The 144,179-nt window shown below is 44.7% G+C and overlaps 2 protein-coding genes, 1 non-coding gene and 1 pseudogene across 4 annotated transcripts in view; 3 read left to right on the forward strand and 1 right to left on the reverse strand.

Annotated features, from left to right (window-relative positions):
* Positions 1–10,163: 10,163 nt before the first annotated feature.
* On the reverse strand, positions 10,164–10,282 carry LOC137653856 (5S ribosomal RNA). Its single transcript, XR_011046551.1, has one exon. It is a non-coding gene; the product is annotated as a 5S ribosomal RNA (ribosomal RNA).
* A 14,879-nt stretch (positions 10,283–25,161) lies between these two features.
* On the forward strand, positions 25,162–68,878 carry LOC137653160 (mitochondrial transcription rescue factor 1). Of its 2 annotated transcripts, none has more exons than XM_068386536.1 (4): positions 25,162–25,542; positions 39,016–39,152; positions 54,953–55,025; positions 68,155–68,878. In XM_068386536.1, the coding sequence occupies exons 1-4, from the start codon at positions 25,264–25,266 to the stop codon at positions 68,218–68,220; spliced, it is 555 nt and encodes a 184-aa protein (XP_068242637.1). In that variant the 5' UTR covers positions 25,162–25,263; the 3' UTR covers positions 68,221–68,878. The 2 variants fall into 2 exon arrangements, with proteins under 2 accessions (XP_068242637.1, XP_068242636.1); XM_068386535.1 differs by lacking the exon at positions 68,155–68,878 and adding an exon at positions 67,395–67,945 and having other exon boundaries at positions 25,165–25,542.
* Positions 68,879–81,994: 13,116 nt separating this feature from the next.
* Positions 81,995–144,179, forward strand: part of LOC137653510 (centrosomal protein of 85 kDa-like) — a 133,815-nt gene continuing 71,630 nt past the window's right edge. The window contains exons 1-6 of the mRNA XM_068386959.1: positions 81,995–82,141; positions 97,982–98,108; positions 113,430–113,523; positions 126,276–126,431; positions 130,018–130,115; positions 142,278–142,368. Of these exons, the coding sequence (XP_068243060.1) occupies positions 82,120–82,141; positions 97,982–98,108; positions 113,430–113,523; positions 126,276–126,431; positions 130,018–130,115; positions 142,278–142,368 (588 nt within the window). The 5' untranslated portion in view covers positions 81,995–82,119. The remainder of the gene's footprint in view (positions 82,142–97,981; positions 98,109–113,429; positions 113,524–126,275; positions 126,432–130,017; positions 130,116–142,277; positions 142,369–144,179) is intronic.
* Positions 118,497–118,615, forward strand: LOC137653863 (5S ribosomal RNA; annotated as a pseudogene).

The raw sequence follows: 144,179 nt of genomic DNA on the forward strand, positions 1-144,179 counted from the left end.
CTTCCAATAAATTTGAATATCAAAACTGTTTGAAGTACATACAGCTCAGAAAAAATTATACTCAGGAGTATGAAATAAAGGCCGGGTTATTTCTGAAATTTACATTTTTGTTTATATGTTAGGCTAAACCCAACCAAAACCAGTTGGAAGAATAAATATATTGTGTGTGTTTCACGAGAAACCACAGGGATTTTCCAATGAGAAAACATGGAATGAGGTAAAAACTGGGATGTCTCTTAACCTAATCATAATCAACATTTTGACCTAAGGAGCTGAGCCCTCTGCCTTACTTACTAAGAGAGGCTTCCTTTCTTGTAACTCCTTCCCCCTTCCCCATGACAGGCGAAACAGCACTTGGTAAACCTTAAATAAAGCGTTATAATTCTCACCAAAATGATATTTTAATTATAAAATAAATTTTTGAATATACTTACCCGGTGAATATATATAGCTGCAACTCTGTTGCTCGACAGACAAAAAACAGTAAAAACTCGCCAGCGATCGCTATACAGGTTGCGGGTGTGCCCACCAGCGCCAACTGTCGGCCAGATACCATACTCGATGTAAACAAAGACTCAATTTCTTCTCATCCCACTGCGTCTCTATTGGGGAGGAAGGGAGGGTCGTTTAATTTATATATTCACCGGGTAAGTATATTCAAAAATTTATTTTATAATTAAAATATCATTTTTAAATATTTAACTTAGCCGGTGAATATATATAGCTGATTCACACCCAGGGTGGTGGGTAGAGACCAGTTAAATATGTTTACATCGTATAAGCTAAGAGTTTTTATTTCATTTTGGAAGTTATCAATATAACAAAAACAAAATAAATAGGTACCTGGTAAGGAAGTCGACTTAGACGATTACTCTGCCTTGTAAGTACGTCTTCCTTACGGAGCCTCGCGATCCTCTTAGGATGCTGACAGACCCCTAGGAGCTGAAGTATCAAGGGCTGCAACCCATACAACAGGACCTCATCAAACCCCTAATCTGGGCGCTCTCAAGAAATGACTTTGACCACCCGCCAAATCAACCAGGATGCGAAAGGCTTCTTAGCCTTCCGGACAACCCATAAAAAACAACATTAAAAACATTTCAAGAGACAGATTAAAAGGATATGGAATTAGGGAATTGTAGTGGTTGAGCCCTCACCCACTACTGCACTCGCTGCTACGAATGGTCCCAGTGTGTAGCAGTTCTCGTAAAGAGACTGGACATTTTTCAAGTAGAATGACGCGAACACTGACTTGCTTCTCCAATAGGTTGCGTCCATTATACTTTGCAGAGATCTATTTTGCTTAAAGGCCACGGGAGTTGCTACAGCTCTAACTTCGTGCGTCTTAACCTTAAGCAAAGCTCGGTCTTCCTCACTCAGATGTGAATGAGCTTCTCGTATTAACAATCTGATAAAGTATGACAAAGCATTCTTTGACATAGGCAAGGATGGTTTCTTAACTGAACACCATAAAGCTTCAGATTGGCCTCGTAAAGGTTTAGTACGATCTAAATAGAACTTAAGAGCTCTAACAGGGCATAAGACTCTTTCTAGTTCATTGCCTACGATCTCCGAAAAGCTGGGAATATCGAAAGATTTAGGCCAAGGCCGAGAAGGTAGCTCATTTTTGGCTAGAAAACCAAGTTGCAGCGAACAAGTAGCTTTATCCGACGAAAATCCGATGTTCTTGCTGAAGGCATGAATCTCACTGACTCTTTTAGCCAAGGCTAAGCATACCAGGAAAAGAGTCTTAAGAGTGAGATCTTTCAGGGAGGCTGAATATAAAGGCTCAAACCTGTCTGACATGAGGAATCTTAGTACCACGTCTAAATTCCACCCAGGAGTAGCCAAACGACGCTCCTTAGTGGTCTCAAAAGACTTAAGGAGGTCTTGCAGATCTTTATTGTTGGAAAGATCTAAGCCTCTATGCCGGAAGACCGATGCCAACATGCTTCTGTAGCCCTTGATAGTGGGAGCTGAAAGGGATTGTCCTTTTCTCAGGTATAAGAGAAAATCAGCTATTTGAGCTACAGAGGTACTGGTCGAGGATACAGAAACTGACTTGCACCAGTCTCGGAAGACTTCCCACTTCGATTGGTAGACTCTAATGGTAGACGCTCTCCTTGCTCTAGCAATCGCACTGGCTGCCTCCTTCGAAAAGCCTCTAGCTCTCGAGAGTCTTTCGATAGTCTGAAGGCAGTCAGACGAAGAGCGTGGAGGCTTTGGTGTACCTTCTTTACGTGTGGCTGACGTAGAAGGTCTACTCTTAGAGGAAGACTTCTGGGAACGTCTACTAACCATCGAAGTACCTCGGTGAACCATTCTCTCGCGGGCCAGAGGGGAGCAACTAACGTCAACCTTGTCCCTTCGTGAGAGGCGAACTTCTGCAGTACCTTGTTGACAATCTTGAACGGTGGGAATTCGTAGAGATCCAGATGTGACCAATCTAGGAGGAAGGCATCTATATGTATTGCTGCTGGGTCCGGGACTGGGGAGCAATAGATTGGAAGCCTCTTGGTCAGCGAGGTTGCAAAGAGATCTATGGTTGGTTGACCCCAAGTGGCCCAAAGTCTCTTGCACACATCCTTGTGGAGGGTCCATTCGGTTGGAATTACTTGCCCTTTCCGACTGAGACAATCTGCTATGACGTTCAAGTCGCCCTGGATGAACCTCGTTACTAGGGAGATGTCTCGACCTTTTGACCAGATGAGCAGGTCCCTTGCGATCTCGTACAACGTCAGTGAGTGGGTACCTCCTTGTTTGGAGATGTACGCCAAGGCCGTGGTGTTGTCCGAGTTTACTTCCACCACTCTGCCTCGAAGGAGATACTCGAAGCTTTTCAAGGCCAGATGAACTGCCAACAGCTCCTTGCAGTTGATATGCATGCTCCTCTGACTCGAGTTCCACAGACCTGAGCATTCCCGACCGTCCAGCGTCGCGCCCCAGCCCAAGTCCGATGCGTCCGAGAAGAGAACGTGGTTGGGTATCTGAACAGCCAGGGGAAGACCCTCTCTTAGGTTGATATTGTCTTTCCACCAAGTCAGACAAGACTTTATCTTTCCGGAAATCGGGATCGAGACCGCCTCTAGCGTCTTGTCCTTTTTCCAGTGAAAAGCCAGATGGAATTGAAGAGGACGGAGGTGTAGTCTTCCTAGTGATACAATTTGCTCCAGGGATGACAGCGTCCCTACCAGACTCATCCACAGCCTGACTGAGCAGCGTTCTTTCTTCAGCATCTTCTGGATGGTCTGGGGGCCGACGGAAAAGCCCGAAAAGCTTGACTGTGAATCTCCATCCCTAAATACAGAATAGTTTGGGATGGGACCAGCTGCGACTTTTCCAAATTGACTAGGAGTCCCAATTCCTTGGTCAGATACGAGAGGAGCTGTGCTTAGGCCAAAGCACAGGGCCCGAAACTGGTAAACCACATCTTCGAAGACGAATCTCAGAAAAGGTTGGGAGTCTGAGTGAATGGGGATGTGGAAGTAGGCGTCCCTTAGGTCTAGCGAGACCATCCAGTCTTCCTTTCTGACTGCTGCTAAGACTGACTTTGTGGTCTCCATGGAGAACTTCGTCTTTGTGACAAAGACATTCAGAGCACTGACGTCTAGCACCGGTCTCCAACCTCCTGTCTTCTTTGATACTAGGAAGAGACGGTTGTAAAACCCCGGTGATCGAAGGTCCGAGACTTTGACCACCGCTCCCTTCTCTAGCAAAAGAGACACTTCCAGTTTCAGGGCTTGTCTCTTTTCTTCCTCTCTGTACCTGGGAGAGAGATCGATGGGGGACGTCGCTAGAGGGGGTTTGCGTACAAAAGGGATTTTGTACCCCTCTCTGAGTAACTTCACAGATTGTTGATCTGCGCCTCTCTTCTCCCAGGCTTGCCAGAAGTTCTTGAGTCTGGCTCCTACTGCTGTCTGAAGTTGCGGGCAGTCAGACTCTGCCCTTAGAGGACTTGGATCCTTTCCTCTTCCCTCGCTTCCCTTCGGCACGAGCACCTCCTCTGCTAGAGGCTCTGCCACGAAAGGGCGGAATAAAGCGAGACGCTGGAGCGTCTATCCTCGGTCTAGCAGACAATGTAGGCAAAGGGGGAGCTTTGCGAGCCGAGGACGCAACTAGATCGTGGGTGTCCTTCTGAACTAAAGATAAGGCAATTTCCTTTACCAAGACTTCAGGAAACAGGCACTTGGAAAGGGGAGCAAAGAGTAGCTCAGATCTTTGGCATGGCGTCACTCCAGCAGACAGGAAAGAACAGAGAGACTCTCGCTTCTTCAGGACTCCGGACGTGAATGAGGCGGCTAGCTCGTTGGACCCATCACGGACGGCCTTGTCCATGCAGGACATAATGAGCAAGGAAACATCCTTATCTGCAGAAGAGATTTTCCTGCTCAGGGCTCCTAAGCACCAGTCTAGGAAGTTAAAGACTTCGAAAGCCCTAAAAATCCCTTTAAGAAGGTGGTCCAGGTCCGATGGTGACCAACAAATCTTCGAGCGTCTCATGGCAAGGCGGCGGGGAGAGTCTACAAGACTTGAGAAGTCGCCCTGGGCAGAGGCAGGAACTCCCAAGCCGAGAACTTCTCCCGTGGCATACCAGACGCTCGATCTAGACGAGAGTTTAGATGGGGGAAAGGCAAATGCTGTCTTTCCTAAACTCTTCTTAGTCTCTAACCAATCTCCCAACAGCCGCAAAGCTCTCTTGGATGAGCGAGAGAGAACGAGTTTAGTAAAGGCAGGTGCGGTAGCAGGCACGCCTAATACAAACTCTGACGGCGGCGAACGAGGAGCCACAGAAACAAAGTGGTCAGGGAACAACTCCTTAAATACAGCCATGACTTTTCTAAAGTCCAATGATGGTTGAGTTGCCTTAGGCTCGTCAAGTTCTGAAGGTTGATCCTCTTGTGGTTCAGCAACGTCCTCATCTGATAGTTCCTCATCCGAAAACTGATGAGGAAACGGCAAAGGAGTGGGCAACGTTTGGCTCGCTGAGTCCGGTCGCACTGGTGCATGCGTGACGGAGCCGGACGCAGCGTCATGGAACTGCTGCACAGTCTGTGAACTGTCAACAACCATGGGTGCGCGAGGACGCACAGCGTCCACCCGAGACTGTTTAGACCGTCTGGGTTGTGCAGTCAACACCATACCGGGTTGCGGAGGTTGACGCACCGCGTCATAACAAGTCACCTCTGATGGTTGCTGACCGTCCTGAACGTCAACAACCACCTCCGTGCGTCGCCTAACGTCAACGTGCGGCTGGCCACCCACACTGGGTCGCATCGGTGGAGGTACAACCCCAACTGGTAGACGCGAGAAAATTACCTCAGCGTCAACAGGACGCACAACAGATCGCTTGGATGGTTGTTGGCCAGAAGGTTCAGCAGCAACCTTCTCTGCATTGAAGTCCTCCATCAAGGACGCAAGCTTGGACTGCATGTCCTGCAGCAACACCCATTTAGCGTCTACGGCGGCAGGTGCGGCAACAGACGGGGTGAGCGACTGAGGCGGCACCGCTTTGCCTCTCTTAGGCGGCGAGCAGTCATCAGATGACGGCAACGAGTCCGAACTGACCCAGTGGCTACAACCGGGACGTTGGACTTGTCCTGAAGGGACCGACTTACGCTTCAAAGGTCGTGAGACCTTGGTCCAAGGTTTCTTACGAGAAACACCTTCGGACGACGAGGTAAAAACGGGCTCTCTCGTCTTACGATGGTAGGGGCGATCTTGGGGAGATACGCCTGATACCATAGAGGGAACGTCTGTTCGCTGATCAAGGCCTCTCGAACCCATGAGTCGTACGACATTGCTTCTCCCCTGGGCTTGGGAGCTTGCAAGAGGTCCCGGACTAGGAGGACGACAGGCACGAACAGACGAACCCTCAAGCGCAACACTGTTCACAACACTTTGAGAAACACTAGGCACTTTATCACTTCCCGCGGCACTTTGGCACTTTAGTTCCTTAACATCTGCCATGAGTTGATTGCGGTCACTTGCAAGGGACTCAACTCTCTCCCCCAAGGCATGGATAGCACGCATCATGTCAGCCATCGATGGTTCCTGAGTGCTAGGAGGGGGGTTAGGAACAACCACTACAGGGGAAGGATTAGGTTGAGGGGCATGAGGAGAGGAAAAATCTACCGACCTAGAAGAACTTCTCCTTACCCTATCTCTCTCTAGTCTGCGTGTATACTTCTCAAATTCGATAAAATCGAATTCCGAAAGGCCCATGCATTCCTCACACCGATCTTCCAATTGACAGGTTTTACCCCGACAATTGGAACAAACAGTGTGAGGGTCGAGAGAAGCCTTTGGAAGACGCCTATGACAGTCCCTAGCATTGCATTTTCTGAACTTGGGAACTTGTGAAAGGTCAGCCATTTTGAATTGGTCAAGGGAAAATTCCAAAAAACGATCTAAGTCATCAACAATGAATCCGATACAAAAAAGAGTTCAAGGATTTATTTGAAGAAAAACCCTGTACTGCGAAAGCTCAAAACCAAATTAAAGTACTTCACCAAATATGATGGGAAAAACTCCAGGTTTCAACAGCGAGTAAAGTACGTCTTGTCGACACGTCGACAGAGAAGAAATTGAGTCTTTGTTTACATCGAGTATGGTATCTGGCCGACAGTTGGCGCTGGTGGGCACACCCGCAACCTGTATAGCGATCGCTGGCGAGTTTTTACTGTTTTTTGTCTGTCGAGCAACAGAGTTGCCGCTATATATATTCACCGGCTAAGTTAAATATTTAAAAATAACTTTATAAACGATTGCATCCTGATAAGATATGATCATACACAAAACATTCATCAACTTAATGAAGAAAATCATAAATTACCCTAAGAGATTAAATTCACTAAAAATACGTCCAGATGCCACTTCCTTCAAACACGGCATCCACTGAGTATGTGAAAAGCACTTCATAAAAAAAAGGCTGTAGTATGAAAACATCCAGGAATGTTAGCACAAATGCTTGGATAGTTTTAAAATGTACAAAACATTAAGTAATGATTACATGAGAGAAAAAACAGCAACATCCCACAAGCGATAGCAAATAACGCATGTTAAATAACCTACCATTACCTTCCCAAAAGTCCACAATGGGCATGGAGATGGAAAATGCTGTATAACAATTTCTATTTGGCAGGAAGTTAAACAATGATATATCTACCCTTATTCTTTTAATAACCTATGGTATTGTGTTGATTAGCTAAGAAATAAGTGTAAAGAACATTGGGTATTATTACAGTTTCAGCCAAATATGACAAATTCGGAGATAATTTGTATTTTTCCTAACCATACAAACCTTAGCTATTTACATTGGGTTTATCTTTCGGCGTAGCTGAAATGGCGAGCCATTAGAATTTAACGAGGGTGTATTACCCCCGTGCTAGTTAGCAGGAGGTAGGGGAGTGGTAGCTAGCTACCCCTCCCCCCCTCACACACCGGTGAAATGACTCACTTCACTTAGAGGTAGGACTTGACTTGGGGGACAGGGCTGGCGGGCAAATATGTGTAAATATTTGTATGGTTAGGAAAAATACAAATTATCTCCGAATTTGTCATTGTTCCGTAACCGAAATACAAACCACGCTATTTACATTGGGTGACTTACCCCTTAGGAAGGGTGGAAAGTCCCCAGCCATACTGGCTTTGGCTTTACCCGGGGACTCGGAATCCAAGTGAGTCGCACTCGAGAAAAGGAGGCCCTGCCCCTCACAAGTTCCTTGCTCCGCAAGGAAACGTGTGGCCTACATAAGCTTGTGTGTGAAGGAAGAAAGTGTGACCCGTCCTAGGCAGTTGACCTGGAGTTCCAGAAGGAACTCTGGGTTAGGATGTTCCCAATACCACCTCGTCAGGGTATGGGGGACGCGACAGTATTGACTCAATACTCGGAACACAAGGAAGCATGGTTTACCTGCAGAGGTTTGAGGTCAGCTATGCAGAGACCAGGATGCTGCTTCCCCAGTAGAGGGGACGATGAAGAAAGAAGTAAGGGCCAGACATACTTCTTTCGTTCATGCAGACTAAAACCTGATAACAATGCCCTCAACCTTCTGCTACCTGTCCAAAAAGGAGCCTGAGGTTAGACCAGCTGTTGTGTAGCCACCACAGAGCGATAGAAACGTATCGATACTCCTGTGGGTCACGTCCTGCAGGAAGCAGGCTGCAAAGGTCATTAGACGCTTCCAGACTCCAGCTTGCAGCACCTGCGTCACAGAGTAGTTCTACTCAAAGGCGAGGGACGTTGCGATGTACCCGACAGCGTGCTGTAGGGCGACGTGACGGGGGAGGGTCTAGATTCAGGTCGAGATGAATGTCCTTGAGTCCGAGCTGAAGAGGTATCCTGGAGACTCTCCCCTGTGTCCTTCCTATGCTCCCAACACGGCTGCACGTGAGGAAAAACTGCAGCTGTTCTCAAAGATAACCCCTCGATTCCTTTACTGGCAAGAAGGAGAAGGTTTGGGTCATCTGATACAGAATGGAGACTCGAAATCTTGAAGGAGTTGGACCGAAGGCCCGGGACCCCAAGATTCTGAGTCTAGCAAACAACTCAGGAGTGAACCTGAACGTTGCCTTCCCCTATTCTCTTGAAAGGGTGGAGTCGGACGAGACCAAAATGATTGCTTACACACTGGCCGAGGCCAGATTGAGCAGGAGCACCGTCCCCCAAGACGGAATACGATCAGAGGCCTGACGTAATGGTTCTTGAGAAGATCTCTTAAGGGACTAAAGAGTCCGACCCATGCTCCATGAAGGAGGTCTCACTCCGACAGGGGGCAGGGACGTTCGCAGCTTCGCATGAGCGAGGAAAGGTCCAGCGGGAAGGAAAAAGTCTATTCCTTTCAGCCTGAAGGCCAGGGAAAGGCTGAGCGAAAGGCTTCGCTGCCGAGAGCGGAAAAGAGTTTCCTCCCGCCGAAAAGCAATAACTCTGTAACTGCTGGAGAAGAGGCCTCGAGGGAAGAGGTATCTCTCCCACGACACCAACCACAGAAGACTCTCCACTTCGCCTGGTAGACCCCTGCGGATGACTATCGCAGGTGACGCGACCTCCACTCCGCGACTGTAGCGGGTTGTCTCTTCTTGAGGAGGCGGCGTAGTGTCTCCAGGCGTGAAGCCGAAGCGAAGCCCCGACTCGTGAAAGATGTTGTAGTGTGGTTGTTTGAGTAGCCTGTGCCGTGGAAGAAGCTCTCCCGGGAGCTCCGTCAGGGGAAGCAGAGGGTCCGGAAACCGTTCTGCGTATAGTCACAGTGAAGCTCTCAGTCCTATCGAAAGATTGACAGACAACCTGGTCGTGTTGAGACCCATTCTCAACAGACAACAATGGTGGGAAGACGCAAGCGTCGATGTTGTCCCACCATCACCGGAAAGCATCTTGCCAAAGAGTCTTGGGGTCTGAGACCGAGGGGAAGAACAGCGGAAGCTTGAAGATCCAGGCTGTCGCGATCAGGTCCCCCAGGCCAGGACTTGCTGGTTACTACAGGCCAAAGACCCCCAGGTACTCTCCATCTGCGAGGATCTGCTCAGGTAGTCAGAGAGAACATTCCTCTGCCCGGAATGAGCGAGCCGACAGTGGTATTGAGAGGACCTCGGATCATCTCAGTATCTCTACTGCAAGATGCGAAGGTATGAAAATGCGTCCCTTGCTGGTTGGAATACGCCAGTACCATGAAGTCGTTGCGCACGGAGCGACTCGGCAGGAACTGTAGGATCTGTAGAGGGGCCAGACTACGGCCCCTAAGCCTGCCTGAATGATGGGGAGGTATCCTTCAGGTCCTGACCATAGGCTTGAACCGGAACATGCCCCCCCCCCCCCCCCTTTTCTTTGACGAGTCCAAGAACAGCATCAAAATGTGGGGAAAGGACGAGAATATCCACTCCCATGCAAGAGGTTCCATAGGTCAATACCCATTGCAGGTCTAAACGTTCCGCTGGTCCCATAGGGGCCAGAAAGTCCGGTTAATCGTTGCTTTGATACCACCGGAACTTGGGCCGCCTCACAGGGAACTTATCCTGAGGCGACCGTTCGGGACTTTAGACGGGACAATAAGGAAAAGAGACCCAGGAAACGTTCCAAGGTAGGGCTGAAAGCTCTGCTTGACTGAGAACAGGAACTGCGACTCTCCTCAGCCTTGCCACAGTCAACTGAAGGGAAGGCTCGGAGAAGGAGGCAACAGCATCTGGTGTTCCCAGGCGGTCACCCATCCAAGTACTGACCAGACCCAACGTTGCTTAACTTCGCTGATCGGACGAGAAGCGGTGTTTTCAACGTGGAATGGCCGTTGACTCAATATCATGGCTAGATACTCCAGGTGTTGAGGCAGAAGTAGAGAAGGCTCCTAGCAAATTACCATGATCCCTCACTCTTGGTAAAGACCCGGAAGCTTGTCCCGGTGTTGAAGAAGGTCGAACCCGAGCCTACCGAGGTTGACCAGACCTCCAAAAAGCGAAGGGGGCGGAAGCCTGCTCCTGAGCGGCCATGAGGAAAGCAGGGAGAGTTCTCTGGGGAAAAACCTGCGATGCCGCGGCGGGATCGCCACACCGCATCTTGAGCAGGAACACCTGTAGTCTAGGCTGAATTCCAAGAGCCTCGTTACCAGTCTGATCGACTCTGCTGTTCCACGCTGGACGAAGTTTGTTCGACAAACTTGACCAGATCTGAGAGGTTGATGACGGAACTCCCGTCACGGATGCTTTCCTACGAGAAAGGATCGACTGAAGAAGCCAGGGGGTGAAGCCGTCGCCGACCCTATGGAGGACCCTCTCCTAAGGCATGGATCCTTCTGCCCAAACGGGCAAAACTCTTGCCGCCCCATGGCATAGAGGTTCAGTGACACTGGATTCGCTGACAGAGACAGAGAGATGGTAAGAGCGAGGCGCGATATCCTTGGCTGATCACGGAGATCGTGCAGGAATCGGCATCGGGAAGCTGTTATTCGGATGAGTAACGTTAGGCATCCTCCTAGCGTGAGACCTGCCAATCCTAGAGTTTGTGAACTCTGCCGCTCCCTCTAGGATTATGCCTCCCCGGGAGAGCCTCCCGTGCTACCTGTCCCTGACAGGAGGGAACTGCTATTGTACACCTTGTCTTAGCTGCTGTAGCCGGTCCGATAACTTAGGCTGACGAGGCTGAAAGAAGAGGCGTTGGAGGCCTGCAGGGTCTGGAAGAAAGCGCCTTGGAAGAGTGAAAACGGAAGTCGACTTCCTCCGCACAACAGCTGTCCATGTCTCTGTCCTTGGCCTCAAACAAGCTCTTCCCAAGGATGGAAGAGTGTCTGAGCTTGTCGACATCCACGGATGAGACACCCAAGGGGAAGCCCTCGGTCACTGCGTCTAGATGCTCCAACATCGAGTTTGCCCGCAAGATCGAAACTTGGCGACGGAACGCAAAGGTGCTTGAGCATGAGAGGAGGAAAGTACCTATGAGCTTCCTGGAGCTTCCTTGTACAAAACCTCGGGTCGCAACCGAGAAGGGAAAGGACCTGGTAAGCCCCTTCCACGGGACGAAGAAGAGGAAGGGCTAAACCAGTCACCCCTTGCCCGACGGAGAAATCTCGAAAGGAAAAAATTCCCTGGCACGACCCTTCCAGGTAATGACGAGGAGGGAGGGCTAACCCAGATTCTGGGAAGAATGTTGCCCAGACCTCTCTGAAGATTCTTCCTGCTCTTGCACGTGCCATGCTCTGCGTTTACAGGGTGAAGACAGTGTTCTGGAAATACGCGTTCCAGAAGACTCGCCAGGCTGGCCGTGTTGCGAAACCCAGATGGGAATCGAGGTCGCAATCGCCCTGGTGCTCGCGTGAAGGTAAATTAATGGTTCGCGTGTGGCCGAACGTGGACACGCCAGTGCGCGGGCACGCAGGAGCGCGGACGAAAGTGAGCGAGGAGGGCGAGCGTGGTTGGAAGGGCAAGAGCTGGCGGTCGGAATCCGATAGTTCACAGGCGAGTGGTCACCCGTAGGCAAGCAATGGCTACTGCAGGAATCAAGCCGGCGCTCGCGATGGAACACCGTTGGTTCGCGCGAAGGAACCCCGCCGGTTCGTGCGATGAAATACCGTCGGTTCGCGCGATAGAACATCGTCGGTTCGCGCGATGGAACACCGTCGGTTCGCGCGATGGAACACCGCAGGTTCGCGCGATGGAACACCGTCGGTTCGTGCGATGGAACACCGTTGATTCGCGCGATGGAAACATCGTTGGTTCGCGCGAGGGCGAAGGTTGGAGCGCATGTGCGCGGGCGCGCGGGCACGTGGGCGTGCGGTCGCGCGGGAACGTGGGCGTGTGGTCGCGCAGGCACGTGGGAGCGCGGGCGAGCACAGGCGGTCGGGAGACCGATGGCGCGTAGGCGGGCGATGGCGCGTTGACGGGCGATGGCACGTTGACGAGCGATGGCGCGTCTCGGCGAGCGACGACCCATAGGCGAGTGAAGGCGCGTTGGCAAGCGATGGCGCGTCGGCAGGCGACAGCGCGTTGGCAAGCGACGGCGTGTTGGCGAGCGGTGGTGCGTTAACAAATGCTAGCGCGCAGGCAAAGAATCGTGCGGGCGCGTAGGAGATCGCTGACGCGTAAGAAACTAGGGATGATTAGCGCGCATCGCACTAATCAGAAGGCGCGCAGGTGCATCAGGAAGGTGAGTGTCAATGCGAGCTGTCAATCAGGCGATCCTGGACGGTCAGGAAAACTGTTGGCGCCCATTGGTGTGTGGCAGAACAGGGCGCGCAGATGTGCGCTGGCGAATGAAGGAAGCTGGCGCACAGAAGGACAGAAGTAAAGGTGAGCGCTGGCGAGCAAGAGGAAGATCTACGGCAAGACTCAGCTACCGGAGATCGTGGTCTACAGTAGGCAAGCGCTAGATCGCTACTGATGGTGTCCAGGGGACCTGACACGCGTGGCAGATCGATGGCGATCGTTGACGCGCAGGAGATCGCTGACGAGCAGGCGAACGTTGACGCGTCTGTGGTCGCTGGCGAGCAGAAGGCGACGCGTGGAATCCTGTGCGTAGAAGAAGAGTCCTTGTCCAAGACCTGAACCGAAGTTCTAGATTGCGCGGGCTAACGTGGGCGCACAGGGCGCGTATCAGGAACGCAGGGCGCACAACAGGAACAGCAGCGACGATCATCAGGAGAGCGCTGACGAACAAGAGAGCGCTGGCGAACAGGAGAGCGCTGGCGAACAGAAGAGCGCTAGCGATCAGGAAAACGCTGATGAGCAGGAGAGCGCCTGTGCGCTAACACTGAGCAGGAGAGAACACTGCAGAAGGGCGCGCAGGGGAACCCTGACACGCAAGGGAAGCACCCCCGTGGGAGGCAACCCTTTGCCCCGAAGGGACCGTTGTCCGTCGGAAGACGAGGTCAGACTGCTGTCCATCTGCACCAGGGGTGGAAGGTCAAGAAGGCGTTGTAGATCGATCCCCCGGAGAGATCTAAAGAGGAAGGAGCTGCAGGCTGCATACGGAGATTCAAAAAGGCGCCTCTTAGCACCCTTATAGGGAGATGGGAGGCCCATATGACGTAGCGGACGGTGAGCCTTACGGCGAAGGCGGCCAACAGCAACAACAGCAGAAGAGTCCTCCGAAGAGGAGTCTCTATGAGTGTACTCTCTCGCGAACGAAAGAGAAACACTTCGTAGAAGAGACGGGTCAGCCAGTGACCTAAAAAGAGCAATCCCCCTAAGAGGGGCTCCTGCAGTTGCCCAGCCCCTTGAGCGTAACTGCAGGTGCGACCGCTCAGCACCAAGAGCATAGTCGCACGAAAAAAAGGCAAGAGAAGAACCCCCCAAAGGGGAAAAACTCAAGCCTGGACAGGAAAACTTCCCTCGGAAGGAAAGTTACCCACCCAAGGAGGCGAGCCTCCTGAGTGTTCTAAAATGAACTGGAGAGCTGTCAATCGTCACGGGAGTACTTCCAGGAGAAGGAAACACGCCCTTGACGAAGATCTATAGGGGAGGCAGCAACAGCCGAATCCCCAGGCCTCAACAAGACAGCTCACTCTGTTGTCACATTACAGAAACGAACTAGATCGGTAACTGTGAAAAATAAAAACAAAAATCATTAGTTAACATTCGTTCCCCCGGGGAAGGCTCCGAAGAGGAATTCCGAGGGAAAGGAACACAAGAATTACACAACAAGCACGTACCCTCACAACCACTTACACTCACGGAAGGAGAGCTGTAACCAACACAGAATTATAACAATTATAATTATGTAACTATGTAATTATGTAATTTAAAAATGAATGAACACTAAAGAAAGAACAAAAACCCCGAAAGGAATCGTTCTACAAAAGCTGAAAAATCAACAAATACAATTAGATTGGTAGCAACCCCACCCACACGGGAAGGAAACTACTCAGACGTAGTAAAAGTAACGTACTAAAAGGGTGAACGACCTCAAAGAGAGAGAGAGAGAGAGAGAGAGAGAGAGAGAGAGAGAGAGAGAGAGAGAGAGAGAGAGAGAGACCGTAGTCAAACTCGATCGCGACCCATGAAATTACACTATGGTGGCCTAACTGCCAAGGGCTCCACGGAGATATCGTACACTACACACACAAGCACAAACTCTCAAAAGGAAACTTACTAATTTCTATACTCAAATATATACATAAACACGAAAATTTTTTTACATATATACTGAGTAAAAGAAAAGTAAGTGATTAAGTAAAGACAAAACAACAATGGCTGCCAAGCGAGGACAAAGACAGAGACGTCTGTCCATTGTCCGAGCCAAAAGTGAAGTGAAGCAGTTCACCGGTGTGTGGGGGGGGGGAGGGGTAGCTAGCTACCACTCCCCTACCCCCTGCTAACTAGCGCGGGGGTAATACACCCTCGTTAAATTCTAATGGCTTCCCAGCTACGCCGAAAGGTAAACCCAATGTAAATAGCGCGGTTTGTATTTCGGTTACGGAACAATTAGATATCTATTATTTTTTACTTAAACTGTATATTTTTCAGATGATTCGTACGAAAAAGTTACTTGAATTTTCTGCAAATTAAGGGTTATGGAAATATTTACCCATGAATATTGTTCATGATTGTTATCCCAAGGATGTATTTTTGTACACTGCCTTGTTACTTTTTCTGCCGATGCTATTTTATTTCTTGTCATTCCATTGTGGGTAAAAATGCCTGATCGTCCTTCGTTTTTTGGTTATGAATTATGAGTAAGGTAAAAATACTGAAACCTGATTGGTTGCTTTGTTCCAAGATTATCCAACTAACTGAGATTTTGGATTTCACACGTCCTTCTAAAATCAGTGAGTGTCAGTTGACTGCCATGGATTCTATTGCTCAGATGTGCAGTAGTTGTTGCTTCTCATATTTTGTGGTTATTGGATGGTTTCATGGACATTACAATTAACCCCAAAACTAGTTTCTCTTCCTCTTGTTTTGTTAAAGTTTTTATAGTTTATATAAGAAATATTTATTTCAATATTTTTGCTGTTCTTAAAATACAGTGATGCCTCAGCATACGAAAGTAATCCATTCAGGATACGGTTTCGTATGCTGATTTTTTCGTATCCTGAGTCGCGTTTTACATGTAAATAGCCTAATCCATTCCAAGCCTTAAGAAAAGACACCTTTTCTTTCATAAACACGCTAAACTGTAGTAATAAACATGCAATACAGCCAATTCTATCATTCAATAATTAACCCAACCGTTAAAAACAGCCTAATCCATTCCAGAAACCACCATGAGATTATTCAATAATGTAGTTATAGCCTAGTTATCCCCTCTAAGCCCTAAGAAAACGGTCCGTTTTCTTTACTACTGTATAAAAGTTACGGTACTGTATGTAAAGCATTTGGATCAGTGAAGGTGTATTGTTACCTGTACACCTAAATTAAGGGTTGATACCCTGAAAAAAAGGTACAGTTAATTAACAAAAAAGTGTAAACTTACCTTTTGATTGAGACGATGTCCAATAGCGAAGTCGCGGCAGAGGAGGATGGCATAAGGCAGAAAACGTAACAAGTGACAGACTACGTACAATAATTTACACACTTAACACATTAACACTTAAACTTTACGAAATGAAAAAATGGCAGAAATAATTAACACTTAACATTACGTATGGAAAACTATAAAATGAAAGAAAAAATTACTTTAACACTTAACGGTCACATAAAACTTAAAATTGAATTTTTTTTTTTTTTTTTTTGCTTTTTCATAACTTTACGTTTTTCACATTTTCTAAATTTCTTCTACTTCTTCATCACTTTCTTTTTTTCCGTTTCTTTTCTTTACTTTCACCTTCTACTTCATCATCACTTCCTCTTTTCTGTTTCTTTTCTTCCCTTTCACCTTCGTCTTGGCCTACTAATACTGCTGGCCTCTTTAATAAGAAACTATCCATGGAAGCTAGTTTCTGCCTACTTTTCAACACATTTCTAAAATGCGTTAGGCAAACGTCATTGCAGTGTTGAAGCGCACGGTTGGTATAAACTTTTTCTGGATGTTCCTTTTCGACGTACAGTAGTCTGCCATTTTATGGAAACAGGCAAGAATTTCCTTAATGTCTGACATTTTCAAAGGTGTAACATCCTCCTCATCACCGCTAGAGAACTGCTCTTGACCAACACTCATTTGCATCGTCTCCAACTCCTTCAGGTCGTCCGTCGTCAACTCCTCGTGGTGCTCCTTGATAAGTTCATCTATATCCTCGGCGCTAACTTCCAGCCCCATGGACGTACAGTACCAAGATGTACGATGTCAGCCACCTCAGGATGCTGAATGGGTTTAGGATCGTCAACGATCTCGGCTTCGCCTCCAGGCTTCCCGAACCCCTCGAAGTCTCATGCAGAGACAACATCAGGCCACAGCTTCCTCCAAGATGAGTTCAGGGTACACCTCGAAACTTCCTGCCAAGCGAGATCGATGAGTCTGAGGCATATCACAATATTAAAATGATCTTTCCAGAATTCACGCAGTGAGGTTTGTACTTTCTGTCACTTGGAAACATCTCTGGAAGAGATGCTTCGTGTACAATTTTTTGAAATTAGAAATAACTTGCTGGTCCATGGGCTGGAGGAGAGGGGTGGTGTTAGAAAGTAGATACAGGACCTTTATGAAGGAATACTCGGCCAGAAGATATTCCTCGAGGCCAGGAGGGTGAGCTGGAGCATTGTCCAACACCAGCAGACATTTCATAGGGAGGCACTTTTCTTCCAAATATTTTCGGACAGTCGGACCGAAGCAGACATTCACCCAATCAATAAAAAGTTGCCTCCACATCACGGGAAGGTTCTCCTTGATGACTTTGTGGGCTTTGAAGGCTCGGGGATTTTCAGAATGGTACACCAGCAGGGGCTTTATCTCGCAGTCCCCACTGGCGTTTGCGCAAAAAGCAAGGGTAAGCCTGTCCTTCATAGGCTTATGTCCGGGTAGCCTCTTCTCCTCCGCCGTGATGAACGTCCGACGAGGCATTTTCTTCCATAAAAGCCCAGTTTCGTCGCAATTGAAAACTTGCTGCGAACTGTAGCCTTCCTGCAGAGTCAACTCGTCAAACGTTTTAACAAAGGCTTCGGCGGCCTTTGTGTCCAAGCTGGCTGCCTCCCCATGCCGTACCACTGAATGAATACCAGTCCTTCTCTTGAATTTCTCGAACCACCCCCAAGAAGCCTTGAACTCTGGGGGTTCCTGCTGGGATGTTCCTTCTCCTGCCCCTTCTTCGGCCTGAGAACGCATGAGATCACCGAAAATGGCGGAGGCCTTCTGGCAAATTGTAGTCTCAGTGATGGCGTCTCCTGAGATCTCTTTGTCTTTGATCTACACAAGAAGCAGCCTCTCCATCTCGTCATGCACGTGGGTTCTCTTGTTGGAGAAAATAGTGACGCCCTTAGAAGGTGTCGCTGCTTTGATGGCCGCCTTCTGCTTCAGGATGGTGCCTATCGTAGACGGATTCCGGCCATACTCCTTGGCGATCACACTTAAATGCATGCCAGACTGGTACTTTTTCACGATTTCGAGTTTCGTCTCCATCGAGAGCATCGTCTTCTTCTTCTTTCCTTCGGCAACATTCTTGGGACCCATGGCTACAGTATTAAGCTCAATAATACACTACGTACATTATATACTATGTAGTAAACACTAATACAGTACAGTACACAGTAAAGAATGTTTAATAACGATAACACGTGGTGTGCGAATGTATTTAACACTACGTCAAACAAGTGAAAGCACACGAAGTCAATGTTAACGATACCGCAGTCGGAACGAAAATAGAGAGAGGGAGATGAACGCCCATGCGTAAGCAAGGTGGGATAGTTGCCGACCAATAGGAAAGCAGGATCTTATGGCGGCAGCTACCATCTGAGTAGGGAGATAACCAATGGGTGAGCGGGAGGCTGTAAGTGAGTTTACCCAAGTTCAATGTCTGGCGGCGGGCGCTTTTTAAAATTACTCTCAGCGACAAATTGGGATCTTGTAAGCTTTTCGTATCCTGAAAATTTTTTAGTATACTGGGACATAAAAATCTTCGTATCGCTTTTCGTACCCTGAATTTTTATAAGCAGAAACTTTCGTATCCAGAGGTATCACTTTTCTATTTTTCCTTGTTTCCTTGCCTCACTGGGCTATTTTCCCTGTTGGAGCCCCTGGGCTTATAGCATCCTGCTTTTCCAACTATGGTTGTAGCTTAGCATTTAATAATAATAATAATAATAATAATAGTGAACTGATTTCTGCGTGAGTATTAAGTGCAACCAAAAAGTATCAAAATTCCCATGGTAAGTGCCGTGGTGGTCCTATTACTCTACCGAAATACTAGCCCATGGTGCTAACACGCATAGCAAAATATAGTATGCTTGCCAGAACATTGGAGCAATGAGATAATGTTTAACCGCAAGAGAAGCCAGCATACGACAGAGCAAAAACCAATAAATCATTCGCTCGGTTAAATAGGCCTAACAAGGTATTTGTAATATGATGCAGACTGCTAAGAACGATTCAACTCCATAGAAAATGGGATGGAAAATCACATCTTCTATGCATCGAGAAGTCTGGCAAACAAAAAGCACTCTTTTTCTTTTTACCATATTTCATTACTACTTTTCAATTTTGATTACGGTAACTTTTTTTATTATGATGACTGGTTCGTTTAGATTAGACAGCTCTTATTTCATCTATTTTCAGTATTCTCCCACCAAAAAACACTGATTTCCCACTACGGAACCCAATTATTGTAGTTATTTAGGGAGGCCTTGTATCTCTAAATCTAATTATTTGCAGCAGAAATAAAAGACAAATTTGTTGAAAACATGCTATTCAAGCCAGAAATGTATATTTTCACATTGGATATCCGAGTTTGGCTGAAACTGTATTATACCGAAAACTGTGATTGGCTCTGCTAAATTAGCCTATTTCTGTACAAAGTGGCAAAGTATTGTAAATTGGTGATAAATTTCATGTAATTTGCTTCAATATTTCGGGCTAAGCTTTGTTATTGCAATACTATTCATAATATGCTGTAATATTTAGTACTGTACATGTAGGCTAGCAAATAGGCCTACAGGGTTGAGAGGGTGAAGCTCCCTTGGTAAGTAAGGATTCGACCCTCATAAGATAGGTTAGGCAAATGTGATCAGGTTACAATGCATCCATGTAGGTCACTCCTGCAGGATAGAGAACCGGAGATTTCAGGAGAATTGAATAACACCGGTAGGTAAGGACCCAAACCTAGGTTAGGTTACTGACAATCCAAGAAAAGTTTATTGCAATCAGTTTGGGTTTCCCGCCCCCCCCCTCCCAAAAAAAAATAAATAAAAAAAGACATTTCTCATTGTCCATCTTCCCAACCCTAATGTAGAATAAAGGCGGTTTATGTGATTCTCGTCTATAACCTTCTTAAGGTGGTTTTCCTCTTATGTATAATAATGCAAAATCATTGTTTATTTTGATGGGTTTAATGTTCAAAGACACAATAGATCTAAAAAACTTCCATGTTGAATTACCCATAGGCTATAATGACTCTATTTACTTTATTAAGCTATACTGTATGTGTCTAAGTACGCTATGACCCAAATTACTTCAAGAAAGTCCAAAAGTACTTCAAGTTAGATTATAGTTATATCAGGCTTAGGAGCAAATTGTAGTTCACTCATTCATAACAAACAGGGTCATTTAATTTCAATATAAGAAAAATTCTGACACAAGCACATGTTACTTAAAAGATTACTTGGTAAAACTCCTATGACGGTAAAACTAGGCCTATGTCATGATAAGGCATAAAGAAAGACTTCTTTACGTAGGCGTCCATAATTGGGTTCGGGGAATGCATTTGGCAAGGTAATTGCAATTACATGTATTTTCACATAAATCACCAGTATTAAGACTTTATACACTCAAAATAAATTTATTTAGATTTCTATCTAAATCAGAAAAGCCTAGTAAGGTCATGGTACCCTAGGACTAGCCCATTGCTAACCTTGCAAATTTACAATAATTTTGAGCTTCAACAATCAATTTAGGCCCCAACAGGGTAATTAGTAACTTATAAAGCACTCACAAGTAGGAAAAGTATTCCTTAGTCTTCTTCAGCAACCTAAAGGAGAGGAGATTAATATCAATTCAGTAATTAATTCACATGCAAAGAAATCACTACCGGACGGGAAGACAATTTAATGTCTTATAACTTATGGAATATCGACAGTTGCCAAGCAATCATGGTATGATAACTTTCGATTTTATTCCATAGAAAAAATAGAATAACTCATTAAAATTTTTAATATACCCATTTCCAAATATTTCAAAATCACAATAGATGGGGGAAAAAGGGTAATGATGACTTAAATTTCAATATATTGTTAATTGTTTAGGTCTGGTCACTACCTTATGGCGATACATGTCAACAATAAAAGTTGGCATTTAATTTCTAAGGGAAATAACAACTCCTATCTGTTCAATGGACTAATTAGAATTATTATAATATACTATTTAATTACTAAATGCCGTTACCCTGTCCACACCCGCAAACTTTATTAGTTCGCCAATCCATCGTCTTCTCTGTATTCCCTGTTTTATTTTTTAAATCTCTAGGGACCCATTCTGTTGTTCTTAATGTTCATCTATAGTAGTACACAATCTGCCATTCTCATTATAATGTCCTGCCCATGTCCATTTCTTTTTCTTACATGTTGTTAGAATATCCTCTACTTTAGTTTACTCTAGTGTCCATGTTGCTTTTTTTTTCTAGTTTTTTATTGTCATCACCAGCATAATTCTTTCCCTAGCTCTCTGAGTTGTAACTAGCTTGTATACCGGGGCATTAATAAGTCCCTAAGTTTCTAATGCATAAGTTAAAACTGATAGGGCTATCTGATTAAATATTTTTATCTTTAGAACAGGTAGCATTTTAATTTTCATAATCTCATTTTGTTTTCCAAAAGTTTATTCTTCTATTAATTTCGGTCTCCTGCCCATGGGAAACAATCACCGTCTGTCCCAGGTAAGTATATTCATTAACAAGCTCTAGAGGTTAGTCCATAACTCTTATTTGTTGTGTCTGCATGTTCATTGAACATTATAGTTTTACTCATCTTCATTTTCAGTCCTACATTTCTGCTATCTCTATTCGAATCATCTATCCTCTTTTGTAATTCCTCCCATGATTCACTAAACACAACTATGTCATCTGCCAATCTTAAGTTGTTAAGGCATTTCACGTTAATATTAATTCCTACATTATCCCAATCTAAATTCTTAAAAACTACTTCTAGACATGATGTGAATAATTTACGAAAAATGAGTCTCCCTGTCTAACTCCTTTCTCAGTTGGAATGTTTAACTATCTTTATGTATTTCTAGTATTATTGTATTTCCTGTACAGATATCTCCAAGTGTTCTAACTTAAGACTCATCTATTTCTTGTCTTTGGAAGGCATTCATACTGCTGATGTTTTGACAGAATCAAAAGCTTTCTCATAATCTAAAAATGTCATACATAGGGGTTTGTGATACTCTCTTGAAGTTTCCATTAGCTGATTAATAACATATATATGCATTGCCAGTTGTTGAATACCCACTTCTAAGGCCTTCTGGCTCTCCTAGTTGATAAAAGCCTAGCCATTTTTCTATCCGGCCTAATATTATCTTAGTAAATATCTTATATATTATGGAGAGTAAGCTTATTGGGCGTTAATTTTTCAGGTCTTTTGTGTCTCCCTTTTTGTAAATTAGCATTCTGATAAACTTTTTCCAAGCTGTAGGTATAGAACATGAATCTCTAGAGATTGTTAATAGATATACTTACTTAGGGCAGACAGTATGTGTATTAACTTATGCAACAGAAACTTGGAGCCTTAAATCATAAGCTAGTTTCATCTCAAAGAGCAATGGAAAGAATAATGATGGGGATAACACAAGTACATATGATAAAAATGACAGATTATATATATATATATATATATATATATATATATATATATATATATATATATATATATATATATATATATATATATATATAATCTTCACCTAGATTAAGCTAAGTCTGTGTCAGGCCACTGATTTAAATAATAAACTAATTGACATGAAACATAAAATGACTTTATTTTAGGCTTCAAACATTTAGATATGCATCTAGGAGAATAACGAAACTGAACATATACTATCTTTAAAGTAAAAAGAATATGAATATTTTAGTTATATTGACTTGTATGACTGAAATCAAGTATAAAATATATGAATTAATAAGTATCCGCATATAAATCAGAGATTAGTTCAAAGCATAAAAAATCAATAAATAGTTCTGAAAGTAGGCCTATATTGATGCAAATGACATCTCTCCTGGGAAATATATTTAGTTAGTTTTGGGTAAATAGGCCTACTAAGAACGGCTAAGGAGGACTTCATTCTCTCACCCATATTTCGTAACATTTATGAAGTTGGCGTTAGCGTAAATGCCAAATCTATATTGATCAATATCTATAGGTCAGAAAACGCTATTTTGTAAAGATGCATAAACGCAGAAAACTCTATGAGGTTATTTAAAGTTGTGAATTCTTTGTTAATTATTCTCCTTAGGAGAATAATTAACAAGGAATTCACAACTTTAAATAACCTCATAGACCTTGTTTGTTGTAATTCAGTTTCCAGAAAAGAACTATCTTCAGGGCATTGGTCAGTCATGTGTTGCAAAACATTTGTGTCCAGTATGTTTGAACTTCTATCAAGAGTTTAGCGCTGACACCTCTCTCTCTCTCTCTCTCTCTCTCTCTCTCTCTCTCTCTCTCTCTCTCTCTCTCTCTCTCTCTCTCTCTCTCTCTCTCTCTCTCTCTATATATATATATATATATATATATATGTTCTAAAATCACTGCAATAGCCCTCCTGCTATCCGTTAAAAGAAGAAATAAGTAGGCCTAGTTAGTATCGTGGTTATAACGAAGTGTTGATCTGGATAAAAAGCCACAGGAGTACAAAATTTTCCATTAATGATTTATTAACTCATAACTTATTAAAGATAAAAAAACTAATCTATTTTAATATTATATAGCATTTTAGATCTATCCTTGTTACCTAGGAAATGAAAATAAAGATATACGTTTTCTTTGGACGACTAAATATTTCATGGGTCACTTCAACATATTTTTCTTCTTGATGATATTGTATATAAAATGTTCTGAACGTAGATGTAAACTTGACTTTAATCTAGCTTGCTAACATTAACAATAATAATGATAATAATAATAATAATAATAATGATAACAACAACAACAATAACAAATAGTAATAATAATAATAATAATAATAATAATAATAACATCAATAATAATAATAATAATAATAATAATAATAATAATAATAATAATAATAATAATAATAATAATAATAATAATAATAATAATAATAATAATAATAATAATAACAACAACATCAATAATAATAATAATAATAATAATAATAATAATAATAATAATAATAATAATAATAATAATAATAATAATAATAATAATAATAATAATAATAATAATAATAATAATAGTTCAGTTTATGCTATCTTAGTCTCCCCTTTATTCCCAATATCACCATTGCAACATACCCTTCTAAAGATCCTCATTTGGTCATTTACAATTTTATTATTATTATCATTATTAGCTACAAACCCAGTTGAAAAAGCAAGATGCTATAAGCCCAGGGGCTGCAACAGGGAAAATAGCCCAGTGAGGTAAGGAAACAAGGAAGAAATAAACTATTTTAAGAACTAACAAAATTAAAATAAACATTTCCTATATAAACTATAAAAACTAACAAAACAAGAGGAAGAGAAATAAATAGAATATTGTTCCCGAGTGTACCCTCAAGCAAAAGAACTTTAACCTAATTTACCTTTCATTGTCAGCTATAGTTTATTTATTACATTGAATATTCTTTTGCACAAGGAATATCTTAAATTTAATCTAGAATTCCTGTATGTCTACTGGGGCAACATTTAGAATTTTTAAATTTCAACATGGTGTCTGCCATGAAAATCCGCACTGCAATTTGACAACGAATACATACCTTCAAAAAATTTCAACCATTGGTTGTAACAAGTGTTATTTTCAGGGTAAAATAGAATCTAGACTTGCATAATCTTACAATGTTTGTGATTTTCATGAACGGGATAATGTAAAATGTCTCACACCTTAATAACAATTGATTAAAATGTAAGTAATTTCAATAAACTAGACATATTACGAAGAGAGTTATTAGGGAGTCAAGGGAGAGACAATATGTATAGATAACTTAATATGTCCAACAGTTCATTTGGGTTAACTGTGCGCTTATTAATTTTACTTCTTTTTTTTTTCCTTGTCATTTTCAAACTATTGACCTTGTTCTGATCCATCAAATGGATTCTTGTTTATTTGTCAATTATTTTTGTCTAGCTTATAACTATTTAAAGAAAAATATAGAGAACATTTCCTATCCTAAGTTATGTTATCAAAATTATCAACTTAAATTAGACATACATCTTGGCTCCAACAATTTGAAACCATTTAAGCTATTTTGTTACACGATTTGCTGGCAGCACGATATTTATCAATTTTCTTAGACATTTTAGACGCCTGGCTCTAATAACTCGATGGGTTATTGCACATATCTTTAATGCTATTCTAGGTCTTTGTTTTAGCACAGAACAAAATACTTTTATCATTTGGGTAGCCGTTACACGTTAAGTATTCCAAATTACTACTATAAATAACTGAGTTACAAAAGCTAAAATTACAGCAAGTTTACAACTTTACACAATACCACCAAATTCAGCATTTGGTACAAATTTATTAATCTGTATGGCAGGCCATCAGTTCATGTCTAGATATTTAAGAGTTTGGTCATGTCCTCGGCCAAGAATTGTAAATTCTTTAGTGTTATGCCAGTACAGAAGAAATGTTATCAATAGCTCCAATGAAAGAATACCGACCATTCAAGTGACCAAACAGTTATGGACCGTATTTAGACCTTTTTACTCTAGTGAATTAATGATACAAAACAAGTTGCAAATGTTATCGCCCATTGTCATATCATCTCGAGGTAGAAAATCAAGAAAAACGAAGAGTGGAAAAGATGTGGTAAGAAAAATGGTGTGACTGGATAACTTTAATCGCTCGACTTTCAGAGGTGTTGAAGCAAGTTGATGAGGGTAGCACAACTTTGCCTATGCACCGTTCAAAGATACTTGGATAGGTAAAATTATAGATGCGGACAAGGCAACATTTGGAGCCTTTGTATATCAGCGGCCAGTTCCTCCCTCACACGTTTAATAAAAATGGACATCAACTAGCCTAAACTTTCCCCCCTAACCTAACCTACAAGCTGTGTCCTTACCTACTTACCTGACGGGGGGGGGCTAACGACCCCCCTTACACTGCCGTATACAAGGTTAGACATAATAATACATACAGGTGGCCGCTATCATACATACACCCCATAGTTTTTTCCTATTGTAAATGTGCAGAAATACATCGTAATTATGTTAACCCTTCTACCCCCAAAGGACGTACTGGTACATTTCACAAAAGCCATCCCTTTACCCCCATGGACGTACCAGTACGTCCTTGCAAAAAAATGCTATACAAATTTTTGTTTTCATATTTTTGATAATTTTTTGAGAAAATTCAGACATTTTCCAAGAGAATGAGACCAACCTGACCTCTCTATGACAAAAATTAAGGCTGTTAGAGCAATTTTAAAAAAATATACTGCAAAATGTGCTGGAAAAAAAATAACCCCCTGGGGGTTAAGGGTTGGAAATTTCCAAATAGCCTGGGGGTAAAAGGGTTAACTGTTAAGTAAGTTTTGGATTGCAAAAGGGCAATGCCCTTGATTAGTAACTCAATCACTACCTGGCTTTGGGTTAAGGGAAACAAGGAGGCTTTGATGTTTAAAAATGGTGCTCAGGTAAAGATCTATTGGAGCTCACCTCAATGAGTAAGGAGGCTATGTCCTAGGTTAGGTATGAAAGAAACTTGAGGCTCTAGTGTTTACAAGCGACGGCCCAGTGGCGACGATTTACCAGAATCATGTAAACCAACTTCGTTACAATTGCCCAAACTACCCAAACTATTTGGACTAATGAAAAACCCAGAAGTGAGATGAAACTAAAGTGATTGCAATAGTTGAGAAAAATAGATGGAAATACTATGATATTCTAATTTATCTCCAACATGGAGTTTCCTATAAGAAGTGGTTGTGTTTGGGTTCAGATTTAAATTTTTCTTAGAGGCCACACATAAATATATGATCAGTACCCAAGCACCCTTTTCACCTAAGCTAAGGATCAAGGAGGACCAGAAAATAGCTGTGTGACTCGGCAGGGAGATCAGTGGGCTCATATGGACAGTAGGGTTGTGGACACAAAAACTCAGGGCCCACAGATTATGAGTCTTTTGTCTCCACAATTTTTTTTTTTTTTTTTTTTCATAGGTAACATGAAAGGAAAATGAGAAATAGCTTATGTGTTTCCTGATAGTATTATGAAGATCACCATTGTGTTATGAGTCCATTGTTGTTGTACAAGAGTTGATAGTCACGTCATGCATGCCCTATTTGTTAGAAGTTGCATCTTTCCTCAAGTACACAAATATATTCATATTTCAGCCAAATTTTACTAAATTCTGTAAAACTAAACATTGGCTGCTGTGTGTGTAAGAAGTGCTTGTGAGGAGAACAATTATTTTAAAACTAAATAAGACCTGAAACTTCTCTGTATCCATTAAGATATTTTCAGTTTTACTGATAAATGGCTACCCTTGGCTATAATGTATTTATTATACTGTGAATACCAAAAGTTTATTGGAGACAGACTTGCTACAAAAACATGTTAACCTGTGCAATTATGAAAAGAGGAGACAGGGCTTGACCCCTTTGCTCTGTAGGACATGTGTAAGGTTCACTTGGAATGAATATCTTGAGTTTTCTGTGACTTAAGGCATAATTTGACAGGTTAGGTTGGTGTGTCTGTGGACTCACTTGGTTAGGTATGGACCCAGAATACTAGACAAAGTTAGGTTAGAATGCATCCTTGTATTTTCTATGGCTTATGGCACTCTAAGTCAGATTAGGGTTGCAGCCCAGTTTGGTAAGGACCTGTCTTTTCGAGTTTTGTTAGGTCGGAATGGATCACTGTAATTACCTTTGCTATAATTTTGTTTTATGTTTTATGTAGTAGGTTGGCCAGGGCACCAGCCACCCATTGAGGTACTACTGCTAGAAAGTTATGGGGTCCTTTGACTGGCCAGACAGTACTACTTAGGACCCTTCTTTCTGGTTACGGTTCTTTCCCTTTGCCTACACAGACACCGAATAGTCTGGCCTATTCTTTACAGATTCTCCTCTGTCCTCATACAATTAACAACACTGAGATTGCCAAACAATTCTTCTTCACCCAAGGGGTTAACTACTGCACTCTAATTGTTCAATGGCTACTTTCCTCTTGTTCAGGGTAGAAGAGACTCTTCAGCTATGGTAAGCAGCTCTTCTAGGAGAAGGACACTCCAAAATCAAACCATTGTTCTCTAGTCTTGGTTAGTGCCATAGCCTCTGTATCATGGTCTTCCATTGTCTTGGGTTATAGTTCTCTGGGTTGAGGGTACACTCGGGCACACTGTTCTATCTAGTTTCTCTTCCTCTTGTTTTGTTATAGTTTATATAGGAAATATTTATTTTAATGTCGTTACTATTCTTAAAATATTTTATTTTTCCTTATTTCCTTTCCTCACTGGGCTATTTTCCCTGTTGGAGCCCCTGGGCTTATAGCATGCTGCTTTTCCAACTAGGGTTGTAGCTTAGCATTCAATAATAATAATAATAATAATAATTTGCAGTATTGTTATTTGAGACACAATTGAACTGTATTATTTTTCAAACTGGTTATAGAAAAGTTTATTCATATCTGTCCTGGTTGACTGGTGTAATATACTAGATTAGTTGTTTGCTATTACAGTACTAACAAAGGGAGTAAAGCAGGCTAATTTATCACTTTGCACCAATAAGACAGGTCCATTACACCCAATGGAGTTAATATGCCAGGTTCAATAGGTGTGTCAAGCCATACTGTTAACGTACAGTACAGATTATCAAATATAAAATAGTAAACTTTAGTTATAAAAGATTACTATTTTGACTATCATTGTTGTATTTTCAACAGCCATTTTTTACGAAAGGTGAAAGAGAGAAGTGGGAGAAATTTGAAAATATCCAGGAACTTAACTGTGAAAACTTCATATGTGACAAAAAAAAATGTAATGCACAAGCAATATTGTTTTGCACATATGCAGTATTAACCTGTGAGTTAGTTAAGAATGTCTAAAGAGATTATGGAAGTTATTTAAGACATAAAATTTCCATATTAGTAGAAGATAGTTTTTTTATTATATATTATAGGTAGAAGGTTGGCCAGGTCACTAGCCGCCCGTTGAGATACTACCGCTAGAGAGTTATAGGGTCCTTTGACTGACCAGACAGTACTACATTGAATCCTTCTCTCTGGTTACGGTTCTTTCCCTTTGCCTACACATACACCGAATAGTCTGGCCTATCCTTTACATATTCTCCTCTGTCCTCATACAACTGACAACACTGTAATTATCAAACAATTCTTCTTCACCCAAGGGGTTAACTACTACACTGTACTTGTTCAGTGGCTACTCTCCTCTTGGTAAGGGTAGAAGAGACTCATTAGCTATGGTAAGCAGCTCTTCTGGGAGAAGGACACTCCAAAATCAAACCATTGTTCTGTAGTCTTGTGTAGTGTCATAGCATCCGTACCATGGTCTTTCACTGTCTTGGGTTAGAGTTCTCTTGCTTGACGGTATACTCGGGCACACTATTCTATCTAATTTATCTTCCTCTTGTTTTGTTAAAGTATTTATGGTTTATTTAGGAAATATTTATTTCAATGTTGTTACTGCTCTTGAAGTATTTTTTTCCCCTTGTTTCCTTTCCTCACTGGGCTATTTTCCTTGTTGGGGTCCATGGGCTTATAGCATCCTGCTTTTCCAACTAGGGTTATAGCTTAGCAATTAATAATAATAATAATGATAATACAGTATTCTTTTATTAGGCATACAATTGGTTTTACTATGTCTCAGAAAGTTTATTCTTCTGCCTCTTTAGCATTGGGGTAATTTTGGAAAATGTTCTATAAAGGTGTCAGACACAATTAAGATGTTGGAGGAAATGAAGGCATAGAAAGTTTGACTTAATAAAGCATCACAATAACTGATCTTTATCCAAGTTATTTTTATTTTTTTTCTGTGAAAATTAAGCCTTTACAGTACCTCTAACAAGGGGTGATTCTGGAGAGAAGACAAGGCACTGCTCATTCTACACTTATACTTTAATTGTAACATTTTTATTAAACCCTCATGTAGAAGATTTACATAACATTTTCTGCGTTTGTTCCTACTTTAATACAAACCATTTGTTCTTTACTTATAGGAGATGGAGTACACCAACGGCTGGAATACGGCAGTTAAAACTTTTTCATCCCAGACAGGAAGAACATCATAGTGGGGAATGGTCTTTGAGTCCTCAGATAGCGACAAGGGTAATGACTTTGTAGGGTTCTCCAAACATCGACCTTCTTGCCACCTCTCCCAACACAGAGCTTCCTGTGTACAGTACTGCTCTCCAGTCCCAGATCTTGCAGTGGCATTCCAAGATGCTTTTCAACATCTGTGGGATGGGTTAGACATCTAAGCTTTTCCACATTTCTTCCTTATGAGAAGAGTTCTCAAGAGGGTGATAGAAAGACCAAATATTTCTATGACCCTAGTGGCCCCGATGTGTCCACACCAGAAGTGGTTTGCATATCTTCTACATCTTCTAGTGGAGATCCCAAGGGAGGTCCCATTCCTTCCACATTTTCTGAAGCAGCCTCACGCCAGGATTTTCCACAACTTGGTACAATCCTTGCGGCTTCACGACTGGAGGTTATCCAGCATATCTCTAAGAGAGGCATTTACCAAGCCAAGTATGATATCTTTTGTGGTTGGTGTTATTGGAGGGGTGTCCATCCACTCGAAGTCACTCTTCCTGTAATCACAAACTTTTTGTTTTACCTGTGAGGAGGAAATCTTTTCTGTTTCTGTGGTAAAAGGTTATCGCTCAGCCTTGAGCCAAGTCTTTAGACTTAACAGGGTAGATGTTTCTTCTTCAGAGATTTTTTTCTTATGCGGAGCTTTGAGCAGTCTTGCCCTCCAGTCGAGATTAGTCCTCCAACTTGGAACGTAGTCAAGCTTCTAAGCTCATTGAAGAGGTCCCCTTATGAACCTCCCAGGAACGCATCAGACAGGGATCTTACCCTGAAGACGGTGTCCCTTCACACCTTGGCATCTGCCAAATGGGTAAGTGAACTGCATGGGCTATCCTTCAGCATTACTCATTCATAGGGGTGGTGGGAGGTCTCTCGGAGCTTAGTCTCTGAGTTCATTGCTAATACCCAGAATCCTGCTTCTTTAGACTTCAAGTTTTCTTCATTACGGGTAAATAGTCATTGTTTGGTAACCAATAATACTGATTAGCTCCCACTGTGCCCTGTTAGATCATTGAGAAGCTAACTTTAACGTACCATGGTAGCCATACCTCACCTGCAGAACTTGTTTGTTAACACTGGGAAGACTAAGAAGACAGTCCCAAAGAACACCATCTCCTGGTTGAGGGAAGTTATTTCCTGATCCTAGGAATGTTTGCATCAAGGCCCGCGATGTCGGAGGCATTATGGCCTCCTTGGCTTACAAGAGAGATTTCTCTGTGTCACAGGTTCTTAGTGCAGGGGTCTGGAAGAGATAGACTACCTTCATAGCCCATTGCCTAAAGGATGAAATTCACAGGACTATGGACACATTTACTCTGGGTCCTGTAGTAGCTGCTCAGGAGGTGGTTTAGCTTCCTCGGCACGTTAACAGGCTAAGTATCTACAGATTGAGGGCTGAGGTTACGGTTTATTGTTGGATGAAAGTGAAAAATGATTGGCATTGTTTTCCTTTCAGTCTTCCCGTCCCTTTGGGTACAGTATTGTAACTCTCGCCAGCTGGACTTAATCTCAGATAGGTAAGTACATTTGGCTTTCAGCTACAGGTTGTATGAACACCCTACATTCCTAGAGTCTGTTCCCCACATTTGTTACAAGAGAAATTATGATGAACCAAGAAAACATATTACTTTTTTTGTTAGAAAATGCAGTTTAGCTTTGACTTCAGCACAGTGAAGTACAGGTTGGATTTCTCCTCACCTCTACCTTGTGTGGGCCGTAATTACCATCAGCCATCTCTTGGTTCACGAGGTGTAGGAACCCAAGCCATGGCATTCAGTGCAAAGCCTGAGATTCCCAGGTTGGTTTTCCAGCCAGTTAGAACAGGGACTTCCACCCTCCTAAGGATTAGTTTTCTATGGTAAAGAATGATTGTTTGCATTAGTATAGGAACAAATGGTAATTTTTCAATATTAATCTTACCCGATGATCATGTAGCTGTCAACTCTGTTGCCCGACAGAAATCTAAGGTCGGGATACGCCAGCGATCGCTATACAGGTGGGGGTGCTCACAACAGCGCCATCTGTCGAGCAGGTACTCAGGTACTTCTTGTCAACAAGAACTCAATTTTTCCTCTGTCGTGCCACCGGCAAGACCTACTTGGATACGCTGTTGATTCTGGAGTTGTTTTTCACGATTTTGGTGATGTATTCGCTCTAGATTTTAGCCTTCGCTATTCAGGAACCTTTATCATTAGCTTATCAAGCTTTTTGATTAAATTTGGATTAATTGTTGACGAACTTTGCTAGATTTTGGAATTCCCCCTTGACTATTTCTACAATTCAAGATGTCTGACCAGTCTCAAGTCCCTAAGTACAGGCAGTGTAGCGTTAGGGCTTGTTCTAGGCGTCTTCCGAAGGCCTCCATAGATCCTCACACCATTTGTTCCAATTGTAGGGGTAAATCCTGTCAATTGGAAGATCGATGTGAGGAGTGTGCTGGGCTTTCGGAATTCGATTTTAACGAATTCCTTAAAAATGCACGTAGGCTAGAGAAGGATAGGATCAGGAGGAGTTCTTCTCGCTCTTTTGATTTTTCCTCTCCCCATGCCCCTCAACCTATTCCTTCCCCTGTAGTGGTGACTCCCGACCCTGCTACTAGTGCTCAACCCTCCATGGCGGACATGATGCGTGCCATTCAGGCTCTTGGTGACAGAGTGGAGTCATTAGCTAATGACCGGAATCAACTTTTGGCAGATGTCAAAGAGTTGAAAGCGCAAAGTGCAGTGGGAAGTGTAGTGAGTGCAAGTGAAGTGAAAAGTGTCAGTGTCAGTGTTGCGCATGAGGGTACATCTATTCGTGCCAGTCGTCCTCCCAGTCCGGGACCTCTTGCAAGCTCCCAAGCCCAGGGGAGAAGCAATGTCGAAGGACCAAAGGGTTCGGCAGGCCTTGATCAGCGTACGGATGTACCCTCAGTGGTTGCGGATGCATCTGTCAGAGATCGTCCCATCCACAAACAGACGAATGAGCCCTATCATTCCTCGTCTGTGGAAGAAGTTTCGAGGAAGAAACGTTGGACCAAGGTCTCACGACCTCTCAAGCGTAAGGTCCCTTCCGAGCGAGTCCAACGACCCAGGTGTAGCCACTGGGTCAGTTCGGACTCGCCGCAGTCTTCCGAAGACTGCACACCTCCCAAGAGAGGTAGAGTGGTTCCGCAGCAGGCAACTACTCCGTCTGTTGCCGCACCAACCACGGTAGATCCTAAGTGGTCCATGCTGCAGACTATGCAGTCTCAGCTTGCTTCCTTTATGCAGGAGTATCGTGCTGAGAAGGTTGACAATGCACCAGTTAACCTACAACCTGCCACGGTTGTGCGCTCAGCAGATACTGCGGCTGCCTGCTCCCACACTCCACCTGTGAGAGCTCCACCACCGATGCGCAGTCCACCCTGCCAGCCGCATGTTCATGCTGCACCCTCCGTTGACATGCGTGAGCTACTGCATCAGCAGTGGGAAGGTGCTGTCGAGCTGCCGTGTTTTGACACTATGCGGCATGCTCCGCAACCCATGCGGCATGCTCCGCAACCCACGGCAGTCCCTCCCACGCACCAGCACTCTGCTTTTGTTGTTGCCAGCTCGCAGACTGACCAGCAGCGGCATGATGTTGGATCCGCAGCAGCTACGCATGCACCCGTGCTGCCGGATTCAGCCGTTCAGCTTTCTGCTCCACCTTTGCCACTTCCTACTCAGCTTTCGGATGATGGAGTATCCGATGACGAAGCTGCGCATTTGGACGATCCGCACTCCGACTTAGAAGAGCCCAAGTCTACGCCTCCCTCCTTAGACTTTCGGAAAGTCCTTGCCTTGTTCAGGGACTTGTATCCGGAACAGTTTGTGTCTGCAACCCCTCGCTCTCCTCCCTCCGAGTTTGCTCTGGGCATGCAGTCAGCAGCTCCTGCCTTCACCAAACTTGTACTCGCACGCTCATCCAAGAGAGCTTTGAGGGTTATGGGAGAGTGGTTGCAGTCCAAGAAGCAACTGGGAAAGACTGCTTTCATCTTTCCGCCTACCAAGCTTGCTTCCAAATCTAGCGTCTGGTATGCCACGGGAGAGGAACCCGGCTTGGGAGTTCCTGCCTCTGCCCAGGGCGACTTCTCAAGTCTGGTTGACTCTCCCCGCAGGTTGGCTATGAGACGATCTAAGATTTGCTGGTCCTTTTCTGACATGGATCATCTGTTGAAGGGAGTCTTTCGTGCTTTTGAGATCTTCAACTTCCTCGATTGGTGTTTGGGAGCGTTAAGCAGAAAGACTTCCCCTTCGGATAAGGACTCTGCCATGCTTATCATGTCTAGCATGGACAAAGCCATTCGGGATGGGTCTGGTGAGCTTGCGGCTTCGTACGTGTCGGGAGTGCTTAAGAAGAGAGAACATCTTTGCTCCTTCTTGTCGGCTGGGATCACTCCTTGCCAGAAGTCGGAGTTGTTGTTTGCTCCGCTCTCCAAGTGTCTCTTTCCGGAAGAGCTGATCAAGGGGATGGCTGCCTCGTTGATCCAGAAGGATACCCATGACCTGGTGGCGTCCTCCGCACGTAAGGCTAAAGCTTTACCTTCCGTGCCTAGACCTAGGATGGACACACCAGCGTCTAGGTTCATCCCGCCCTTTCGTGGCAGAACCTCCAGCAGAGGAGGTACCCGTGCCGACAGTCACCGTGGCAAATCGAAGAAGGGTTCCAAGTCCTCAAAAGGCAGTATCTGACTGCCTACCTCTCCAGACAGCAGTGGGAGCCAGGCTCAAGAACTTCTGGCAAGCTTGGGAGAGCAGAGGTGCAGACGCTCAGTCTGTGAAGTTGCTAAGGGAGGGGTACAGGATTCCATTCTGCCGCAGTCCCCCTCTAGCAACGTCTCCCATCAACCTCTCTCCCAACTACAAGGAGAAGGACAAGAGGCTAGCGTTGCAACAAGAGGTGTCGCTCTTGCTACAAAAGGGAGCGGTAGTCATAGTCCGGGACCATCGATCCCCGGGCTTCTACAACCGTCTCTTCCTGGTAGCGAAGAAGACAGGAGGTTGGAGACCGGTGCTGGACGTCAGTGCTCTCAATGCTTTTGTCACCAAGCAGACGTTCACAATGGAGACGACGAAGTCGGTCCTAGCAGCGGTCAGGAAGGAAGACTGGATGGTCTCGTTAGACCTGAAAGACGCGTACTTTCATGTCCCCGTCCATCCAGACTCCCAACCTTTCCTAAGGTTCGTCTTTGGAAAGGTCGTGTACCAATTCCAAGCCCTGTGCTTTGGCCTAAGCATGGCACCTCTTGTGTTTACAAAACTGATGAGGAATATTGCCAAATTCCTTCACTTGGCAGACATCAGAGCCTCCCTCTATTTGGACGACTGGCTTTTAAGAGCTCCGTCAAGTCGTCGCTGTCTGGAGAATCTCAGATGGACTATGGATCTGACCAAGGAATTGGGTCTCCTGGTCAATATAGAGAAGTCCCAACTCGTCCCATCCCAAACCATTGTCTACCTAGGTATGGAGATTCAGAGTCGAGCTTTTCGGGCTTTTCCGTCGGCCCCAAGGATCAGTCAAGCCCTAGAATGCATCCAGAGCATGCTGAGAAGGAACCGATGTTCAGTCAGGCAGTGGATGAGCCTAACAGGGACACTTTCATCGCTGGCCCAGTTCATCGAGTTAGGGAGACTCCACCTCCGCCCCCTTCAGTATCATCTAGCTGCTCACTGGAGAAAGGACATGACGCTAGAAGCGGTCTCAGTGCCTATTTCCGAAGAGATGAGGTCTACACTGACGTGGTGGAAGAACAGCATTCTTCTCAAGGAAGGTCTACCATTGGCTGTTCAGACCCCCGACCACCGTCTCTTCTCGGACGCATCGGACACGGGCTGGGGTGCGACACTGGACGGACAGGAATGCTCGGGCACGTGGAATCAGGAGCAAAGAACACTTCACATCAACTGCAAGGAGCTTTTGGCAGTTCATCTGGCCTTGATAAACTTCAAGTCCCTCCATCTAAGCAAGGTGGTGGAGGTAAACTCCGACAACACCACAGCCTTGGCGTACATCTCCAAGCAGGGAGGGACTCATTCGAGGAAGTTGTTCGAGATCGCAAGGGACCTCCTCATTTGGTCAAAAGATCGAAAGATTTCGCTGGTAACGAGGTTCATTCAGGGCGATATGAATGTCATGGCAGATCGCCTCAGCCGGAAGGGTCAGGTCATCCCCACAGAGTGGACCCTTCACAAGAATGTTTGCAGCAGACTATGGGCCCTGTGGGGTCAGCCCACCATAGATCTATTCGCTACCTCGATGACCAAGAGGCTCCCGATGTATTGTTCTCCGATTCCAGACCCAGCAGCAGTTCACGTGGATGCCTTTCTTCTGGATTGGTCCCATCTAGACCTGTATGCGTTCCCTCCGTTCAAGATTGTCAACAGGGTACTACAGAAGTTCGCCTCTCACGAAGGGACACGGTTGACGTTGGTTGCTCCCCTCTGGCCCGCGAGAGAATGGTTCACCGAGGTACTGCAATGGCTAGTGGACGTTCCCAGGACTCTTCCTCTAAGAGTGGACCTTCTGCGTCAGCCGCACGTAAAGAAGGTACACCCAAGCCTCCACGCTCTTCGTCTGACTGCCTTCAGACTATCGAAAGACTCTCAAGAGCTAGAGGCTTTTCGAAGGAGGCAGCCAGAGCGATTGCCAGAGCAAGGAGGACATCCACTCTCAGAGTCTATCAGTCAAAATGGGAAGTCTTCCGAAGCTGGTGCAAGGTGAATGCAGTTTCCTCAACCAATACCTCTGTAACGCAGATAGCTGACTTCCTTTTACATCTAAGGAATGTAAGATCCCTATCAGCTCCTACGATCAAAGGTTACAGAAGCATGTTGGCAGCGGTCTTCCGCCACAGAGGCTTAGATCTTTCCACCAACAAAGATCTACAGGACCTCCTTAAGTCTTTTGAGACCTCAAAGGAGCGTCGGTTGACAACACCAGGCTGGAACCTAGACGTGGTTTTAAGGTTCCTAATGTCAGCAAGATTCGAACCGCTTCAATCAGCCTCTTTTAAGGATCTCACATTAAAGACTCTTTTCCTCGTTTGCTTAGCAACAGCTAAAAGAGTCAGTGAGATTCACGCCTTCAGCAGGAACATAGGTTTTACATCTGAAACGGCTACATGTTCCTTGCAGCTTGGTTTTTTTAGCTAAAAACGAGCTTCCTTCTCGTCCTTGGCCCAAGTCGTTCGAGATCCCAAGCCTGTCCAACTTGGTGGGGAACGAACTAGAGAGAGTACTTTGCCCAGTAAGAGCTCTTAAGTACTATTTAAGACGTACAATGCCATTACGAGGACAATCAGAAGCTTTATGGTGTTCTATCAAGAAACCTGCTTTACCGATGTCTAAGAACGCAGTTTCTTATTACATCAGGCTTTTGATTAGAGAGGCCCATTCTCATCTGAAGGAAGAAGACCTTGCTTTGCTGAAGGTAAGGACACATGAAGTTAGGGCTGTCGCTACTTCAGTGGCCTTCAAACAGAACCGTTCTCTGCAGAGTGTTATGGATGCAACCTATTGGAGAAGCAAGTCAGTGTTCGCATCATTTTACCTCAAAGATGTCCAGTCTCTTTACGAGAACTGCTACACCCTGGGACCATTCGTAGCAGCGAGTGCAGTAGTAGGTGAGGGCTCAACCACTACATTCCCATAATCCCATAACCTTTTTTAATCTTTCTCTTGAAATGCTTTTTATTGTTGTTTTTTGGGTTGTACGGAAGGCTAAGAAGCCTTCCGCATCCTGGTTGATTTGGCGGGTGGTCAAATTCTTTCTTGAGAAGCGCCTAGATTAGAGGTTGTGATGAGGTCCTTTAGTATGGGTTGCAGCCCTTCATACTTCAGCACCTAGGAGTCGCTCAGCATCCTAAGAGGATCACTAGGCTCAGTAAGGAAGACGTACTTAAAAAGGCAGAGTAATGGTTCAAGTCGACTTCCTTACCAGGTACTTATTTATTTTATGTTTGTTATTTTGAATAACTGCTAAAATGAAATACGGGATACTTAGCTTCTTATGTTAACATGTATGCTGGTCTCCACCCACCCCCCTGGGTGTGAATCAGCTACATGATCATCGGGTAAGATTAATATTGAAAAATGTTATTTTCCTTAGTAAAATAAATTTTTGAATATACTTACCCGATGATCATGAATTTAAGGACCCTCCCTTCCTCCCCATAGAGAACCAGTGGACCGAGGAGAAAATTAGTTCTTGTTGACAAGAAGTACCTGAGTACCTGCTCGACAGATGGCGCTGTTGTGTACACCCCCACCTGTATAGCGATCGCTGGCGTATCCCGACCTTAGATTTCTGTCGGGCAACAGAGTTGACAGCTACATGATCATCGGGTAAGTATATTCAAAAATTTATTTTACTAAGGAAATTAACATTTTTTGAAATTATTTTTATTTCTTATTTTTCCTAACTGTACACTTGAGTTCTTTACTCAAACCCTCCTGCCATCATCACTCCCAGAATAACTCCTGGCTGCAATTCAATTGAGGTTAGAGTGAGCACCCTGGGGCTGATAGAGTAACTACCCTGCCAGTTATTTGCACCTTGTTAAAGTTTTAACTGCCGTATTTTCAGCCTTCACAATTATTCCTATAGTAAAAACTTCAAGTTTGTATGATTGAGAAAAATAAAAATTATTTATTAAATTTGTCATTTTTAGGTGCTTGGGAAAAAAGAATATAGTATTTTTTTAAATTTTTAACTTATGAACAGTTAGTTATGCATTCAGTACCCAAATCTTTAATTCCTCACTTTTACAAATACTATCTTGGCATGAGTAACTGGTGCATTCCAGCAATCATGAAATATACTACTGTTTTTTCCTTGTGGAACTGATTAATTGATTGATTTGAAGTTCTCTGGAATCCTGACATTTGTGGAACTGTACTGTACATTACAAATTGTTTTAGATAGCATATATAAATAGGATCTTTCATGCATGCATTTAATCCAGATTGTTTTTTATAAGGTTGGAACTTTTATTAAACTGATATTACAGCTTTCAGATGATGATGACGATGATGACTATGATGACTGGGAGGTAGAAAGTGGCTTAGACTATAAGGACTTCAAAATTAAAGTCTCTTCTTTGAGATTAGATTCCATTTTAAAGTCAGGACTCAAAATGTCTCGCAAGTAAGCTTTTAATATATTTCAATTTGAAAGGATGTAAGATTTTACGTTGAGTACAATATCATTTCAAGTGAATCAGAAAGAAAGTAGGTCTGTAAAGTATTTAATTAGATTACTGAGACTAGTACAGTCACAGAGTCCACAGATTTTTTAGGCCTTTTAGTAGCAGGATTTAATATTGAACTTTAGTTTTAAAATATTATAGTATTTGAGTTTATTGATTCTAAACCAATTTCTTCTCATTAGTTATATCAATACATCAGATTCTTGTAAGGAAAGATTGGTATTATGGCTATATAACTTAATGCAATGAACAGATCTCTTATTTTATCAATGGTTAATGTCCAATAATGCAGGTAAGTCAGTAATGCAGTGCTCTGAACTGAGTGAGAATCTACATGACATTTTGCCATGTCAAAAAAAATTATAATAAAATTTTCTGCTTCGATACTTACCTAATGCACATTTAGATTGCTAAACACTTTGAAGATTGCATCTCAAAGTATATATAATTTTTTGTATTAGGTAAGATCATTAAAATAATTGCATTTCTTCCCTTTTCTGGTCATTATTATTGTTATTATTATTATTATTATTATTATTATTTTTTCAATATTAAACTTAGCCGGTGATTATATAAGCTGCAGCTCTGCTGCCCGACAGAAAAAACTCTACGTTCAAAATACGCCAGCGATCGCTATGCAGGTAGGGGGTGTACATCAACAGCGCCATCTGTCGAGCAGGTACTCAGTACTCAATGTAAACACAGAATCAATTTTCTCTCTGTCGTGCCACCGGCAAGACCTACTAAATTCGCTATTGCTTACTGGATTGGTTTTCACATATTTTGGTGAAGTACACATTTCTAGTTTTGAGCTTTCGCTATGCAGGTGTTTTATCTTCATCTCAAAACTTGAACTCGTTTTGGATAGATTTAATTATGGTGACAAGGAGAGTATGGACTCTCTTTCACTTTTAAATGGCCGACCCTTCCCTTAGACGGAAGTGTGTTTAGGTTTTTAGTAATTTTGCTTAACATATATCTCTCCGCCTTTATTAGGCCTCTTCGATTAACTTTCCATTTATTATAAACATATAAAAATAAATTTTTATGTTTTGTTTATATGCGACCTTTCCTGATAGTAGGCGGTCCTTACTTGGAACCGAAGTTAATCAACGTTGAGCCCGTTATATCGTATTTAGCCTTTAAAGAATTTAAAACTTTTTAAATTTAATGTTTTATGAAAGAATTTCTTTGATAGTCTTCGTACTGTTTTCAAAGATGAACTAACGTTTAGTTTTTTAGACTACGCAGTTGTTGACGTTCAGGACGTTCAACATGCGCTCTATCGTTACGATAGAGAGAGAGTGTATCACGGTTTCACTTTGCAGTAAGAGTAAATCGATTCTGACGTTTTGTTCATTCTTTCTTAGCTTAAATGTTTTAAATTCTAAATTAAAGGAACTTTTTATTTGGAAAACCTTTCAGTTTTTTCCTTTAGTCAAATAACATGTTTTTTTGACGATATATAATTGGGAGGTTGGGCTGTGGCACCCTAGCAGTACCAGCTGAACTCGGCTGAGTCCCTGGTTAGGCTGGAGGAACATAGAGAGTAGAGGTCCCCTTTTTTGTTTTGTTCTTGTTGATGTCGGCTACCCCCCAAAATTGGGGGAAGTGCCTTTGGTATATGGATGGATAATTGGGCTCTTCTCTTAAGTGCGAAATCAAGAGAGAAAGAGAGAGAGAGATAGAGACGGAGGGAGAGAGAGGAGAGAAAACGTTCCGTTCAAGCGGGTAACGTTGTTCTCGAGTTGCTCTCGTCCCTAGTCGCTGTACGGGGAGGAAGGATAAAACGTTTTTAGTTTTTTATTCTCGTCCCCAGGCTATGTGCGGTGAGAGATTGAAAACGTAGTTATATGAACTAGTGTTTAGTCTCTTTCCCAGCCACTGATTTTTTTATCTTATAATATGTTTTCTGTTTTTTGCTGGTATTAATGAGCTTGCATTATACGACTGATTTCGCAATTACTACCTTTTAATGAAGGGTAGATTTGCGTGTTTCAGGTAGAAATCAGTAAAAGTTTCGATTTCAGTGAAATAAGTGCAAAACAGAAAATCGATAAAGTGATATGCGCAAAGTGTTACAGTGTTGCGTCCGAGGTTTCGTCTGTTCGTGCCTGTCGTTCACCTAGTCCGGGACCTCTTGCAAGCTCCCAAGCCCAGGGGAGAAGTAATGTCGAACGACTTATGGGTTCGAGAGGCCTTGATCAACGAACAGACGTTTTCCCTCTGTGGTTTCGGGCGTATCTACCCAAGATCGCCCCACCCACTCTAAGACGAGAGAGCCCGTTTATTCCTCGTCTGCGGAAGAGGTTTCTCGTAAGAAACCATGGACCAAGGTCTCGCGGCTTATTAAGCGCAAGTCGGTCCTTTCCGCGCAAGTCCAACGGCCCAGTTGTAGCCACTGGGTCAGTTCGGACTCGCTGCAGTCTTCCGACGACTGCTCACCTCCTAAGAGAGGCAAAGCGGTACCGCATCAGGCAGTCACACCGTCTGTTGCCGCACCTGCTCCTGTAGACCCTAGTGGTCTTTGCTGCAGACCATGCAGTCTCAGTTAACGTCATTGATGCAGGACTTTCGTGCGGAGAAGGTTGACACTGCACCAACCTCTAGCCTACAACCAACCACGGTTGTGCGTCCTGTGGACGCTGAGGCGACCTTCTCCCGCACTCCAAGAGAGTCCCGCCACCCATGCGTTCCAGTGTACCCTGCCAGCCGCATGTTGACGTTCAGCGACGCACGGAACCTTCCGTTGACGTTCGCGAGGTACAACAACAGTCTAAGTTGTTTTGTTTTGACGCGGTGCGTCAAATTCCGCATTCTAGAGTTGTTTTGACTGCTCAGTCTAGACAGTCAAAGCAGTCTCGAGTGGACACTGTACGTCCTCACACACCTGTTGTGGTTGACAGTTCAGTTGTTGACAGTTCACAGACTGTCAAGCAGTTACATGACGTTGCCTTCTGGTCTGCTACTTATGCACCAGTGAGAGACTCACTGAGGTAACCTAGCTTTTATCGGACAAGGTTCCTGTGGATGAGGAAGTTGCTGTTCTCCCTCATACTGATATTCCCTTGAGGACTCTGTCAGATGGAGAGGAGCCTTAAGCTGCTTAGCCTCCTATGGACTTTAATTAAATCATGATGATTTTTTTAAGGATCTTCGTCCGGATCTTGTAACTGCTGCTCCTCGTTCGCCTAACGTCAGAACTTACACTAGGCCTAGCTACTTCGAAGCCGTTGTTTTTAAGCTAGTGCTCTCTCGCTCTCCTAGAGAGCGTTACGTTGGCTAGGCGACTGGTTTTTGCACCAGGAGGAGTTTTTAGGGATACAGCCTTTGATTTCCCTTCTTTTAAACTGGCTTATAGAGCGAGAGTGATATGACACGAGAGAAGTTCTCGGCTTGGGAGTTCATGCCTCTACCCAGATAGACTTCTCAATTCTGGTAGACTCGCCCTGGCGCCTAGCCAGGAGACGCTCCAAGTTGTTTACAGGTCAACTTCTCAGCTTTTGTCAAGCCTTTGAAGTTTTGCTGTACTATTATGTCACACATAACAAGGCTTTCAGGGATGGTAAACGGTTCCGCCTCAGTCGCTAACCCCGTCTGTTGCCACACCTGCTCCCGTAGACCCTAAATGGACTTTGCTGCAAGCCATGCAGTCCAAGCTTGCGTCCTTGATAGAGGACTTAAATGCGGAGAAGAACCTTCTGGCCAACAACCTTCCAACCGGTCGGTTGTGCGCCCTGTTGACGCTGAGGTAACCTACTCGCGTCTGCCAGTTGAGGTGGTTCCTCCTTCTGGCCAACAACCTTCCAACCGGTCGGTTGTGCGCCCTGTTGACGCTGAGGTAACCTACTCGCGTCTGCCAGTTGAGGTGGTTCCTCCTTCTGGCCAACAACCTTCCAACCGGTCGGTTGTGCACCCTGTTGACGCTGAGGTAACCTACTCGCGTCTGCCAGTTGAGGTGGTTCCTCCACCGATGCGACCCAGTGTGGGTTGCCAGTCGCACGTTGATGTTAAGCGACGCTCAGAGGTGGTTGTTGACGTTCAGGACGTTCAACAACCAGCAGAGGTGACTTGTTGTGACGCAGTGCGTCAACCTCAGCAACCCGGTAGGGTATTGACTGCACAACCCAGACGGTCTAGACAGTTTCGGGTTGACGCTGTACTTCCTCGCGCACCCATGGTTGTTGACAGTTCACAGACTGTGCAGCAGTTCCATGATATTGCGTCCGGCTCCGTCACGCATCCACCAGTGCGACCGGATTCAGCGAGTCAGACGTTGCCCACTCCGTTGCCGTTTCCTCATCAGTTTCGGATGAGGAACCCTCTGATGAGGACGTTGCTGAACAAGACGATCAGCCCCCAGCCCTGCTATCCATCCAGAAGATGCTGAAGAAGGAACGCTGCTCAGTCAGGCTGTGGATGAGTCTGGTAGGGACACTTTCATCCGTGGATCAATTTGTGTCACTAGGAAGACTACACCTCCGTCCTCTTCTATACCATCTAGCTTTTCACTGGAAAAAGGACAAGACGCTAGAAGCGGTCTCGATCCCGGTTTCCGGAAAGATAAAGTCTTGTCTGACTTGGTGAAAGGACTATATCAACCTTAGAGAGGGTCTTCCCCTAACTGTTCAGACTCCCAACCACGTTCTCTTCTCGGACGCATCGGACGTAGGCTGGGGTGCGAAATTAGACGGTCGGGAATGTTCGGGATTATGGAACTCGAGTCAAAGGACAATGCATTTCAACTGCAAGGAGCTTCTGGCAGTACGTCTGACCTGGAAAGCTTCAGGTCTCTCCTTCAAGGCAAAGTGGTGGAGGTGAACTCGGACAACACCACGGCTTTGGCGTACATCTCCAAGCAAGGAGGGACCTACTCTCTGACGTTGTACGAGATCGCAAGGGACCTCCTCACCTGGTCAAAAGGTCTAGACATATCACTAGTAACGAGGTTCATCCAAGGCAACTTGAATATCATGGCAGATTGTCTCAGTCGGAAGGGACAAATAATTCCAACAGAATGGACCCTCTACAAGGATGTATGCAAGAGACTTTGGGCCACCTGGGGCCAGCCAACCATAGATCTCTTCGCAACCTCGATGACCAAGAGGCTCCCAATATTTTGCTCACCAATCCCGGACCCAGCAGCAGTTCATATAGATGCCTTTCTACTAGATTGGTCACATCTAGATCTATATGCATTCCCTCCGTTCAAGATTGTCAACAAGGTACTGCAGAAGTTCGCCTCTCACGAAGGGACAAGGTTGACGCTAGTTGCTTCCCTCTGGCCCGCGAGAGAATGGTTCACCGAGGTACTTCGATGGCTAGTAGACGTTCCCAGAACACTTCCCCTAAGGGTGGACCTTCTACGTCAGCCACGCGTAAAGAAGGTACACCAAGGCCTCCACGCTCTTCGTCTGACTGCCTTCAGACTATCGAAAGACTCTCGAGAGCTAGAGGCTTTTCGAAGGAGGCAGCCAGAGCGATTGCTAGAGCAAGGAGAACATCCACCCTTAGAGTCTACCAATCGAAGTGGGAAATCTTCCGAAACTGGTGCAAGTCAGTATCCGTATCCTCGACCAGTACCCCTGTAACTCAAATAGCTGACTTCCTCTTATATCTGAGGAAAGAACGATCTCTTTCAGCTCCCACTATCAAGGGTTACAGAAGCATGTTGGCATCAGTCTTCCGTCACAGAGGCTTAGATCTTTCCAACAATAAAGATCTACAGGACCTCCTTAAGTCTTTTGAGACCACGAAGGAGCGTCGTTTGGTTACACCTGGTTGGAATTTAGACGTGGTACTAAGATTCCTTATGTCAGACAGGTTCGAAACGCTACAATCAGCCTCCCTGATAGATCTCACCTTAAGATTCTTTTCCTGGTATGCTTAGCCACAGCTAAAAGAGTCAGTGAGATTCATACCTTCAGCAAGAACATCGGATTCTCATCCGAAACGGCTACATGTTCTACAACTTGGTTTTCTAGCCAAAAACGAGCTGCCTTCTCGGCCTTGGCCAATATCGTTCGATATTCCAAACTTATCGTATGGTTGGAAATGAACTAGAAAGAGTCTTATGTCCTGTAAGAGCTCTTAAGTTCTATTTAAAACGAACTAAACCTTTACGAGGCCCGTCTGAAGCTTTATGGTGTTCAGTTAAGAAACCATCTTTGCCTATGTCAAAGAATGCTTTATCCTATTTTATCAGACTGTTAATACGAGAAGCTCATTCCCATCTGAATGAGGAAGACCAAGCTTTGCTGAAGGTAAGGACACACGAAGTAGAGCTGTCGCAACTTCCGTGGCCTTTAAACAAAATAGATCTCTGAAAAGTATAATCGACGCAACCTATTGGAAAAGCAAGTCAGTGTTCGCGTCTTTTTATCTTAAGAATGTCCAGTCTCTTTACGAGAACTGCTACACTCTGGGACCATTCGTAGCAACGAGTGCAGTAGTGGGTGAGGGCTCAACCACTACAATTCCCTAATTCCATAACCTTTTTAATCTTTCTCTTGAAATGTTTTATTATTGTTTTTGGGTTGTCCGGAAGGCTAAGAAGCCTTTCGCATCCTACTTGATTTGGCGGGTGGTCAAAGTCATTTCTTGAGAAGCGCCTAGATTAGAGGTTTTGATGAGGTCCTGTTGTATGGGTTGCAACCCTTGATACTTCAGATCCTAGGGGTCGCTCAACATCCTAAGAGGATCGCGAGGCTCCGTAAGGAAGACGTACTTAAAAAGGCGGAGTAATTGTTCAAGTCGACTTCCTTACCAGGTACTTATTTATTTTATGTTTGTTATTTTGAATAACTGCTAAAATGAAATACAAAATACTTAGCTCATAATAATGTAAACAAGTAATGCTGGTCTCTACCCACCCCCCTGGGTGTGAATCAGCTTATATAATCACCGGCTAAGTTTAATATTGAAAAATGTTATTTTTATTAATAAAATAAATTTTTGAATATACTTACCCGGTGATTATATATTAAAGGACCCTCCCTTCCTCCCCAATAGAGACCCAGTGGACCGAGGAGAAAATTGGTTCTGTGTTTACATTGAGTACTGAGTACCTGCTCGACAGATGGCGCTGTTGATGTACACCCCCTACCTGCATAGCGATCGCTGGCGTATTTTGAACGTAGAGTTTTTTCTGTCGGGCAGCAGAGCTGCAGCTTATATAATCACCGGGTAAGTATATTCAAAAATTTATTTTATTAATAAAAATAACATATTAGCCAAACTACTGTACAATCCTATAGGAAAAGCAGGATGCTACTTAGCCATAGGGCTCCAACAGAGAGAGTATTCCAGTGAAGAAATGAAATAAGGAAATAAATAAACTATGTGGGAAGTAGAGAATAAAGAATATAAAATGTTATAAAGTTGAGATAGATTTTTCATATATGAACTACAAAAAGCTATTTCTGTCAACTTGTTCAACATAAAAACCTCATGTTTGAATTCTGAAAGTCCACAAATTCAATCACCAGAGTAGGGAAATCATTCCACAATCTGGTCACAGCTGGAATAAAACTTCTAGAATAAGGTGGAGTCCTTGGGCTTAGAGCATCCTGCTTTTCCATTTAGGGTTGTAGCTTAGCTAGTAATAGTGAAAATGGTTATAATAATACTGCTTTGAGCCTTTTGATGAAGGAAAAACTTTTAGAATTAAATGCATACCTAGTACTATGCACAGGATGATACAGTCTGGGAAGATCTGAATGTAAAAGATGGAGAGAATTATGAAAACTCTCCTGCAATGTGCTCAAAGAAGTAACTGAATAACAGTGCCAAAGATTGATATCCAGATCAGGATTAAGGAATTTAATAGACTTAAGGAAAGAGTAAAGGTATATTTGCAATTCAAAATCACAGCTATGAATTTAAATGAGTTGCCTGTAGTTAAATTTCATCTCCTCTGTTATAGTAAGCAGCTTCCTGTGGTACTTGTTCCTACTGGAAGAAACCTTAGAATGTGCATTTATAATCTTCCGGGATAACAAGGTCTTAAGTATTTTGCAGTACTAGAAGAGAATTTGGGCTTTTGTGGCTACATTGTTGAAGATTTCGTCTCGAATAACTTGCTGTAGGCAAACCTGCTGGAACACTTTGGTGCATACCCTTCACAGCTAGAGAAATTATTTGTTGGGGAGTCTCTTGCATATCTTTAGCTCTTCCTTTCATTTCTTGTAGGACTTTTAGATTTTCTATTTGGATCACATCTGGGCCATGTGTATGTTCATTCACTTTACAAACAACTTCAATGTCTTTCACTTTTATTCTGGTTTTACACCGTGATTTAGAGTGCTGTACATCACACTCATATGATAGTACTTTGTTGGCTAATTCCTTTTGTTTAACATAAACATAGCTTTCAAAAACTATTTTCATTCCAAATTTCTTAGAACTCACGAATTCCATAGAGATTTAGTGATGAAACCCACTCTTTGATTTGTCTTTACTAACTGAACTACTGTACAGTACTAAGGTTAGAAAATACATTATAAAATAGCCTGCTAATGTAATTACGGCAATTGTTTTATAAAATTATCAAGAATTTTCTTAGTAATTCATTACCAGATAAAGGTCTTCAAAGGTCGTTATTTAACAGGTGGTTTGGTCTTTTAGTTAATTAGGTAATTTTTTCTTGCTTGAAATTGGTGTGAGAATTTTTCAATATTAATCTTACCCGATGATCATGTAGCTGTCAACTCCGTTGCCCGACAGAAATCTACGGTCGGGATACGCCAGCGATCGCTATACAGGTGGGGGTGTACTCACCAGCGCCATCTGTGGTCAGGTACTCCAGTACTTCTTGTCAACAAGACCTCAATTTTTCCTCTGTCGTGCCACCGGCAAGACCTACATGGATACGCTGTTGATTTTGGAGTCTTTTGTTCACGATTTGGTGAAGTATTTGCTCTGAAATTTAGCCTTCGCTGTACAGGAAGCTTTAGCCTTAGCTTAGCAAGCTTTTGGTATTAATTTGATTCATTGGTTAACGATCTTTGCTTACTTTGGAATTCCCCCTTTGACTACTTCTAAAATTCAAGATGTCTGACCATTCCCAAGTTCCTAAATACAGGCGATGTAGTGTTAGGACTTGTAATAGGCGTCTTCCGAAGGCCTCTGTTGATCCTCACACCGTATGTTCCAATTGTAGGGGAAAATCCTGTCAATTGGAAGATCGATGTGGGGAATGTGCTGGGCTTTCGGAATTCGATTTTAATGAATTCCTCAGATATACTCGTAGGTTAGAGAAGGAGAGAGATAGGAGGAGTTCTTCTCGCTCTTTGGATATTTCCTCTCCCCATGCCCCTCAACCTTTTCCTTCCCCTGTGGTGGTGACCCCCGAACCTGCTACGAGTGCGCAGCCTGCAATGGCTGATATGTTGCGTGCCATTCAGGCTCTCGGTGATAAGGTGGAGTCGTTGGTTAGTGACCGCAATCAGCTCTTGGCAGATGTCAGAGAGCTGAAAGCGAAGAGTGCAGTGGGAAGTGTTAGTGCTAGTGCTGTGCATAGTGTCAGTGTCAGTGTTGCGCATGAGGATACATCTGTGCGTGCCAGTCGTCCTCCCAGTCCGGGACCTCTTGCAAGCTCCCAAGCCCAGGGGAGAAGCAATGTCGAAGGACCAAAGGGTTCGGCAGGCCTTGATCGGCGCACAGATGTATCCTCAGTGGTTGCGGACGTATCTGCTAAGGATCGTCCCTTCCACTCCCAGACGAATGAGCCCTTACATTCCTCGTCTGTGGAAGAGGTTTCCAGGAGGAAACGGTGGACAAAGGTCTCACGACCGCTCAAACGTAAGGTCCCTTCCGAGCTAGTCCAACGGCCCAGGTGTAGCCACTGGGTAAGTTCGGACTCGCCGCAGTCATCTGATGACTGCACACCTCCCAAGAGAGGTAGAGTGGTCCCTCAACAGGCCTCTGCTCCAACCACAGTAGACCCTAAGTGGTCCATGCTGCAGACTATGCAGTCTCAGCTTGCGGCTTTTATGCAGGAGTATCAGGCAGAGAAGGTTAACACCCCTCCTCCTGTGAGAGCTCCTCCACCGTTGCGCAGTCCTCACTGCCAGACGCATGTTCGTGCTGCACCTTCTGCTTACATGCGTGAGCTGCCGCATCGGGAGTTGCCGGGTTCCAGCACTATGCGGCATTCTCCTCAGCCCATGCAGCATGCTCTGCAGACCTTACAGCATGCTCCGCATACCATGCAGCATGAGCCGCATTCCATGCAGCATGAGCCTCATTCCATGCAGCATGAGCCTCATCCCATGCAGCATGAGCCGCATGCCATGCAGCATGAGCCGCATACCATGCAGCATGAGCCGCATGCCATGCAGCATGAGCCGCATGCCATGCAGCATGAGCCGCATGCCTTACAGCATGCTCTGCATACCACACCGCATGCTCCTCAGCCCACCGCAGACCCTCCCTCACACCGGCCCTCTGCTTTTGTTGTTGCCAGCTCACAGTCTGTCCAGCAGAGGCATGATGATGGATCCGCAGGTACGCATGCTCCCGTCCTGCAGGATTCAGCCGTTCAGCTTGCTGCTCTGCCTTTGCCTCTTACAACTCAACTGTCGGGTGAGGAGGTTTCTGAGGATGAAGCTGCTCATCTAGATGATCCTCATTCTGATGTTGAAGGACACAAGTCTTCGCCACCCTCCTTAGACTTCCGCAAAGTCCTTGCTTTGTTCAGAGAGTTGTACCCTGAACACTTTGTGTCTGCAACCCCTCGTTCTCCTCCCTCCGAGTTTGCTCTGGGCATGCAGTCTACTGCGCCTGCCTTCACCAAGCTTGTTCTCGCCAGATCATCAAGGAGAGCTTTGAGGGTTGTGGGGGATTGGTTGCGGTCCGGGAAGCGGCTGGGAGGGACCTCTTTTGTGTTTCCTCCTCCCAAGCTGGCTTCTAAGTCGGGCGTCTGGTGTGCCACGGGAGAGGGGCCTGGCTTGGGGGTTCCTGCCTCTGCCCGGGCCGACTTCTCAGGTCTGGTTGGCTCTCCCCGCAGGTTGGCTGTGAGACGTTCGAAGATCTGCTGGTCCTCTTCAGATCTTGATCACATGTTAAAGGGAGTCTTTCGTGCCTTCGAGATATTCAACTTCCTCGATTGGTGTCTGGGAGCCTTAAGCAGGAAGACTTCCCCTTCTGACAAGGACTCAGCCATGCTGATCATGTCCAGCATGGACAAGGCAATACGGGATGGGTCTGGCGAGCTTGTGGCTTCTTATGTATCAGGGGTCCTCAAGAAAAGAGAACATCTGTGCTCCTTCTTATCTGCTGGTATCACCCCTTGCCAGAGGTCAGAGTTGCTGTTTGCTCCTCTTTCCAAGTGTCTGTTTCCGGAGGAGTTAATTAAGGGGATGGCTGCCTCTCTTCTCCAGAAGGATACGCATGACCTCATGGCTTCTTCTGCACGTAAGGCTAAGACCTTACCTTCCGTGACTAAACCTTACCGCCCCCTAGCAGTTGATACACCTGCTTCCAGGTTCATCCCGCCCTTTCGTGGCAGAACCTCCAGCAGAGGAGGTACCCGTGCAGACAGTCACCGTGGCAAGTCCAAGAAGGGTTCCAAGTCCACAAGAGGCAAGTTTTGACTGCCTTCCTCTCCAGACAGCTGTAGGAGCCAGACTCAAGACCTTCTGGCAAGCTTGGGAGAGCAGAGGTGCAGACGCTCAGTCTGTGAAGTGGCTGAGGGAGGGATACAGAATTCCATTCTGCCGCAATCCCCCTCTAGCTACATCTCCCATCAACCTCTCTCCCAACTACAAGGAGAAGGACAAGAGGCTAGCGTTGCAACAAGAGGTGTCGCTCTTGCTACAAAAGGAGGCAGTGGTCATAGTCCGGGACCATCAATCCCCGGGCTTTTACAACCGTCTCTTCCTGGTAGCCAAGAAGACAGGAGGTTGGAGACCGGTGCTGGATGTCAGTGCGCTCAATGCTTATGTCACCAAGCAGACGTTCACGATGGAGACGACGAAGTCGGTCCTAGCAGCGGTCAGGCAGGAGGACTGGATGGTCTCGTTAGACCTGAAAGACGCATACTTTCACGTCCCCATCCATCCAGACTCCCAACCTTTCCTGAGATTCGTCTATGGAAAGGTTGTGTACCAGTTCCAAGCCCTGTGCTTTGGCCTAAGCACGGCACCTCTTGTGTTTACGCGACTGATGAGGAATATTGCGAAATTCCTTCACTTGGCAGACATCAGAGCCTCCCTCTATTTAGACGACTGGCTTTTAAGAGCTCCCACAAGTCGTCGCTGTCTGGAGAATCTCAGATGGACTATGGATCTGACCAAGGAACTGGGCCTCCTGGTCAATTTAGAGAAGTCCCAGCTCGTCCCATCCCAGACCATTGTTTACCTGGGTATGGAGATTCAGAGTCGAGCTTTTCGGGCTTTTCCGTCGGCCCCAAGGATCAACCAAGCCCTAGAGTGCATCCTGAGCATGCTGAGAAGGAACCGATGCTCAGTAAGGCAGTGGATGAGTCTAACAGGGACACTTTCATCGCTGGCCCTGTTCATCGAGTTAGGGAGACTCCACCTCCGCCCCCTTCAGTATCATCTGGCTGCTCACTGGATCAAGGACATGACGCTAGAGACGGTCTCAATTCCTGTTTCCGAAGAGATGAGGTCTACTCTAACGTGGTGGAAGAACAGCATTCTTCTCAAGGAAGGTCTTTCGTTAGCTGTTCAGACCCCCGACCACCGTCTCTTCTCGGACGCATCTGACTCGGGCTGGGGTGCGACATTGGACGGACAGGAATGCTCGGGAACATGGAATCAGGAGCAAAGGACACTTCACATCAATTGCAAGGAGTTGTTGGCGGTTCATCTGGCCTTAATGAACTTCAAGTCCCTCCAGCTAAACAAGGTGGTGGAGGTGAACTCCGACAACACCACAGCCTTGGCTTACATCTCCAAGCAGGGGGGGACTCATTCGAGGAAGTTGTTCGAGATCGCAAGGGACCTCCTCATTTGGTCAAAAGATCGAAGGCTCACGCTGGTAACGAGGTTCATTCAGGGCGATATGAATGTCATGGCAGATCGCCTCAGCCGGAAGGGTCAGGTCATCCCCACAGAGTGGACCCTTCACAAGAATGTTTGCAGCAGACTTTGGTCCCTGTGGGGTCAGCCAACCATAGATCTGTTCGCTACCTCGATGACCAAGAGGCTCCCATTGTATTGTTCTCCGATCCCAGACCCGGCAGCAGTTCACGTGGATGCCTTTCTGCTGGATTGGTCCCATCTCGACCTGTATGCATTCCCGCCGTTCAAGATTGTCAACAGGGTACTTCAGAAATTCGCCTCTCACAAAGGGACACGGCTGACGTTGGTTGCTCCCCTCTGGCCCGCGAGAGAATGGTTCACAGAGGTACTGCAATGGCTGGTCGACGTTCCCAGGACTCTCCCTCTAAGAGTGGACCTTCTGCGTCAACCTCACGTAAAGAAGGTACACCCAAGCCTCCACGCTCTTCGTCTGACTGCCTTCAGACTATCGAAAGACTCTCAAGAGCTAGAGGCTTTTCGAAGGAGGCAGCCAGAGCGATTGCTAGAGCTAGGAGGACATCCACTCTCAGAGTCTATCAATCTAAATGGGAAGTCTTCCGAAGCTGGTGCAAGGCCAATGCAGTTTCCTCAACCAGTACCACTGTAACCCAGATTGCTGACTTCCTGTTACATCTAAGGAACGTTAGATCCCTATCAGCTCCTACGATCAAGGGTTACAGAAGTATGTTGGCAGCGGTTTTCCGCCACAGAGGCTTGGATCTTTCCTCCAACAAAGATCTGCAGGACCTCCTTAAGTCTTTTGAGACCTCTAAGGAACGTCGGTTGTCCACTCCAGGCTGGAATCTAGACGTGGTCCTAAGGTTCCTGATGTCATCTAGATTTGAACCGCTCCAATCAGCCTCTTTCAAGGACCTCACATTAAAAACTCTTTTCCTCGTATGCCTAGCTACAGCTAAGAGAGTAAGTGAGATCCACGCCTTCAGCAGGAACATAGGTTTCACATCAGAAACGGCTACATGTTCCTTGCAGCTCGGTTTTTTGGCTAAAAACGAGCTTCCTTCACGTCCTTGGCCTAAATCGTTCGAGATCCCTAGCCTATCCAACTTGGTGGGTAACGAGCTGGAGAGAGTACTTTGCCCAGTCAGAGCTCTTAGGTACTATCTGAAAAGGTCAAAACCCTTACGAGGACAATCAGAAGCCTTATGGTGTGCTGTTAAGAAGCCTTCGCTACCAATGTCTAAGAACGCAGTTTCTTACTACATCAGGCTTTTGATTAGAGAAGCTCATTCTCATATGAAGGAAGAAGACCTTGCTTTACTGAAGGTAAGGACACATGAAGTGAGAGCTGTGGCTACTTCAGTGGCCTTCAAACAGAACCGTTCTCTGCAGAGTGTTATGGATGCAACCTATTGGAGAAGCAAGTCAGTGTTCGCATCATTCTATCTCAAAGATGTCCAGTCTCTTTACGAGAACTGCTACACCCTGGGACCATTCGTAGCAGCGAGTGCAGTAGTAGGTGAGGGCTCAGCCACTACATTCCCATAATCCCATAACCTTTTTAACCTTTCTCTTGATTGCTTTTATTGTTGTTTTTGGGTTGTACGGTCGGCTAAGAAGCCTTCCGCATCCTGGTTGATTTGGCGGGTGGTCAAATTCTTTCTTGAGAAGCGCCTAGGTTAGAGGTTGTGATGAGGTCCTTTAGTATGGGTTGCAGCCCTTTATACTTCAGCACCTAAGAGTCGTTCAGCATCCTAAGAGGACCGCTACGCTCAGTAAGGAAGACGTACTTATTAAAGGCAGAGTAATGGTTCAAGTCGACTTCCTTACCAGGTACTTATTTATTTTATATTGTTATTTTGAATAACTAATAAAAATGAAATACGGGATACTTAGCTTCTTTGTTAACATGTATACTGGTCTCCACCCACCACCCTGGGTGTGAATCAGCTACATGATCATCGGGTAAGATTAATATTGAAAAATGTTATTTTCATTAGTAAAATAAATTTTTGAATATACTTACCCGATGATCATGATTTAAAGGACCCGCCCTTCCTCCCCATAGAGAACCAGTGGACCGAGGAGAAAATTGAGGTCTTGTTGACAAGAAGTACTGGAGTACCTGACCACAGATGGCGCTGGTGAGTACACCCCCACCTGTATAGCGATCGCTGGCGTATCCCGACCGTAGATTTCTGTCGGGCAACGGAGTTGACAGCTACATGATCATCGGGTAAGTATATTCAAAAATTTAATTTACTAATGAAAATAACATATTTTATTAATTTATTTTTTCTTTTGGGGGATTTCTTCCTCCGGGGCTATAGCCAGGGGATTTTTTTCCTTCCAATATATACATACATACATACATTACACTCCAACTTTAAGCATTAATTTTGTTATGAATTATTTGTCTATAGTATTGATACATTTTTATATGCAGGCAGCTTTGTGGATCATGCAGAATTGCTCTGTCAAGTACAACACATTTTTGAAGTACAGTAGTAGTAGTTGAGTACATCTAAGGAGACACTGACAACTCTTTTTAGTACACTATACCATACCTATTAATGTTATTATAAGTATTATTGAGGATCTCCAAGTTTGTGTTTATGGAACATGAAGATAATTTTGATTAACTCTATTTTTGGAATTAAAATGATTTTAATTGTCATATTTTGTTAACTATTGGTACATACAGGCAGTGTTCAAACATTTTTTTTTTATTTCAGTAAGGTAGAGAATGCATTTTATAGCAGCAGAATACGATTAAATGAGCAAAAGGTCCTGAAGAAAAGCAAACAGGTTAGTACACTTTATTATACATTTTTGGTACCTCATCAAGAGTTTTTTTATCAATGAAACACATGCTATATTATATTTCTTCACACTAATTATAATATATTTAGTTTCATGATACTAATGGGTCTTACAGTAGCATAAATGAATTATGTATAACTTTTAAAGCTAGTTTACAGGATTTTGATTTCAATTTTAGCCAAGAAAAAGTTAAATAATGTCTGTTTGTTGGCTTTTCGGTTTGTTTGTAGGATTACACAAAAATTGTTTGTGGATTTTTCAAAATACATTTTAAAAGGAGACCCATTGGACTAGTAATAATGGATTATAATTTAGGATAAAAAGGAATGTAACTTTTAGGAATAAGAATAATTTTTGGATTGGAATACCTAGTTTTGTTTTGAATATTTCAGAATGAAGAGACAAACTTTATGCCCTATATCTGTAAATTTTTGTCACCAAATTTAATGTTTACTTATGCAATGAAACTCTTTCTGAAGGTTATGTCTCCTCTTAATATGTAAATTGTTCCAATGTGGATACAAACTTCAGAGGCAATTATAGGGATTTACTCCTTTTTTGTTACAAGCAGAAAAGAAAAAGTGCCTAGCTGGCAATGATATATAGTTACCAGTCATCGCTCCATGATGTAGGCAGCATAGTCTGGCCTTTGCAAGGCTGTTCATTCTCCTTCTGGTTGCCATCCTAGACAGTTCTCCCAAGCTACGATCCCCACTCCATGCTGGATTACTTAGTGCCCCTTCTTTTTTTCAGCGTGCCTTGTGAATATGAGTGGTGTTTCAGTAATAAGTAGACTTGTCCCGGCTCTGAAGGGCAGCCATATGGAACTTTCATGAGATGGGTCAAGGTAGGTCCACACCCTTTTTGTCCGAACTGCCGTGGTAAGCAGTATTCCTTTGATTCACCACGTGATTTCTATGGGAAATGGCCGCCTGCTCGGTGGGAAAAGTATCATGCATCCCTCAAGAAGAAGGCTGAGAGAGATAGATCTCTTTCCACTTCTTACTCTCTCAAGGACAAGAAATAAAAGCCTCTTCTTGTGACACACGATTTATCTCACTCAAATCCTTCTTTACCAGTTCCCTCTAACTCTGGTATGACGGCCGTGATAGTAACTTTTTTTGAAACATGTTTTGATGCTTCATTGCCCATTGGGCATAATGAATATAATTTTATTCCTAATACTGACCGTTTGGCTTCAGCCCTAGTACAACCTGAACATGAGCCTGTACAGGTATCTTTAATTCCAGTTTATATTGATCTTAATAGATGGCCGTCTCCTCCCATGAGCATGCTCAGTGGCGGACAAACTTTTCTTTCAGAGTTCCAGAACCAAGACTTCACACATTTAGAAGATTCTCCAGTCAAAGTGGTGAAAATACAGTATCTCCTCACTCACAGCCGAGAACACCTTCTCATGTGGTGAAGGACAACGTGTTTTTCTTCTCGTACAGACGCTGCCCTCTTGTAAAGTGCATGTAATTCCCCAGCTTGTTTACTTAACGAGTCCGGTTTACCTCGTACACCAAGAGGCACATGATTTTTCTCTACAGAAAGATCCACTTGGCTCACCCTTGAAAACTTCTTTTTCAGATTCTAATTTGCAGATCTGGGAGATTTGCTCGAATGAGAATCCAGTTATGCATTCTCAACAAACCTTTCATAAGCAAAATTTATAAGCATGTCTACCAGTTTTCCAGCTCCACGTGTTTCAGCTGGATATGTAAACGTTCACTCATGGGTACGCGCAGATGTCTCAGAACGTGCCGTCATTCTACTCATGTTCGTGCAGGTGTGCAAACTGAACACACTGCCATCTCAATGCACCCTCGCTTGGATGCATGACTTGATCGTGCTGGGGCCCAAGTTCGTAATCGTGCCGATACAGCCCATGACCGTGCTTCTTCTTTTTCATCTATAGTTGGAAATCAAGCAGCATCTAGTTCACGAGGCCCAACTAGTTCAGACTTGAATCCTTCATCTAGACGAAATGAATCGGTGAAATTTACTGTTCCTAGGTCTGCACAGACTATACTGTAATTAATCTTACTTTACCTAAACCCCATTCTGCTGAGAGAGTAGCTGAGTCAAACTTTTCAAGTTTTCAGAGAAATGAAAGGAAAAGGCAGTAGAGCCCTTAACCCCCTTCTTCGAGTGGCATCAACTACAATACCTAAAGATCAACCTTCAGAAAGGAAACAGAGACCTGACTCTCCACCCTATTATTCTGTTTCCAGGACCAAGCATTCTAGGAGTTCACCAAATATACTTTATTCCTAACAGGTATCAAGCTCGGACAGAGAGTCCCCTGCTCCTTAATCCCGCTTCTACATGGACAGAGAATAGTATTTGAGGAGCGAGCAAGGTTCCAACCATTCTATTTCAATTATGCCATCTCAATGTTCTGATTACAGACATGAATGCTAGGACGTGGCTGGGAGGGTGAAAGCTTCTGATATTATTCCCAAACAGGAAACAAGCCTTGTAACTCCGAAGCAGGAGCCTACACTTACAACTTCTTCCATGATTGTTATTAATGACTCACCTGATCCTATCCCTGAGGCTGCAACCAGCACTGCTGATGTTACCCCTCTTGAGGTTCTAACCTCCAGATCAGAGAAGTCTCATTTTCTCACAATAATTAGTGTCAAACAATGACTAGATGGTTTGGGAGTCCCACCGCTCCCCCAAGTTACTAGCTAGTGTAGCTTTATTGTTGTGATTTTTCCGCAATCCTACAGCTCAAAACACAGGTTTGATGTGTCCTTGTCAAACCAGGCTTGTCACACACTCAACCTGTTTAACAAACAGGTCTTGGCTATTTAAAATTCCTTGCAATTCAGAAGATTGTCGAAGTTACCTCCTTTGGTACTATCTCATCAAAGGATATTCGATGTCTACACAGAGGTGCATCCTTGCCCTTAACCCATCGACCGCAATGTTGCAACTCATGTTCTTGGTGGACCTAGCGACAAGCTAGCTAACCTCCCCTCCACCTTTTTGACATCTGAGATGCAAAATATAGAGATACTGTAGCTGCCATGTCAGCTGTTCATGCCTGTTCCTGGCTAGATCACTAGTCAGGAGCAGTGTCTCAATTTGCTATTTCAGTAAACATGAAAGATCCTGATGTAGTAAAACAATCCAAAGACTTATCCAGATCTGATGTAAGCCCTTAGGAGTTCTTGTTGCACCAGACAATTTCCCTATGGGGAAACTGTATCTTGAAAGGCAGAGATGCAGTTTTGACCAAATGCTGTAAACTACCAGCCACCTATTGAGATACTGCCGCTAGAGAGTTATTGGGTCCTTTTACTGACCAGACAGGATTACATTGGATCCTTCTCTCTGGTTACGGCTCATTTTCCCTTTGTCTACACATACTGTGCACCAAATAGTCTGACGTATTCTTTGCATTTGCTCCTCTGTCCTCATACACCTGCCAACACTGAGTTTACCAAACAATTCTTCTTCTCTCAAAGGGTTCACTGCTTTCCTCTTGGTAAGGGTAGAAGAGACTCTTCAGCTATGGAAAGCAGCTCTTCTAGGAGAAGGACACTCCAAAATCAAACTATTGTTCTCTAGTCTTGGGTAGTGCCATAGCCTCTGTACCATGGTCGTCTGCTGTCTTGGGGTAGAGTTTTCTTGCTTGAGGGTACACGCGGTTACACTTATCTATCTTTTGTTCCAACACGAATACTTACCTCGAACTACTTTCTTAGGAGTTACCTGTAATCTCCTCTCTACCGACCAGAGTTTTGTGTAGGGTACCCTCAATCCCGTTTTCTATGGAGGCCTACCCCGGCATTAAAGAATGTGCCCCGAGGGTAGGCTTAGCGCTAGGTCGATGTCCGCTTGGGTCGAAATCGTCAGTAAGTTCTCTGGTCGCGACGTGTCACCACGTCGCTCTCGTTCTCTATCGATCCTTTGTGTGCGTTGTGTGTGTCCCACGTGTTTCCCGCGTGGTAACTTGTGTTCCTGTGTACTGATCCCTGGTGTTCCTGTGTGTTCACCTTCCACCCTTGTGCTTCCCCAGTGTATTCCTTGATTCCCTGCGTTCCTGTGTCTTGCGTTTGTGCATTATGGAGCAAATCCGCCGTTGTCCTGAGCCTAGAGCCGGTAAATCGTGTGGAGCGTTCCTCTCCAAACCTGAAGTGTACCCTCACTCCCTTTACTCCTCCTGTAGGGGAAAGGTTTGTTCGTCATCGGATACGTGCCCCGAGTGTGTAGGTTGGAGTGATATCCAGTGGGTACGTTACGGAACGAAGAAGAGAAAATTGACGAAACGTTCACCCAGGAAGGCTAGTGTTACTTCGCCGCTACCGTCACCCAGTGAACGGTCTGACGGGGCCTCTGTTTCGCCGTCCCCTACCCAGAGTAGGGGCCGAGGTAAGTCTGTCGTGGGGAAAGAACCGAGCGATCTCCTCCAAGAATCTAGTGAATGTGCAGTGGGGGTTGCGGGTCCTTCTCGGGCTAGTGAAGAGCCCAGCAGTGCGTCTGGAGACTCGGCCCTTGTGCTCGGGGGGCACGTGTCCTCCGATGACCCCTTGTGGGGTAGTAACGTTGTGTCTGTGTCTTCGCCCCCTTCGTGGGCCTGTGTTTCAGGGTCTTCGGCAGGCGGCGACAACCAGGGTAAGTTAGGTTCTGCAGGGAGTGATACCTTCAGTTGGAAACTTCCTAAGACACCAGGCAGGTCCCCTTTGCGAATGGAAGAGGGCCTGGATCCCTGGTTTCCTGGCGTTGGGCGTCAAATCTCATTCCCAACCCCACTCACGGAAGTTCCCGAAGAATTCCTTCAACCTTCTACCTCGGGCACTCAACGAGTCATGAAGTCCCCCGCGGTCCCCGCTCCTGCCCGCCGTGGTAAGTGCAGTGTCGTTGGGCTCTTCAGAGGAGTATTACTCGTCGGGGGAAGACGCCAGGAGGAAACATCGCCGTCGGAGGGAGCGGTCCAGGAGCAGGCGTTCCCGCTCTCCAAGACTAAAATACAGGAGTAGGTCACCGGATGGCGATTGGGTCTTCGTACCCCGTGAGGCAGAGGTACGTTATCCAAGGAGTTCTCGCCAAGGAGACCTCCCTCCAAGCACGGTTTTGACCCTTGCAGGCAAGTTCGCGAGAAGGACTTTACAGGCAGGCATAAGACCGCGAAGCCTCCGGTTCACCCCGCCGAGCGGGGGGAACCGCGCTTCCTTTCGGGCAGCCTGGCCGAACCAGCCCAGCTGGTGCGGCCCTCGGGTCGGAAGGAACGGTTCCCGCTGTCGGGTCAGCCCACGGGAACCGCGTCCTCGTCCCCCAGAGACCTTGAGCGGACGCTAGTCCTCGCTGGGTCGACGATGCCTGCGCTAACCCCTGCCCCTGGTGCGGAAGCCTCCACCGAAGAAGTCCAGTACCTCGGTAGGGCAGCGCCCCTGGCATCAAGAACAAGGCGTCCGGTGGGTGTGCCCGGTGTCCCGGCTCCCCGGGCTCAAGCCGAGGCCTCGGCTGACGGTAGGGAGGGTTCCCCAACGGAGGACTCGGCCTATAGAAGGGTGATTGGCCTTATCAGGAGGCATCATAAAATTGAAGAACCTGCAGCTACCGACGAGGACTACTGGAGGTCCAGCCTTATACGGTTAATGCAGGCCCCTACCCAGCCTAAGACCTCTCTAGCCCGGGATCTTGTCCTAGGGCAAGAATACGTAGACAAAGTGGTGGCTAGTAATGCCGAGGCCCCCAAAACTCAGAGTTCTTCAAAATTACTCCAGGGGCTCAAGACTCAGGGCAAGGTATATGTACCGGAAGGGCGTCGACTAGGCCCCTGCAAAGTAGAACCTTCCCTTGACATCCTGGGTCAGGGCGTCTCGGAGGATAGAGCCTCTTCAGGCCCAGGTTGTTTTTCTCCATCGGAGGCCGCCATGATGGAAGAAATGTCGAGGGACCTGGTGCACGTCTCCTCTTGGCTGGACTGGTGGGCTTCCACCTTAGTAGGGGTACAAGCCTCGTTTGACCCCACGGACCCGGAACAGCAGAACCTCCTGAGGGAACTTATTACCTCCGGGGGCAAGACCCTAAAGTTCCTAACGTACCAGTCTCTCGCCTTGACAGCGAATTGGGTACTCCGCAAGAGAGACACCATCCTGGCTAAGGTGTCCCGAAAGGTCCCAGACAGGGAAGCGCGGGCCATGAGGAGCCTGCCCTTGTGGGGGGACTCCTTGTTCCCCTTAAAAGAATTAGAGACCATTATGGAGAAGGTGTCGAAGAGGAAGGATTTAAGCACCCCCAGGCCTACGCCTACAAGGAGACCGCCCTACAAGAGGTCCGTCTCAGACAGTGCCGCGACGGCTCAGGCCTCCCCCAGCATGACGAGGAGAGAAGCTCCTTCTTCCTCCCGGTCCTCAGCACCTCAGCCCCCCCGTAGGGGGGCTCCAGCATCTTCAGCCTCCTTTAGGACAGGTTATTCTGCCTCTAGGAGAGGCCGTTCAGGCCGCTCCTCCAGAAAGAGATAGAGTGAGGGGCCCCCTATCCCCGCCCAAGCCTCGGGTTGGGGGATGCCTCAGACTATTTTGGCAAGCATGGAAGGCTCACGGAGTGGAGCCCTGGACAGTGTCCGTACTGAAGGAGGGCTACAGGTTACCGTTCTTAGCAGAACCACCCCCTCTAATCCCGGCCAGCCGGGCGGAGTGGCTGGTCCCCAAGGACCCGTTGAAGAAGACCGCCCTTCAAAAGGAAGTGTCCTCCATGTTGGAGAAGGGCGCCATGGAAGGAATTCTACACCCAGGCCCGGGTTTCTACAGTCGCCTGTTCCTGGTAGAAAAGGCGACGGGGGGGTGGAGGCCGGTTATAGATCTGTCGGCTCTCAACAAGTTCATAAAGAAGACAGACTTCAAAATGGACACTCCGAAGTCAGTCCTACTGTCCTTGAGGGAGAAAGATTACATGATGACCATAGACCTCAAGGACGCCTACTTCCAAATTCCGGTCCACCCCTCGAGTCGAAAGTTTCTCCGGGTGAAATGGGGTTCCCAGATCCTGCAATTCAAGACCCTTTGCTTCGGATTGTCAACAGCGCCCCAGGTGTTCACGAGAGTCTTCACGACTGTCTCAGTGTGGGCTCACAAACGAGGCATTCGCCTCATCCGATACCTGGACGACTGGTTGCTTCTTTCCTCCTCGAAGGACCTCTTGGAGGAACAAGGGATGAAACTCCTCCAGTTTTGCAAGGATCTGGGCATCGTGATCAACCCGGAAAAATCAAACCTATCCCCATCCACCAGAATGACCTACTTGGGAATGACTCTAGATACCATTCTGGGAAAAGCCTTCCCTTCAGAAGACAGAATAAACAATCTCATGGAAATCATTCGCCCGTTCCTATCGGGGCACCCCAGGAGAGCAAAGGACTGGCAAAGACTGATAGGGCACCTGGTGTCGGAGAAACTGGTTCCCCAGGGGAGAATCAGGCTCAGAGCCGTGCAATGGAACCTGAAGAACCTCTGGTGCCAACTGGACTCGCAACAAGTACTAATCCCAGCTCTACCAAACACGAGGCCCTCCCTGGAATGGTGGCATTGCCGGTCGAACTCACTCAAGGGGATGCCCTTCGCGAACGACCCCCCCCCGAGTTACTACTGTTCACAGACGCCTCCAACCAGGGATGGGGAGCCCATCTCCTCGACGAGACAGCGCGAGGAACCTGGATAGACGGAGAAAAGGAACTCCACATCAATGTTCTAGAGTTGAAGGCAGTCCAGAAGGCTTGCCTACACTTCGCAGATCTTCTAAGGGGAAACACCGTGGCGTTGATGTGCGACAACGCCACGGTAGTAGCATACATAAAGAAGCAAGGAGGTTTGAAGTCAAGGGAGTTGTGCGATCTCACCATAAAGATTCTAGATTGGGCAGAAGAGAACCAAGTTGTGTTGTTAGCAAGGTTCATTCCCGGGAAGAAAAACGTGCTGGCCGACGGTCTCAGCAGGGTGGGCCAAATAGTAGGGACAGAGTGGTCCCTCCTCCCAGAAGTAGCCAAGCTCATCATCCAACGTTGGGGTTCCCCGGTGATGGACCTCTTTGCAACCAAACTGAATGCCCAACTCCCCATATATTGTTCTCCTGTACCAGATCCGAAGGCAGCCTTGGAGGACGCCTTTCAGCACAGGTGGGACAACCTAGACGTGTACGCTTTTCCCCCCTTCACGTTGATAAGGCAAGTGCTCAACAGAGTAAGCACAGCCCGAAACTTAAAGATGACTTTGGTAGCGCCCTGGTGGCCGGAGAGAGAGTGGTTCGCAGACCTAAAAGACCTGGCGAGTCAACCTCCGTGGCCTCTACCCGACAGGTCAGACCTACATCAACCACATTTTCTCAGACTTCACGACAACCCACAGTCCCTACGTCTTCACGCCTGGAGACTATCGAGCGACTCCTGAAGAAGGAAGGGTATTCTTCAGCCACTGCTAAGAGAATGTCGCTATACCTGAGAAGGTCTTCAGCTGCGGTCTACCAAGCTAAGTGGGCCTCCTTCACGAAGTGGTGCGCTGCGAGGCACATAAAGCCCCTCAATGCCTCTGTCCCGGACATAGCGGATTTTCTGGTATATCTCAGAGACAAAATGGGAATGTCAATCCCAGCCATAAAAGGGGTACGGGCCGCCTTAGGCCAAGTCTTCCTCCTGAAGGGCATCTTGTCAAGAGCTTTGAGCAGTCCTGTCCCCCACAAGCAAGTAGGGTGCCCCAGTGGGACTTAGCTAAGGTCCTGAAGATGTTGAGTGGCCCCCCCTTTAAACCTTTGAAAGATATCGTGGACAGGGATCTCACTCTCAAGGCAGTCTTCTTGCTGGCCTTGGCGTCCACTAAGAGAGTAGGTGAGATCCATGGGCTGTCGTATGACGTTTCTCATTCGAAGGGGTGGAAAGAAGTATCTTTCAAGTTCGTTCCTTCTTTTGTGGCGAAGACCCAGAACCCAGCGGTCTGGGATCCCAAATTCAAAGGTTTCTCCATACCAGCCATCCCTAAGACGGGTAATACTGAGGATTTAAAATTATGCCCTGTCCGTGCCATTAGAAAATACCTTGAAAGAACGGCTCATCTCCGGCCAGGCATCAAGAGCCTCTTCGTCTCCACGGGTGTTACTAAGAAACAAGTATCCAAGAACACCATTTCCTTCTGGTTGAGACAAGTTATTGCCAGGGCCTACAAGGAAGGTCTGGCCGTGCCAGGCGCCCCCAGACCTAATGACATCAGAGGTCTGAGCATGTCCTTAGCCTTTGAGAAAAACATGGCAGTGGGTCAGATCCTTCGGGCAGGTACTTGGTCTAACCAGTCGACCTTTACTGCCCATTACCTCAAGGACTACTCGAGGAAGTCCTTAGACGGGTTCTCCATTGGAACAGTCATCTCCGCCCTCCAAGTGGTTTAACGGTAAAAGCCCCAGGCTCAATCGCGGATAGCAACCGGGAGACACAGGTGCGTTTCCTTTCATCCTACCCAGTTGTTCCCTATCCTCATCGGAGATTACCAACTTGTACCATTGGATAACACGTTCTTCACAACTACGTTACTGGATGCAACATCAGAAGAAGTTTTTCAAAGGGTGAGTACTTAGACACTAACGTGAGCTCTTTGTGTAGTTACCCTCTCGTCCGTTTTCTAGTATGTACCGTTATACCTAGGCCTCTTGGCCTCCGCTTACTGGGTCTGTAGGTCAGAATAGCACTCCCGCCTCCTAAAGTGTAAGTCTCCTAAGAAAGTAGTTCGAGGTAAATATTAGTGTTGGAACAAATCAAAAATTTTAAGTAATTTTTATTTTTCCTAACATACTTACCGAGAACTACTTTCGGGTAATGGCCCTCCCTTCCTTCCCCGAGTGCCTCTCTTCCTTTGCAAGTATTGTGCTACATCAATAGAACTTACTGACGATTTCGACCCAAGCGGACATCGACCTAGCACTAAGCCTACCCTCGGGGCACATTCTTTAATGCCGGGGTAGGCCTCCATAGAAAACGGGATTGAGGGTACCCTACACAAAACTCTGGTCGGTAGAGAGGAGATTACAGGTAACTCCTAAGAAAGTAGTTCTCGGTAAGTATGTTAGGAAAAATAAAAATTACTTAAAATTTTTGATATTTCTCTTCCTCCTGCTTTTTAAAAGTTTTTATAGTTTATATATGAAAGGTTTATTTCAATGTTATTAATGGTCTTAAGATATTTTATTTCAAGTGTTTGTTACTTCTCTCGTTGTTTATTTATTTCTTTATTTCCTTTCCTCACTGGGCTATTTTCCCTGTTGGAGCCCTTGGGCTTATAGAATCCTGTTATTCCATCTAGGATTGTAGCTTAGCAAATAATGATGATAATAATAATAATGAACAGTTGTTGCCCACCTCAAATGCTGTGGACCACCGACTCTTTTTCCACACTCGGAATTAGCTGCAGTAATAGAGAAGTCAGAAGGCTAACCAGTGTTCCTTTATGAGAAGTGCAAGGGCTCCAAGGATACCTGGTTCCCAACAGCCTCAAAAGCTTTCTCTCCAAGCAGGAACAGCGCTGACCCCTGCCGCATGTAGACAACAATCAGCCACCAAGGAGACAGGCTCAGACCCATAATTTTCATCGAGGTCAATTCTCTGGATGAAGGGGCAGATGCTGCCATGGCTCCCACTAGGGAGGGCAGATCCCCCAAGTTACAACTACCTTCACAGCCCACTACTTTGAGGACTGTACCCATAGATTGCTTGATAACTTTTCTAAGGGACCTATTGTTGCTGCACAACAAATAATCTAGACCAAAATTTCCTACGAGACAACTAACCTATTGTCACATTGTCAGTTCTTCACATAAAGGGTGTGATGGTGATAGTGAAATGCATGCCTTTCTTTACTTCCTTCATTATCCTTTCCTCAACTGGGAGTAACTTCACTGAAGGAAAGTTTATGCAGGTAAGAATAATCAAGATAATTTTGTTTGCAGCAAAATGTTTATAGGACAAACTTTTTTTTATATTTCAGAAACTGCTTATACTGGAGTACTTACTCTTGTCAGGTCATTGACTTGTGATCTGAGGCGGATATATCGACCTTGCCTCTTTACAAGCCGGTTTTGAATGTTACGTATATACAGTATACTGTATTCATTTTACGGTCTATCGTTAATTAAAAACTAAATAGACACCCGTCTGCAGCAAAGACTTCCTCTCACCTAAGAAAGACTCCTCATATAAATTACTCAGAATTTTGTATCCATGTAGGAACAAGTTACAAATTTTTAAAACAATTTGTATTTTTCCTAGCTATACAAACCTGAGTCATTTATCCAAGTGTCCTGCCTCATCCACCTCTCAAGTCTTGACCATATGGAAAGTGAACAACCTTGCAGAGGCGTAACAGGGCTGCCTACAGCCTGGAGGTAATGACTGGTAACCATGTACGGTTGCCAGCTAGGCACTTTTTCTTTTAGAAAGTACCTTTGATTAATAATAGTGGTACTGCTAGATAGCAAGTACAGTATCACTCTTTATCCATACCATTGCTGTTATTGTTTCATTTTGCATTATCACATTTTCATCAAGGGTTTGGTTTGAAAGTGTTATAAATTGCAGCATAATAATTGACTCCCTTGGCTGCCTGTAAAGTTACCTGTTACTGTTGTCTCTAATTTGATACATGTATTGCAAATGCACTTGAAAATTTCAAGCCAGAAATGAATTCAGTATTTGCTGTTAGTTTTTTAACAATACCTGATCCTCTCCTTTTAAGCATAAAACCTCAGAATCAGGGCTATGTATCAATATTATTCATATTAATTTCTGATAAAGATGGAGTCTCCTCCCTTTCCGTTTCCCATCCAGTTGTTTTGCCTACAATAATTTTCAAAAACTTTCCTTTTCCATTCCATACTGCCATTCTTATAGATATTTCTAAATCTCACCTCTGATTCTTTTATTAAGATCAAGTCATCTGCATTTAGCAGGTATTAGTTGTCTCAATTACTGCACACACACACAGAAAAAAAAAAAAAAAAAAAAAAGGAGAGATAAGAATTCTCATACAAGTTTCAACCTCCAATGGGTCTATATCAGCATTTGCTTTTATGGAATTAGTCATGAAATTAGTTCAGTTTCTCCAGTCTTGCAAGAACTATTGCCAGGTTTTTTTTCTATGAAAGTGTATTGATTTATAGTGATTTGGTTTGGAATCTATTCCTTTCAATGTTCTAGTATTTTTCTGTATAAGAAGCTGTTGATTATAAAACTTATTTACTTAATCAGTGTGTTGCATATTCTTCATTGGTTGCATATTCAGTTATGAGAAACAGTTATTCGTAGATGTGTACAGTTTTGTACTGTGTAAGGAAGGCTAATGGTAAATTTTGTATTTACAGCTTGAAGAAGGTGATGAAGTAGACCTTATCAAAGGAATATCAAAGGACAATCCAGAGATGATCAATGTTGCTCGTTTAATTCTCGTTAGGGTGGGTGACTATGATGATGAAACAGACAAACAAGCTGTATTGCTTCGAAGATATCCAAATTTACTTATAAGAAAATATGTTGATTTTAAGAATAGTGAAGAATAAACATATGGAGGCAAACCATCATTGTTCATTTGTGATATATCTATCATTATTCAGTAATTTTAGAACCTACAGAATGGTTAGAAAACATTCAGCTATCAGAGCTTGTGATGTATGATTTTTTTTTATGATTTGTCAGTTTTATGTAAAGAAATCCATTTACTGAATAATTTTTATTCAGGTTTGGCAGCCTTGCATCAGAAATCTTGGTGTTTTGTTACTCAGGTCAAGGTAGTTTGTTGTTGTCATTTTTTTATTTATATATAGCAGCTATTGGTATTTTACTTTTGGAGAGTGTGATGTCTTTTTTAGTTTTGGTGAATTTGTACATATTGATATTGAAATAAATATTACTTTTCTCCTTCCTTTAATTGAAAGTAATCCTTGTGATCATATTTTAAAAGTGTTCAAACGAGACTGGAGGAACAATTTGTTAAAAAAACAGGTTAAAGTAGTACACCATATATGTAAGATTGCAGGAATTTATTACTGAATTACTGAATATGTACAGAACTGGCTGTTTATTGTAAAAATTAGTCCTATTTATTAGAAAGAAATAAATTTTCAGCTGAGTTTGGTTGGTATTGCTAGTGTGCCGCAGCCCACCCTCCTTCCCGTTATCCATCACAAGTGAAGCTTCATATGCTGAATCCCCTACTGCCACTACCTCAATGGGCACCAAGGTGACCAGAGAAAGCAGCAGGGCCTATCCGAACTGCATCACGATCGCTCGCCTTTTATTCCTATTTCTCGCACGCTCTTTTTCCCTCTCTCACATCTATCCTCCTGTCACCTAGAGCTTTCTTTACTCTATCCATCCACCCAAACCTTAGCCTTCCTCTTATACGTCTCCCATCAACTCTTGCATTCATCACCTTCTTCAGCAGATGGCCATTTTCCATTCTCACTACATGGCCAAATCACCTCAACACATTCATATCCATTCTAGTCACTAATTCATTTCTTACACCCGTTCTCATCCTTGCTACTTCATTTCTAATCCTCTCTAAATGAGATACACCAGTCATACTCCTCAGACACTTCATCTTGAACACATTCAAATTCTGTTTCTCCATCACTTTCATTCCCCACAACTTTGATCCATACATCACAGTCAGTACAATCACTTTCACATACAAAATTCTTTACATTCATTCCTAACCCTTTATTCTTTACCACTCCCTTCACTGCCCCCAACACTTTGCATCCTTCATTCATTAGTTGACATACATCTGCTTCCACTCTATCATTTACAGCAACAAACAATGCCAAGTCTGGTTTCTGTTATTATCATTTGAATAATAATACAGTAGTAATAAAGGCTTACAGATCCTTTAATCCCTGGTTCTCATTTCTATATATAATCTCAGTACAGTATTCAAAATCAGGAGTCAGATTTATAATCCATTGTTGTCACTTGTGTCAGAATTCGATATCACTTCTATGAGTTACTGTCAAGTTTTAGTATCTTTCTTGTGTTAGACACAACCCAAAACATAATTTTCAATATTAAACTTACCCGATAATCATGTAGCTGTCAACTCCGTTGCCCGACAGAATTCTATGGAGGGATACGCCAGCTATCACAATACTAGAAGGGGGTGTACTTACCAGCGCCACCTGTGGCCAGGTACTCAATCATTTGTTGTTGACACCTCCTCAATTATTCCTCTGTCGTGCTTCCGGCTAGACGTTCTGGGATACGCTCATGGTCTTCGAGTTTATTCATGGATATTTGGTGAAGTATTCTCTTAGATTAACGGCTGTCGCATACTGGAATCCTTTTTATATTAGCTAGTTAGCTTTTATATAAACTCTGATTAACGGTTAATGAATTTTTGCTTGTTTTTGGATCACCCTTTGACTTACTCTTTGAAACAAGATGTCTGACGTTTCGCAAGCTCCCTCCCATAGACGATGTAGGTCTTGCAATAGGCGTATTCCGAAGGTCTCGGTAGATCCTCACACCGCTTGTTCTGACTGTAGGGACAGGCCCTGTCTATTAGAAAATCGGTGTGAGGAGTGCGCCGGACTTTCGGAATTGGAATTTGTACGTCTTTTAAAATATTCATCCAAGTTAGAGAGAACTAGAGTTAGGAGAAGTTCTTCTCACTCTTCTATGTTTTCCTCACCTCATGATCCCCTACCTTTTCCTACCCCTGTAGTGGCTACCCCCGAACCTACTGTGTGCCCTCCGCCTGATATGTCAACTGTTTTGCGTGCTATTCAGGCTTTAGGAGATAAAGTAGAATCAGTGGTAAGTGACCATAAGTCTCTGATGGCCGAGGTTAAAGAACTGAAGGTCAAGAGTGCAGTGGGTGAAAATAGTGCCAGTGCTGTGACGAGTGCTAGTGTCTGTGCAGTGCCAAGTGCTAGTGGTGCCAGTGTGGTGCGTGAGGATTTTTTCTGTGCGAGCCAGTCGTCCTCCCAGTCCGGGACCTCTTGCAAGCTCCCATGCCCAGGGGAGAAGCAATGTCGAAGGGCTTAAGGGTTCGACAGGCCTTGTTAGGCGCACAGAATTATCCTCGGTGGTTGCGGGCGTGTCTTCCTTAGACCGTCACTCCCACCTGCAGACGATTGAGCCCGTCTTCTCGTCCGCTGATCTTCATGCAGGGAAGAAACGTTGGTCTCAGGTCTCGAGACCGCTTAAACGTAGAGTTCAGTCAGCGAGTGCTCAGCCAGGTTGCAGTCATTGGCTCAGCTCCGACTCGCCTCTGTCATCGGTCGACTGTACTCCGCCCAAGAGGAGTAAGGTTCTGCCTATACAGACCCCGACTGTGACTTTACCTCAGTCTGTTATCGTTTCTGCCGACCCCAAGTGGACCCTGCTTCAGTCCATGCAAGTTCAGCTTTCGGACTTGATGCGTGAGTGTCGGGCTGAGAGTGTTGCACCTCCTGCACTCCCTCCACCTGTTCTCGCTGCACCTGTGCTCGCCCAGCCTGCACCTGCTCCGCCTGTGCTCGCCCAGCCTGCACCTGCTCCGCCTGGTCGCAGCACCATCTGCCAGGCGTACGATGTTGAACCACTTTCGGAGTTTGCTGTTCACAGTGTTGTTCAGCCTCAGCCTTCTTTAAGGCAACCCTTGCTTTGGGATCAGGAGAGTTACACTCTTCCTCCTCCTCCCCTTGCTGCTCCACCAGTGGTGCAACTCTCGGTTGGGGTACAACAACCTCTCCCCTCCGTGAGTCTGCCTGCTCAACCAGCGCTGCACCGAGTTCAACCCTCATCTAGGCAAGCTCATCTACACCATGCACTTGCGCCTCAGGAGCCTCAGCTTGCTAGAACTTTACCTTGTTCTGCGCAGCCTCAACCTTCTCATGCTCCACTCATCTCTCAGGAACAGGAACGGACTACTCCGCCTCCGTCCTCCGCTCAGCTGGTGCAATCCTTGGGTGCAACTCTTGCTAGGAGTCAACCTCCTTCACCCTTGCACCTGCCTTCTGCTCCGACTGTTGTTCAGCCTATGCAGTCTGAACCTCAGGTTTTCCCTCAAGTTGAGGAAACCTCTGTTGTTGTTCCTACCCGTTCTGACTCTGCGGTTCAGCATTCTGGTCCTTTTGCTTCGCTACCTTCTGCTGATGAAGTGTCGGATGATGAGGAGGCACATCTTGATCCCTCATCAGACGTGGAGGATTCTAAGCTTTCTCCATTGTCTGTTGATTTTAGAAAGGTCTTGGCTCTACTCAGGGAGCTTTACCCTGACCACTTCGTCTCTGCTGTTCCCCGCTCTCCTCCATCTGAGTTTTCGCTAGGCGTGCAACAAGCTAAGTCGAGCTATACTAAGCTTGTCCTAGCTAGATCCTCCAAGAGGGCCTTAAGGACCTTAGGGGAGTGGCTTCAGTCTAAACAACACCTGGGCAAGACTTCCTTCATGTTCCCTCCAACGAAGCTCGCATCGAAAGGTTGCGTTTGGTATGCCACAGGGGAAGCACCAGGCTTGGGAGTTCCTGCCTCTGCCCAGGCTGACTTCTCAAGTCTGGTGGACTCACCTAGGAGGACTGCGATGAGACGCTCGAAGGTTTGTTGGACCTTCTCAGACCTGGATCATCTTCTGAAAGGGTTGTTCAGAGCTTTCGAAATGTTCAACTTTCTCGACTGGTGCCTGGGAGCCCTCAGCAAGAAAACATCTCCTGCGGACAAAGACTCTGCCTTGTTAATTATGTCCTGCATGGATAAGGCCATCAGGGATGGATCGGGTGAGCTAGCGTCGTTATTTGTATCAGGGGTGTTGAAGAAAAGGGAACAACTGTGTACCTTCCTCTCAGCCAGCATTACACCGTGCCAGCGGTCACAGCTCCTTTTTGCTCCACTCTCAAAGTTCCTCTTTCCCGAGGAGCTAGTTAAGGACTTGTCGGCTGCCCTGATACAGAAGGACACGCACGATCTTGTAGCCTCATCGGCTCGTAAGTCTAAGGTTACCACCTCTGTCCCCAAGACTTATCGCTCTCCAGTGGCTGATACCCCGGCCACTAGGTTCATACCGCCCTTTCGTGGTAGAGCCCCCAGCCGAGGAAGCTCCCGTCCAGACTCTCACAGGGGCAAGTCTAAGAAAGGACCCAGGACATCTAAGGGAAAGCACTGACTCTCAGATTCTCCAGACAACAGTAGGAGCCAGGCTCAAGATCTTCTGGCAAGCCTGGGAAAAGAGAGGTGCAGACGCACAGTCTGTCAGTTGGCTGAGGTACGGTTACAGGATTCCATTCTGCCTCAAACCGCCTCTGACCACATCGCCCATCAACCTCTCTCCCAACTACAAAGAGGAGGACAAGAGGCTAGCATTGCAACAGGAGGTGTCGCTACTTGTGCAGAAGAAGGCAGTGGTTATAGTCCGGGACCATCAATCCCCGGGCTTCTACAACCGTCTCTTTCTTGTGGCCAAAAAGACAGGAGGTTGGAGACCGGTGCTGGACGTCAGCTCTCTCAACGAGTATGTCACCAAGCAGACGTTCACAATGGAGACGACCAAGTCGGTCTTAGCAGCGGTCAGACAGGAGGACTGGATGGTCTCGGACTTGAAAGATGCATACTTTCACGTTCCCATTCATCCAGACTCCCAACCTTTCCTGAGATTCGTTTTCGGAAAGGTTGTCTATCAGTTCCAAGCCCTGTGTTTTGGCCTAAGCACAGCTCCTATGGTCTTTACTCATCTGATGAGGAATGTAGCGAAATTCCTGCACTTATCGAACATCAGAGCCTCCCTCTACCTAGACGACTGGCTGTTGAGAGCCTCCACGAGTCGTCGTTGTCTGGAGAACCTCTCTTGGACTTTAGATCTAATCAGAGACCTAGGTCTATTAGTCAATATAGAGAAATCTCAACTCATTCCCTCCCAATCCATTGTGTACCTGGGAATGGAGATTCAGAGTCGGGATTTTCGGGCTTTTCCATCGGCCCCCAGGATAAACCAAGCCCTACAGTGCATCATGAGCATGCTGAAGAGGAGCAATTGCTCAGTGAGACAGTGGATGAGTCTCACAGGGACCCTCTCATCTCTGGCCCTGTTTGTCGAGCTAGGGAGACTCCACCTCCGCCCTCTTCAATTCCATCTTGCAGCTCATTGGGACAAGGGCTCGACTCTAGAAGCAGTCTCTATCCCTATCAACCAAGAGATGAAGACCACTCTCCGGTGGTGGAAGCACAATCTTCTTCTCAAGGAGGGTCTATCATTGGCCATCCAGACCCCCCATCTTCATCTCTTCTCGGATGCATCGGACTCGGGCTGGGGTGCGACCTTGGACGGACGGGAATGCTCAGGAGTATGGAACAAGGAACAAGGATTACTCCACATCAACTGCAAGGAACTGTTAGCAGTCCATCTTGCCCTGTTGAACTTCAAGTCCCTCCTGCTAGGCAAAGTGGTGGAGGTGAATTCAGACAACACCACAGCCTTGGCTTACATCTCCAAGCAAGGAGGGACCCATTCGAGGAGCCTTTACGAGATCGCAAGGGACCTCCTCATTTGGTCAAGAGGTCTAAACCTCACACTGGTCACGAGGTTCATCCAGGGCGATATGAATGTTTCAGCGGATCGCCTCAGCAGAAGGAATCAGGTCATTCCCACGGAATGGACCCTCCACAAGAGTGTGTGCAACAGACTTTGGACGTTGTGGGGTCAACCTACCATAGACCTGTTTGCCACCTCCATCACCAAGAGACTTCCGCTTTATTGTTCCCCTGTTCCAGACCCTGCAGCGGTTCATGTAGATGCTTTTCTTCTGAACTGGTCCCATCTCGACCTGTACGCATTCCCTCCGTTCAAGATTATAAACAAAGTTCTGCAGAAATTCGTCTCGCACGAAGGGACACGGCTGACGCTGGTTGCTCCCCTTTGGCCTGCAAGAGAATGGTACACAGAGGTACGTCAATGGCTAGTCGACTTCCCCAGGACTCTACCTCTAAGAGTGGACCTTCTACGTCAACCACACGTAGACAGGTTGCACCCAAACCTCCACGCTCTTCGACTGACTGCCTTCAGACTGTCGAAAGATTCGCTAGAGCTAGAGGCTTTTCGAAGGAGGCAGCCAGTGCGATTGCCAGAGCTAGAAGAATTTCCACTCGTAGAGTCTACCAGTCTAAGTGGGAGGTCTTCCGAAGCTGGTGTAGAGCCAATTCAATATCCTCTACCAATACCTCTGTGATCCAAATAGCTGACTTCCTTCTTCATCTTAGGAATGAGAGATCCCTTTCAACATCTACGATTAAAGGGTATAGGAGCATGTTGGCCTCAGTCCTCCGCCACAGGGGTTTGGACCTGTCTTCCAACAAGGACCTTCAAGACATTCTCAAGTCTTTTGAGACGTCTAAAGAACGTCGTCTTTCCACTCCAGGCTGGAATCTGGACGTAGTCTTAAGGTTCCTTATGACTTCTAGGTTCGAACCTCTCCAGTCAGCTTCCTTCAAGGATCTTACCCTCAAGACTGCTTTTCTCGTTTGCCTTGCAACAGCTAAGAGAGTCAGTGAGGTTCATGCCTTCAGCAAGAACATTGGTTTCACAACCGAATCAGCTACATGTTCTTTTCAGCTTGGATTCCTAGCAAAGAACGAGCTTCCTTCACGTCCTTGGCCTAGATCGTTCGAAATACCTAGCCTCTCCAACATGGTAGGTAACGAACTAGAGAGAGTTCTTTGCCCTGTCAGAGCTCTCAAATATTATCTGAAGAGGTCTAAACCTATTCGAGGACAGTCAGAAGCCTTATGGTGTGCCATCAAGAAACCCTCGAGACCCATGTCCAAGAATGGGCTTTCGTACTATATAAGGCTTCTGATCAGAGAAGCACATTCTCACTTAAAGGAGGAAGACCTTGCATTGCTGAAGGTAAGGACCCACGAAGTAAGAGCTGTAGCTACTTCGTTGGCCTTTAATAAAAACCGTTCTCTGCAGAGCATTATGGATGCAACCTATTGGAGGAGCAAGTCAGTGTTTGCATCATTTTATCTGAAAGATGTCCAGTCTCTTTACGAGAACTGCTACACCCTGGGACCATTCGTAGCAGCGAGTGCAGTAGTAGGTGAGGGCTCAGCCACTACATTCCCATAATCCCATAACCTTTTTAACCTTTCTCTTGAATACTTTTATTGTTGTTTTTATGGTTGTTACGGTAGGCTAAGAAGCCTTCCGCATCCTTGGATTTGGCGGGTGGTCTATTCATTCTTGAGAAGCGCCTGGGTTAAAGGTTTGGTAGAGGTCCTTTAGTAGGGTTGCAACCCCTTGTACTTTGGCACCTTTGGGTTGATTCAGCCTCCAAGAGGAACGCTGCGCTCAGTAAGGAAGACGAACTTTAAATAAAAGGCAGAGTAACGGTTCTATTCGACTTCCTTACCAGGTACTTATTATTTCATTGTTATTTGAGATAACTGTTATATGAAATTTGGGATACTTAGCTATCCTTTAATCATGTACACTGGTTTTCACCCACCTCCCTGGGTGTGAATCAGCTACATGATTATCGGGTAAGTTTAATATTGAAAAATGTTATTTTTATTAATAAAATAAATTTTTGAATATACTTACCCGATAATCATGATTTAATCGACCCTCCCTTTCCTCCCCAGAGAGAACCAGTGGACCGAGGAATAATTGAGGAGGTGTCAACAACAAATGATTGAGTACCTGGCCACAGGTGGCGCTGGTAAGTACACCCCCTTCTAGTATTGTGATAGCTGGCGTATCCCTCCATAGAATTCTGTCGGGCAACGGAGTTGACAGCTACATGATTATCGGGTAAGTATATTCAAAAATTTATTTTATTAATAAAAATAACATTTCAATGAATCTCCCCAAAGTTCATTTAATGAACTTCTCTCTGGAAGGGACAAATTCAATCACCTCTTTTCTTCCCTAGTACAATACTCCCACCCAAATAATGACACACTGCACATGCTTAGGAATTTACTGTGAACTTGGCAAAATTATAAAAATTATACATCTTACAAAACAAAATTTGCAAGTGATAATGAATTTTAAATCTCACATACAATTCAATTCATTACGATAATGATGTAGATTTATTGACATCTTTACTAGGAGCACTGTTATGTCACTCTGACTTCTTTCCTAGTAGCAATATTTTACAGACTAATAGAATACAGTATGTTCTTAAGACGTTTATGCCAACATAACGAGAGTAATTGATGTAACAATATTTCAAGTCATAATAGAAAGTGAAAACAAGGGGAATCTAAAATAGAAACCTTTCTGTCATTGTTAAATGATGACTTCGGTGCTTTAGTAAATTCCTTAATATTCAAAGATTAATTCATACTGTGCAAGTTCATATTTAGGATTCTATGATACAGGTATTCCATTTAAAGTTCCTTTATACCTTTAATGTAATTTCAGATAAAAAAAGCTGCTGAAGGACAGAAAGATTTCAGTGTGTGATCTCATGGCCTAAACATCATCATAAAAGTTTGAGATTTCCTCTACAATCAATTAAATGATCATCGATGAAATGTACTTTCATCCAAATTTTCTACTAGATGCATGTAATTAAGGATAAATCTTATTTTTTTTTATTTGAGCTCTTTTTAAATAATTATTAGGAATGAATTGTAGGTTCCATGTGTTCATTCATAGTCTTCGCCCAAATTACCAAAGGAAGGGTGTATTACTGCTTTGTGGAAGTACTTCAAAGGAGTTCTGTATTTAATTTTTTAGTTTCTAATTATCAGCAACTTTTAGTGGTGTAATACATAAAGTAAAAATCTATAAAAAAAAAATGTTGGGTAAAACTTCTGTCAGATTATGATTAGTTGTTTACAGTGCATATCTGTCATCTTTCACATCCCAAATAAGCTTGCTTCTGATGTTATAACCGAATTCACTACCACAAAAACTGTTTACTTCAAGGTTCAGATGCTCACCACTGGCTGTTGTCAGTAACATTTCCACACAGTAACTGCTTTGCTGATGTTGATGTCAAAACAGTAAAATACTGTTCCTAGTGCCTGGCCTCTTGCTTACAATTTATAATCCAATCCAAAGCTATAAAATGCTTAATTGCAGATAATACGTGTCTGAACAGAGACCTCAACACAGACACTTTCCAAAGGGAAATGTTGCTACAATACTGCAGTACGCCTGATGTGGACAAAACTCTTTTTCAGGTGTGTACATGTTTAGACGTCCCATACAAGAATTCATACCAACCCCTCATGGACATTACAGTCATCATGACACATAGGTCCAAACAATGCTGACCAGAAAAGAAGTTATGTAAAATTGTCGTATGAATTACTTGTCCACCTCCTTTGAATGGGGCAAAACTTACTGTACAGTATTTACATTAAAGAATGTGTACAGTGCTCATTGATCATCATTCTGCTTAGTCTTGGTTCAAAATCCAACTTAGAAGTTTGATTATTTTTTTTTTAAATGTATCAATAAAATATTTAATCAAAATACTTTCAAAATAAAGTGAAGACATTTTGGAAAATGAAATGCTCATAAGATTATCTTTTGCTTAATGGCTCCATTTTATTGTGTGATTTTATATCATGGAGGAAAGTTAGAAAAATATTTCATATGATTTCCAAAGAATATTTTTAAATATAAAATCTCATTTTTTAAAGAAACCCTTTAAGCATAAGATACTGTACACAGGAAACATCAACTATGCCAAAATCTGACTATCAGATTTTTGTATTGTATTTGTATGAATATAAAGGTAGAATTTTACAGATTTTGTTTCTGGTCAGGAGCAGTTCATGGTGCACAGTACAGCATCTGTCTGCGTGTTCGTAGAGCAGAGTCTGCCATCTTTACCCAAGACCTCACCAGAGGATGACTACTTCTGGGAAATGAGAAAAGGGTGCGTACTTTGGCCTTTTAAGAGATTAAAGGCAGCCAGAAGTTCATAATCAGAGGAATTCAATGTTTTTAGTTTGGTTTATGCTTAAAGATATCTTTTGAAAACATTTAATACATGTTAAGAAATAAGAAAGTTAGAAGAAATATTTGTACTATTCACATGATGCTTACTCTCATTATATATACAATATATGGTAAATATTGATAGTATTAACTACATCATATTTGACCTCACATAGACTTTACTAGAAATAATTAAGTTTTACAACAAAGATTCTCTACCAAATTTTTTTTCTCAATTCCTCAACACTCGCTCCACTACACTATGATTGTGGGCATATTACTAGATATAGTATAGATTGCTTACATTTAGTTTTATCCTTCATAACTTGTCTAATACATCGGACAACTTCTTTGGTTGGTGATTTTCATTAATTTCATTCTTGTTACTGTTTCCAATTTTCTTCATTTTATACAGCTAGGCAAATGCTTTCTTGAATCATCTACCTATCTGCATAAATGACAAAGCCTATTATTCTCATTCCCTTTTCTACAGTATAAGAAATCTTTTAAATCTGTTGTGTTCAACATTGTTGTCATTAGTATGACAGTTTCCTTAATTCTTAAGTTCATATGTATAATCTGTTTTGCCATTACCATTTACAAACCTTAACTTTTTCCTTTCTTTCTTCTATTGTACTAGTAATTTCATTTGCTAATTTACCTTTTATTTTTGAGTTTTGTCAATAACTTTGCATCTCTTCAATTCCGATATCATACTTTTTGTATGTTTTTGAGAGACTTTTCCCAAAGTTCCTCAAATGGTTACCGTGTTTGTTCTTCTACTGTCCATTTCTGTAGTTAATCGTTTATCTACCGATACAATGAAAATGCACCGCCTTTTTATACACAATTCTATTATCTACTGCCCATATTACTATTTCTGCTGTTAATCCTAAATAAGTAGTTGTTGATACTTTTTCAACCATTCCTTTAATAACCATGTGCTGAATTCTCTCTAACTTTCATTTATTTTTCCTTTATAACACTCGGAGTGCTATAAAGGAAACAGTGTAGGTACCGTTACAGTATCTTTATTCTCCCTTACAATACTAATTCTCCTACTATGTTAAAGTCTCCATACTTCCTAACTTCTTGTGCCATATATATTTTATGTTTTTCTTATGCTAAGACTATAGTCTCTCTTTTTTTTTTTTTTTTTGATTACCCTTCTGTAAGTACAGTATTTATACAACCTTACAGTTTCAATCCCCGTTCTAACCTCCCTTTAGTCTTTTTATTTTTTATTTTTTTTGTATCTTGTAAATAAAACCACTGACCTGAGGATTGGTTCTAAAAGTAAATTTTGTAAGTTCTTCCATACCATACAATTGCTTATAGCTTTCTCTACTTATTATTTGGTATTACTAGGAAACATATATGCCATCAACATATGTATGGGCTTCCATTCTGTTTATTACCTCCACCAACAAAGTTGGAAGGAGGTTATGTTTCACCCCCTGTTTGTGTGTGTATGTGAACAGCTTCCTGACATGTGTGTGTGTAGATTGCCTTACCATATGTAAGACACGGGCTCTTGCCGCTGGGCAGCCCGTAAAACTTCCTGACAACAATTTTAATCATAAAGTAATGAAACTTGCAGGGATTAACTGTCATCTACAAAGCTGGAAATTATTCATTTTTGGAAAGTCAAGGTCAAAGGTCAAGGTCACGGTCAAGCAAAATGTCCAAATCACGTAATCAGCCAAAAGTTTGGACATTGTTGTCAGAGACTTCAAATTTGGTTCATACTTGTGTATGAAAATCCATGCCAATTAATACATGTTAAGGTCAAAGGTCAAGGTTAAGTCCAAGGTCAAGGTCAAGCAAAAGGTCAATATCCAATCATCAACCATACACCCACAATTTTAATCGGAAAGTAATGAAACTTGCAGGGATTTTAAACTTATGTAAAGAGCTGGAAATTATAAAATTTTGGAAAATCACGGATGAGCAAAATATCCATATCATGTAATCAGCCATAAGTTTGAACATTCTTGTCAAAGAGACTTCAAACTTGGTTCAAATTTGAGTGCATGAAAATCCACGCCAACGAGAAATAAGCTGCTGTGGCGGAGGTTTGCACTCTACCTAATGCCCCTCTAATTGTTGTTATTACTATTATTATTATTATTATCATTATTATTATTATTATAATTACTACTACTAGGTGAGCAGCTCTATTTTTAAAAGAAAGATGCTATATGAGCCCAAGGGCCCCAACAGGAAAACCGAGGAAAGGAAATAAGTAGACTATATAAGTAGGCCTAATGAATAAAACAAATATAAAATATCTTAAGATCAGTAACAAAGTTGAAATAGATCTGTCATACAGTATATAAGATATGAAGAGGTACGTGTCAGCTTGTTCAACATAAAACCATTCGCTGAAAGTTTGAAGCTCAACAGATTCAACTGCCTGATTAGGAAGATCATTCCACAATCTGGTCTCTGCTCCAATAAAACTTCTATGATACTGTGTAGTGTTGAGCCTTTTGATGGAGAAGGCAAGACCGTTATCAAATGCATACATAGTACTACATACAGGTTGGTACAGTCTTAGAAATAACTGCATACCTAGTACTGCACTACATACGGAATGGTACAGTCGGGGAAGATCGAGTGCAAAGGCTGGTCAGAATTATAAAAAGAAAAAAAAATCTTGCAACATGTATAAAGAACCAACAAAGACAGTGCCAGAGATTAATATCCAGATATGGAATAAGAAATTTGATATACTGCAAGTGCTTGTTTAACAAATTAAGAAGAGAGTCAGCAGCTGAAGACCACACAAGAGAACAATACCAGAAAGAAGGCAGAATGAAAGCTTTAAAAGATGTGCCTACCAAAGGTTATTGTCTTCACACATATGGTAATAACATTGTCAGCTATAATGCATACATACGGTAATTATTTTTTTTTACCAAAAAAACTATCCAGTTCCTCATTTCATACAATTCGAAACTATTCTTGCCTGCAATTTTGTCCAATATGTTATTACAGTTCAAGAATAACAACAAAACTTATACGGACTCCCAAAACCAGAATAAGTCGGTAATTATTCCAGTTAATTACAGCATTTAGTTTTATAAGTTCATTTTCCCTATGCTCCTCCACACAACAACTGATTAATTTTTGCAATTAATCTCATTCTTAGTTTTCGTTAGTTGCAGTTTTCAATCATCTTGCCATGTTTTTAATAAAACGACAACTTCTACTGTCTATATCTAATCTGTTTCCTTTGTAATTGGCCGCTGATAATGTTTTTAATTCACCAGGCAAAGTTATTTTATTCTCCATTTCATTTAAAATTTCTCTAGCTATTTTGTATGTCTTGACCCGCTTTTTTTTTTCTTTTATAATTCTACTGCCCATTTTTTTGTCTGTCTCTTAATGTACATTCCTATTTTAGAAATTGAAATATTACATCAAATTGTTGTTATAACTTTATTATTTCTATTTCTCTGCTTTTTTTTTATTTACACAATAGTTATACCTTCCACCACAATCCAACAGATCTGCATAATAATGATAAAATTCTTTGCTTTTTTTTAAAAAGAATTTAAGGATTTTTATTAACTCTAGCGACCCCTCTCAGGGTATGAGAGTGCATTAAAAAGTATACAAAATTATAATTTGATTTACAATAATAGTACAAGGTGGCAGCAATTCAAATAGTCAATCAGGTTCAGGTTCAGGGGTGAGGCATAGCCTTTGCAACGGCGCCTCCAAAGTTTATCTTCTTATACTGTTTTGTCTTTTCTTCCAAATCAGCTTTAATACTTCTTTTTTTCTTTTCAATATTTGTTTCACAAAATAAAAATAATCCTCCTATTTTCTTTAGGTCTTCCTCATATGGTTGTTGTAGCTGAATTACTTCATCCCTTTCTTTTCTATATTCCTTGCAGAACAACAAAAAAATGTATCAAATCTTCCTCCTCATTTTCATAAAAATTACAGTTTACATTCCCCCCATTGTGTCTAAAATATTTAGTTTTAACGTATTAGTTCTTGCTCGAAAAAAATATCACTGAATCACGTTTTTTTCCAAGAAGAAGAAGAAGTCAGATTCATTGTTTTGGAGTTGGATTTTAAACTGACGTTTAGACTCTGAGTGACATTTGTACGAAATAGTTTACGAAATTTACCCCTGTGCTAGTGAAATGTCTGTGCCTCATGATCATGGTATGTATTTGCTAGCAGTGAATAGATCACATGATATTTTGTACTGGTTACATGTTTTAATGTTAATTGACGTTTATGATTTAAGGATTTTTATTAACTCTAGCGACCCCTCTCAGGCTATGAGAGTACATTACAAAATATACAAACCATAACTTTTTTTTTTTATGATGTCTGCCAAAAACAGCAAAGTTTAAAAAGAATTTAAATATCATACAATTACAATCAGACTGGTACCCAGTGTCTTTTAAGGTGTTTTGAACGTTAATGATGACGATACCTAGCGTAAAGTAATAGTATTTCATCTATGATAGTCAACCCACCATAACTCAAAAACTATGGATTTCCACCAGAAATAATTATGAAAAACATTCAAAACACAACAAAATACTTTAATATAAAGTGTTAATTCTTGCAAACCATTTATTGCACTGTTCTATAATCTTACTGATAAACCCTGGTTAAACGGTTGTAGACCCCCTTATTTGGAGAAGCAGGAGACATATTTTTTTGAACAGGGTAATAAATCATATTTGACTTGGAATAACTACACTCGGCCAAGAGCTTTTACTCAGTAAGTTTATGCTTCAACTGAAAAGGAATACAGTTTGACCAGTAAAAGAAACAACCTAAAGTTCCCCACCTTTCCTAACCTAAGATGCCCATTATTATATACAGTAGGTAGGGCTAAGCCCTCTCCTTGTGGATCCCCATCACCTTATCTTACCCCAAGGTAGGTCATATCCCTGTTGTTCTTCCTGACGGTTTCCCTTCTGAAACATGGTTCATGCCCATACCCAGAGTTTTTTTTATATAGATAGGTTTTTCTCAAAACGGGACATTTTCTTCGATAAATATCATTGCAAATAATATATTGGCATATACAACATGAAATAATTGAGAATGCTATTTTAGGTATATTAATAAGAAAAATTGGTTATGATCTCTGACCTCATACTTGATTAGATGTTATTCAGAGTACAGTATGTTAACAACATGCATATTACTTTATTTGTTGTTTTTCAATATTTAACTTAGCCGGTAATTATAATAGCTGCAACTCTGTTGCTCGACAGAAAAACTCTACGGAACAGCGCCATCTGTCGTTCAGATACCCAGTACTCATTGTAAACAAAGAACTCAATTTTCTCTCTGTCGGGCTACCGGCAAGACCTACTAATTCGCTGTTGCTAACTGGATTTGTTTTCACAACTATTTGGTGAAGTACACTATTCTAGTTTTGAGCTTTCGCTATGCAGGTGTTTTATCTTCATCTTAAAACTTGAACTCATTTTGGATAGATTTAATTATGGTGACAAAGAGAGTATGGACTTTCTTTCACTTTTAAATGGCCGACCCTTCCCTTAGACGGAAGTGTGTTTAGGCTTTTAGTAATTATCTTATCACGTTATAGATTTTCCCCTATATATTTTATATCTCTCCGCCTTTATTAGGCCTCTTCGATTAACTTTCCATTTTTTATAAACATATAAAAATAAATTTTAATGCTTTGTTTATATAGACCTTTCCTGAGAGTAGGCGGTCCTAACTTGGAAACCGAAGTTAATCAACGTTGACCCCTTTATATCGTCTTTAGCTTTTAAAGAGCTAAGGATTTAAAACTTTTTAAATGTAAACGCAGTTGTTGACGTTCAGGACGTTCAACATGCGCTCTATCGTTACGATAGAGAGAGAGTGTATCACGGTTTCACTTTGCAGTAAGAGTAAATCGATTCTGACGTTTTGTTCATTCTTTCTTAGCTTAAATGTTTTAAATTCTAATTTAAAGGAACTTTTTATTTGAAAAACCTTTCAGTTTTTTCCTTTAGTCAAATAACATGTTTTTTTTTGACGATATATAATTGGGCTCTTCTCTTAGGTGCGAAATCAAGAGAGAAAGAGAGAGAGAGATAGAGACGGAGGGAGAGAGAGGAGAGAAAACGTTCCGTTCAAGCGGGTAACGTTGTTCTCGTGTTACTCACGTCCCTAGTCGCTGTACGGGGAGGAAGGATAAAACGTTTTTAGGTTTTTATTCTCGTCCCCAGGCTATGTGCGGTGAGAGATTGAAAACGTAGTTATATGAACTAATGTTTAGTCTCTTTCCCAGCCACTGATTTTTCTTTTTATCTTAAAATATGTTTTCTGTTTTTTGCTGGTATTAATGAGCTTGCATTATACGACTAATTTCGCAATTACTACCTTTTAATGAAGGGTAGAATTGCGTGTTTCAGGTAGAAATAAGTGCAAAACAGAAAATCGAAGTGATAAAGTGATATGCGCAAAGTGTTACAGTGTTGCGTCCGAGGCGCAAAGTGTTACAGTGTTGCGTCCGAGGGTTCGTCTGTTCGTGCCTGTCGTTCACCTAGTCCGGGACCTCTTACATGCTCCCAAGCCCAGGGGAGAAGTAATGTCAAACGACTTATGGGGTTCGAGAGGCTTTGACCAACAAACAGACGTTTTCCCTCTATGGTATCGGGTGTATCTTACCAAGATCTCCCCTACCATAAGACGAGAGAGACGTTGTTTCTCCTCGCCATCCGTAGGCTTTTCGCATAAGAAACCTGTCACAAGGTTTCGAAGCCCTTAAGCGAAAGTCAGTCCTTTCAGGACAGGTCCAGCGTCCTGGTTACAGCCATTAGGACAGCTCTGACCCTATGCAGTCATCGGATAACTGCTCGCCGTCTAACAAAAGCGTAACACAGACTCCGAGAGTCTTTTTTTGTAGGCAAAGTGTTGCGGTCACAGACGTTACCCTCGTCTATTACCACAACCATTTCCGTTGATCCTTAAGGGGTTGTATGGCAGTATATGCTTGCCTCCCTTATGGAAGACTATTCTGCCGATTAGTCCGTTGAGTCTAGCCGTTTATCTCATCGATATCCTGGCTTTCAGCCAACCTAACGTTCCTTTGTGCTTACTGTTGACGTTGGCGTAGCTTAGTCACGTCAGTCAGGTTGTTTAGAACCACACTCGATGCGGTCTCGTGTGGTTTTTCAGCCGCATTTGGACGTTAGGCCACTGGCTGATGCTCCTGTTGACGTTCAAGACGTTCACTAACAATCGGAATTGACTTGTTTTGACGCTGTGCGTCAACCTCCGCATTCTAGAGTTGTTTTGACTGCTCAGTCTAGGCAGTCAAAGCAGTCTCGAGTGGACGCTGTGCGTCCTCACGCACCTGTTGTGGTTGACAGTTCAGTTGTTGACAGTTCACAGACTGTCAAGCAGTTACATGACGTTGCGTTCTGGTCCGCTACTAATGCACCAGTGAGAGACTCAGCTTTTATCGGACAAGGTTCCTGTAGATGAGGAAGTTGCTGTTCTCCCTCCTACTGATATTCCCTTGAGGACTCTGTCAGATGGAGAGGAGCCTAAAGCTGCTTAGCCTCCTATGGACTTTAATTAAATCATGATGATTTTTTTAAGGATCTTCGTCCGGATCTTTTTGTAACTGCTGCTCCTCGTTCGCCTAAACTTCAGAGCTTACACTAGGCCTAGCTACTTCGAAGCCGTTGTTTTTAAGCTAGTGCTCTCTCGCTCTCCTAGAGAGCGTTACGTTGGCTAGGCGACTGGTTTTTCACCAGGAGGAGTTTGGGGGATACAGCCTTTGCTTTCCCTTCTTTTAAACTGGTTTATAGAGCGAGAGTCTGATATGACACGAGAGAAGTTCTCGGCTTGGGAGTTCATGCCTCTGCCCAGATAGACTTCTCAATTCTGGTAGACTCTCCCTGGCGCCTAGCCAGGAGACGCTCCAAGTTGTTTACAGGTCAACTTCACAGCTGTTGTCGAGCCTTTGAAGTTTTGCTGTACTATTATGTCACGCATAACAAGGCTTTCAGGGATGGTAAACGGTTCCGCCTCAGTCGCTAACCCCGTTTGTTGCCACACCTGCTCCCGTAGACCCTAAATGGGCTTTGCTGCAAGACATGCAGTCCAAGCTTGCGTCCTTGATAGAGGACTTAAATGCGGAGAAGAACCTTCTGGCCAACAACCTTCCAACCGGTCGGTTGTGCGCCCTGTTGACGCTGAGGTAACCTACTCGCGTCTGCCAGTTGAGGTGGTTCCTCCACCGTTGCGACCCAGTGTGGGTTGCCAGCCGCACGTTGACGTTAAGCGACGCTCGGAGGTGGTTGTTGACGTTCAGGACGTTCAACAACCAGCAGAGGTGACTTGTTTTGCCGCAGTGCGTCAACCTCAGCAACCCGGTAGGGTGTTGACTGCACAACCCAGACGGTCTAGACAGTCTCGGGTTGACGCTGTGCTTCCTCGCGCACCCATGGTTGTTGACAGTTCACAGACTGTGCAGCAGTTCCATGATATTGCGTCCGGCTCCGTCACGCATCCACCAGTGCGACCGGATTCAGCGAGCCAGACGTTGCCCACTCCGTTGCCGTTTCCTCATCAGTTTCGGATGAGGAACCCTCTGATGAGGACGTTGCTGAACAACAAGACGATCAGCCCCCAGCCCTGCTATCCATCCAGAAGATGCTGAAGAAGGAACGCTGCTCAGTCAGGCTGTGGATGAGTCTGGTAGGGACGCTGTCATCCGTGGATCAATTTGTGTCACTAGGAAGACTACACCTCCGTCCTCTTCAATACCATCTAGCTTTTCACTGGAAAAAGGACAAGACGCTAGAAGCGGTCTCGATCCCGGTTTCCGAAAAGATAAAGTCTTGTCTGACTTGGTGAAAGGACAATATCAACCTAAGAGAGGGTCTTCCCCTGGCTGTTCAGACTCCCAACCACGTTCTCTTCTCGGACGCATCGGACGTAGGCTGGGGTGCGACATTAGACGGTCGGGAATGCTCGGGAATATGGAACTCGAGTCAAAGGACAATGCATTTCAACTGCAAGGAGCTACTGGCAGTACGTCTGGCCTGGAAAAGCTTCAGGTCTCTCCTTCAAGGCAAAGTGGTGGAGGTGAACTCGGACAACACCACGGCTTTGGCGTACATCTCCAAGCAAGGAGGGACCTACTCTCTGACGTTGTACGAGATCGCAAGGGACCTCCTCACCTGGTCAAAAGGTCTAAACATATCACTAGTAACGAGGTTCATCCAAGGCAACTTGAATGTCATGGCAGATTGTCTCATTCGGAAGGGACAAATAATTCCAACAGAATGGACCCTCCACAAGGATGTATGTAAGAGACTTTGGGCCACCTGGGGCCAGCCAACCATAGATCTCTTCGCAACCTCGATGACCAAGAGGCTCCCAATATTTTGCTCACCAATCCCGGACCCAGCAGCAGTTCATATAGATGCCTTTCTCCTAGATTGATCACATCTAGATCTATATGCATTCCCTCCGTTCAAGATTGTCAACAAGGTACTGCAGAAGTTCGCCTCTCACGAAGGGACAAGGTTGACGCTAGTTGCTTCCCTCTGGCCCACGAGAGAATGGTTCACCGAGGTACTTCGATGGCTAGTAGACATTCCCAGAACACTTCCCCTAAGGGTGGACCTTCTACGTCAGCCACACGTAAAGAAGGTACACCAAGGCCTCCACGCTCTTCGTCTGACTGCCTTCAGACTATCGAAAGACTCTCGAGAGCTAGAGGCTTTTCGAAGGAGGCAGCCAGAGCGATTGCTAGAGCAAGGAGAACATCCACCCTTAGAGTCTACCAATCGAAGTGGGAAATCTTCCGAAACTGGTGCAAGTCAGTATCCGTATCCTCGACCAGTACCCCTGTAACTCAAATAGCTGACTTCCTCTTATATCTGAGGAAAGAACGATCTCTTTCAGCTCCCACTATCAAGGGTTACAGAAGCATGTTGGCATCAGTCTTCCGTCACAGAGGCTTAGATCTTTCCAACAATAAAGATCTACAGGACCTCCTTAAGTCTTTTGAGACCACGAAGGAGCGTCGTTTGGTTACACCTGGTTGGAATTTAGACGTGGTACTAAGATTCCTTATGTCAGACAGGTTCGAGCCGCTACAATCAGCCTCCCTGAAAGATCTCACCTTAAAGACTCTTTTCCTGGTATGCTTAGCCACAGCTAAAAGAGTCAGTGAGATTCATGCCTTCAGCAAGAACATCGGATTCTCATCTGAAACGGCTACATGTTCTCTACAACTTGGTTTTCTAGCCAAAAACGAGCTGCCTTCTCGACCTTGGCCAAAATCGTTCGATATTCCAAGCTTATCGTATGGTTGGAAATGAACTAGAAAGAGTCTTATGCCCTGTAAGAGCTCTTAAGTTCTATTTAAAACGAACTAAACCTTTACGAGGCCCGTCTGAAGCTTTATGGTGTTCAGTTAAGAAACCATCTTTGCCTATGTCAAAGAATGCTTTATCCTATTTTATCAGACTATTAATACGAGAAGCTCATTCCCATCTGAATGAGGAAGACCAAGCTTTGCTGAAGGTAAGGACACACGAAGTTAGAGCTGTCGCAACTTCCGTGGCCTTTAAACAAAATAGATCTCTGCGAAGTATAATCGACGCAACCTATTGGAAAAGCAAGTCAGTGTTCGCGTCTTTTTATCTTAAGGATGTCCAGTCTCTTTACGAGAACTGCTACACTCTGGGACCATTTGTAGCAGCGAGTGCAGTAGTGGGTGAGGGCTCAACCACTACAATTCCCTAATTCCATAACCTTTTTAATCTTTCTCTTGAAATGTTTTTATTGTTGTTTTTGGGTTGTCCGGAAGGCTAAGAAGCCTTTCGCATCCTAGTTGATTTGGCGGGTGGTCAAAGTCATTTCTTGAGAAGCGCCTAGATTAGAGGTTTTGATGAGGTCCTGTTGTATGGGTTGCAACCCTTGATACTTCAGCTCCTAGGGGTCGCTCAGCATCCTAAGAGGATCGCGAGGCTCCGTAAGGAAGACGTACTTAAAAAGGCAGAGTAATTGTTCAAGTCGACTTCCTTACCAGGTACCTATTTATTTTGTTTAGTTATTTTGATAACTTCTAAAATGAAATAAAAATTCTTAGCTCATATGATGTAAACATATTTTGCTGGTCTCTACCCACCCCCCTGGGTGTGAATCAGCTATTATAATCACCGGCTAAGTTAAATATTGAAAAATGTTTTTTCAATATTAAACTTAGCCGGTGATTATATAAGCTGCAACTCTGTTGCTCGACAGAAAACTCTACGTAAAAAATCCGCCAGCGATCGCTATGCAGGTAGGGGGTGTACTTCAACAGCGCCATCTGTCGTGCAGGTACTCAGTACTCAATGTAAACACAGAACTCAATTTTCTCTCTGTCGGGCTACCGGCAAGACCTACTAATTCGCTGTTACTAACTGGATTTGTTTTCACAACTATTTGGTGAAGTACACTTCTAGTTTTGAGCTTTCGCTATGCAGGTGTTTTATCTTCATCTCAAAACTTGAACTCGTTTTGGATAGATTTAATTATGGTGACAAAGAGAGTATGGACTTTCTTTCACTTTTAAATGGCCGACCCTTCCCTTAGACGGAAGTGTGTTTAGGTTTTTAGTAATTTTCTTATCACGTTATAGATCTATATATTTTATATCTCTCCGCCTTTATTAGGCCTCTTCGATTAACTTTCCATTTATTATAAACATATAAAAATAAATTTTAATGTTTTGTTTATATGCGACCTTTCCTGATAGTAGGCGGTCCTAACTTGGAACCGAAGTTAATCAACGTTGAGCCCGTTATATCGTATTTAGCTTTTAAAGAATTTAAAACTTTTTAAATGTAATGTTTTATGAAAGAATTTCTTTGATAGTCTTCGTACTGTTTTCAAAGATGAACTAACGTTTAGTTTTTTAGGCTACGCAGTTGTTGACGTTCAGGAAGTTCAACATGCGCTCTATCGTTACGATAGAGAGAGAGTGTATCACGGTTTCACTTTGCAGTAAGAGTAAATCGATTCTGACGTTTTGTTCATTCTTTCTTAGCTTAAATGTTTTAAATTCTAATTTAAAGGAACTTTTTATTTGGAAAACCTTTCAGTTTTTTCCTTTAGTCAAATAACATTTTTTTTTTTTTTGACGATATATAATTGGGCTCTTCTCTTAGGTGCGAAATCAAGAGAGAAAGAGAGAGAGAGAGATAGAGACGGAGGGAGAGAGAGGAGAGAAAACGTTCCGTTCAAGCGGGTAACGTTGTTCTCGTGTTACTCTCGTCCCTAGTCTCTGTAGGGGAGGAAGGTAAAACGTTTTTAGGTTTTTATTCTCGTCCCCAGGCTATGTGCGGTGAGAGATTGAAAACGTAGTTTATATGAACTAGTGTTTAGTCTCTTTCCCAGCCACTGAATTTTTTATCTTAAAATATGTTTTCTGTTTTTTGCTGGTATTAATGAGCTGCATTATACGACTGATTTCGCAATTACTACCTTTTAATGAAGGGTAGAATTGCGTGTTTCAGGTAGAAATCAGTAAAAGTTTCGATTTCAGTGAAATAAGTGCAAAACAGAAAATCGAAGTGATAAAGTGATATGCGCAAAGTGTTACAGTGTTGCGTCCGAGGGTTCGTCTGTTCGTGCCTGTCGTTCACCTAGTCCGGGACCTCTTGCAAGCTCCCAAGCCCAGGGGAGAAGTAATGTCGAACGACTTATGGGTTCGAGAGGCCTTGATCAACGAACAGACGTTTTTCCCTCCGTGGTTTCGGGCGTATCTACCCAAGATCGCCCCACCCACACAAAGACGAGAGAGCCCATTTATTCCTCGTCTGCGGAAGAGGTTTCTCGTAAGAAACCATGGACCAAGGTCTCGCGGCCTCTTAAGCGCAAGTCGGTCCCTTCCGCGCAAGTCCAACGGCCCAGTTGTAGCCACTGGGTCAGTTCGGACTCGCTGCAGTCTTCCGACGACTGCTCACCTCCTAAGAGAGGCAAAGCGGTACCGCATCAGGCAGTCACACCGTCTGTTGCCGCACCTGCTCCTGTAGACCCTAAGTGGTCTTTGCTGCAGACCATGCAGTCTCAGTTAACGTCATTGATGCAGGACTTTCGTGCGGAGAAGGTTGACACTGCACCAACCTCTAGCCTACAACCAACCACGGTTGTGCGTCCTGTGGACGCTGAGGCGACCTTCTGCCGCACTCCAGCTGAGAGAGTCCCGCCACCCATGCGTTCCAGTGTACCCTGCCAGCCGCATGTTGACGTTCAGCGACGCACGGAACCTTCCGTTGACGTTCGCGAGGTACAACAACAGTCTAAGTTGTTTTGTTTTGACGCGGTGCGTCAACCTCCGCATTCTAGAGTTGTTTTGACTGCTCAGTCTAGACAGTCAAAGCAGTCTCGAGTGGACGCTGTACGTCCTCACGCACCTGTTGTGGTTGACAGTTCAGTTGTTGACAGTTCACAGACTGTCAAGCAGTTACATGACGTTGCGTTCTGGTCCGCTACTAATGCACCAGTGAGAGACTCAGCTTTTATCGGACAAGGTTCCTGTAGATGAGGAAGTTGCTGTTCTCCCTCCTACTGATATTCCCTTGAGGACTCTGTCAGATGGAGAGGAGCCTTAAGCTGCTTAGCCTCTTATGGACTTTAATTAAATCATGATGATTTTTTTAAGGATCTTCGTCCGGATCTTGTAACTGCTGCTCCTCGTTCGCCTAAACGTCAGAACTTACACTAGGCCTAGCTACTTCGAAGCCGTTGTTTTTAAGCTAGTGCTCTCTCGCTCTCCTAGAGAGCGTTACGTTGGCTAGGCGACTGGTTTTTTCACCAGGAGGAGTTTGGGGGATACAGCCTTTGATTTCCCTTCTTTTAAACTGGTTTATAGAGCGAGAGTCTGATATGACACGAGAGAAGTTCTCGGCTTGGGAGTTCATGCCTCTGCCCAGATAGACTTCTCAATTCTGGTAGACTCTCCCTGGCGCCTAGCCAGGAGACGCTCCAAGTTGTTTACAGGTCAACTTCTCAGCTGTTGTCGAGCCTTTGAAGTTTTGCTGTACTATTATGTCACGCATAACAAGGCTTTCAGGGATGGTAAACGGTTCCGCCTCAGTCGCTAACCCAGTCTGTTGCCACACCTGCTCCCGTAGACCCTAAATGGGCTTTGCTACAAGACATGCAGTCCAAGCTTGCGTCCTTGATAGAGGACTTAAATGCGGAGAAGAACCTTCTGGCCAACAACCTTCCAACCGGTCGGTTGTGCGCCCTGTTGACGCTGAGGTAACCTACTCGCGTCTGCCAGTTGAGGTGGTTCCTCCACCGATACGACCCAGTGTGGGTTGCCAGCCGCACGTTGACGTTAAGCGACGCTCGGAGGTGGTTGTTGACGTTCAGGACGTTCAACAACCAGCAGAGGTGACTTGTTGTGACGCAATGCGTCAACCTCAGCAACCCGGTAGGGTGTTGACTGCACAACCCAGACGGTCTAGACAGTTTCGGGTTGACGCTGTACTTCCTCGCGCACCCATGGTTGTTGACAGTTCACAGACTGTGCAGCAGTTCCATGATATTGCGTACGGCTCCGTCACGCATCCACCAGTGCGACCGGATTCAGCGAGTCAGACGTTGCCCACTCCGTTGCCGTTTCCTCATCAGTTTCGGATGAGGAACCCTCTGATGAGGACGTTGCTGAACAAGACGATCAGCCCCCAGCCCTGCTATCCATCCAGAAGATGCTGAAGAAGGAACGCTGCTCAGTCAGGCTGTGGATGAGTCTGGTAGGGACGCTGTCATCCGTGGATCAATTTGTGTCACTAGGAAGACTACACCTCCGTCCTCTTCTATACCATCTAGCTTTTCACTGGAAAAGGACAAGACGCTAGAAGCGGTCTCGATCCCGGTTTCCGAAAAGATAAAGTCTTGTCTGACTTGGTGAAAGGACTATATCAACCTAAGAGAGGGTCTTCCCCTGACTGTTCAGACTCCCAACCACGTTCTCTTCTCGGACGCATCGGACGTAGGCTGGGGTGCGACATTAGACGGTCGGGAATGCTCGGGAATATGGAACTCGAGTCAAAGGACAATGCATTTCAACTGCAAGGAGCTACTGGCAGTACGTCTGGCCTGGAAAAGCTTCAGGTCTCTCCTTCAAGGCAAAGTGGTGGAGGTGAACTCGGACAACACCACGGCTTTGGCGTACATCTCCAAGCAAGGAGGGACCTACTCTCTGACGTTGTACGAGATCGCAAGGGACCTCCTCACCTGGTCAAAAGGTCTAGACATATCACTAGTAACGAGGTTCATCCAAGGCAACTTGAATATCATGGCAGATTGTCTCAGTCGGAAGGGACAAATAATTCCAACAGAATGGACCCTCCACAAGGATGTATGCAAGAGACTTTGGGCCACCTGGGGCCAGCCAACCATAGATCTCTTCGCAACCTCGATGACCAAGAGGCTCCCAATATTTTGCTCACCAATCCCGGACCCAGCAGCAGTTCATATAGATGCCTTTCTCCTAGATTGGTCACATCTAGATCTATATGCATTCCCTCCGTTCAAGATTGTCAACAAGGTACTGCAGAAGTTCGCCTCTCACGAAGGGACAAGGTTGACGCTAGTTGCTTCCCTCTGGCCCGCGAGAGAATGGTTCACCGAGGTACTTCGATGGCTAGTAGACGTTCCCAGAACACTTCCCCTAAGGGTGGACCTTCTACGTCAGCCACACGTAAAGAAGGTACACCAAGGCCTCCACGCTCTTCGTCTGACTGCCTTCAGACTATCGAAAGACTCTCGAGAGCTAGAGGCTTTTCGAAGGAGGCAGCCAGAGCGATTGCTAGAGCAAGGAGAACATCCACCCTTAGAGTCTACCAATCGAAGTGGGAAATCTTCCGAAACTGGTGCAAGTCAGTATCCGTATCCTCGACCAGTACCTCTGTAACTCAAATAGCTGACTTCCTCTTATATCTGAGGAAAGAACGATCTCTTTCAGCTCCCACTATCAAGGGTTACAGAAGCATGTTGGCATCAGTCTTCCGTCACAGAGGCTTAGATCTTTCCAACAATAAAGATCTACAGGACCTCCTTAAGTCTTTTGAGACCACGAAGGAGCGTCGTTTGGTTACACCTGGTTGGAATTTAGACGTGGTACTAAGATTCCTTATGTCAGACAGGTTTGAACCGCTACAATCAGCCTCCCTGAAAGATCTCACCTTAAAGACTCTTTTCCTGGTATGCTTAGCCACAGCTAAAAGAGTCAGTGAGATTCATGCCTTCAGCAAGAACATCGGATTCTCATCCGAAACGGCTACATGTTCTACAACTTGGTTTTCTAGCCAAAAACGAGCTGCCTTCTCGGCCTTGGCCAATATCGTTCGATATTCCAAACTTATCGTATGGTTGGAAATGAACTAGAAAGAGTCTTATGCCCTGTAAGAGCTCTTAAGTTCTATTTAAAACGAACTAAACCTTTACGAGGCCCGTCTGAAGCTTTATGGTGTTCAGTTAAGAAACCATCTTTGCCTATGTCAAAGAATGCTTTATCCTATTTTATCAGACTGTTAATACGAGAAGCTCATTCCCATCTGAATGAGGAAGACCAAGCTTTGCTGAAGGTAAGGACACACGAAGTTAGAGCTGTCGCAACTTCCGTGGCCTTTAAACAAAATAGATCTCTGCAAAGTATAATCGACGCAACCTATTGGAAAAGCAAGTCAGTGTTCGCGTCTTTTTATCTTAAGAATGTCCAGTCTCTTTACGAGAACTGCTACACTCTGGGACCATTCGTAGCAACGAGTGCAGTAGTGGGTGAGGGCTCAACCACTACAATTCCCTAATTCCATAACCTTTTTAATCTTTCTCTTGAAATGTTTTATTATTGTTTTTGGGTTGTCCGGAAGGCTAAGAAGCCTTTCGCATCCTAGTTGATTTGGCGGGTGGTCAAAGTCATTTCTTGAGAAGCGCCTAGATTAGAGGTTTTGATGAGGTCCTGTTGTATGGGTTGCAACCCTTGATACTTCAGCTCCTAGGGGTCGCTCAGCATCCTAAGAGGATCGCGAGGCTCCGTAAGGAAGACGTACTTAAAAAGGCAGAGTAATTGTTTAAGTCGACTTCCTTACCAGGTACTTATTTATTTTATGTTTGTTATTTTGAATAACTGCTAAAATGAAATAAAAAATACTTAGCTCATAATAATGTAAACAATTATTGCTGGTCTCTACCCACCCCCCTGGGTGTGATTCAGCTTATATAATCACCGGCTAAGTTTAATATTGAAAAATGTTATTTTTATAATAAAATAAATTTTTGAATATACTTACCCGGTGATTATATATTAAAGGACCCTCCCTTCCTCCCCAAGAGAGACCCAGTGGACCGAGGAGAAAATTGAGTTCTGTGTTTACATTGAGTACTGAGTACCTGCACGACAGATGGCGCTGTTGAAGTACACCCCCTACCTGCATAGCGATCGCTGGCGGATTTTTTACGTAGAGTTTTCTGTCGAGCAACAGAGTTGCAGCTTATATAATCACCGGGTAAGTATATTCAAAAATTTATTTTATTATAAAAATAACATATTTTGATAATAAAATAAATTTTTGAATATACTTACCCGGTGATTATAAATTAAAGGACCCTCCCTTCCTCCCCAATAGAGACACAGTGGACCGAGGAGAAAATTGAGTTCTTTGTTTACAATGAGTACTGGGTATCTGAACGACAGATGGTGCTGTTGAGTACACCCCCTACCTGTGTAGCGATCACTGGCGAATTTTTCCGTAGAGTTTTTCTGTCGAGCAACAGAGTTGCAGCTATTATAATCACCGGGTAAGTATATTCAAAAATTTATTTTATTATCAAAATAACATTTTGCCATATACTTTGACTCAACAAAAGACAATGATTTATAAATTTTCTAAAAAGTATATAGGCCTATGTGATATAATGAAAAAAGAAACACAATTTAGAAATAAAAAGGAGAAAATGCAATTATGTTTAAATATATATGAACATTTTCAAATGAATACTACAAATGAAAATATAAAATGTATGCATACTTCAAATATTTGTACAAATAATACACTACACACACAAGTAAAGTATTTTAATTTAATATGTTGGCCACATGCTGACATAGTTTCTCAATGGGAGAACAGTAACTAAGACTCGATTTCTGTCAGGAGGAGTTCAGAATAAGAGATTCAGAATTGAAGTCATAGTCTTTTCAGCCTTTGAGTCTGCTGCCATAGAAACCTCTTCCATGGCCAGCCTCTTGATAGCTTCCTGGATTGACCAGTGTTCCTAGGCAGTCACCTACTTCACTGCTACTCAGGATTTATCAAATCCTTAGAGACGTTTGCAAAGTACAGGAGATTGGTTCTGTTTAGTGCGAAGGCCTTCATGGCCCATCAGTCAGCCAACCAGTGGGTTACTTGAGTCCTGACAATTAATTTAGTAAGTTGGGGAGGTGATGCCGGCATTGAGGAATACGTAGATGGTGGAGGCTACGCCTTTTTTCTGCGAGGGATATAGTGGCAACGTTGGAGAATTGGAGGATGGCTATCCATGACTCATCCACTTGCACAGTAAGTTGTGTAGCCAGTCTATTTCCCTCATTGGACAAGAAATATTTCATCTAAGACAGTGGTTTCGACATTAATCTAAAACAAAAATTAGAATGACTAGCTTTCTACTCTTTCTTCCCCTCTCTTTGGGATGCAGCAGGCATGCCTGTAATGAGTTGGACCAGAAGTCAAATGCAGGTAAACTTCATAACAGAGTAAACTGACTTTGCCAATAAGAGTTGTTAAGAAGTATCATCCTCATCCTCCCTGGCAGGGTGGAGGATGAATAGAATCTATTCAAACCCATTTTGTATATTGTAGACATTTGGACAACATATTATTATTAGTGTACGCAACATGTCAAAAATGGCGGCTGAATATTTAGATATCCACCCATACGCACTCCCCCTTACCTGAGGGACCGGGAGAGACCGAGTTGGTATACATCTTGTAATGATGACGAGTGTGACTGCAAAGAAATACAGTATGTATAGTACTGTATATATATTTATATATATGTAGCCAGACACTTTCTCTTTTTTATATAATGGATTATCATTATTACTAGTTAAGCTACAACGCCAAGGGCTCCAACAGGGAAAATAGCACATCGAGGAAAGGAAATATATAAACTATAGACTATGAGATGTAATGAGTTAAAAATATCAAACAACTTAAGATCAGTATCAAGTTTATTTTCCCTGTTGGAACTCTTGGGCTTGCATCATCCTGCTTTTCCAACTAGGGCTGTAGCTTAGCTAGTGAAAGTAGTATAAACTATGAAGAGAGACTTATGTCCACCTTTTCATTATAAAAACATTTGCTGCAAGTTTGAACTTCTTGTCCCAGCAATTCAACTGCCAGATTAGGATGATCATTACAGTGGGATCACAACTGGAATAAAACCTCTAGAATATTGTACTGTAAAGTGTTGAGCCATATGATGGAGAAAGCAAGATTTAGAATTAATGGCATAGCTAGTACAGTACTAAGTATAGGATGGTACAGTCTGGGTAGATCGGAATGTAAAGGGAGGTCATGATTATGAAAAATGTTATGGAACATGCACAAAGAACTAACTGAATGCTTAGGTTCTCATGTGACCGAGTACCATTTACACTTGGTATGGGCCTAACCTACTGTATTGCCTGTAGCATGTCCTGGATCAGACCTATAGGAGGTTGGCAGGAGTCATCACCTTCAGTCTTTTACAGAACTAGGTGCTCTGACATTTTCTGAGAAAGTTGAACTAGCTACAAGTTTGTTCATAGAGACTTCATATCTCTGAAGGATGAGTATTTTATTGAAAATAATGGTTTGTATTTATGTAGGTAGATTTCGTTAAAAGTTTTTATGGCCATTTACGCCTGCTCGTACTAAATTTTCCATGTAAAGAACTTCAGGTTTGTATAGTTAGGAAAGAATGCAAATTAATTCCAAATTTGTCATATTTGCATTTTTACAGGAGTTTGGAGGACACCAAGACATCGAGATAAAAGGCGCGTTATTCAGAGTGTGGAAGTTGAAGACCCTGTTGATCAGGAGGGTAAAATGATGCTTCCAGCTGCTGTAGTTCGGCCCTTTGCTGAAGGGTAAGGTCAAGTGCCTAGTAACAATGGAAAGTAATTGCTGTAAAATTAAATCTTTGATACCGAGTGATAGGGAATTTTATATCTATCGTTAATCAACTACACTACTATGGTTAATAAAATACTGTAGCTTGTTTGTAGGTGCTCCTACATTTATCCTCTTCTGAGTTATATAAGTTGAGATGGTGTTTAATAAAGTCAAACTTTACTTATATGTAGGGGTAATTTTACCAACTTCTGTATGAAAATAATGTGTGGTTGTTAAATTGGATTGATATAAAAATGCGAAATTGAATTTGTTCCGTAACTGAAATACAAACCACGCTATTTAATATGGGTTATTACTTTCGCGTAGATAAAATGACGAGCCATTAGAATTTTAACGAGGGTTTACTACCCCCATCGCTAGTTAGCGGGGGGTAGGGAGGGGTAGCTTGCTAACCCCCCCCCCCCCCCCCCCCCCCCCCCCCCCCCCGCACACACACACCTGTGTGATGAGCTCACTTTACTTTTGGCTCAGGTGGTGAGCGGACATGTCCGCTTTCACCCTCGCTTTTTGACAGCCATTAATGCTTTATGTCTTTTTACTTACTTTTTCTTATACTTGTAATATACAGTATATAAACATTCTTTATGTTTATGTATATATTTTTGTGTATAGAAATGTAGTAAGTTTTCTTTTCAGTGTTTGTGCTGTGTGGTAGTGTACGACAATGACACCGGTAGTACTAGGCCACCACGGTTTCTCGTTATGGGGCGCGGCCTCTCCCTCTTGGTCCTTCGGTCGTTTCATTCGGCTTTCCGTTAATTCGTCCGCCGTGGGGAATCGTCATCGCTGGACTTTCTTCATTCATCTTTTATATTCGCTGTTCCTCCTTTCCTACGGGGAACTTGGATTTTCAGCGAAGGGAATGTGGGAGCTTAGTTTGACTACGTTCTCTCTCTCTACTCGAGGTCGTTCACCCTTTTACTACTACTACGTACTATTAAGGAAACTTCTTTCCCGTTGCGGGCTGAGTTGCTTTTCCGTTTTATTTGCCTCAATTATTTTTAATGAAATCTAATTGTATTTTTAACTTTTCAGCTTCTGGGGAACACTTCCCTTCGGGGGTCAGTGGTTCTTACTATTTGTGAACATTCAAAAATCAGTTTCATAATTATAATTGTTATAATTCTGTTTTTTGTTAAAGTTCTCCGCCCTCCCCCTTCTCCCGTGAATGTCAGTAGGGGAGGAGGGCGCATACTTAATCTTTAATTCTTATGTTTTGCTATTCCCTCGGGGTTACTCTTCGGAGTTCCTCCCGGGGGAATTTCTGTTAAATAATTATTTAACTTTATTTTCCCAGTTAACTATGCAGTTTTTCTTCGTTTGACTGAAGTGTGCCAATGAAGCAGAGCTGTCCTGTTTATGCCTGGGGAGTCTGCTGTCGCTGCCGTCCCTCTAGGACATCGCCTCCAGGGGTAGGTAACATCCCTTTCGAGGGAGGTTCCCTTCCCAGGTGTGAGATCTTCCCCCTGCAGAGGGGAAACTTCTCATACCTTAATTTTCCTGGTCCTTAGGCGGTTGCTCTTGGTGCTGAGCTACCGCTCTTGTAACCATGCCTAAGGGGCTGAGCGGTTGCAAGGCCGGTCCATGGAACTTATGTGACTATGCTCTTGGGGCTGAGCGGTCTCTTCGGTAGCTATGCTCAAGGGGCTGAGCAGCTGCAGGATCTGTCTTGACCTCTCTCGTTCGCAAGGGAGGCCTCTCATAAGGGCTCCTCTTCGGAGGATTGCTCCTTATAGGTCAGCTTGCTGACCTTACGGCCCTTCTAGTCTCTTCTACGAAGTGTTCACCTCTCTCGTTCGCGAGAGAGGCCAATTATAGAGACTCCTCTTCGGAGGATTGTTCCTGATTAGACCAGCTTGCTGTTCAGTCACTAACACTTCGGTGTTTAGTGACAGGGAAACTTCGGTTTCTCGTTACGCTGACCCTTCGGGGTCTCGTAACTTTATTTACGTTGATCCCTTGGGCTCTCGTAACTTTAGTCACTAACACTTCGGTGTTTAGTGATAAGGAAACTTCAGTTTCCCGTTACGCTGACCCTTCGGGGTCTCGTAACATTAGTTGCGCAGAACCCTTGGGCTCTCGTAACTTTAGTCACTCCAACACTTCGGTGTTTAGTGACAGGGAAACTTCGGTTTCTCGTTTTGCGCTGACCCTTCGGGGTCTCGCAACACAGGCTACGTTAGGCCTTTGGTCTCTCGTGCCCTTAGTCACTCTGATCCTTCGGGGTCTCGTTCTCCTAGACCTGCTGACCTGCCGTCTCCGTTCCTGGCCGCTGATGCGCTGTGGGCGCCCACGTCCCCCGTTATCCAACGGACACCGTTCCCTTCGGGGCAAAGGGGCTTTCTCACATTGTGTTTAGGTCCCTTAAGCGCCAGGTATCCCCTGCGCGCCAACGTTCTCCTGCGCGTTCGCCTGCTGGTCCTGATGTTCCTGAGACTGCTATCCAGAGACTCCCTGTTCCAGGCACTGCTCGCCAACGTTCCCTGCGCATTAGCGCACATCGTTGGAGTTCCTGAGAAAGCGCACAGGCGCTCACCAGTGGTTCAGCCTGCAGTGTCTCCAAGTCTCTTCTACGAAGGGCACCTCTCCCGTTCACGGGAGAGGTCTCTCATAGAAACCACTCCTCGGAGTATCAAGCAGTACTTCCAGTGTTGATCGTCGGCTCTGGACTCTAAAGCAGACCTGCCTTGGTCCTCTCCAGGGGATGCCCTCCCTTTTAAGGACATATCCCAGTTCCTGATCGTCCTGTCAGCTGATCCTTCAACCTAGCGCACAAGCGTGTGCGCTAGCGCCGACGATCTTCTTATGCGCGCAAGCGCCGACGATCTTCTTTCACGAGCAAGCGCTGACGATCTTTATACGTGTGTAAGCGCCGACGATCGTCCGCGCGCGGGCACCGATGGTTTCCCGCGCGCACTTGCCGACCTTCTAACGCACGCAAGTGCTGACGATCTTCTTATGCGCGCAAGCGCTGACGATCTCCTTACGCGCGAGCGCCGACGATCTTCTTGCGCGCGCAAGCGCCGAGGATTTTTAAGCGCCGACGATCTTCTTATGCGCGCAAGCGCCGACGATCTCTTATGCGCGCAAGCGCCGACGATCTCTTATGCGCGCAAGCGCCGACGATCTCTTCCGCGCGCACCAACAAACTCGTACGCGCGCGCCAACATTCTGGTCCGCACGGGCTCTTCATTCTGACCCTGCTCGTCAATCTGATTCCTGCGCACCCTATGAAGTCTCGCCCGCGCGCGAGCTTTTCAACAGTCTCTCGCGCGCGCCCCCCCCCCGGGTATTTCCCATAGTGCGAGCGCCAGCACTCTCCCTAGCGCAATCGCCAATACCCTCCCCCGCGCGAGCCTGCCGGACAACGCGCTGTAAGGTTGCCATTGCCACTTTTCTCCCCACCCCCCAAGCACAGAACAGTGTGCTTGCCAGATGGGGGAAGGTTCCAGAAAGGTCCAGGGACATGCCGTTCCTTATCTTTTTACAGGCGACTTCCCCTCCAGAGGGAGTGTCTGACAGCGCAACCGTCGGCCGGAAGGCAGCTTTGGGACTCTAATCAGAGCGGTAGCACAGGCTTTCAAGCTGTTCTCTCTGAATGGAGCCACAAATCCTTGGCTGCAACCACTCCCCCAAAGAGGAAAAGAGGAGTTCGGATGAGGTAACTTCTCCGAGGATGTAGCTGTCTCCTCGTAAGTCTTCGAGGCAGGTACTCTCCCCCCTCAGACTTTTCTCCTTCACCTTCGGACGAAGTTTTCCTGCCCTCAGGAGAATCACGGGAGGTGAGACGTTCCCCAATCACACCATTGAGGGAAACCCCACCTCCCGCGATAAGTTTTCTCGAATAAAGGTAGAGAAGAGCCTGCCTCCGTCGTTGTTGGAGTCCTGCATCCCTCCTGGGAGGGAGTCAAGGACTCCAAAGAAATACCGGGAGTCCTCTAGCACCAATTCTTCAGGCTCAGACATTCTTCGTTATGGGAACGAACCTGTTTGAGCCTAAGGACGTGAAGTAGGCGGCTGAGAGGTGTAGAAAGTCTCCGAGACTCCCTCCTATATAGGGCTTTGACATTCAAGCCCTATAAACCAGCACCTCAGCAGCCACGTCCTACCAAATCAACGGCAGCTAAGACAGTGGGGTGTAAGCCCTTTCTGGTCAAGGACAAGAAAGGCAAAAAGTTCCCCAGGGGAGGGAAGAATCCTAGAAGGGGCAACCGAGGCCGCAAACGCTAGGATTGGCAGTTCCCCGGCATGTCCGCCAGTGGCGGGATACCTACAAGGTTGCGCAGACAGGTTGCAGCAACTCAGGGCCGTTTCCTGGACGATTTCCGTAAGCAGTCAGGAATATCTCGTCCTGTTCACAACATCTCTACCTCCCCTGAGGACGAATCCGGTGTCATTTAGCACCCTTGCCATGGGATCAGCAAGGGGGCTAACTCTGTGGGCAGAGGTCCAGATTAAAGAATACTTCGGTCAGCATGGAGACCGCAGACACAGTCAGTCTGGCAGTAAATCGCAAGACTTCTTGTGTTTACTGGACCTGAAGGCCGTGTACTTCCAGATCCCAGTCCATCCGTCTTCAAGGAAGTACTTAGGATTCAGCATAGACAACAAGGAGTACCAGTTCAAGGTGCCGTGTTTTGGTCTCTCCACAGCACCACAGGGTTTCACCGGACTGTTCACCTTAATTTCATCATGGGCACTCAGGATCGGCTTCCGTCTCCTCCGTTATCTGGATGACTGCCTGATCCTAGCAGACGCGGAGTCTTTCCCTCTTTGACACCAAGACAAACTTCTACGACTTTTCCTGGATCTAAGGATCATGGCAAGTCTCGAGAGGTCTGCTCTGCTGCCCAATCAATGACTGGTTTACCTAGGCATGATTATAAACACCAATCTCCATAAAGCCTTTCCAGCAGACGACAGGATAGCAAGGCTGAGAAAAGTCGCAAGCCCTTTCCTCAGACGAGAAGAGCTTCCAACCCAATCGTGGTTACGTCTCCTCGGTCACCTTTCACCCTTGGCTCGTCTAGTCCTCAACGGTCGCCTTAGGATGAGGTCTCTCCAGGGGCGACTCAGGTCCGAGTGGAATCAAGGCTGTGATTCCCTGGACATCATGATCCCTATGGATCCTTCGGAACGGACGAACCCCCAGTTGTGGGTTACAGGCGAGAACCTACGGGAAAGAATGGATCTTCTCGTTCCTTCCCCCGGTTTGGAGGCTGTTTTCGGACACCTCAAAGGAACGGGGGGGGGGGGGGGGGGGGACCACGTTCTGTACCACAGGGCCTCTGGCCTGTGGTCGGAATCGGAAAAGTGCCTCCATATAAATCTGCTAGAGATGAAGGCCGTTTTTCATGGCCCTTTAACAGTGCCAACAAAGACCTAGCGGATCACTCTGTGGTGTGATGAGCGACAACACCACAGTAGTGGCTTACATCAACAAGCAAGAAGGTACCTTTTCAAAGCAGCTATCCCATCTCTCAGTAGAGATACTGAGATAGACCGAAGTCCACTCGATTCCTCTATCGGCTCGCTTCATTCCTGACAAAGGGAATGTGCTCGCCGACAGTCGGAGCAGAGCATCTCAGATAATGAGTACCGAGTGGTCCTTGGATCATCCAGTGGCCAACAAAGTCCTGACTTTGTGGGGTTACCCGACTGTGGATCGGTTCGCTACAGCGCTGAACTTCAAGCTCCCGCTGTATTTCCCCCAGTCCCAGATCCCAAAGCACTGGCAAGATGCCTTCCAACAACGGTGGGACAGCACCAACGTGTGCGCTTTTCCCCCGTTCTGTCTGATGAGGAGCGTGCTCAATAAGACCAGAATATCGGTCAATCGCTCGATGACCCTTTATAGCTACGCTATGGCATCACGCGGAATGGTTTCCGAACCTTCCGCAACTCCTAACAGAACTTCCGGGAGAACTCCCTCTGCGACACAATCTACTCAAACAACCACACTTCACGCCTGGAGACTATCCAGCATCTCCTCACTAAGAGAGGATTGTCGCAACAAGTTGCGAACGGGATGTCTGGACACCTGCACAGGTCATCCGCAGGGGCCTACCAGGCAAAGCGGCGAGTTTTCTGTGGTTGGAATCATGAAGGGGTATCTCTCCACTCGATACCACTATTCCAGCAAGAGCAGAGTTCTTCGTTTATTTGCGGGAAGAATGCGCCTTTCAGTCTCGGCAATGAAAGGCTATCGCTCAGCCTTAAGTCTAGCCTTCAGGCTCAAAAGAGCGGACTTTTCTTCCTCGCTGGTACTTTCCCTACTCATACGAAGATACAATCTTACCTGCCCTCAGTCGGAAGTGAGACCTCCTCCAAGGAACATGGTTCGAATTCTCAGGCCTCTTAGGAGGCCTCCCTACTATCCATTTCGCCAGGCTTCAAATCGCTACCTAACTTGGAAGGCGGTGTTCCTACTAGCTTTGGCCTTGGCCAAGCGAGTCGGTGAACTTCATGGTCTCTCGTATGACATCGCCCATGCAAGGGCATGAGGGGAGGTAACGTTCAGATTCGTCTCTGAGTTTGTGGCTAAGACACAGAATCCGGGAGTGCCGGATCCTCGATTCAACCCTTTCTGGATTTTGAGTCTTCGTTCTGTAACAGATGACCCAGACCATCTCCTACTGTGTCCAGTAAGGAGTCTGAGGTTATATCTCAAAGAATGGCTGCATTCGTCCCCAAGTGCAAGCTTTGTTTGTGAGCACTGGGAGAGGAGAACAAAGAGGAGGGTCACCAAGAATACCATCTCCGCATGGATTCGTAGGGTGATCCATCATGTCGCCTTAGAGCGCATGATGTCAGGGTTGTAGCTACGTCCCTGACCTTCAAGAAGAACTTCTCAGTGACGCAGGTTCTACAAGCAGGGGTGTGGAAGCGTCAGACGACCTTCACAGCCCACTACCTGCAAGACGTGACACACAGGAGGCTCGATACGTTCTCTATCGGCCCTGTGGTGGCTGCACAACAGCTGGTCTAACCTCAGGCTCCTTAATGGACAGGTAGCAGAGGGTTGAGGGCATTGTTACCCGGTCTTAGTCTGCATGAATGAAAAGATTTGTCTGGCCCTTATTCTTTTCTTCATCCTCTCCTTCCTTGGAGAAAGCAGCATCCTGGGTTCTCTGCATAGCTGACCTCAAACCACTGCAGGTAAACCATGCTTCCTTGTGTTCCTAGTATTAAGTTAATATTGTCACGTCCCCATATCCTGACGAGGTGGTATTGGGTAAGTCCTAGCCTAAAGTTTTCCATCTAAAGAGCTTCAGGTCAACTTCCTAGGACATAATCCTTCACACACAGCTTATGTAGGCTGCAGCCCTTGCGTAGCAAGGTTCTAGCGAGGTGCAGGGACTCCTTATTGTTGAGTACTGACACACTCAGATAATGAGTCCCCGGGCAAAGCCAAAAGCCAGTATGGCTGGGACTTTTCCACCCTTCCTAAGGGTTGAGTCACCCATATTTAATAGCGTGATTTGTATTTCAGTTACGGAACAAGTGACAAATTTGTAGATAATTTGTATTTTTCAATATTAAACTTAGCCGGTGATCATATAAGCTGTCAGCTCTGCTGCCCGACAGAAAAACCTAAGGACAAAATACGCCAGCGATCGCTATACAGGTGGGGGTGTACATCAACAGCGCCATCTGTCGAGCAGGTACTCAAGTACTCCATGTAAACACAGAACCAATTTTCTCTCTGTCGTGCCACCGGCAAGACCTACTAAATACGCTGTTGCTTACTGGATTGATTTTCACAGATTTTGGTGAAGTACTCATTTCTAGTTGTTAGCTTTCGCTTTGCTGAGGTTATCTTCAATACTTCCTTGCATTCTTTGATTGAATTTTGGATTATTTGTTGACGACTTGGATAGATTTTGAATTTCCCCTTTGACTAATTCAAGATGGCTGACCCTTCTCAAGTCCCTAAATACAGGAAGTGTAGTGCTAGGGACTGTTCAAGGCGTCTTCCGAAGGCCTCTATCGATCCTCACACCATTTGTTCCAATTGTCGGGGTAAATCCTGTCAATGGGAAGATCGGTGTGAGGAATGCGTTGGGCTTTCGAAATTCGATTTTCTCGAATTCCTTAAATATTCACGTAGGCTAGAGAGAGATAGAGTCAGGAGGAGTTCATCTCGCTCAGTTGATTTTTCCTCTCCCCATGCCCCACAACCTATTCCTTCCCCTGTAGTGGTTGCTCCTGATCCCCCTTCTAGCACTCAACAACCTTCGATGGCAGATATGATGCGTGCCATCCAGGCTCTGGGTGAGAGAGTCGAGTCATTGGCGAGTGACCGTAACCAACTCATGGCAGACGTCAGGGAGTTGAAGGGTAAGAGTGCAGTGGGTAGTGACCTAGTGAGTGGAAGTGTTGTGAAAAGTGTTAGTGTTGCGCTTGAGGGTGTGTCTGTTCGTGCCTGTCGTCCTCCCAGTCCGGGACCTCTTGCAAGCTCCCAAGCCCAGGGGAGAAGCAATGTCGTACGACCAAAGGGTTCGACAGGCTTTAATCAGCGGACAGACGTTCCCTCCGTGGTTTCGGACGTATCTTGCCAAGATCGCCCCACCCACAAGAAGACGAGAGAGCCCATTTATTCCTCGTCTGTGGGAGATGTTTCTCGGCAGAAACAATGGACCAAGGTCTCACGACCTCTCAAACGCAAGGTCCCTTCCGCGCAAGTCCAACGGCCCAGTTGTAGCCACTGGGTCAGTTCGGACTCGCTGCAGTCTTCAGATGACTGCACACCTCCTAAGAGAGGCAAAGCGGTACCGCAACAGGCAGTAACACCGTCTGTTGCCGCTCCTGCTACTGTAGACCCTAAGTGGGCTTTGCTGCAGACCATGCAGACACAGTTATCATCGTTAATGCAGGACTTTCGTGCGGAGAAGGTTGACGCTGCACCCGTTAGCCTACAACCAACCACGGTTGTGCGTCCAGTTGACGCTGAGGCTACCTTCTCCCGCACTCCAGCTGTGAGAGTCCCGCCACCCATGCGCACTGTACCCTGCCAGCCGCATGTTATCGTTCGCCGACGCACGGAACCCTCCGTTGACGTTCGCGAGTTACAACAACAACCTAAGTTGTTTTGTTTTGACGCGGTGCGTCAACCTCCGCAACCAACTGTGGTTACCCCTACTCGCCCACAGCAGACTATACAGTCGGGAGTAGACGCTTTGCGCCCCCCGCGCAGCTATGGTTGTTGCCTGCTCTCAGACTGACCAACAGTTCCATGACGTTGCGTCCAGTGCAGTCACGCATGCACCCGTGCTGCCGGACTCAGCTGACCAGCCAATGCCTACTCCTTTGCCGCTTCCTCTTCAGCATTCAGACGATGGACTCTCTGATGATGACGACGCTGCACACCTTGACGACCCGCACACGGACATCGACGAACCCAAGACCACGCCTCCCTCCCTGGACTTTAGAAAAGTACTTGCACTGTTCAAGGACTTGTATCCAGATCAATTTGTTTCTGCGGCCCCACGCTCACCTCCATCTGAGTTCGCTTTAGGCACGCAGTCATCCGCGCCTGCCTTTACGAAGCTCGTCCTCGCCCGCTCGTCCAAGAGAGCTTTAAGGGTGGTGGGAGATTGGATGCAGTCCAAGAAGCACCTGGGGAAGACAGCATTCTTGTTTCCCCCTGCGAAACTCGCTTCCAGATCGAGCGTCTGGTATGCCACGGGAGAAGTTCTCAGCTTGGGAGTTCCTGCCTCTGCCCAGGGCGACTTCTCAAGTCTAGTAGACTCTCCCCGCAGGCTGGCCATGAGACGCTCCAAGATTTGTTGGACTCCTTCAGATTTAGATCATCTGATGAAAGGAGTGTTCAGAGCGTTCGAAGTGTTCAACTTTTTGGACTGGTGTTTGGGAGCGTTGAGCAGGAAGACCTCCCCTTCTGACAAGGAGACTTCCATGCTCATTATGTCCTGCATGGACAAGGCCATACGGGACGGTTCCGGTGAGCTTGCGGCTTCGTTCGTTTCCGGGGTCCTCAAGAAACGAGAAAACCTTTGCTCCTTCTTGTCAGCTGGAGTAACTCAATGTCAGAGGTCGGAGCTTATGTTTGCCCCTCTCTCGAAGTGCCTTTTCCCAGAGGAGTTGATCAAGGAGATTGCTGCCTCCTTGATTCAAAAAGACACGCATGACCTGGTTGCGTCTTCTGCACGCAAAGCCACCCCTTTGCCTTCCGTGTCTAGACCCAGGATGGATACTCCAGCGTCAAGATTCATTCCGCCCTTTCGTGGCAGAGCCTCCAGCAGAGGAGGTGCTCGTGCCGAAGGGAAACGTGGGAGCAAGAAGAAAGGTACCAAGTCCTTTAGAGGCAGAGTCTGACTGCCACATTCTTCAGACAGCAGTGGGAGCCAGACTCAAGAACTACTGGCAGTCCTGGGAGAACAGGGGCGCAGATGCACAATCTGTGAAGTTGCTCAGAGAGGGGTACAAGATCCCATTCTTGCGCAAGCCCCCTCTAGCAACGACTCCCATCGACCTCTCTCCCAGGTACAGAGAGGAGGACAAGCGACTAGCTTTGAAGCAAGAGGTGTCTCTCTTACTAGAAAAGGGAGCGGTAGTCAAAGTCCGGGACCATCAATCCCCGGGCTTCTACAACCTTCTCTTCTTAGTGGTAAAGAAGACAGGAGGGTGGAGACCGGTGCTAGACGTCAGTGCTCTGAATGTCTTTGTCACCAAGCAGACGTTCGCCATGGAGACGGCAAAGTCTGTTCTAGCAGCGGTCAGGAAGGAAGACTGGATGGTCTCTTTAGACCTCAAGGACGCTTACTTTCACGTCCCCATCCACCCAGATTCCCAACCTTTTCTAAGGTTCGTTTACGGGAAGGTTGTCTACCAATTTCAAGCCCTGTGCTTTGGCCTAAGCACGGCGCCTCTTGTCTTTACGAAACTGATGAGGAATATTGCCAAATTCCTGCATTTAACAGACATCAGAGCCTCCCTCTATTTGGACGACTGGCTTTTAAGAGCTTCGTCCAGTCGTCGCTGTCTGGAGAATCTAAAGTGGACTCTAGATCTGACCAAGGAATTGGGTCTCCTGGTCAATATGGAAAAGTCCCAACTGGTCCCATCCCAAACTATAGTGTACCTAGGGATGGAGATTCACAGTCAAGCTTTTCTGGCTTTTCCGTCGGCCCCCAGAATAAGTCAAGCCCAAGGATACATCCAGAACATGCTAATGAAGGACCGATGTTCAGTCAGACAGTGGATGAGTCTGATAGGGACGCTTTCATCACTGGACCAGTTCATTGCGTTAGGGAGACTGCACCTCCGTCCCCTTCAATTTCACCTGGCTGTTCACTGGAGAAAGGACAAGACGCTAGAAGCGGTCTCGATCCCTATTTCCGAGAAGATGAAGTCATCACTGACCTGGTGGAAGGACAACATCAACCTCAGAGAGGGTCTGCCACTGACTGTTCAGACCCCCAACCACGTTCTCTTCTCGGACGCATCGGACACGGGCTGGGGTGCGACATTAGACGGTCGGGAATGCTCGGGCACCTGGAACGCGGAGCAAAGAGCGTTACATATCAACTGCAAGGAGCTACTGGCAGTTCATCTGGCCTTGAAAAGCTTCAAGTCCCTCCTTCTAGGCAAGGTGGTGGAGGTGAACTCCGACAACACCACGGCCTTGGCGTACATCTCCAAGCAAGGAGGGACCCATTCTCTGAAGTTGTACGAGATCGCAAGGGACCTCCTCACCTGGTCAAGAGATCTAAACCTGTCTCTAGTAACGAGGTTCATTCAAGGCGACATGAATGTCATGGCGGACCGCCTCAGTCAGAAGGGTCAAATCATCCCAACAGAATGGACCCTTCACAAGAATGTATGCAAGAGACTTTGGGCCACATGGGGCCAACCTACCATAGATCTCTTTGCAACCTCAATGACCAAGAGGCTCCCAAATTATTGCTCGCCAATCCCGGACCCAGCAGCAGTTCATATAGATGCCTTTCTACTGGATTGGTCCCATCTAGACCTTTATGCATTCCCCCCGTTCAAGATTGTCAACAAGGTACTGCAGAAGTTCGCCTCTCACGAAGGGACAAGGTTGACGTTGGTTGCTCCCCTCTGGCCCGCGAGAGAATGGTTCACCGAGGTACTGCAATGGCTAGTGGACGTTCCCAGAACACTTCCACTAAGAGTGGACCTTCTACGTCAGCCACACGTAAAGAAGGTACACCCAAGCCTCCACGCTCTTCGTCTGACTGCCTTCAGACTATCGAAAGACTCTCAAGAGCTAGAGGCTTTTCGAAGGAGGCAGCCAGGGCGATTGCTAGAGCAAGGAGGACATCCACTCTTAGAGTCTACCAGTCGAAGTGGGAAGTCTTCCGAAGCTGGTGCAAGTCGGTATCAGTATCCTCAACCAGTACCTCTGTAACTCAAATAGCTGACTTCCTTTTATATCTGAGGAAGGGAAGATCTCTTTCAGCTCCCACGATCAAGGGTTACAGAAGCATGTTGGCAGCAGTCTTCCGTCACAGAGGCTTAGATCTTTCCAACAACAAAGATCTACAGGACCTCCTTAAGTCTTTTGAGACCTCGAAGGAGCGTCGTTTGGCCACACCAGGTTGGAATTTAGACGTGGTACTAAGATTCCTTATGTCAGAAAGGTTCGAGCCGCTACAATCAGCCTCCTTTAAAGATCTCACTTTAAAGACTCTTTTCCTCATCTGCTTAGCTACAGCTAAAAGAGTCAGTGAGATACACGCCTTCAGCAGGAACATCGGATTTTCATCTGAAACGGCTACATGTTCTTTGCAGCTTGGTTTTCTAGCCAAAAACGAACTACCTTCTCGTCCTTGGCCGAAATCGTTCGATATTCCAAGCCTTTCTAATTTGGTTGGAAATGAACTAGAAAGAGTCTTGTGCCCTGTTAGAGCTCTTAAGTTCTATTTAAAACGAACTAAACCTTTACGAGGACAGTCAGAAGCTTTATGGTGTGCTATTAAGAAACCTTCTTTACCTATGTCGAAGAATGCAGTTTCCTATTATATTAGACTGTTGATACGAGAAGCTCATTCCCATCTGAATGAGGAAGACCATGCTTTGCTGAAGGTAAGGACACATGAAGTTAGAGCTGTCGCAACTTCAGTGGCCTTCAAACAAAACAGATCTCTGCAGAGTATAATGGACGCAACCTATTGGAGAAGCAAGTCAGTGTTCGCGTCTTTTTATCTTAAAGATGTCCAGTCTCTTTACGAGAACTGCTACACCCTGGGACCATTCGTAGCAGCGAGTGCAGTAGTGGGTGAGGGCTCAACCACTACATTCCCCTAATTCCATAACCTTTTTAATCTTTCTCTTGAAATGTTTTTTATTGTTGTTTTTGGGTTGTCCGGAAGGCTAAGAAGCCTTTCGCATCCTGGTTGATTTGGCGGGTGGTCAAATTCTTTTCTTGAGAAGCGCCTAGATTAGAGGTTTTGATGAGGTCCTTTAGTATGGGTTGCAACCCTTGATACTTCAGCTCCTAGGAGTCGCACAGCATCCTATGAGGATCGCGAGGCTCAGTAAGGAAGACGTACTTAAAAAGGCAGAGTAATTGTTCAAGTCGACTTCCTTACCAGGTACTTATTCATTTTATGTTTGTTATTTTGAATAACTGCTAAAATGAAATACAAAATACTTAGCTCTTAATAATGTAAACATGTAATGCTGGTCTCTACCCACCCCCCTGGGTGTGAATCAGCTTATATGATCACCGGCTAAGTTTAATATTGAAAAATTTTATTTTTATTAATAAAATAAATTTTTGAATATACTTACCCAGTGATCATATATTAAAGGACCCTCCCTTCCTCCCCAATAGAGACCCAGTGGACCGAGGAGAAAATTGGTTCTGTGTTTACATGGAGTACTTGAGTACCTGCTCGACAGATGGCGCTGTTGATGTACACCCCCACCTGTATAGCGATCGCTGGCGTATTTTGTCCTTAGGTTTTTCTGTCGGGCAGCAGAGCTGACAGCTTATATGATCACCGGGTAAGTATATTCAAAAATTTATTTTATTAATAAAAATAACATTTTTCCTAACTATACAAACCTTAGCTATTTAATCAAACTTGCCCGCCAGCCCTGTCCCCCGTGAAGTCCTACCTCTAAGCAAAGTGAGCTTATCACACAGGTGTGTGAGGGGTGGGATAGCAAGCTACCCCTCCCTACCCCCTGCTAACTAGCGATGGGGGTAGTAAACCCTCGTTAAAATTCTAATGGCTCGTCATTTCAGCTACGCGAAAGTAATAACCCATATTAAATAGCTAAGATTTGTATAGTTAGGAAAAATACAAATTATCTCCGAATTTGTCATGTTTTGAAACTATCCTGCATGTGAAGCGAGAATGCTTGAATTTGTAAAATCATAGCGGTAAGGTAAAAGTTGTGGTCAAACGGTTAACATGATGAAGGTGACCAGTTATTGAATATGGTAGTGAGCGATGTGTCACTATTTGTGCTTTCTTTTTTGTCTGCAAATATTGCCATAGGAATGAATCTCTCATTCTTGCATCATTACTATATATTGTTTTAAACCTATATTCCCTGTCCACCTTTGTGGAAAAGTCATTAGAATAATTTGTACACTTTCGTCTATCTTGATGGTATGCTGTTTTAATGAATTTTATTCACTTATTCTACATGGCTGCATAGCTTATGCCTGTTTTAGAATTGTATCCTGTACCATACTAAGTTACCTATTTAATAACCTCTAAAATTATAGACGTGTTCATATTGGAGCACTTTTTACTATGTTTGGAAATTACTTTGTGCATCAGATCTAAAGATAATTCATGTACCCATCAGGTCTTATAGGATCCATGGATTAGGATATCTTTTTTATATAAATCTAGTATGTAACAATGCGCTAGCTATTATTTTTGTCCTCAATGTGTTGCTACATAAAATACCTCTACTGTCATTTTACTTTCCTACTGTACCAGTGAATTTATTTTAAGCAATATGAAAGTTGTGGAATGAATCTAGTTTTCTGCTTATGCAAGGGATGGTGTAGCCATCAGATATGGGAAATGAAGTACAATATTGAATAATTTGGATCATGTGAAGTTGCAGTACTCTTTAAAGTTAGAGAAGCATAAGTAATTTATTATTGCAAAGCAATTTACCCAATCCCAGGAGTGATGTTACTGGATCCCTAAGTTCCCAAAAGTATCCATTCATGAATGAGGAGTGAGAATTGAAGTTAAAAGAAAAAAAAAAAAAGAAGAAAAAAGATGGATTTGATGCTCAACTTATTTTTATGATTTCAGAGATGGTTCTAGTAATGCTGTCAGCTCTCATATACTTCGTAGACATCAATTAAATTACCATAATTTGCCATCGCCGTATCTTCTTAGTGCAGAGGTATTTTTTTATATACAGTATTGTATTTATCGTGATTTGTTATAATATGATTTTTCATTGCTGCTATTCTAGTCAGATAGATTTGAAAAGTATGGAGTGATAGATTGTAGAGGGACTAAGTATTATGACTTATGTAATTGAAATTGAAGTTGTTCCGTAACCGAAATACAAACCACGCTATTTACATTGGGTTTACCTTTTAGCGCAGCTGAAATGGCGAGCCATTAGAATTTAACGAGGGTGTATTACCCCCGCGCTAGTTAGCGGGGGGTAGGGGAGTGGTAGCTAGCTACCCCTCCCCCCCCCTCACACACAGGTGAATGCTCACTTTCACTTTTGGCTCGGACTGGGACAGACGTCTCTGTCTTGGTCCTCGCTTGGCAGCCATTGTTTGTTTTGTCTTTACTTAATCGCTTACTTTTCTTTTACTCAATATATATGTAAACATGTTTTCATGTTTGTATATATATTTGAGTATAGAAATCAGTAAGTTTCCTTTTCAGAGTTGTGTGTGTAGTGTACGATATCTCCGTGGAGTCCTCGGCAGTTAGGCCACCACGGCGTAATTTTATGGGTTGCGATCGAGTTTGACTTCGGTCTTTCTCTCTCTCTCTCTTTTGAGGTCGTTCACCCTTTTACTACGTGTTACTACGCCCTTGAAGCTTCCTTCCCGGTTGGGGGGGGTTGCTACGCCGTACGTTTTGTCTCAATTAGTTTATGAATCTAATTGTAGTTGTTAATTTTTCAGCTTGTAGAACGATTCCTTTCTGGGTTTTCGTTCTTTCTTTAGTGTTCATTAATTTTTAAATTACATAATTACATAGTTTCATAATTATAATTGTTATAATTCTGTTTTGGTTACAGCTCTCCTTCCGTGAGTGTAAGTGGTTGTGAGGGCACGTGCCTGTTGTGTAATTCTTGTTTCCTTTCCCTCGGGATTCCTTTTCGGAGCCTTCCCGGGGGAATGAATGTGTACTAATGTTTTTTGTTTTTATTTTTTTACAGTTACCGATCTAGTTCGTTTCTGTAATATGGCTACGGTGTGAGCTGTCTTGTTGAGGCCTGGGGATTCGTCTGTTGCTGCCTCCCCTTTGGATTTTCGTCAGGGGCGTGTCTCCTTCTACTGGAAGTACTCCCGTGACGATTGACAGCTCTCCAGTTCATTTTAGAACTCAGGAGGCTTGCCTCCTTGGGTGGGTAACTTTCCTTCCGAGGGAAGTTTTTCCTGTCCAGACTTCAGTTTTTCCCCTTTTGGGGGGTTCTTCTCTTGCCTTTTTTTCGTGCGACTATGCTCTTGGTGCTGAGCGGTCACACCTGCAGTTTCGCTCAAGGGGCTGGGCAACTTCAGGAGCCCCTCTTCGGAGGATTGCTCCTTTTAGGTCACTGGCTGACCAGTCTCTTCTATGAAGTGTTTCTCTTTCGTTCGCGAGAGAGTACACTCATAGAGACTCCTCTTCGGAGGATTTTTCTGCTGCTGTTGCTGTTGGCCTCCCTCGCCGTAAGGCTCACCGTCCGCCTCGTCGTAAGGGCCTCTCATCTCCCTATAAGGGTGCTAAGAGGCGCCTTTTTGAATCTACGTTTGCAGCCTACAACTCCTTCATCCGCCCTGATGCAGATGGACAGCAGTCTGACGACGGACAACGGTCTTCCCGACGGACAACGGTCTTCCGACGGACATCAGTCTCCCGGCGGACAGGCATCGGTCTTCCGGTCTGCTCCTGCTCAGTGTTAGCGCACAGGCGCTCTCCTGCTCATCAGCGCTTCCTGATCGCTAGCGCTCTCCTGTCTGCCAACGCTCTCCTGTTCGTCAGCGCTCTCCAGCTCGTCGGCGCTCTCCTGCTCGTCGGCGCTCTCCTGCTCGTCGGCGCTCTCCTGATGTTCGCCCTCCTCGCCAACGCTCTCCTGCTCATCAGCTCTCTTCTGAGCGTCAGCGCTCATTTGAGGATCATCGCCCTGCGGTCTCTGACCATCCTACAGTTCCCGCTGAGCTCCCTGCTCGCCATCAGTCTTCTGACCCTGTGGCTACGCGACATCGTTCAGCGCATGTGTCAAAAGCACATGTTCGCCAACGCGCCTGCGATCTTCCTGTTCCTGCTTGTGAACGCGCCGCGCCACCTGTCCCTTCACAGGATCTCACGCGTCGACCTCCTGCTCGCCAGCGATCACCTAGGCGCCAGCGATCACCTGCTCGCCAGCGTTCACCTGCTCGCCAGCGCGCACAGGCGATTTTAGTGTCGCCTATTCACCAGCGTTCTCCCACGCGTCAACGATCACCTACGCGCCAGTGTTCACCTGCTCGTCAGCGCGCTCAGGCGATTTTGGTATCGCCTATTCACCAGCGTTCTACGCGTGAGCGATCACCTGTTTCTCGGCGATCTCCGGATCGCCCACGTGTGTTACAGCCTGCGCGCCAACGTTCTCCAATGCTTCGTCAGCCGGAGGTTCTGAAGGGACATGGTTCGCCGGCTACTAGCTCGCCATCGCGCGATCGCTCACCGGCGCATGCTGCTCGCTATCGCTCGCCAACGCGTCAACATGCCACAACGCGCCATCGCCTACCTGCGCGTCAGCGCTCACCAGCTCACCACCGATCTCCTGTTGATCCACATTGCCAGCGGTCTTCCTCACCCACGCGGCAGCGCATTTCCTCGCCATCGCGCCAATGCTTGCGTTCGCCGCCTCGGACACGCTCTCATTTACCTGCCCACCCTCGCGCCCACTCGCCTGCGCGACCGCTCGCCTGTGCGCCCGCGCGACCGCTCGCCTGTGCGCCCGCGCGACCGCTCGCTTGTGCGCCTGCGCGACCGCTCGCCTGTGCGCCCGCGCGACCGCTCGCTTGTGCGCCTGCGCGACCGCTCGCCTGTGCGCCCGCGCGACCGCTCGCCTGCGCGCCCGCGCGATCATTCGCCCGCGCGCCCGTGCGATCATTCGCCCGCGCAACCTCGCGATCGCTCGGCCGCGCTCCCCCGCGACCATTCTCCCTTGCGCGACCATCGTTCGCGGCGAATTCCGCAGACGGGGGTAGCAGCAGGAACGCGTGTTCCTAGACAACGCTCGGGATCGCCTCCACCCAAACACAGGTTGGTAGTGCAGGACAAGGATACTACTGAGGAGAGGTTAGTACATCATTCTTCCCCACCTTCTTTTCAGGCAGGTACTGTGGTGTCCACTCCAAAGGATCGCCCGATCCCTTTCCCCTTAGCGAGGATTTTGGACTCTGTGTCCTTGGAGCAACAGACTTGGTTTTGTCCTCTGGCGCGGGTGTTAGTGAGGGTTATGAAACCAGCACTCGCCGACCAGGGTAACAAATCAACGGCTGTCTCTCCTACGCTGAAGAGAAAGAGAGGAGTGGACTTCGTGGTGACTTCCCCCAGGGCGAAGTTGGTTCCCAAGAGGTCGGTCGCGAAGGCCCCTTCTCCTGCTCGAGGGCTTTCTCCTTCTCCCGTGGACGAGGCCTTTCCGTCCTCAGGTGAGTCCAGTGGCGCGGTAGTCTTCCTCTCGGCACCAAGGGGGGAGACTTCGCTTCATGGAGGAGAATCATCTCGTGAGGAAGGGGCCCCTCGAATCTCTTTGTTGGGATCCTGTATCCCTCCCAGGAGGGAATCCAAGGACTCCAAGACCGTCCCGAAATCCTCCTCAAGGATTCGCCAGGAACCCACTACTACCCGGGGGAATGTCCACGTTTCACCCCAGGAAGAGATCCCTGGGGCAGGAGACTTAGCTGCGAGCCCGCAGGGAGGAGATCAGCAGGAATCCGAACATACCTTCTGGCAGGTCCTAAGCCTGATAAGGCAACTTAACGGGCTTATGGATCCGGTCATCGCCCCCCGTGAAGGCAAAGACACGATCTTGGATGAAGTGTTTGACGTTCGGAAGGCCCCGAAGTCCAGTGCGGCCCTGCCCTGGTCTCGGGGTCTGAAGAGTGCCAGAGCTAGGGCCATCCTTGAGAAGAGTTTGTTTGTGCCCAAGGACAGAGACTTAGACAGCGGCTGTGCGGAGGAAGTCGACTTCCGTTTTCACTCCTCCAAGGCGCTTTCTTCCAGACTCTGCAGGGCTCCAGCGCCTTTTTCTTTCTACCACGTCGGCCTAAGTTATCGGCTACGACAACTGAGACAAGGTGTCCAATTGCAGTTTCCTTCTGTCAGGAACAGATGGCACGGGAGGCTCCCCCGTGGGGGGGCATAGTCCTAAAGGGAGCGGCAGAGTTCACGAACTCTAGGATTGCAGGTTTCACGCTGGGAGGATGCTTAAGGTTACTCATCCGGATGACAGCTTCCCGTTGCCCATTCCCGCACGATCTCTGTGATCAGCCAAGGATATCGCGCCTGCCGTCTCTGTCAGCGAATTCAGTGTCTCTGAACCTCTATGCCATAGCGTCGGCAAGAGTTGCCCGTTTGGGCAGAATGATCCATACCTTAGGCGAAGGTCCTCCATAGGATCATCGACGGCTTCACCCCCGGCTTCTTCAGTCTATCCTTTCTTGTAAGGAAGTATCTGAGACGGGAGTTCCGTAGTCGACCTCTCAGCCCTGATCAAGTTTGTCGAACAAACTTCGGCCAGCGTAGAACAGCAGAATCGATCAGACTGGTAACGAGGCGACAGGACTCCTTAAACCCTGGATCGGAAGGACGGGTACTTTCAGTTTCCATTCCATCCATCTTCCAGGGAGCTCGTGGAATTCAGCCTAGACTGCAGGTATTCCTGCTTATGATGCAGTGTGGCGATCCCGCCGTGGCATCGCAGGTTTTTTTCCCCCAAAGAACTCTCCCTGCTTTCCTCATGGCCGCTCAGGTGCAGGCTTCCGCCTCCTTTGCTTTTTGGAGGGCTGGTCAACTCCGGTAGGCTCGGGTTCGACCTTCTTCAGCGCCGGGACAAGCTTCCGGATGCTTACCATGAGTGTGGGTTCATGGTATTTTGCTAGGAGCCTTCTCTTCTTCTGCCTCAACATCTGGAGTATCTGGCCATGATATTGAGTCAACGGCCTTACCACGTTGGAAACCCCGCTTCTCGTCCGTCCAGCGAGGTTAAGCAACGTCGGTTCTGGTCGGTACTTGGATGGGTGACCACCTGGGGACGCCAGATTCTGTTGCCACATCCTCAGACCCTTCCTTTCAGTTGACTGTGGCAAGGCTGAGGAGAGTCGCAGTACCTGTTCTCAGTCAAGCAGAGCTTTCAGCCCTACCTTGGAACGTTTCCTAGTTCTCCTTTCCTCATTGACCCGTCTATAGTCCGAACGGTCGCCTCAGGATAAGTTCCATGTGGGGCGGTCCAAGTTCCGGTGGTTTCAGGCAACGATTAACCGGACTTCCTGGCCCCTATGGGACCAGCGGAACTATTAGACCTGCAATGGGTGTTGACCTATGGAACCTCTTGATGGGAGTGGATATCTTCGTCCTTTCCCCACATTCTTGATGCTGTTCTCGGACTCGTCAAAGAAAAGGGGGGGGGGGGGGGGGGCATGTTCCGGTCCAGGCCTATGGTCAGGACCTGAAGGATACCTCTCCATCATTCAGGCAGGCTTAGGGGCCGTAGTCTGGCCCCTCTACAGATCCTACAGCTCCTGCCGAGTCGCTCCGTGCGCGTCGACTTCATGATTCTGGCGTGTTCTAACCAGCAGGGGACGCATTTTCACACCTTCACATCTTGCAGTAGAGATACCGAGATGATTGAGATACTCTCAATACCACCATCGGCGCTCTCATTCCAGGCAGAGGAATGTTCTCTCCGACTATCCGAGCAGAGCCTCATAGAGAGAGTGTACCTGGGGGTATTTGGCCTTGAGTAACCAGCAAGTCCTGGTCTGGGGGACCTGATCGCGACAGCTTGGAACCTCAAGCTTCCCCTGTTCTTCTCCCCAGTCTCAGACCCCGAGACTCTGGCAAGATTCATTCCGGTGATGGTGGGACAACTTTGACGCCTGCGTCTTCCCTCCTTTTTGTCTGTGGAGAATGGGTCTCAACAAGACCAGGTTGTCTGTCAACCTTTCAATGGGAGAGCTCCACTGGGACTATGCGCAGAACGGTTTCTGGACCCTCTGCTTCCCCTGACGGAACTCCCGGGAGAGCTTCTCCCACGGCAAAGACTACTCAAACAACCACACTGCAACATCTTTCACGAGCCAGGGCATCGCTTCGGCTTCATACCTGGAGACACTACGCCTCCTCCTCAAGAAGAGACAACCCGCTACAGTCGCGGGACGGAGGTCGCGTCATCTGCGATAGTCATCCGCAGGGGCCTTCCAGGCAAAGTGAAGAGTCTTCGGTGGTTGGTGCCGTGGGAGATATACCTCTTCCCTTGAGGCCTCTTCTCCAGCAATAACGGTCTTATTGTCTTTCGGCGGGAGGAAACTCCTTTCTGCTCTCGGCAATGAAGCCTGTTGCTCAGCCTTTCCCTGACCTTCAGGCTTAAATGAATAACTTTTTCCTGCCCGCTGGATCTTTCCTCGCTCATGCGAAGCTACGATCGTCCCTGCCCTAGTCGGAGGGAGACCTCCAACTTGGAGCATGGCTCGGACTTTTTAGTCCCTTAAGAGATCTTCTCAAGACCCTTTACGACAGGCCTCGGATTGTATTCCGTCTTGGGTCTCCTGCTCACTCTGGCCGCGGCCAGTGTGTAAGCAATCTTCTTGGTCTCGTACGACTCCGCCCTTTCTAAGGAAGAGGGGAAGGCAACATTCAGGTTCGCTCCTGAGTTGTTGGCTAGACTCAGAATCTTGGGGTCCCGGCCCTTCGGTCCAATTCCTTCAAGATTTTGAGTCTCCATTCTGTATCTGATGTCCCAAGACCTTCTATTTCTTGCCAGTAAAGGAATCGAGAGGTTAGCTTTGGGAACAGCTGCAGTTTGTCCTCAGTTGCAGCCGATTTGGGAGCACAAGGAGGACACGGGGGAGAGTCACCAGTATACTTCTTCAGCTCGGACTCAAGGACATTCATCTCGACCTGTCTCCAGACCCTCCCTCGTCACGTCGCCCTACAGCACGATGTTGGATACATCGCAACGTCCCTCGCCTTCGAGTAATACTACTTTGTGACGCAGGTGCTACAAGCTGGAGTCTGGAAGCGTCTAATGACCTTCGCAGCCCGCTTCCTGCAGGGCGTGACCCACAGGAGTTTCGATACGTTTTCTATCGCTCTGTGGTGGCTACACAACAGCTGGTCTAACCTCAGGCTCCTTTTTGGACAGGTAGCAGAAGGTTGAGGGCATTGTTATCAGGTTTTAGTCTGCATGAACGAAAGAAGTATGTCTGGCCTTTATTTCTTTCTTCATCATCCCCTCTACTGGGAAGCAGCATCCTGGTCTCTGCATAGCTGACCTCGAACCTCTGCAGGTAAACCATGCTTCCTTGTGTTCCGAGTATTGAGTCAATACTGTCGCGTCCCCCATACCCTGACGAGGTGGTATTGGGAACGTCCTAACCCAGAGTTCCTTCTGGAACTCCAGGTCAACTGCCTAGGACGGGTCACACTTCTTCCTTCACACACAAGCTTATGTAGGCCACACGGTTCCTTGCGGAGCAAGGAACCTGTGAGGTGCAGGGACTCCTTTTCTCGAGTGCGACTCACTCGGATTCTGAGTCCCCGGGTAAAGCCAAAGCCAGTATGGCTGGGGACTTTCCACCCTACCTAAGGGGTAAGTCACCCAATGTAAATAGCGTGGTTTGTATTTCGGTTACGGAACAAATGACAAATTCGAAGATAATTTGTATTTTTTCTAACCATACAAACCTCAGCTATTTACACATATTTGCCCACCAGCCCTGTCCCCCAAGACAAGTCCTACCTCTAAGTGAAAGTGAGCATTCACCTTTGTGTGAGGGGGGGAGGGGTAGCTAGCTACCACTCCCCTACCCCCCCGCTAACTAGCACGGGGGTAATACACCTCGTTAAATTCTAATGGCTCGCCATTTCAGCTGCGCTAAAAGGTAAACCCAATGTGAATAGCTAAGGTTTGTATGGTTAGGAAAAATACAAATTATCTTAGAATTTGTCATTTTATTTCTTTTATAATTCGTTCCTACACTTTTACAAACCTTCATCTTTCGAATAGGAGCTGGAACAGGCATTGAAACTTTAATAAGATAGGTGCAGTAATTCATGGGAGGTAGGTGTGTCTTTTACTGGGAACATAATAACTGGACTCCTCTTAGCTTTTGGTAACATCCTTGCCTGGTGTTCGCCAGACTGGGGTTCAAGCCCCGCTCAAACTTGTTAATTCTTTATGTCCCTGCAACCTCACTATTGTTGTGAGCTAAGGAAGGGGGGTTTTGGGGGAGCCTATAGGTATATCTGCTGAGTCATCAGTAGCCATTGCCTAGCTCTTCTTGGTCCTAGCTTAGGTGGAGAGGAGGCTTTGGTGCTGATCATATGTATATATGGTCAGTGTCTAGGGCATTGTCCTGCTTGATAGAGCAGTGTCACTGTCCCTTGCTTCTGCCATTCATGAGCGGCATTTAAACCTTTAAACGTGTGCCAGTGAGCAGGAACAAATGGTTGGTCTCTATGCTCGTAAGATTGACCAGACTCTTCATGTGTACACACGTGAAATAGGACCGCTCACATCCTAATCCATCGTTTTCCACCAGATTTTGTGTTCCTGAATCTGTTTTTTTACTTGTGGTACCATAATTTGCCTAGAAGAAACAAACCTCAGAGTTGAGCTTGTTAGTAAATTTGAGTGCCCATGGCTGTGGCAGGTTCTAACTATTTGTGAGGATTTTATATGTACCCACATGGTTGCAAATATGACTGTTGTGCTTGTGGTTTTCTACCAACCTACCACTGTGTTGAGTGTTCTGTTCTGAAATACTCACTTCAGTTTAGCTGATCTAGAAGACTCTGCCTTTCCCTGTGGATAGGCCAGATTCTGTTAACTCGACTTTGGCCATCATTTGAATGGGATATCGTCCTGATTGGCTGGGTCAGAGAGGTCTGTTGGCCAACTACAGTAGTTTGATGCTGGACCACAACTGACCTGGTTGGAAAATGTCTTGACCTTCTCAAATTTTTGACAAAGACCTTTACCAAGCTCCTCTGGAAGAGGACGAGCCTTCACTGCTTCCGTACCTCCTTCCACACTCAAGCCAGGGGGTGTTGTTAGGAGGCTTGTCCAGGAAGGGGTTTAGGAGGAAGAAGAGTGATATGACACAGAGGTTGTCTCCTGACAGTAGGGGCCTTTCGATCGCCAGCTCACCGATTGCAAGATCTATCCCCTGTTCTAGGGTCGCCAATAGCACTGATTCAGCAGACCTCTAATTCTCCAGATTTCCTATTTTCCACCTTACTAATTGCCGTTTTCAACGGCTAGATGATCTCCAATTTCTTATCAATCGCACCGTTCGCCAAATGTCGTTTGACAACTAGTCGTTCGGTGTCTCGCCGTGCGACAGCTCACTGTTTGTCAATTTGACGCTCGCTTGCTGGCTGTTCGCTAGCTCACCGTTCGCTTGCTTACTGTTTGCTTGCTTGGCGTTCGCTGTTCGGCAGCTCGTGATTACCACTAAGCCTGCTCAGGATCATCATTAGGTTGCTGTTAGATTCAGCAACCACTTCCAGCATCTATGGTTTAGCCCTGGATACTTTGCCTTCCAAGGTAAAGCTCTGGAACGATCTGTTCTGTCAGACACCCTTCATTGGAGTATGGACTTCTCGAGTCTCTCTCTTTGAAGAATACTCTAGATGACATAGATCGTCTTCTCACCTCTCTCTTGGGTTTACGCTACTTTGGTACCCCCCCCCCATAGAGTTAAAGGCGTTTAACGCACATTTCTTTTTGGGAACTTAACTCGGCACCTCCATCAATGATTGGGATGATGCATGAGGGCTACCCTTGGCGCTTAGTGCCCCTCGCCCTTTGGGATTTTTGTTTATTTCTCACAAACAGGGTTTCTTCGGTCCCAAAAGTTTTCATTTTCTTATGCGAAATTCGAAGAACCTGTATTCAGGTAGCCAGATTTCTTCATCAAATCCAGTACATTCGCGGAAGTTCATCTCTCATGAACATACGTTCTTCGCCTACATTTCACTCCTATTACAGAATGGCTTACGGGCCAGGTGCCTCGAGGACCAGGTTGCTTCACGGTCTCAGATTTTGACATGGACTGCTTCAAAGACATGTTTTATGTGTATATATGTGGTCAGTGCGTGTTTTCTCTTACCTACTATAATTATAAAGGGTATTAAAGTTATGAAAGTTACCCGTAATTTCATGACGAGTCTTGACTCGTCAAGAGTCTTGGCTAGCCCTTCAAACTCTCCTCGCTGGCAAGACTCGTCTTGTCTAATAGAAACGTCACGTCTACATCATCGAAGAACCCACTGAGCTCTTCCTTTATGACTAAATACTCGGTATCATGTAAAGTTTTTCTCTCTTCTCAAGGACGCTATTCGAGTAATAGACCCTCAGAATTGCCAACGAGAGGAATCCCACCTCTAGCCTTAGGCCAAGGGAAACTTTTGCTCGTTCCTCGAGCATATCCTCCGGACCAAGATTTACCTTCTCTCTCATCTTCATTCATTTTTCTTCACGGAGTTTGAGCCTACCTACCCATAGTCAGGTAATAAAGCCACTCTATGGTACACTGGTTGCTTTCTTTGGTCCTGGGGTGCCCCCCTCCCCCCTCGAAGACCTAGTACCCCTAGACAGCACATCATCTCCTGATCCTGAGGACAGGTCTTTCCTAGTGTTTCCATCAACCAAGAGAGTAGGCGTGATCTATGGGTCGTCCTCAACGTGTCTCACTCACAGCAAGGAACTAAGTAACATCTAACTTTTTTCCAGACAGCTTGAACCTCTGGTTCAAGCCCCCCTTTCGTACTAGAAATACTCCATATCATGATCAATTGCTATTATGCCAGTGATTAAATTGAGGCTATACCTCAAGGAAGATACAATAGCTTGCTCCAAAAGTTCAGCACGTTTCGCCAACCCTAGGAAGGTCAAAGAAGGCGCATAAGAATCCAGTTTGTTACTGGGATACGGGGTCATATACCAGTCATTGAATCCCTCTCCTTCTCCTTATAGAGGTGACCCAGAGCTCATAACGTTTTAAGTAGGAATTCGCCCATAACGTTTACAAGCAGCTACTATGTGACGCAGGTGATGCTAGTCGTAAAGTGAAAGTGTTTCTGAACTTCACTATCCCCCTTCCTGCAAGACATGACCCACAGGGGTATGTAGACAATCTCCATTAACCCTGTGGTGGCTACACAATAAATGGTTTATAACATCTCGAGCTCCTCGATGGACAAGTAGCAAATGGTGAGGGCAGAGTTAACCAAGGATAAGCATGGCATGATTGATAAAGAATGACTGGCTCTTTCTTTCTTTCATCTTCCCTCCTTCTACGAGGCAACAGCTTCCACGGTATTCTGCAAAGCTGACTTCCACTGTCTGAAGGTATAACCATTTCCCTTGTGTGACCTAGTATAAATTGCTATACTTGTTGCATCTCCATACCCCCTGGCAAGGTGGGATTGGGTAACGTTACCTCTTAGATTCCTACATTTATTAAAATCTGTTCCATAGACTAGTCACACTGCTAGTATCACACATTCCCCAGAATTGCTCAGGCCGCTAACCGTCCTTTGCTCTCCTTGTCAGTTGGTCAGGACTTCCACCCTTGTAACGGGTGAGTCATCCCTATAAATATTCCTAACTAATATAAACCTGTAGCTACCTATTTATACAAATTGTCCCACCATCACCTGTCCCTCATAAGCCCTGCCTGCAATCAAAAGTGATCTGAATACACAGGTGTGTGTATGTGCGAGAGTGGTGGCTGGGTACCCCCTGCTCCCGCTAGCTAGTGGTAGGGTTATTCCACCTCACTCAAATATCTTATGGGTAGTTTCAGCTTTGCCAAAAATAAAATCCCTATGAATAGCTACAGGTTTGTATTAGTTAGGAATAATACAAATTACTTCTAAATTTATCATTTTTATAGATAGGAATAATTCATTTTACTTTAATATTTTTTTTTATATCAGGAAGGTCTTTTACAGACCACAATTGTCTTGCTGCCCCATTGCATACCTCAGAATGTCTTTGGCAAATGCACTGCTATTTTGAGGACTGCAATGGAGTGTTAAGTTGTCTGCATACACAATAGTGACTTGGTTAGAGAAATGAGTATGCCATCCTGTTACTGTAATATTCATATGATGTAATTAAAGAATTTATTGAATTGCACAGTATACATATTAATACAGTGAATATTTCTGGTTTTGCTAGTCTTCCCTTACCAACTCCTTGCTTTTTATGGTCTGCTATGGGGCAGTAATGTGACTGTAGGCTTACAGCAGTGACTGGGTAAGGGCAGTGAATATTCTTCTTACCTGGAAGAGGGAGCACATAGTCGTGAAATTTTGATTTTCATAGGTATCTCTTACCCAACCTCTGAATGTTAAAAGCTGACTTTGTGCAAAGTATTGAATGAGTTTTCTTAGCTGAGTAGAGGTGATTAGAACATTAGTTTCTCTCTTACTACAGAGTGTTATGTCTTTGCTTTGTATTTTATTTTGAGCCTTCTGTACTTTAGCAATTTTACATGGTTAAATTGACTAGCTTTTTACATTGATTATACAATAGCGCAGTTTCTTTCATACAATAAACTTTGTTTCTATAAGTTCAGCATTGTACAGTAGATTATCTGGGTAAAGATATTACCAGTAGTAATTGTAAGGCTATGCTATTTGATAAATAAGAATTTTATAATTTTTATTTCTGTTTTTTACTTGTTGATTCTCATTTTATAGGGAACTACGGTTAATTCACCTGTCAACTCAAAGTTGCCCATCACACCTGTTGCTGGAAATATTGTCCAACCAGTCCCAAAAAATCTTGATTATGAAAGGTTTCAGAGTTATTCACCAAACAGTCAGGAAATAGAGTTGCAAACTCTACGTCACCAGGTAAGTGGGAGTTTGGTACAAGTTCCTTTGGATTCATACTATGTAATAAATTTAGTTAATTAACATACATTTATGTGTGTAAGGGGTGAATTTTAAATCAGGGAATGAGTTTCAAATACTGTATTGAATGTAAGAATTGATTAGCAGTCTTAGAGGTTTTAAGAGATGAAGAGCAGACAATTAATGAAGAATGATGCGATATTAAGAACATACATCAGTCAGGTGGTAGTGAAGTTTTGGGACATGCAGTTATAAGGAGAAAACCATGGAATATTAAATGATACCTGGGATACTATAGAAAGGGGGCAAAGAGAAATTGATAGTTGAAAGTTTTTGAGAAGGTAATAAAAATTACAAGGTAGAGCATGGTAAGTATTCCAGTTTTGATATTGAAGTCAAAAGAAAAGCCAGGAATGACTGGAGATAATATTTAGACTGGAAAGCAGATGAGGCTGACAAAGCTATGAATATAGGGAGTGGTTATGGTGTAAGAATTGCTCACAGAATTATTAATGAAATCTCTAGTGGAGCAAAGAAGCAGCAGCAAATAACAATCATGAAGAGAAAATTTATAAATCCACAATCTACTAAGGAAACAATAGGTGAACCACGATGTGGCGGGATTACTCTACGTCACCTTCCAATGCACCAGTTACCTCTAGATACCGTAGCCTTTTTTCCCCTTACTGAACAGTTAGTGAATGATTGCAGTTTCAGGATACTTTGATAGCTCCTAAGTGACTCACACTGGGTGGCATCTGGATTTGCTGATGCCCTGGTAAGTACCAGTAGAACTACCCTTATAATGCTGGTGGCATTGTAGGGGGGTTACTTCACTGGGCAAAGCCTCATTTTAATGAATTGCTGTTCTCTTAATCTTCTTTTGCCTCGTTAGCTCTGCTCAATCTCTGTGGTAAAAGGATGTCACTTTGCCTTTAGCTATGTTGCAGACAGAAGAGATTGGTCATTTTCCCCTTTAGAGGATAAGCCTGGGGTTGGGAGTAGCTTCAAACTGTCCTCCCCCTCCAGGAACTGGAGCATTTTGAGGATGTTACTTTGGTCTTTCAGTTTCTTAAGCGGATCCTCCAGTACCTCTGACCAGGTATCAAGTAGGATTTGACCCCTAAACTACGCAAGCTTCGCCCTTGGCCTTTTGATGAGCGTACTGCCTGACACTTCGGAAGTCACAGGTAATCTTCAATATTAGAAGGCCTTCATCTCTCTTGGTCTGGAATTTTTATCTAAAAGCCTGCAACTAAAGTCCAGCATAACGCCAGTCTCATGTCCTTCTCCATCTCTTCCTTACATGCGGAGTGCAGGATGTTTCTGTCCTCAGTCCTGTGAGGGCATGACAATACTTCTTAAGAGATTTCAGGTCCCCTTAGGAGCACCAAAGACTCATTCCCACGCCAAAAGGGTATAGATGATTATATCTTAAGAACATATGCTTCTTCTGACTAATGCACCTTCAGTCATGCTGATCCAATGAGATTCCATGCCGGTTCAAGGGCATGAAGTCGGGAATATCAGATCTATCTTGACCTTCAGGAAGAACCTGTTAGAGATGCAAGTCCTTAAGGTAAGACTCTGGTACAACAGACAATCTTCGCTGCTTACTACCCACCAAGTTTACTGACAATTCCTGGATATCCTTATCCTTGATCCTGCAATAACTACTCAAGTCATATTGCAAGCCAGCGGCCTTACGTCAAAAGTAGCCTCTCGTTTAAGATACGGGTTATGACATGAGTCTAGAAGAAGAGGTAGAATGTCTGGAAGACCTATTAACTTTTCTTTAAAGCTAAGTTTTATAATGAACATGTTCCCCATCCTTCCAGATGAGAGAGAGGAGGGATGAAATGTATGCAACCCTTTTCTCATAATGAACATACATCATACACGATATTCTTACGTGTTCTTCCATGACCTCCCACCAGTCTTCTGATAGGGACCTACCCCAGCACCTGCAGCATCTTCTGCTCAGGTTGTTAGAGGTTGACAGGAGTCATCACTTTTGCTCTTCTCCAAGATCAAAGTGCATTAACTTTTTCCAGGTTAGGAAACTGGCCCAATTAGTTTTAGGGTTTTCCTCCTTCTTAAGGATGAGTCTCCTATTAAAGAACGATGGTTTGTATTGCTTATTAGAACAAATAAATTTTTAAAAGTAATTCATATTTTTCTCAACTAGAACCCCAAGGGGTTTAAGTAACACGGCTTACCCCAACCACCTCGCAAGTCCTAGACTAAGATAAAGGTAAGGTGAGGTTCTTGTCATCCAGCAACCAGACAAGTTCTTCCAGCACCTCCTAACAGGATTGTAGGGGAAATCCATGGCTGCTAACCATTGAGGCACAAACTTCTTCAAAAATGAAAAATGGCTGAGAAGACATTGCCATAGCCTAGCCAATAGTTCCTGTCTGGTCAGAAAAGGTTGCACTACCTCCCTAAAACTACTGAGATGAGTGATTGAAAGATACTCTCTCCTTGTTACAATGTTGATCAACATGGCCAGGCACTTTATCCTCTACTTAGGTTGAGATCCAACTTTTCCCAATTTATCACGATACGACCAAAAGTATGGTGGTGGTCTAGATCCTGAAACATCTCATTCCGAAAGAGGACTAGATCAACTTCAGGATACCTCAGGAGACGTATTCTGTGTGAATGGATCCAAGCTGGGGCAAGGGTAAACACCAGAGGAGCAGTGGACAGTGTGAAACAGAACCTTGACTGGGTGTTTCACAGAAAGCAGTCTTCCTCACTGATGGAAGAAAGTTCAGATCTTACTGGTTTATATTACTCTTCTTTGAAATCAAACCAGTTCAATGGAGAGAGAACTAGTTGTCTACAACTTTGAGCACTTCTTGCTCCAGCACAGTTACCACTTCTGCCAATCGGACAAGAGCTTTCTGCTATCCTGAAAGGTAGGTTTGATATGTGATGAAAACTGGAAGGGGAGCTAGTAACCATCCCGAGGGACACCTATTATCAAAGTTCTGCCCTGTATTACTGCCATGTTGACCAATGGCATGACAGGCATTTGCCACTACTGGCACCAGGAGAGCAGAACTGCCTACCTCATCTATCCTCCTCTTCCTTGTACCCTTCGTGAACTGACCCTCGTATGAGGTTATTGCTATCATTACATAATTTTACAGTGATTCACTTTAAGAAACAACTGACTGCTTGGTCAGTAAATACAATCTGTTGGATCCATGTGCAATTTTCAATTGAATTTTCTCTAGTTTTATTTTATAAAATTTCCTCAACTTATATTTACAAACCCCTTTTGGTTAATAACTGATAAGATATGCTGCCAGTTAAGTCCCTCCCACAAGTGTATGGTTCCATTTTTGTAAACCAAGCATGACAATGATACTTATGCTGCATCTATTAGTAAGACATCCTGGTTATTTAAATTGCAGTTTCTATGTCCTGTTTATAATAAATTGCAGTTTCAAGAAAACATTTTGAAAATTTTAACTTTTTTTTTTTTTCTTAAGCCATAATGTAATTTCTGAAATTATTTGTGTACTGAGAGCAAAAATAAAGGCACATTTTTAGCTTCATTTTTTTTTTCTTTTAGGTACAAGAAATTCAGAATAAATTGAACGGTGGCATTCTTTCTAATTCTGAATACCAACAGCTGCTGAGTGAGAAACAGTCTTTGGAGCAAACCCTAGGGTATGTAATTTGCATTTGACAACTATTACTTTGCAAGTTAATGATTGATGTTTGATTTTAGCACTCCAGAAAATTTGTTAGTTATTTTAAGTACTGTATATACAGTATTGTTTTCTGAAAATATACTGACTATTGTTGTACTCTTTTAACAACAAAATAACCTGCAACTTGTTATTGAGACCCAACCTATTGTTGAAGGATGCTATCCTGAACTCTCTGCACCATAGTTATGAGAATCAAATTTCACTGGATAGCTCTACTCTTTTAACTTATTGCATCTCAAATTCCCATTGGATGATTAGCTCTTTCAGACATAGTGAGGGAATGCCTTTGGGTAATCTGCTCTGTCGGGCATGTCCAGGGAATGTCTGAAGCATTTCAGATTGTGCTTTTTGTATTAACTACAAGTATGTATAATGACCTGACTGTTTATTCTTCACTGGCCAAGGCTGAAACATATCCAAACTAATTCCCTTACATCATTTGTAGTGTTAACAGTTCTGCTTCCAGTGCACTATATTAAGGGTTCTTTGGTAGTAGAGTTTATAGTGTTCCTTTCATTGCACTTGGTATGATGTACTAAAGATTTTTTTCTACATCCTGTTAACCCCAGTTTCATTGCTTTTTTTGTCCGTTCCTACATGAAAACAATCCTTTATTCTTTAATAGGTACATGTTTTCAGTGACGCTTTTAAAATCTTTAACAAGGTCCCGGTAGTTACTGTCAGGTGGCTGGGAAGCTCTGCCTACATTACAGACCATTGAGCTCCATCTTTGTTTTATGCTACCAAAGAGTATAGGTGTACTCCTGGCATCCTTATCTGGCTGTTTAAATATTTTTGCATTTTTTTTTAGATAATGGTTTTGGTGGATTGTTATGTATGAGGTATTTTAAGGAAGAGAAAGGTTTTGCTGATAAATGTATCTGAGGGAAAGTTTTCTGTGCAACCTGCTGATAGCTTTCCTATTCCTGTTGGATAGCATTACTGTTTACTGTCTGTCCCTTGCTAGTATGGCCTTATGACTACAACTACGACAAATCCTAAAGAAGGAATCTTACCCTGGGTTTCAATGTGTTTCCGTCGGAGGAAGCTGCTACCGAGTGTGATGGGATTTCCCTTTTTTTCAGTGTCTTTTCGAGCCCAGGTAGGATGCTAAGGACATAACCCCTGGTTGCTGTTTTTAGAGTTCCTGTCGTAATCCTGCAAGTGTCTCATCATCAGCCTGTGCAACCCTGAGATGGCAAATCCTGGGAGAACAATAACAAAGATATTCAAGAAGTCCAGAAAGTCAGATTCATATAGAGGAAGAAATAGAATTTAATTGAAGATCTTGAAAGATCTTTAGAAAACATAAAGCTCAATTTACATTTCTTTTGGGTAAAGGTCAAAAGAAGGAGAATCGGCTGTAGGCAAACTAATGATAGAGGAGTGCTTGTAGAGTTTGCTGAAAGAAACAATCTTAAAGTTATGAACTTTTTGGTTTATAAAAAGGAACAGAAAATGGACATGGAGAAGTCCAAATAGAGAAATGAAAGGCCAAATAGATTTTATTCAGTGAAAAAGTTAATTTATTATAAGACATAACAGTGTTAAAAAAGTTCAAGTCAAGTGACTATAGAATGGTGAGAAGTAAAATTTGCCTAGATCTAAGGAAAGTTGGAGAAAAACCAATTTTTAAATATTAAACTTAGCCGGTGAATATATAATAGCTGACGTCTCCGACGGCTCGACAGATTCCAAAAACTCGCGAGCGATCGCCATGAAGGTTGCGGGTGTGCCCACCAGCGCCGACTATCGGCCAGATACCGCATATACATGTAAACAGCCTCAGTTCTTCTCTGTCGGTTTCATCGACAAGTCGATTCCACTCGCTTTATGACCTCGAGTTTTCTACCGAATTGGTGAAGTACTTGGTTTTGGTTTTATTGCTTTCGCCGTGTTGGATTATTCAATACTATCCTCAAAAGAAATGCTTTTGAAAGGAGAGTAAAAGTGTTTTGCCCTTGCTTTTTTATCTCTGGTTTTTTTCCATAGAGTAAAGATGGCCGACCCTTCCCTCAGTGTACGGAAGTGTGTTTTAGGCTTTTAGTAATTATTTTATCATGTTATAAATTATTGTTGATAATTATAGATTTTCCTCTATATATTTTATATCTCACCCGCCTTTATTAGGCCTCTTCGATTAGCTTTCCATTTATACTAAACATCAAGATAAATTTTATGTTTTGTTTATATGCGGCCTTACCTATTCCTCCCCTAGTCCGAGATGTAGGCGGTCCTAACTTGGAAACCGAAGTTAAACAACGTTGAGCCCATTCAACTTTTATTTTCGTTAAGTTTAAATCATTTGCTCTGTAAGAGTTTTGAAATGAATATTTTTTAGAAAATATTTTAAGAAAGATATTCTTTGAATAGTCTTCGTGCTGTTTTTTTCAAAGATGAACTAACGTTTGGTTTATTTATGCTACGCAGTTTGCGCTCTATCGTTACGATAGAAAAAGAGAGAATCACGGTTTCACTTTGCAGAAAGAGTAAATCAATTTTGACGTTTTGTTCATTCTTCTTTCAAACTGAAGTGTTTTAAATACTAATTTAAAGGAACTTGTTAATTTTCAATTTCTTAGTCCTTTCAGTTTTTTCCTTTGGTCAAATAACCTGTTTATTGACGAAGGGTGAGTGGGCAATTCTCTTGTGTGTGACAAGAGAGAGACGGAGAGAGAGAGAGAAAGAGAGAACGATCCGATCTTTATTCTCGTCCCAAGTAAGGAGTTTGGGAGCGAGTAACGTTGTTCTCGATTCAGTTTTTTACTCTCGTCCCAAGTCTCTGTACGGGGAGAAAGGAGAAACGTTTTTAGTTTTTATTCTCGTCCCAAGGCACTGTACGGTGAGAGATTGAAAACGTAGTCTTTAGTGAACGAGAGTTTAGTCTCCTCCCCAGTCACTGATCCTTTTTAACTTTATATATTTCCGTTTTATTCGATATATATGTATATGTTTTTTTTATTTTTGCATGTGTGTTTCATTTTGTACTAATGTGCTTACATTATACGACTCATTTCGCAATTATAACCTTTTGATGTAAGGGAGAATTGCGTGCTTCAGGTAGATATCAGTTTTATTCATGCCTAATGTGAAATTATTGAAAAATACGATATCAGTGAAGTGAGTGCTAGAAAACATGTGCTGTGTTGCGGAGGGTTCGTTTGTTCGTGCTTGTCACTTGCCTAGTCCGAGACCTCTTTCAGGCTCCCATGCACCAGGGAGAAGGAATGTCGTAGGACCTAAGGGAGTGAGGAGTGTAAATCAACGAACAGACGTTCCCTCAAAGGTATCAGACGTTGCTCGGCAAGCACGTCCTTGCCATAAGACAGGAGAGACGAAGTTTCTCCTCGTCATCCGAAGACTTTTCGCAAAAGAAACCTTGGCGCAAGGTTTCTAGACCCTTTAAGCGAAAGTCAGTCCCTTCAGGACAGGTCCAGCGTCCTGGCTGTAGCCATGGGGACAGCTCTGACCCTTTGTAGTCGTCGGAAGACGGTTCGCCTATTAAACGCAAGCGTAACACGGGGTCCGAGGGTCGCGGTAAAGGCAATGTTTTGCCAACTCAGACGTTACCGTCGTCTCGGCCCGTTCCGACTCCCGTTGATCCTAAATGGGTTGTCCTGCAGGGCATGCAGACTAAGCTTGCCTCCCTTATGGAGAAGTATGACGTTGAGCAGGTTCACGATGAACCTTCGCTTTCGAGTCGCCGTTGCGCTAAACGAGACTCTGGCCGTCAACCGCCCAAACGAGCATTTACTCGTCCTTTTGACGTTATGAAACGTGATGTCGGTAGTTTGTCACGTCAGTCACGTGACTTGGATCCTCACTCGCTGCAGTCCCGTGTTGACTTTCAGCCGCTGCCGCAGCCTCGTGTTGACGTTCAGCCGCTGCCGCAGCCTCGTGTTGACGTTCAGCCGCTGCCGCAGTCTCGTGTTGACGTTCAGGACGTTCGCCAACCAGCTCAGTTGCCTTGTTTTGACGTTAAGCGTCAAGCACCGCAGTCAAGGGTTGTTTTGACTGCTCAGTCTAGGCAGTCAAGGCAGTCTCGACTTGACGTCGAGCGTCCATCAACTCCTGTTGTTGTTGCTGGTCAGTCCTTTCAGCAGCGACATGACGTCGCTTCCTTGACTGCTACTGCTGCTCCTTTGCGTGTGGACTTTGCCTGTCAAGCATTGCCACCGCGGCAGGTCTCTCCTTTTCATGAGACTCGGCAATTGTCGGACGAGGTTCCTTTAGATGAGGAAGTTGCTGATCCCCCTCCTACTGATATTCCCTTGGGGACTTTGTCAGACGGAGAGGAGCCTAAAGCTGCTCAGCCCTCTATGGACTTTAAAAAAATCATGCTGATTTTTAAGGATCTTTGTCCGGACCATTTTGTAACTGCTGCTCCTCGTTTGCCTTCGTCAGAGTTTACACTAGGCCTAGCTACTTCGAAGCCGTTGTTTTCTAAGCTAGTGCTCTCTCGCTCTTCTAAGAGAGCTTTACATTTGCTAGGCGACTGGTTGATCACCAGGAGGAGTTTGGGGGAGACAGCCTTTGCTTTCCCTCCTTTTAAACTGGCTTATAGAGCGAGCGTCTGGTATGACACGGGAGAAGTTCTCGGCTTGGGAGTTCCTGCCTCTGCCCAGGGAGACTTCTCAAGCCTCATAGACTCTCCCCGGTGCCTGGCCATGAGACGCTCCAAGATTTTATGGTCGGCTTCAGAGCTAGACCATCTCCTGTTAGGAGTTTTTCGAGCGTTTGAAGTTTTGCTGTACAATTATGTCATGCATGAACAAGGCTATCAGGGATGGCTCCAATGATCTGACAGCCACGTTCTCTGCAGGAACAAGACTATCAGGGATGGCTCCAATGATCTGGCAGCCACGTTCACTGCAGGAGTACTTAAGATGTAAGTGCGCTCAATGTGTTCATTGTCAAGACAAACTTCACGATGAAGACTACCAAATCTGTCTTGGCAGCATTAAGGGAAGGCGACTGGATGGTCTCTCTCGACCTTCAGGATGCATACTTCCACATCCCGATTCATCCAAACTTTCAACTACTGAGGTTTGTGGACGGGAAAGTAATGTACCAATGTCGAGCACTATACTCCGACCTCATTCCTGCTCCTCTTGTTTTTACAAGGCCCTTGCAAAATGTAGCAAGCTTTCTACATTTTTTGAGGATTCAGAGCCTCCCTTTATTTTGACGACTGGCTAATCAGGGCGTCGTCATTATATCGCTGTCTGGAGAGCCTCTAATGGACATTAGACCTAACCAAGGAGCTAGGTCTCATAGTGAACGTAGAGAAGTCGTAACTTACAGTACCCCATCCCAGACTATTCTTTATTTGGGAATGGAGATACAGTGTCTGATTTTTCGGCCCTTTTCGTCTCCCGCAAGAATGGAACAAGCTCTGTTAAAAGTCCTTCACTTGCAAGAGAAAAACAGTTGCTCTGTAAGAGTTTGAACTAGCCTCGTGGGAACTCTTTCATCGCTGGAGTAGTTTATCTCTCTGGGGAGACTCAACCTATGCCCTTTCCAATTTCACCTTCTCTGGGGAGACTCAACCTATGCCCTTTCCAATTTCACCTAAACCATTGGAACAAGGAGAAGGGCTTAGAGAGTATCTCTTTCCCAATCTCCAACTCAGTCTAGACATGTCTGACTTGGTGGGACAGCAACATCAGACTTCGAGAAGGTCTTTCTCTTGCGATCAAGAACCCAAACCATGTGTTGTTTTCAGATGCATCGGATTTGGGTTAGGGAGTTCCACTGGACAGTCTGGAATACTCGGGTCTTTGATCCACGGATCAGAAGGAACTCCATTTAAGGCATGTAACATCTCTCCTTTGGCGAGATTTGTGCAAGGAAAATGAATGTCTTGGCGGACGGCCTCAGCAGAAGAGGACAAGTCATCTCCATGGAGTGGACGTTGCATAAGACTGTGTGCGAGAAGCTATGGATGACATGGGGTCAACCCACCATAGATCTTTTTGCGACTCTCTCTGACAAAGAGGCTCTCGACTTACTGCTTTCCAGTTCCAGATCCAGAGGCAGCCCACATAGACGCTTTCCTGCTGGACTGGTCTCACCTGGACGTTTATGCCTTTCCACCTTTCAAGATCCTTGACAAGGTGCTGCAGAAGTTCACCTCTCACGAAGGGACCAGGTTGACATTGGTTGCTCCACTCTGGCCCGCGAGAGAGTGGTTCACAGAGGTACTTCAATGGCTGGTAGACGTTCCAAGGAGTCTACCTTTAAGGATGGATCTCTTACGGCAGCCCCACGTAAGGGATCTTCATCAAAGCCTCCCCGCGCTTCGTCTGACTGCCTTCAGACTATCGAAAGACTCTCAAGAGCTCGAGGTTTTTCGAAGAAGGCAGCCAGAGCGATTGCGAGAGCTAGGAGAGCTTCTACCATCAAGGTATACCAGTCGAAGTGGGAAGTCTTTAGAGACTGGTGCAAGTCATCATCCAGTTCCTCTTCCAGTACCTCTGTAGCCCAAATTGCAGACTTTCTCCTACATCTGAGAAATGTTCGCTCCCTCTCAGCGCCCACTATTAAGGGCTACAGGAGCATGTTGGCTTCTGTGTTCAGACATAGAGGCTTAGATCTGTCCAATAATAAAGATCTCCAAGATCTCCTTAAGTCCTTCGAGACCTCTAAGGAGCGTCGTATGGCAACTCCTGGATGGAACTTAGACGTGGTCCTAAGGTTCCTAATGTCCGACAGGTTTGAGCCATTACATTCAGCCTCCCTGAAGGATCTCACCCTCAAGACGCTTTTCTTAGTGTGCTTGGCTTCGGCTAAAAGGGTCAGTGAGATCCATGCCTTCAGTAGGAACATCGGCTTTTCTACAGATAAAGCCACATGTTCGCTTCAGCTTGGTTTCTTGGCCAAAAATGAACTGCCTTCTCGTCCTTGGCCTAAGTCGTTTGATATACCTTGCCTGTCAGAGATCGTAGGCAACGAGCTTGAAAGAGTACTGTGTCCAGTCAGAGCTCTTGAGTTTTATTTAGCTCGTACAAAATCCTTACGAGGTGGATCTGAGGCCTTGTGGTGCTCAGTTAAGAAGCCTTCATTGCCTATGTCTAAAAATGCTTTATCGTATTTTATTAGATTTTTAATCCGAGAGGCTCATTCTCACTTGAGTGAAAAAGATCGTTGCTTGCTTAAGGTCAAGACGCACGAAGTAAGAGCTATAGCAACTTCCGTGGCCTTTAAGCAAAACAGATCTCTACGAAGTATTATGGACGCGACCTTTTGGAGGAGCAAGTCGGTGTTCGCTTCATTTTACTTAAAAGACGTCCAGACTCTTTATGAGGACTGCTACACACTGGGTCCATTCGTTGCAGCGAGTGCAGTAGTGGGTGAGGGTTCTACCACTACATTCCCTTAATTCCAATATCCTTTTAATCTTCTCTTGAAATGTTTTTAATCTTGTTTTGGGTTGTACGGAAGGCTAAGAAGCCTTTCGCATCCTTTTTGATTTGGCGGGTGGTCAAATGTCATTTCTTGAGCGCGCCCAGATTAAGGGTTTTGATGAGGTCCTGTTGTATGGGTTGCCGCCCTGGATACAACAGCTCCTGGGAGTCTTTCAGCATCCTGAGAGGATGGCTGGGCTTCGTGAGGAAAGCGGACTAACAAGGCAGAGTAATCGTCAGAGTCAGCTTCCTTACCAGTTACCTATATTTATTTGGGTTTTGTTATGATATAACTGTCAAAAACTCTAAGCATATATGCCTATATTGTATTAATACTGGTCTCTACCCACCACCATGGGTGTGAATCAGCTATTATATATTCACCGGCTAAGTTTAATATTTAAAAATGATATTTTGATTATAAAATAAATTTTTGAATATACTTACCCGGTGAATATATAAATTATAGGCCCTCCCTTCCTCCCCGATAGAGACCCAGCGGAATGAGAAGAACTGAGGCTGTTTACATGTATATGCGGTATCTGGCCGATAGTCGGCGCTGGTGGGCACACCCGCAACCTTCATGGCGATCGCTCGCGAGTTTTTGGAATCTGTCGAGCCGTCGGAGACGTCAGCTATTATATATTCACCGGGTAAGTATATTCAAAAATTTATTTTATAATCAAAATATCATTTTAAGAAAGAAAATAAACACTCCGGTAATATGAGAAAAATCTGATGAGTTTAGTTTAGCAATACAAAATAGGTACTCCCAGTTACACGATGGAAAGGGAAGAAAGTAAAGAAATTAATAGAAATTTAACAAAATTAGTATAGTAATACCTCGACGTAAGAGTACAGCATAATTTGTTCCTGGACCGAGCCCATATGCTAATTTTCTCGTATCAATTCAATTTTTCCTGTACAAGATAACTGTTCCTGCCCTGTAAAAACACTCAAATCAATGATGATAACAATGGAGAAAACATGTTTTTAAAGGCTGTACTGTACTGTACAGTATAAACACTTTTTCATACACTCACAAAATGATATAAATGATTACTGTGATATGCAATAAAATGTGGTTTTGTTATGGAGTTCTTACCTTTGAGACAGACAATAGCAGCTCACGGGGTTTGTGGGGAGGAGGAGGGAGAGAGGAAGGGAAGGAGATAGAATTGGATGGTACCGTATTTACTGTTCCTCACACACAGCGTAACATTTAGAATTTACTTAACTGAACTAAGCTTAATTTTTAAGAATTTTATTCTTAACTACTTTTTTCACTTTTTTATTTTTATGTTCTTACTGTTTGAGGATTGTACATAACGTCAATGTACTCAGCAATGGACACTACGCTCATGTTTCTATATAATTTCATGCTTCACCTCTGTCGTCATCATCCGTTTTTTTCTTACACTGCTAACATTACCACTCGCTTTCTTAGGACACATCACTTATTATGAAGACTTCGCAAATATAGTTAAAATCATGTAAATAATGGAAAGACAATACAGGAAGTCTGAAGTTAAAGATCACGTGAAATGAACTGGGGATGTGGGCAGCACTTCCAAGCGCTCGGCCACTTGGTGTTAGCACCTGTAAGCGTGCTTGTATCTAAAGATTGTGCTCGTATTTGTCTTGGTGCAAAATTTTGCTCGGAGGCTGAATTGTATCTTAGAACACTTGTATGTGTAGGTATAACTGTACTGGAATCAGCATGAGATAGGTAGAAAAATTCTTTAACAAGATCAAGGAAAAATATCAGAAAAGGTCAATAAAATAATAAAGAAAAGATTGGAAATAGAATTAGAACTATCCAAAACCATAAACAAACTAAAAACTCAAGCCATTTTTAAATATAATCAGACCAAAATTAAGAAAACTCTAAAGAAAGGAAGAATCAAGTTAATAAAAGGAAAACTTGGAACAGGGTACCAACAGGTATTTCCTTCAAAGGATGAAATGGAACTGTTACCAACGAAAGAAATGGAGTGATAAGAATTGCAAAGGATTTCTATACAATGCTATACAATAGTAATACATATAAGAAATAACTACCAATAGAAATAATGAAACGCCTCAGCCGGTATCAAAAGTAACAGTAGGAGAAGGAAAGAAAGCATTAAAAGGCATGAAAAAGGCAAAGCAAAATGAGAAGATGGCCTAACAATTTATTTAATAATGGAGGAGATTTCTTAGCAGTAAAACTCACTGAACTCTACACCAAATGTCGGCAAGACTGCTCTATACATGCAGCTTGGAAAAACTTTATCATTGTATTAATTCACAAAAAGAGAGACATAAAAGACCTGAAAAATTACCACCCAATAACTTTACTCATTGATATATAAGTATAAAGTAATTACAAAGATTTTATTAGGCTGAATAGAAAGTCGGCTAGATTTTAATTGACCAGAAGACTAGGCAGGTTTTAGAAGTAGGTATTTGACTGACCATATTCATGTAATTAACCAGATATTGAAAAAAAAAATCAACAGAGTATGACAAACCACTTTGTGGTTTTTAGAGACTATGAGAAAGCTTTTGATTTTGTCTCAACTTCAGCAGTGCAATGAAAACCCTTCAAAAGCAAGGAATAGATTAATCTTATGTTAAAGCACGATGAAATCTATAAGGGTAGAACAGCAATCTTAAAACTACATTTAGTGAGAAAATTCTGATTGAGAAAGAAGTTTGGTAGGGCATTGCAGAAAACATAGTTCTATTTAGTGAATCATTGGAGAAATTGCAAAAGACGATAGAAGATTTGAATAGAGACAAAAATGTAGGACTTAAGATTAATATGAGAAAAACTAAAATAATGTTTAATGAAAATTCAGACAACAAATAAGGTTATGGATGAACATGAGATTGGAGTTAAGAGAAGGATAAGCATGGGATGGAAAGCTTTTGGTAAACAAAATGAGATTATGAAAAGTAAAATGCCACTCTATAAAAAGGAAAGTATTTAATAAGATGGTCCGACCAGTTTTAACTTTTGCATCAAAAACTTTGAGCCTTACTCTAAAGCATTAGAACATAAGCTAGTTACAACCAATGATGGGAGTAACGCTAGCAGTCAGAAAAAGAACTACGTAGATACAAGAGTAAACTTGAGTAGAGGATATTCTAAAAGCATGTAAGAAAAAGAAAGGGACATGATAATGAGAATGACAGATAGTAGGCGGAGGAACAACGTGGAAAGTCTTGTCATGGAAATTTTAAATTTTATGGCTAGAGTGGAGACTGCCTCATGTTTATGAGCTAATGAAGGTTTCTGGAAGTCCATCCATCAAAAGCCTTGTCTGAAACATACTTTTCTTTTTCAATCTTATTTTTCGTTATTATTGTTCCACGACTTTTGGTTGTGGGGGTGGGGGATTAATTTACACACTTGACAGAGAACCTCTGTTCTGCCCTTTGGAAAAGTCAAAGTATAACAGATGTAAACTTCTGGTTTATTGCATTATGCCAAGGGATGATTGAACTTTTTCATGATGTTGGCAGAATATCTCTGCAATAAAAAATGAAAATTGTGAGAAACATAAGGTAGTTTTGTAAAAATTCATAATGAATATAAGTTATGTTAGGGCGCTTTATTTTATATGTAAATTGTGTAGAAATCACTAATGAATAAAAAGGGCATGACCACTTCCTGATTACTGTTAGTATACATAACGAAAAACTTTTGATGACGACAGCTCCTGACACTGGAAAACACTTGTAAACAAGGTAAATGCTCACTGGGTAATTGACAAGGCCTACATATGCACTGTTGCTATCTGTTTTCTGTACACATTTTCAACTAGGCCCCGCACTTAACCCTACTCAGATGGAAATTTTTTCTTTGAACTTGGCCTCAATTTTTAGCGAATATTTCCGTAAAATAAGTATTTAGGGACACGCCAAACAAGTTACCGGAACAGGTTTGTATATTAAGAGAAAATACAAATTACTTTGAAAATACAGTAAGTCCTCAATTTACATTTGCCCAATAAACATTCAGAGATACAAACACAAATTCAACTTAAATCATAAATCTCAGATATTGTATCAAAAGTTTGTATATTGTAATAAGAAAGAAATGTAGTAGAATAATATCTTATCATTTAATATAGTCAGTAACATGACATTTGCAATAACCTGGTATATATTTTATATAAAACAGGACTATTTGTTAACTTATGTAGGTGGAAATTGTAAGCATACAAGTCAGGTTAGGCCTACCCTAGGCTAAAATTCAACAAAATTCATCTTACAAACAGTTTCTTGGAACCTATTAAGTTTGTAAGTTGAGGACCTTATGTATTTGATTTTTATCCATTATCTTTACTCTCTCCCTAATAAGCTGTCCAACCTTATTAACTTTACGTTGTTCCGATTTTCATCCCCTCCATCATTTGGAAAAGTAATGTGAATAAAACGGAGCTAAAGTAAATCAGTGCTATGCACAGCATTATTTTGTAAATAATTAACAGATGTGTTGCAGTCGTTCACTTTTGCATTGCTATATGTGCATACTGTATTGTATTCTTATCTCATCTGCAGGATAAGTTGACATAAATCTGTATTTCCTTGTATTTTTGAGATAGTATTTATGAACTAATAATTTTTGAAATTATACTGTCCATGCAAGTGCTTTGTTATGCTTCTTTGCTCTGCCAATGTGAATAATTTCTTTAGATACTGAAGTTTCTTCAATATTACAGAGCCACAGAACATGAGTTACAAGAATTGAAACTTATATTTGCAAATTTAGAAGCAAGTGCTACCCAAACAGAAAGAAAACTTTCTTCAAAGGTAATGTGTAATTCTGCTACTGTTAAGACACTTAATGACTTAGAAATAACATTTGTTCTGTAACTGGAATACAAACCTTAGCTATTTTATAGGGGTATTACTTTCGGCGTAGCTGAAATGACGAGCCATTAATTTTCAACGAGGGTTAACTACCCACACCGCTACTTAGTGGTGGGTAGGGAGGGTAGATTGCTACCGCTCCCCCTCACACACCTGTGATTGAGCTCACTTTGCTTTCAGCTCGGATGGTGAACGGACGTTGCAGCTACTCATCCTCGCTGACAATAGGCAGCCATTAATGCTTTTTTATTTTTATTTTCTCTTAGACTGTGTATGTGAAGTTGGCTTCTGCGAACATGCGCACCTGTCCTGCTCTTCCCGACCGCCCCTGTGGAACATAAATGTCGTTGGTCAAGACCGATCCTCACGCCCTTTGTCCTTCTTGCAGAGGCCAACAGTGTGATAGTGTCAACAAGTGTAGGGAGTGGTCTTCCTCCCAGTGGGAGAGGTTTTCGCGACAGCGGTATAAGAAGTCCAACCGGGACGTTTCTCCTTCGAAGGTTGCTTCGAAGGAAGAAAACCCCAAGGCCTCTTCTTCCGTCGTCCAAACCTCCTCCGAAGCTCCTACTCGGTCGGTCTCTTTCGAGAGACCGTCGAGTAGTAGCTTAGACCAATTTATTTCTGTCCAACCCCGGGTCTCGAGAGATGAGGTTGCTTCCCCTAGTGAAGCAGCACCACCTCTCCCCCGGGGGAGGCCTTGTCATTAACTTCTGTTTTACAGATTTGGTCCTCCTTGGGGCTCACAGGTTCACCCTCCAAGGAGGCTTTGCTTGATTTCATCCGCATGGGTGCTTCTGTCAAGCAGTCGTCGTCACCGTTAGAGGTAGATCCCAACACTTGTCGACGTTGTTGTGTCAGAGGTGTCTCATGCGGCTTCACAAATCTCCTCTGCCACTCCAGACTCTAAGGTAGCTGCCGGCTTAGTTTCCCCCGTTCCTGACCATCCTGCGAGGGGGAAACTAAGTTCATCATCAGTCTCTCCTGCTAGTGTTTCTCTCCCTCAGGGAAGTTCACTTACAGAGACTCCTCTTCGGAGGACTGCTGACGGTCAGCTTGCTGATCCAACGGCCTCCAGAGGGCGCACCCGTCGGAAGGCTCGCTTTCCTCTTCGCCTTGGTGGCCTTCCTTCACCTGCGGTGAGGAGGAACCTCTTTGGTTCAACGTCGTCTGTGCAGTCCCCCGCAGAGGAACCTCCAGACCGACCGTCCATCACTGCACCTGCAACCAGTCTTGTGACTTTGGTCCTGGACCTCTTTGCAGATCGTTCGCGATCTTCTTCGGTGGATAGTCGTCCGTTTAAAGGACACGTCGACCATCCGTCCGACAGACCTGCCGACCTTCCCTCGCCGTTCCTCCATGGGCCTAACAAAGCTCCACCAAAGTCCGCTATTGCTCGCCATCGTACGTCTCGCCACGCGCCCACGCACCCTGACCAGCGCTCACTAGCAGCTCGTCAGGCTCCAACGATTCGGCGCACCACCCATCTTGCTCGCCCTTATGCAGGGCAGCAACCTCACGCGCTTATGCACCAACATGCGCCTACGCGCCAACAAGATCAGAGATCTCCTATGCACCATGCACGCCCACATGCGCACACGCGCCAACGATCTCCTGCGTGCCAGGGCTCTCCTGCACCGATGCGCCCTGCGCTCACGCGCCCACGATCTCCTACGCGCCAGCGCCCACCTGCGCACCAGTACTCGCCTACGCACCAGTGCTCAACTGCGCGCAAACGTTCACCTACGCGCCAG

The sequence above is a fragment of the Palaemon carinicauda genome, chromosome 14 (genome assembly GCF_036898095.1).
Source record: "Palaemon carinicauda isolate YSFRI2023 chromosome 14, ASM3689809v2, whole genome shotgun sequence".
In the NCBI taxonomy this organism is placed as follows: domain Eukaryota; kingdom Metazoa; phylum Arthropoda; class Malacostraca; order Decapoda; family Palaemonidae; genus Palaemon; species Palaemon carinicauda.

Bases quoted from the DNA above. Each gene is read 5' to 3' on its own strand.
- LOC137653160 (XM_068386535.1), top strand. From the start codon at position 25,264: ATGGCAGGCCATCAGTTCATGTCTAGATATTTAAGAGTTTGGTCATGT. The intron at 39,153-54,952 runs GTAAGCTTTTAA...TTTTTATTTCAG, and splicing joins GGACTCAAAATGTCTCGCAA to TAAGGTAGAGAATGCATTTT. The intron at 55,026-67,394 runs GTTAGTACACTT...TTGTATTTACAG, and splicing joins TCCTGAAGAAAAGCAAACAG to CTTGAAGAAGGTGATGAAGT.